This window comes from Nerophis lumbriciformis, linkage group LG13 (assembly GCF_033978685.3).
Source record: "Nerophis lumbriciformis linkage group LG13, RoL_Nlum_v2.1, whole genome shotgun sequence".
Taxonomy (NCBI): domain Eukaryota; kingdom Metazoa; phylum Chordata; class Actinopteri; order Syngnathiformes; family Syngnathidae; genus Nerophis; species Nerophis lumbriciformis.
Window position 1 is genome coordinate 20,786,017 of NC_084560.2, and position 144,179 is coordinate 20,930,195.

Sequence of the window (144,179 nt, forward strand, 5' to 3'; positions counted from 1 at the left end):
TAGCAATAGGGCTGTCTTCAAAAAGTCGACGATTCGATTTGAAGGTGTCTGATTCCACTATCAAGATAGATAGATCGATAGATAGTACTTTGTTGAATCCTTCAGGAGAGTTTCCTCAATTGATTGCATTCATCATGTCTTTTTTTAAATATTAGAACAATATTTATAATATGAATACTTTTTAGAGAGTAACAGCTAAATCTTAGTTTTCAGCTCAGCGTTTTCAACAAGGCGAGCAGTGGAGACGCCTTTACTGGAGCGATGAATCACGCTTTTCCATCTGGCAATCATATGGACGAGTCTGGGTTTGGAAGTTGCCAGGAACACGCTACATTTCGGACTGCATTGTGCCGAGTGTGAAATTTGGTGGAGGAGGAATTATGGTGTGGGGTTGTTATTCAGGAATTGGGCTTGGCCCCTTAGTTCCTTAGTTCCAGTGAAAGGAACTTTGAATGCTCCAGGATACCAAAACATGTTGGACAATTCCATGCTCCAGTTTGGAGCGGGCCCCTTCCTCTTCCAACATGACTATGCACCGGTGCACAAAGCAAGGTCCAAAAAGACATGGAGGACAGAGTCTGGTGTGGATGAACTTGACTGGCCTGCACAGAGTCCTGACCTGAACCTGAACACTGTCATACACACGACTGAAATGCTTTTCTCTCACACACTACTGAAACACTCTCATACACACTACTAAAACACTCTCACACACACTACTGAAATGTTTATCTCTCACACACACACTACTGAAACACTCATCAACACTACTGAAACACTGTCATACACACTACTGAAATGTTTTTCTCTCACACACTACTGAAACACTCTCATACACACTACTAAAACACTCTTATACACACAACTGAAATGTTTTTCTCTCACACACTACTGAAACACTCTCATACGCACTACTGAAACACTCTCATACACACGACTAAAACACTCACACACTACTGAAATGTTTTTCTCTCACACACACACACGACTGAAACACTCATACACACTACTGAAACACTCTCATACACACTACTGAAATGTTTTTTCTCTCACACACTACTGAAACACCCTCATTCACACTACTAAAACACTCTAATACACACGGCTGAAATGTTTTTCTCTCACACACTACTGAAACACTCTCATACTTCAATACAGGAAATATAATTTTACTAATGAAAGCAGCAACTAGACCTAAACACAAAATGAACTTGATATCAAATAGAAAGGGGAAACATCACACACAGCAGACAACAATCACACGCATACATACACACTACTACTAACTATGAGGAAACAAATCAATGATTGAAGTGAAAACCTTTAGCATGCAATCCAAACAATACCCTTTGTGGTCCAGAAGATATGACAGCCACGGAAGCTCATTCAGTCTCTTTGTTAACCAGAAGTAACACAATCCAGTGAAGACATTCAACAGAGCTTCCGTAACTGGCGATAAAGCTAAGCTCACACACACAACAGAGGCTGAGCTAATGTTGCTGGTCTGGGCGTTGACGTCACATTTTTGATAACAGAAGTATTTTCTTCAAGACAGAAGTATTGCTTCCCAAAGGAAGCTCTTAATTTCGTTCTCCGAAAATGATTCCATAGAAAGTACAATTTATATCTGGTCTAAAAAGAACAACATTTTTTAAATTAGAATTTTGCTAAGAGTTAGATGCAGTGTTTGCGGTGTCATTTCAAAGTGCTAATGTTTGATAAAATAAAATAAAAACTTGTTCTGAATTATTTCTCTCATTTGTGTTCATTGTTTTTTTGTTTTTTTTTTAAGTAGGGAAGGGAGTTTGGGGGTAAAAAAAATTGTAGGTTTTATTTTTAGGCCCTATCGCCCAGGCCTAATTCACAGCGATTAACAGGCTACTTAAAATGCTACATCCTTGCAGGGACATATGTGGTTTCAAACCGGCATTGAAAAAAAAAAGGCAGTAAGCAAACCTTTGAGTAAAGATAATTTCATTCCTAGCCTCGTTTCTGAAGTTTCTGCTTCTTTTTTGCTCTCCTCAAACAAACTAGTTTGCCCGCGTATTATTCTGCAGAATTGAATGCCAAGCCAAAAAATTCCACTCATCGGTGACTCGGCATGTGGGCATAAAAAGTTGGTAATTTGTCTCGCTTCAAACAGAAAGAAGAGGTCTTATTTTGTGCATTGCACTTGTGCAGGTTTATTTAACAGTACACTTAACTGAACACAGTAATCCCTTTTTTTCAGTCATCCACAATCTTTGTCTCGATGGGTGGAGAGCAAGACTTCTAGCTTACACACACACACAGGAAACATGAACAGAGTACGACTTGCCAGTGAGAAGTGCCGTAAAATAACAAAAATTAGGAGGGAACAAAATGGTTATAAAGCCAAATTTCCCGCTGTGGGAATATTTCAGCTCCAAATTGGATGGGCAATATAAGCCTATCAACTCGGACAAAGGAGCAAGAATGCCGTGATCAGGTGATGGCAACTTTTTTTTTTTTTTTTCATTTTATTTTTATTGACATCCAGCATCAGACATTCCTATACATTACATCATATTCCCATAAATCATATATCTATTGTCTGCCCTAAATGTCAACATATTTTTGTTTATATCCCACTCATACCACCCCCCCCCCCCCCCGAAAAGAAGAAATAAACAACAACAAAAACAAAGTAATATTTACAAATACATCAATTAAATAAACAAAGAAAAAATATTTAAAAAAATAAAAAAATAATTAATGATACATTAATAATAATAGTAATCAGAAATAAAATAAAATATAAACAGATACATATATACATACATATACATAACCACATATACATATATATAAATATATACATACACATATAGGGAGTAATCCCTTTTTTTTTTTTTTGCAATACAATCACTAATTCGAAAAATTAAAGTCAGGTTTATGGGGCGTGACATAGTTGACCCAATGTTCCCAGTATGAAGTAAATTTCTCCAATTTAGACAACTTTTAAGATGTTCATTATTTATTTAAGTAATATTTTTGTTTACAGGAATTAGAATCCATTTATTTATTTTTATTATTTTTTTTATTTAGGATAACAAAATTATTTACCTTCCAATTACAGTACAATGGTAAACAATTCTACAGTAATGATAAATAAAATGGCCAGCACCCCCGCGACCCCAAATGGGACAAGCGGTAGAAAATGGATGGATGGAAGGGTATATCTTTTTAAATGGTTAGTTGCTTTATTACATATATTATTATTACATTACATTGTAAACATTGTATAGTTTGTATCAGTAATTTATTTAGTTTTGGAGCATGATGTAGACCAAGGGTCCCCAAACTATGGCCCGCGGTCCGGATCCAGCCCTCCAGTGTCCAAAATCTGGCCCGCAAGAAGTCCCAAGTTTAAAAAAAAAAAAGTATTTTATTTAAATGTTTTGTATTATAATTTAAAAAAAAATATTTCCTTTCTAATTTGTTTTCTACTGCTTCTTACTTTAGGTGTCTCCAAGCCGCTCAGGCAAATCACATTGTCTAAAAATGCATTTTCCAGGCGATAACGTGATATCATCACGCTGGGAATATATATATATATATATATATATATATATATATATATATATATACACCTCTACCAAAAAATTTTAACCTAATGCGGCCCCTGACTCAAAAAGTTTGGGGACCCCTGATGGAGACAAAATCTCTGAGTCTGTCTGCATAGAGCCAATTTTTTAAATGATTGCATATTGTTCTACTGCGTGGCAACCTTGAGACAAAATTATGTTGATTGGCAGTCTAAAGTAAGTCAGCAACATGTCTTCCTTTACTCGTTATTTTTGCAGTGTTACGCATTTATATGTATAAAATGTAAAAATGGCAAATTGAATCGCAATCCCAATTTTGGAGATACAAATCACAATCTTTTTTTTTAACGGGTCCGACTTACTCCCGGCAATGCGGACCAAGCTCTGACACTGATTATACAGGGAGCGGACCGCCACAATAAGACAGTCCGTTACCCCATACTCTCTGAGCACTCCCCACAGGACTTCCCGGGGTACACGGTCGAATGCCTTCTCCAAGTCTACAAAGCACATGTAGACTGGTTGGGCAAACTCCCATGCACCCTCAAGGACCCTGCAGAGAGTATAGAGCTGGTCCACAGTTCCACGACCAGGACGAAAACCACACTGTTCCTCCTGAATCCGAGGTTCCACTATCCGGCGTAGCCTCCTCTCCAGTACACCTGAATAGACCTTACCAGGAAGGCTGAGGAGTGTGATCCCACGATAGTTGGAACACACCCTCCGGTTCCCCTTCTTAAAGAGAGGAACCACCACCCCGGTCTGCCAATCCAGAGGTACCGCCCCCGATGTCCACGCAATGTTGCAGAGTCTTGTCAACCAAGACAGCCCCACAACATCCAGAGCCTTAAGGAACTCCGGGCGGATCTCATCCACCCCCACCACAATCTGTTTTTTTTCTCATAATCATGCATCCCTAGTTTTCTGCAAGTAGAGATATGATTATTCTGTATTGTGGTTGGATATCTAGAACTTTTTTTTTTTGCATGGAAAAAAACTGTTTCAGTTTTCATCAGACCTTTGGGAACAGATTACAAAAACAATAATGTTCCCATATTTTAGAAGGAGTGTCTGATTGCCCAAATTAATGTAAACTATCTGGCAATATATTTGCTATAAATGAATCCAATCAATCAATCAATCAAAGTGTATTGATACAGCCCTTAATCACGAGTGTCTCAAAGGGCTGCACAAGCCACAACGAAATCCTCGGCTCAGATCCCACATCAGGGCAAGAAAAAAACTCAACACAATGGGATACAATGAGAAACCTTGGAGGGGACCGCAGATGTGGGGACCACCCCTGGGCGACCGGTCCCGACTTTGAACAGCTAGTGCATCATCTGTGGTCACTTAATAACCACTCCATGCAGGAAAGGGAGGAAGAACAGAAAAGAAACGACAGATCAACTGGTCTGAAAAGGGGGGTCTTTTTAAAGGCTAGCGGATCTGATCCCACATCAGGGCAAGAAAGAACTCAATTCAATGAAAACAATGTAAAACCTTTGAAAGGATCTTCTTGAATGAGGACAAGTCAGCAGCGCAGAGACGGTACCAACTGATGCACAGACGAGCGGTCCATCCTTGGTCTAGACTTGGAACAGATAGCGCCTCCTCTGTAAGAAACTGATTCGCGGCCGTCTAAAAACCTCTCCACGTAGAGGAGGGGGGCAGAGCAGTAAAGAGAGAGGGCAGATCAACTGGTCTGAAAAATGGGTCCATTTAAATTGTGGGGTGTATAAATGAGTTTTAAGATGGGACGTAAATGCTTCTAGTGAAATAGCATCTCTAACTGTTACTGGTCGGGTATTCCAGAGTACTGGAGCCCGAATAGAAAACACTCTATAGCCCGCAGACTTTCTTTGGGCTCTGGGAATCACTAATAAGCCGGAGTTCTTTGAACGCAGATTTCTTGCCGGGACATATGATAAAATACAATCAGCAAGATAGGATGGAGCTAGACCGTTTAGTATTTTATACGTAATTAGTAAAACCTTAAAGTCGCATCTCAGTGGCCTTGTGGTTAGAGTGTCCGCCCTGAGATCGGTAGGTTGTGAGTTCAAACCTCGGCCGAGTCATACCAAGGACTATAAAAATGGGACCCATTACCTCCCTGCTTGGCACTCAGCATCAAGGGTTGGAATTGGGGGTTAAATCACCAAAAATGATTCCCGAGCGCGGCCACAGCTGCTGCTTACTGCTCCACTCACCTCCCAGGGGGTGAACAAGGGGATGGGTCAAATGCAGAGGGCAAATTTCACCACACCTAGTGTGTGTGTGACAATCATTAGTACTTTAACTTTAACTTTAACTTAAGTGCACAGGAAGCCAGTATCGGCGTAATATGATCAAATGTTCTTGTTCTTGCCAAAAGTCTCTCGAGACAGCTTTTCACGGTTTCTTCAAAAAGCTTTGCACGATCGTTTCCGTCTGTTCAAAAAGCTACGATCTCATTGAGGCAGTTACAAGTATACCCTCCCAATTCTCTGTTATTACCTACTCAGTGGCCTAGTGGTTAGAGTGTGTCTGCCCTGAGATCGGTAGGTTGTGAGTTCAAACCCCGGCCGAGTCATACCAAAGACTATTAAAATGGGACCCTTTACCTCCCTGCTTGGCACTCAGCATCAAGAGTTGGAATTGGGGGTTAAATCACCAAAATGATTCCCGGGCACGGCCACCACTGCTGCCAACTGCTCCCCTCACCTCCCAGGAGGTGAACAAGGGGATGGGTCAAATGCAGAGGGCACATTTCACCACACCTAGTGTGTGTGTGACAATCATTGGTACTTTAACTTTAACTTAAGTGCACAGTATCGGCGTAATATGATCAAATGTTCTTGTCCTTCTCAAAAGTCTCTCAAGACAGCTCTTCACTGTTTCTTTAAAAAGCTTTGCACGATCATTTCCGTCCGTTCAAAAAGCTATGATCTCATTGAGGCAGTTACAAGTATCCCCTGCCAATTCTCTGTTATTGCCTGTCCTCCAAAGTAAAGTTGCTGACATTGTTGAGGGGTGAGAGTACCTCAACATACTTCACACTGGACTCCATTCACATCAAATTAGTCATGGTATCCTTACTCTGATTGCTGTGTCCATATGCACGGTGGGAGCCAAGGTATGCCGAGGGAGATATGAATTGTCCATACAAATATGAAAATCAAGTGTCCCGTTATTCCGCATATAATAATCATCGGGGCGACTGCAGGCTGAGATATCGGCCGAGCTGTCCGTGTGCTGATAGAGCCATGTCGCAGCAATAAGAAATCCCCCGTGAATGTGTCAGGGCTAGATAACCGAACATGTTGTGTGTCCACGGAAGATATATTTACAGTGAACAGGTAGCAGGCAGGCCAGATCTAATTGACTCTGCAGCCACAGATGCAGGTCTCAGAGTAGACTGGGTGTGGGGCTTACAGGGCGGCCAGCAGAGAGCAAAAGATTAGTGCTGACGTCTCTGCCACATCAATTAGAACCTGCCGCTCGGCCGGAGAGGAATCCCCACCACTGTCTCTCCAAGGCCGCCCAGCACAGACCGGCTGTGTCAGAGGTCATCTTCGGGAGGAAGCACCGGGTCTAGGCCCTCCCGCCGAGCGATGCTCCTGTGGGCTGGTGGTGCAGACCCCCCTGTGGAGGCAGGTGCCACATAGAGTCTCAATGAAACGCACAATGATCGCTTGTCCGCGGAGGCCACTCGGCACGGCACAGTGGGAGCAGACAGCGGTAGCGACGTCCTCTGTTCCTATTCTGCTTCACTGAGCTGCACTGAGGTGCTGTCATTTTGCTGCTGTTGCAATAAATATTAGTGTAATAAAACTGATATTATTTGAGCCTTGGGCAGGATTACACTTCACCTTCACATGCTTTGATAATGAGTACAAATTAAAGATTCTCACTATTAATTGAAATGAGTTAATTTCCGTCATATAATCAACCATTTTGTATGATCAATTTAACAGCACAGATTATACATATTAACAATCATACACATACACACACAAAAAGAAAATGAATGACCGGAAAAGGAATAGGCTGAAGCCAAGGCTTACAGGTATATTTTGTCTATCCTATCATAGGCGCCGATCTACATTTCTGCCAGTGGGTGCTCGGTGTGTGTGTATTAGTGTTGTCCCGATACCAATATTTTGGTACCGGTACCCACAAAAAATGTCATTATTGTCTTTATTTTAACAAAAAAAATCTTACGGTACATTAAAGGCCTACTGAAACCCACTACTACCGACCACGCAGTCTGATAGTTTATATATCAATGATAAAATCTTAACATTGCAACACATGCCAATACGGCCGGGTTAGCTTACTAAAGTGCAGTTTTAAATTTTGCGCGACATATCCTGCTGAAAACGTCTCGGTATGATGACGTCTGCGCGTGACGTCACGGATTGTAGAGGACATTTTGGGACAGCATGGTGGCCAGCTATTAAGTCGTCTGTTTTCATTGCAAAATTCCACAGTATTCTGGACATCTGTGTTGGTGAATCTTTTGCAATTTGTTCAATGAACAATGGAGACAGCAAAGAAGAAAGCTGTAGGTGGGAAGCGGTGTATTGCGGCAGGTGTTGTGTCGGATAACGCACCCCCGCAATAGAATGCACCCCTTGACTGTTGTGCTGGATAACACAGCCGGTGTTTCATTGTTTACATTCCCGAAAAATGACAGTCAAGCTTTACCATTGGCCTGTTGAGAACTGGGACAACAGAGACTCTTACCAGGAGGACTTTGAGTTGGATACGCAGACGCTGTACCGTGAGTACGCATGCAGCTGCGGCGTCCAAACATTTGATTGCTTGCCCGTACGTGCGTGCCGCTATGTGTATGTCACGTACGTAACTTTGGGGACTTTGGGGAAATATATGTGCTGTATGAATTTTGGGGAGGTGAACGGTACTTTGGGCTGTGGGATTGAGTGTGTTGTGCAGGTGTTTGAGTTGTATTGGCGGGTTATATGGACGGGAGGGGGGAGGTATTTGTTATGCGGGATTAATTTGTGGCATATTAAATATAAGCCCGGTTGTGTTGTGGCTAATAGAGTATATATATGTCGTGTGTTTATTTACTGTTTTAGTCATTCCCAGCTGAATATCAGGTCCCACCCGCCTCTCACAGTATCTTCCCTATCTGAATCGCTCCCACTGCCCTCTAGTCCTTCACTCTCACTTTCCTCATCCACAAATCTTTCATCCTCGCTCAAATTAATGGGGAAATCGTCGCTTTCTTGGTCCGAATCGCTCTCGGTGCTGGTGGCCATGATTGTAAACAATGTGCGGATGTGGGAGCTCCACATGTGACGTCACGCGCATATCGTCTGCTACTTTCGGTACAGGCAAGGCTTTTTTATCAGCGACCAAAAGTTGCGAACTTTATCGTCGATGTTCTCTACTAAATCCTTTCAACAAAAATATGGCAATATCGCGAAATGATCAAGTATGACACATAGAATGGACCTGCTATCCCCGTTTAAACAAGAAAATCGCATTTTAGTAGGCCTTTAAAGATATGTTTCTTATTGCAATTTTGTCCTTAAATAAAATAGTGAATATACAAGACAACTTGTCTTTTAGTAGTAAGTAAACAAACAAAGGCTCCAAGGGGACGGCGTGGCGAAGGTTGGGAGAGTGGCCGTGCCAGCAACCTGAGGGTTCATGGTTCAATCCCCACCTTCTACCAACCTTGTCACGTCCGTTGTGTCCTTGAGCAAGACACTTCACCCTTGCTCCTGATGGGTCGTGGTTAGGGCCTTGCATGGCAGCTCCCGCCATCAGTGCGTGAATTTGTGTGTGAATGGGTGAATGTGGAAAAAGTGTCAAAGCGCTTTGATTACCTTGAAGGTAGAAAAGCGCTATATAAGTATAACCCATTTACCATTTCTAATTGAGCTGCTGACATAAGCAGTAACATATTGTGTCATTTATCATTCTATTATTTTGTCAATGTTATTAAGGACAGTGGTAGAAAATGAATTATTAATCTACTTGTTCATTTACTGTTAATATCTGGTTATTTTCTCAACATGTTCTATCTAAAATTCTGTTAAAATGTAATAATCACTTATTCTTCTGTTGTTTGATACTTTACATTAGTTTTGGATGATACCACACATTTGGGTATCAATTCGAACTCCAACGCCACACATCAAGTGTATATTCCAGGTTGTTACACTATGACTCCCCAGGTGTGTGTTTATTATACTGTCATTTATTAAGAATGCAAATTCATAGGTATTAATCATGAAATTATGTTGCATAGCTCATGAAAAACAAGATTTTTGGGGTATTTTCATTGTAAGTGGGCCAAATTACTTATAGTTAAGGCTGGCAAACGATTCAAATATTTTAATCGCGATAATCGCATTGTTCATACTTAACTCAAAATGAATCGCGGTTCCCAGATAGATGTAATTTACATTTATAATTTATAATATACACTAGAGATATATTTTGTACGTTTCCAATACAATTAATTTTCTTTAATTAAATATTTTTAAACATTGTGCTTTTTGAAACAGCTCAACACAAAAAGGATGTAAACACGCTTTTAAATAGAATAAAAAAAGTACCTGCAGTGTGTTGGTGTCTTGCCAGAGTCTATATTTTGTAGAAATACAGAATTTGTATTCCTGCTTTAGGAGCACTTGCATTTAGAGGAGAGGAGCTACAGTTTCACACATTAATAAAGTTAAAAAGTTAAAGTTAAAGTACCAATGATTGTCACACACACACTAGGTGTGGCGAAATTATTCTCTGCATTTGACCCATCACCCTTGATCACCCCCTGGGAGGTGAGGGGAGCAGTGGGCAGCAGCGGTGGCTGCGCCCGGGAATCATTTTGGTGATTTAACCCCCAATTCCAACCCTTGATGCTGAGTGCCAAGCAGGGAGGTAATGGGTCCCATTTTTTTATAGTCAACACCAAATGTGGATTGTTGAGATCATCCTTTGATTGTCAAGGATGTTAAGTGATGTTGTTACTACCTGAATAAATGTTTCTGATATTATGTACTTTACATGTTGTACAAGTCAATGGTATTCAGATCCCTGCATAACAACGTTTAAACCTTCTCTATCTATTTATTAATAAAATGTAATATTCAGACTGTTAAAAATTCTGTAATTGCGGGCTATCAATCAGAACAGGTTATAAAAGAATACCATAGTGATGGTAATATTGTGTCGTGAACTGTAATTACCCAATGTGGGCTGTAGATGGCAGTGGCAGGCTCACCTGCAGTATTAAACCTTGTCTCAGTGGTAGCAAAGAAGACTGGAATGGAGAATAATACAATCTGTTGATCAACTTGACATGCATTTGCATCACTGAACTCTGCTAAGCAATGTGGTCTACATACAACACACAAAGACAAAGATATGTTTCAAAGGGCCAATTTGTTTGAGACCAGAACAAATTGACAAAACTATTTGAAATAGCTGCAACATAACATACATAAGTAACAAACAGCATAATAACAACATAGCAGTAAACCAAGGAAAGGCACACACTACATACACAAAGCCTAACCAGGCATTTTTTTGTGTCAAGGAATTCTGAAATAAAATCATGTCTGAAGACCAGAACACTCTACACATTTACCCAGTTTTGGTTTAGAGATAAGGAAAGATTGGCCTGGCCCACTAGCATCCCTCTTTATGTTTGTGAACTTTATAGTCCAAACATTTAGAGTTGTGTGATAATCAAACACTGTAGAATTCTAGAATGAAACAGCAACAGTATATAAGACAATTGACAGAGTGTGTGTACCTTCAGTGCTGAATGATGAGCAGAGGTAGAGTTTGGAGTGTTTTCTTTAGCTCGCTTTCCATTTTTATGTACTCACTGTCTAGGTGCCATTTGACGCCCGGTATCATGCTAATTAGCTGCCTGAAAGCAGGTGACTCCACTGTAGAAATAGCCTGCATGTCTTCTAGCACACACACTGCAATGGCTATTTCAATGTTGTCCTGGTTAGCAGTGTCTCGTTAAAATCCAGCCGCTGTTGCTTAGGAGGTGAAGTGTGTCTCTCTTTACCAGCTTCGTCGAAGCATGTTGCTTTTGTAGCTGTTTCAGCAGATTTGAATTGCTAGGATAGGATCTTTGATCCAAGACACAACTTACATTTACGGTAACTAAAATGTTCTTTTCTTTGTGGTCGACAAAAGAAAAGTAGTGAGAATATCTCCATGTTAAGAAACTCTGCTTCGACTTCGCCATGATGTAAACACAGACACGCCCCCTCCCCCACACACACATACACACACATACAGAGCGCACCTCTTCTCCGTCACCTCTTCTGCAGCGCGCCAATAAAACACACTCAGATCTTCTCAGTTTCTAGCCGATACTACATAAAAAATAACGTAAAATAACGCAGTAATGCATCATGTAGTAACGATAACTGAGTTACTGAATATAAAAAATAACGCGTTAGATTACTATTTACCACCGAAAGTAATGGCATTACAGTAACGCGTTACAGTCCCAACACTGGCCGCAAATGAAATTTCAAAATTGGATCTCTAGCACCACCTTTGAAAATTGAAAAAATGTGCCCCTCCTACCGGTTTCACGTATCCACACGAAAATCACGGGAATTGTCTATCATGAAAGGACACACATTAAAGTCTCAGAAATCCATACCTGAAATCGAACAGGAAGTCGACCATCTTGGTTTTCGTCTTCCATTTTTCGGCGAAAAAAGAGGTTGTACTTTAACCAGCTCCTCCAAGGGATTTTGGCCAAATGAGTCGTGTTTAAAATGACAGCTACAACATTTATTGGCGATGATAAGCGTTGTCACGGCCAGGGGGCCCTCATCCTTGCGCTCGGCTTGTCGCACCTTGGAACACGCCCACGGCCGCGGCTCAAAGCTGACAGCTGCAATCATTTACCGGCAATCAGCACACCTGCCTGTAATGAAGGAACTGCCTTCATAAGCCTGGACAACTTGGCATGCCGGTGCCGGAGTATAGTCATCTGTTGGCGTACAACCTCCGTTCCTGTGTTTGACGTTGTTCTGTGTCTCGTCATTTCCTTGCCGTCGTTCCCCTGCTTCTCGGACTGCCCCTTGGATCTCGACCTCCCGCTTGGAAACGGATCTTGTCTCTTCGCTACTGCCCTGGATCATCAGCCTGCCCAACGGACTGTCTTCCTGCCTTCCTCTCCTCCAACACACATAGCCACACACCACATACACTTTTGGATCTTGTTCACACTCCATTTCCTTAGTTTATATTTGTATTGTTTGATTATTATATATATGGTAAATATATATAATAAATCATTGAACATTACTGCCCTCTGGTGTCAGTTGACGTCACCTCCACTTTAGCAAACATAACAAGCGTATCCTCATTACAAGCAGCAATGCGCGGCAGCAGGGTTCCCTCCAATGATGTTGTCTCACGGCGATTGAAGGTAAAATTGTCTTGTCTTTCCGGAGAACGACTTGCCATGGATCTGAGACTTGCCATGTATCTGAGTTTTCCATAAAGTCCCTGTTTCTCTGTGAAGTTTTGCTTGCTATTTTCGAGCTTGTGGCTCAACAGGAGCTGGACGCCATTACACATTTCCTCAAGCTACGGAACGAGCCGCGGGTCCAAAACGTTAATTGCGCATTAAAAGAATTATCGCCGTTAAAGGAACTTATAGTACTTTGACAGCCCGACTTATATAAAAAAAAAAATAACCTCATGAAAATTGCTGCTGTCATTTGATGATAATAATAACACAATTAACTTGTTATTAAGTCAGGTTTGGGACAGGTGTGATGCTGGCATGGCCACAGTGTCCACGTCTGATGTTGCTAAGAAGAAGAAGAAGGCTGAACCTGTAATCTGCAACTTTCTTAGCGTCATATAGGGTTGGTCACCATGCCAAAACGGCGTGAGGCCATCACAGAGAGTTAGCCTGTCGCTCTGGCCCCCTGCTGTTTCTGCTGAACCGGACATAAGCCCGCCTCCCCCCAATACATCCAGATCTGCATCGTTCCTTGTGGGGGGCTGACATTAGGCATTAACTGTTATGTACTCTGATAGCACCAACATCTCTGCAGTGGTCTTCAACTCTCAACACTAATCTTCACAAAGATTTTTTCGAATTACAAGGCCCTACTTTTTGTACAAAATCCCGCTAAAATATGTATATCGTATTTTTCGGACTATAAGGTGCACTTAAATTATTATTTTTTTCCTCAAAACTCGACAGTGTACCGTATGCCTTGTTGTTGCACGAGTGAGCCACGGATGAAGAGATGCTGCTCCGTTATTGATTGAAGTAAAGTCTGAATTAGTCTGATTTACATTTCGACAGTCACTTCAAATCAGTAACAAAATCGGCCTACTATCACCTCAGAAATGTAACAAGACTTAGAGGGCTCATGTCAGCTCAAGACTTAGACAAACTTGTATATGCCTTTATTACCAGTAGGCTAGACTATTGTAATGGTCTCCTTGCAGGTCTTCCCAAAAAAACTGTCAGGCAGCTTGTTCAGAACGCTGCTGCTAGAGTTCTAACAAAGACCAAAAAATGTGAGCACATTACACCAATTCTTAAATCTTTACATTGGCTCACTGTACATCAGAGAATTGATTTCCAAAATCCTCCTGCTCACATATAAATCACTACATGGTCTAGGGCCGAAGTATATCACCGATATGCTCCCACTAGATCAGCCCTCTAGATCACTAAGATCTTCTGAGACCAATCTGTTAGCGACGCTGAGATCATTATTCATGCGTCCGTTACCTCTCGTCTCGACTACTGTAACGTAGTAGTTTCGGGTCTCCCTATGTCTAGCATTAAAAGATTACAATTGGTACAAAATGCGGCTGCTAGACTTTTGACCAGAACAAGAAAGTTTGATCATATTACGTCTATACTGGCTCACCTGCACTGGCTTCCTGTGCACTTAAGATGTGACTTTAAGGTTTTACTACTTACGTATAAAATACTACATGGTCTAGCTCCAGCCTATCTTGCCGATTATATTGTACCATATGTCCCGGCAAGAAATCTGCGTTCAAAGAACTCCGGCTTATTAGTGATTCCCAGAGCCCAAAAAAAGTCTGCGGGCTATAGAGCGTTTTCTATTCGGGCTCCAGTACTATGGAATGCCCTCCCGGTAACAGTTAGAGATGCTCCCTCAGTAGAAGCATTTAAGTCCCATCTTAAAACTCATTTGTATACTCTAGCCTTTAAATAGACCCCCCTTTTAGACCAGTTGATCTGCCGTTGCTTTTCTTTTCTCCTCTGCTCCCCTCTCCCTTGTGTGTGTGTGTGTGTGTGTGTGTGTGTGTGTGTGTGGGGGGGGGGGGGGGACAGGTCCGGTGGCCATGGATGAAGTAATGTTGTGTCATTCGCGAACGATTCGTTCGAACGAACAAATCTTTTGAGTGAACGTACTGAACCGAATCACTTCATGAACTGATTCGTTCCTTTCTCAGTTCAGTTGAGCTCCGCCGCGACCATGCCGGTATGAGTGGAACTGGCGCATTCTGTGACTCACTGAACCCGCGACGTCGGCGAACGACGCAGCCAGCTACTCATCATGGGGGCGGGGGGAGGGACTGAGCGAACGATTCGTTCACCGCGGATTAACGACATGAATCACTCAGTGAACGACAGAATCAGGACTCGCGAACCTACTGACACAGAGAACTGACTGTGTCGCGGAGGAGGACGTCACATCGAGGCTCTTGTTCAGTCACTGTGCGCGTCGTTCATTGGGTGCTGAGGGCTTGTGTCGTTCGCGAACTGACACACACTGAGATCTACCGCTGGGGAAGCTGTTACTGACTGACTCATGATTCGCCGACCTGCACACAGAACTGCTGCTGCAGAAGTGATTCAGGTTCACGTACTGAACTGTGCTGACTGTGGCGCTGTGTCAGTCACTCACTGCATGGTGTACTGCATACACAGAGCTGTGTAGGGACTCGTGTTCACCCTATTTGCTGCTTCTCCCGCGAATGTCTGCACTGTACTGTACTACGCACACACCCCCCCTCCTATTTTTTTTTTTTTGGAGGGGGGCGGGGGATTTGGTGAACAAATTTTTTGAACGACTCAATTTAAGGAATTGATTCTAGTGATTCAGTACAGTCAAAAGAACTGCCGATCCCATCACTAGGAGCAGTGCTGGCTTTCCAGAGTCGGGACCCGGGGTGGACCGCTCGCCTGTGCATCGGTTGGGAACATCTCTGTGCTGCTGACTCGTCTCCGCTCGGGATGGTGTCCTGCTGGCCCCACTATGGACTGGACTCTTACTATTATGTTGGATCCACTATGGACTGGACTCTCACAATATTATGTCAGACCCACTCAACATCCATTGCATTTGGTCTCCCCGAGAGGGGGGGGTTACCCACATATGCGGTCCTCTCCAAGGTTTCTCATAGTCATTCACATCGACGTCCCACTGGGGTGAGTTTTTCCTTGCCCTTATGTGGGCTCTGTACCGAGGATGTCGTTGTGGCTTGTGCAGCCCTTTGAGACACTTGTGATTTATGGCTATATAAATAAACATTGATTGATTGATTGATTAGGGGTTCCCAGAGTAAACTCAAATGAAGGGAGAGCATCATTCAGTCACTATGCAACAAATAGCTGGAATACATTTCCTGAAGATGTCAGACTTTCCCCAACTCTGACTACTTTTAAAACTACACTGAAAACTTTTATGTTCACCTTAGCTTTCAGCTAAATATTTTAATCTTTTTAACTTTTAACGTCCGCACTGTTTTTATTTTTATTGTCTGCATTTTCAATTTTGCTTTTATTTTCTTTCCTTTCACTTTGTTTTCTGTGAAGCACTTTGAGTCTGCCTTGTGTATGAAAAGTGCTATACAAATAAAGTTGCCTTGCCTTGCCTTGAATGTCATTCAAACAGTTAGCTCCATCTTTTGACACTTCTTCCACTCCCGTCCTTGCACGCTACACCGCTACAACAAAGATGACGGGGAGAAGCCGCTGCCGAAGGTGAGCCACGTAAATAAGACCGCCCACAAAATGTGTGTAGAGCAAAGTTACTAAATGAAACGAGGTAGGAGGCTCCTGCATAGCACCAATTACGCCCCTTAGATGTAGTCATTCATATCCTGCATGTCGACTTACATCAATGCGGCCCAGGGCCAAAGTGAATACACACACACACATGCATGCACACACACACTCATACACTCACACACACAGACAGCAGTGTTTGAAACAACAAAGTGCAGTTTGAATGCTCGGCCAATCACAAGAATGCCACCACTTCCTGCCTTTCACGCAGCATGGCTTTTTTATAATCAATTATTAATCAAAGTCAGTTTTTCCCAACTCAAAGACACACTGAAGTATCTCTCCCTTTGTTTTTTTTAATTGTATTTGCTTGACTCCCTTTTTCATAGTTTCATGTGTAATGTGTTTCTGATGAGGTCCTCTTATGAATATCTTTATGCAGCTGAAGATGATTTATATGAGACCAAGGACATGTTTCATGATCACAACTACAGCTTAGGTCGGTGTCAGCTTAAAGGACTTTGAAGAAAAATGGGTTTAACATGGGGCATTAAAGGAAATAAAAACATATTGATCGTATTAGACAATCAATCAATTAACAGTGTGACATTTTAAGATGTTATAAATATACATCTTTTTTTTTTTTTTTTTCGCTATTATGGATGATGTTATGTGTTATAATATATTATTTAAATGATAGGATGATTAGATAATGCCGTAAGAGTGCAAGTATTTTAGTGTCTCCATAATGCGATGCTAGAAAATGAAAAAATTGGGATTGGTATTTGACTAATTTACTTGATCAGATATGCTGAATATTAGCAATCCATGAACCAATTATTTGTAACAATTTTTCAAATTAAAGTATTTTTTTTAATAGGATGACCAAATATATATTTTGAAACATGACACAGTGTTCTGTGATTTTGCTTGGCTATGCGATTTAAGGATTTAAACTCATGCCATACATTTTAATTCAGACGGTATTAATGGTTTTTTGCTTATTAGGGTTTAAGAGGTTGAAGAAAATAACTTTTTGGCTGATTTATGTAAACATTTCTTTAATACAGTCCTCAAACATTTCATTACTTGACTGGTCTACATATACAGATGATTAATAGGTTTTTGCTTCTTCGTGACATATTTCAATAGTTATACAAAACTATCCATCAGTGTGGCCGCCTGATGGGCGCCTGTGCGGCCGGCCAGCCGGAGGTCGAGGAGGCGACGATGCTGGAGATGAGGGGGACGGCCTGCCGGAGACGAGGAGGATGGCGGCGCGGTGGAAAGCCCCGGCAGAGACGAGGAGGACGATGTCGTCGGAGCCAGAGACGAAGAAGCAGGCTGAGGAGGTCGCCGAGGTGCTGGCATGGGGACCGGCCTGGGTGCTGGCACGGGGACCGGTCTGGGTGCTGGCACGGGTACCAGTCTGGGTGCTGGCACGAGGACCAGTCTGGGTGCTGGCAAGGGGACCAGTCTGGGTGCTGGTACGGGGACCAGTCTGGGTGCTGGTACGGGGACCACTCTAGGTGCTGGTACGGTGACCAGCCTTGGAGCGGGTGCTGATACGGGTACCAGCCTTGGAGCGGGTACGGGAAGCAGTCTTGGAGCAGGTGGTGGTGGTCTGACTGGAGGTTGCGGCTTGGCCTGCCGAAGACTAGGTGGTGGTGGTCTGGCAGAAGGTAGCCGTTTTGCTGGCCGCAGCTGTGCCACCCCACCAGCATAGCCATCAGCACCACCCCCCCGCCCCCCACAAAAGCGGATGCCAGGCGCTTCCTGCCAAATGCGAAACAGTCGCAAAGGGTGGGAGGCGGGAGGCTTCCTCCTCTCTAGACTGTATAAACAGTACTTTTCTCACTCCAACATGAGATTGTTGAGGAGGGCCAGAAAAAAAATTCCAGAGCGGTGGGCAGAACAAGAGTCATAGGGGACGGAGCTATAATCACTGGGGGGGGACGAGCTTGAGTCACTGGGGGTGGAGCTTGATTCACTGGAGGCGGAGCTTGAGTCACTGGGGGCGGAGATTGAGTCACAAGATCAACGGGTTGAGTTTTTTCTTGCCCTGATGTGGGATCTGAGCCGAGGATGTCGTTGTGGCTTGTGCAGCCCTTTGAGACACTTATGGTTAAAGGCTGTATGAATAAACTTTGATTGATTTATTGATTGCTCAAATTAGATCCTAATAATATTATCAAACATCTATTATGTGGGAACTCTGGCTCACATAGGTCTATTGTGTTTATGGGAAATGCTATGAATAGCGACACCTGCAGTTGCACTCAATTCAGCCCCTTTGATAAAAAATTCATCCATTGTTTGGGGAAACTCCAACTTCTCTGTTCACCTTTTATTGTGAGACAAATTGAAGTGTGGGCCGAGAGCGGCGCCGGCGCCCAACACAGAGAATCTATTTAGCCATCCCATTCCGGGGCAGAGCGGCGAGTGCATCCCTTCAAAGCCGGCAGCAACAATGCGAGTGACACCGGGTCATGGTGCCTCGTCACAGCCACCTGGCTGATAGAATTGTTCTGTGGGGAGATGGAGGGGACATGTGAAGCACTGCTTTTTGTCATTGCCATATCTGATGATTGATGGCTCCACGTCCACTGTGAATCTGCCCTTTTTAAATAATTTATGTTGCCCATCGCCACGGACTAGTACTTTATAACAGGGTTGTTATTTTTCTATTGACTGCAGGGATCAATACTTTAAAGACATGACATAGGCCACTAATGAAGTACTTAAATGGCTCTCCAGAGTGCCACGCCATTGTGGTGTTTACTCCGAGCAGAGAGTGAAAACAGGTTTATTGCTCCTCTTAGTAAAGTTATACTTTATTGGGCAAATATAAACAAAATGCAGGACAGAGTTGGGGTCTATTCCCTTTGAATATGACATTTAGGGTGTGAGTGGAATCCAAAAACTGCAAAAAAAACCAACTAATTTTAAATGTCAAATGTATATTTTTTCATACATAAATCATAGATAATGTGCATTTTTAGATGTTTTAGGGGAACCGTTTCTTAAAATGTTCCCGGAAAACAGCCAACGGTTCTACTACTGAGAATTTAAATGACTAAACAAACTTCATGATCCTGAAGCCTTAAAAATAATTAAATATGGTTGTCTGAGATTAAAATGATCACGTCTGAATGAACGGCAAAACAAGTTCAATATAATTTTGGTCTCTTTGGTCAGTAGATGCGTGTGTGTATTCCCCCCTCTTACAAAGTGACAAATTAACTCAACAATAGTGTTTGCATTCTTATTAAAGTTGATTAATTCTCGTCATTAGTTGATCACACAACAGCTCATAAAATGCAGTATATTAATTTCTTTGCTGTGATTAATTTGTGAAACACTTGAATTAACATCAATAAATCAATGTGTGAATCATTTACATGATCGTGTTTAAATACAGAGCTAATAGTGTACATTAACTATAGTTGTGTACAACTGGTCATACATCATTATGTGTTCCAAAGAGGAAAAGCAGAGGAGCCTCCTTAAATGATCAACAAAAAGTTGGTTCCACTGGTATTGCTCGAGCTTAAAGGAAATGTTGCATTATTGAATATGAATATAATTTGTGTATGTTGTTGATTCCAGCATGTAGGTCCAATGTTATCTTAAAGGTAGACCTGTGAAACATTTAAAATATGTCATAACAATTAATTAAAGGAATCATAATTCATTGTGAATAATCACTGATACATAGATATATACATATATATATATATATATATATATATATATATACATGTTTGGACACACCTTCTCCTCATTCAGTGTTTTCTTTATTTTCATGACTATTTACATTGTAGATTGTCACTGAAGGCATCACAACTATGAATGAACACATGTGGAGTTATGTACTTAATAAAAAAAAAGGTGAAAAAACTGAAAACATGTTTTATATTCTAGTTTCTTCAAAATAGCAACCTTTTGCTCTGATTACTGCTTGCACACTCTTGGCATTCTCTCGATGAGCTTCAAGAGGTAGTCACCTGAAATGGTTTTCACCTCACAGTTGTGTTTGAAGCTGTCATGAAAATAAAGAAAACGCATTGAATGAGGAGAAGGTGTGTTCAAACTTTTGGCCTATACTGTGTATATGGAGCAGGTGGTGGTGGTCTGGCTGGAGGTTGCGGCTATATATATATATATATATATATATATATATATATATATATATATATATATATATATATATATATATATATATATATATATATAAAAATGTTAACCTGTATGTATATAAATGATAAATGATAAATGGGTTGTACTTGTATAGCGCTTTTCTACCTTCAAGGTACTCAAAGCGCTTTGACACTACTTCCACATTTACCCATTCACACACACATTCACACACTGATGGAGGGAGCTGCCATGCAAGGCGCTAACCAGCACCCATCAGGAGCAAGGGTGAAGTGTCTTGCTCAGGACACAACGGACATGACGAGGTTGGTACTAGGTGGGGATTGAACCAGGGACCCTCGGGTCGCGCACGGCCACTCTTCCACTGCGCCATGCCGTCCCCATATATATATATACAGGTAAAAGCCAGTAAATTAGAATATTTTGAAAAACTTGATTTATTTCAGTAATTGCATTCAAAAGGTGTAACTTGTACATTATATGTATTCATTGCACACAGACTGATGCATTCAAATGTTTATTTCATTTAATTTTGATGATTTGAAGTGGCAACAAATGAAAATCCAAAATTCCGTGTGTCACAAAATTAGAATATTACTTAAGGCTAATACAAAAAAGGGATTTTTAGAAATGTTGGCCAGCTGAAAAGTATGAAAATGAAAAATATGAGCATGTACAATACTCAATACTTGGTTGGAGCTCCTTTTGCCTCAATTACTGCGTTAATGCGGCGTGGCATGGAGTCGATGAGTTTCTGGCACTGCTCAGGTGTTATGAGAGCCCAGGTTGCTCTGATAGTGGCCTTCAACTCTTCTGCGTTTTTGGGTCTGGCATTCTGCATCTTCCTTTTCACAATACCCCACAGATTTTCTATGGGGCTAAGGTCAGGGGAGTTGGCGGGCCAATTTAGAACAGAAATACCATGGTCCGTAAACCAGGCACGGGTAGATTTTGCGCTGTGTGCAGGCGCCAAGTCCTGTTGGAACTTGAAATCTCCATCTCCATAGAGCAGGTCAGCAGCAGGAAGCATGAAGTGCTCTAAAACTTGCTGGTAGACGGCTGCGTTGACCCTGGATCTCAGGAAACAGAGTGGACCGACACCAGCAGATGACATGGCACCCCAAACCATCACTGATGGTGGAAGCTTTACACTAGACTTCAGGCAACGTGGATCCTGTGCCTCTCCTGTCTTCCTCCAGACTCTGGGACCTCGATTTCCAAAGGAAATGCAAAATTTGCATGGTTGGGTGATGGTTATGGAACCTTATTAAGACATATATATATATATATATATATATATATATATATATATATATATATATATATATATATATATATATATATATATGTATATGTATATATATATATATATATATATATATATATATATATATATATATATATATATATATATATATATATGTATGTATATATATATATATATATATATATATATATATATATATATATATATATATATATATATATATATGTATGTATATATATATATATATATATATATATATATATATATATATATATATATATATATATACATATACATATATATATATATATATATATATATATATATATATATATATATATATATATATATATATATATATATGTCTTAATAAGGTTATCCAAAAAATAGTGCTCGATACCGTAGTAGAGCGCAATATATGTATGTGTGGGAAAATAAATCACAAGACTATTTCATCTCTACAGGCCTGTTTCATGAGGGGGGGGTACCCTCAATCATCAGGAGATTTTAATGGGAGCATTCGCATACCATGGTTTGTATAGGGCACAGAGTGGGTGGGTACAGGCTGGCGTAGGGGCGTGGTGATTGGCTCATGTGTTACCTAGGAGGTGTTTCCGTCTATGGCGGCATGCTGTTACAATTTCGCTGCGCTTGTTGAGGGATGACAGGTCTGGACGGTAAATAATAAACAGTTTCTCTTTCAAGCATAGGTTGCATCTTTTATTACCACTATTGTAAGGTGTGCTGGATGCAAGAATTTGCCATGTTATTGAATATTCAACATTATTGTCTTTGAGGTCCCAAATGTGTTTGCTGAGTTCTGTGGTATTTCGCAGGTTTTTGTTCCTGAAAGAAGCCTTGTGATTGTTCCATCTGGTTTTGAATTCTCCCTCGGTTAATCCTACATAGGATTTTAATGCTCCCATTAAAATCTCCTGATGATTGAGGGTACCCCCCCTCATGAAACAGGCCTGTAGAGATGAAATAGTCTTGTGATTTTTCCCACACATACATATATATATATATATATATATATATATATATATATATATATATATATATATATATATAGATAGATTATATATATATATATATATATATATATATATGTATGTATATATATATATATATATATATATATATATATATATATATATATATATATATATATATATATATATATATATATCCATCCATCCATCCATTTTCTACCGCTTATTCCCTTTGGGGTTGCGGGGGGCGCTGGAGCCTATCTCAGCTACAATCGGGCGTATATATATATATACATATACAAACGTTTATATATATATATATATATATATATATATATATATATATATATATATATATATATATATATATATATATATATGTATGCATATATCTAGAAAAAAAAAATTATATATATATATATGTCCCCTTATATATGTCCCCTCCAAGGTTTCTCATTGTAATCCCAGTTTTGAATTTGTTCTTGCCCTGATGTGGGATCTGAGCCGAGGATGTCGTTGTGGCTTGTGCAGCCCTTTGAGACACTCGTGATTTAGGGCTATATAAGTAAACATTTATTGATTGATTGATTGAAGACCGCGCCCCACACCGGAAGTGACGTCAGAAAGAACGGGCCACAGTCAGCTTCATAATAAAGCGGTTTTGTAACTCGGAGCTAATTACTGGAAATAAGAAGGCGAGTCATCCAGACATGCTCGTGTTTCTCCTTCTTCTACATGTACAGACGCTTGTGGAAATCACACATGAATACCTTAAGAGAAAGCGATTGCAGCTATTTGGGATACAACACTTCTCAGACGGCAAGAGAACTTTCCAATGTCCAGGTCAGCTGTGATTCTACTTAGCCAAAAACTGTTTCCATTTGTCGGAGGAGAGTCAACGAGAATGCGGGCTCCTGTGGATGTGATAAAAAAGGTAGCGTGTGCTTTGTATTACCTGACCGTCGAGGGAAGACTACGGAAAACATAGAATGCTTTTGGACTGGCAAAGCAGACTGTATCAGTTATTGTCTGCCATGTACAAACGTATGTCGCGGACTCAACGTATATAAAGTCACCAAAAACGAATGGACCATGAAAGTGAAGGCAAAAGAGTGAGGAGTGTCCTGACCAGATATCTAGATCCCTAGATTGATTGTTGTCAAATATTCTTTGTCACATGGTGTACATTCATGTCCAATAAAGATTTGATTAATTTATGATGGCTCAGGTGTGATTCACTACAATAGGGCCCCACAGCACACTGGATTCCAGTTAATTGAAATACCACAACACTGGATATTGTTCAGATAAGTTACATTTAAGAACTTGCACACAAAGCAACACTGGAGGTGACTATGACGTGCGCATTTTCTGCGCATGCGTACTAGGTCACGTTGCGCCGGCTGACGGGGGGAGGGGAAGGGGTCTTAAACGACCATTGTGTGTGTGTGGACAAGGATAAGGTTTTACCCTGGATAACCTTAGCTGGCTTAGCCCCCCCCATACAAACGTTTGTACATGGCGGACATTCTGACAGTCGGCTTTGCTAGTCAAAAAACATTCGCCGTTTTCCTCGACGGCCAGGTAATACAAAGCACACGCTACCTTTTTTATCACATCCACGGGAGCCCGCATTCTCCTTGTCTCTCTTACGACAAATGGACGAGGTTTTTTACTAAGTAGCATCACAGCTGACCCGGCCGGACATTGGAAAGTTCTCTCGCCGTTTAAGAAGTGTTGTATCCCAAATAGCTGCAATCGCTTTCTCTTAAGGTATTCATGTGTGATTTCCACAAGCGTCTGTACATGTAGAAGAAGGAGAAACACGGGCATGTCTGGATGACTCGCCTCCATATTTCCAGTGGTTAGCTCCGAGCTACAAAACCGCTTTATTATGAAGTAGGAAGTGTGGGTGTGGTCTTTCTGACGTCACTTCCTCTCCGAACTCAGTTTTTAAACGATCAATGAGTCCATACAAAGCTATGGGCCGGAGATTGAAGAATTAGACGGTTGACTTACCAGTGTAAAAATTTAAACGCTGATTTAGTGTGGCTGACACGGGGCTCAGGCTAAATAATTATTCGTTTAAGGCAGGGGTCGGCAACCCGCGGCTCCGGAGCCGCATGCGGCTCTTTGATCACTCTGATGCGGCTCAGCTGCATACTGCATACTTGCCGTATTTTCCCGGGAGATTTCTGTGCCTCTCGTAGTAAACTCTCGGGATTAATATTCACCGATTTTCACTCTAACAATAATACTAAGGGCGTGCCATGATGGTATAGCATTTAGCGCACTTTACAGTCTGTACAAACAGCGTGCTAACGCAGCCTATTGTTTTATGCATCTTCTACTTGAACACGTAAGTGACAGCAAGGCATACTTGGTCAACAGCCACACAGGTTACACTGACGGTGGCCATATAAAACAACTTTAAGACTCTTACTAATAATGCGGCACACTTTGAACCAAAACCAAACAAGAATGACAAACACATTTTGGGAGAACATCTGCACCTTAACACAACATAAACACAACAGAACATATACCCAGAATCCCATGCAGCTCTGACTCTTCCGGGCTACATTATACACCCCTGCTACCACCAAACCCCGCCCCCACCCCAACCCTGCTCCCCCACACATCACCCGCCCCCCTCCCCCTCTCCGTGCGTCGGTTGAGTTGGGCGGGGTTTGGTAGCGGGGGTGTATAATGTATCCCGGAAGAGTTAGGGCTGCATGGGATTCTGGGTATTTGTTCTGTTGTGTTTATGTTGTGTTAAGGTGCAGATGTTCCCCCGAAATGTGTTTGTCATTCTTGTTTGGTGTGGGTTCACAGTGTGGCGCATTATTAGTAAGAGTGTTAAAGTTGACCGCCCCATACTACGTGTGGCTGGGCCGGCACGCTGGTTGTAGTGGGCGCTAAATGCTGTACAATCACGGCACGTTCAAGAGAATAGTTGCCTTAAAATTTGTGGTCTGCCGGAAAAATCGAGAGGGATTACAAGTATTACGCTGTCAAGCGCCATTCATAGAAAACTTGTGGGCCGCAATAACGTTCAAATTTCATATTAAGGTGAGGGCCGCGTGTCTGAGACCCTTGGTTTATACATAGCACAAAACAAAAAAAAAACTTTGTATACAGTGTTATTTCATTTTAAATTTCATAAGATTTTTGTGGCTCCCATTGTTTTCTTTAATTTGTGAAACTGGTCAAATTGGCTCCTGGAGTGGTAAAGGTCGCCGACCCCTGGTTTAAGGGGTCAAACGACTTAGGGGGCCCTAATGCGAGTAGGAGGGAAAAACATCCAGCAATCTGGGTGACATTTTGCCAAAATTGGATTTCAGTTGTCAAATTTAATAATGAACATTGTGTAAATTATGTTTTAGTTGTTTTTTTTTTGTTTTTTTTTATTATAATAAATACATACTAAAAACCAATAATAGGATGTTCATAATACAATAGAGGATAAACAGTCAAAGCCACAAATATTAACTTGCAAACCGAACCTCTTTGGTGGATGTACCAATTGAAAGTAAGTTTCCAATGCCCGTAAACTATGCTGGAGGTTGTATAAGTTCAAACACTCCAAACTCAAGATGTTTCATCCAATTTAGCGCCTTGTATAGGTTGCCCGATCCAGTACGAACAAGCCTGCTAAGAAGGGCGAGTCAAGGCCTCCTCTTGGCTTTACAAGGCTGCTGCTCCGAGGTCCTCTCAGCCAGCTGTTGTGCGGATCAGTCAACAGCGTTAACGTGACAATCTTAGCGAGGAATTACAGCGCTCCCATTGTGCACCTCGGCTCTGCACGCTCTCATTAATAAACCTAGAACTTGTAATAGCTGTCGGATCAGTCAGATGTACGAGCGGCAGAATCGGGGGCGCAAGGAAATGTCATAAAACACGGTGGAGACTCCACTTCCACCTTTGTTTTAAGGCTCATTTGAACTCGTTCCAATGTTTGTGCCATCGGTGAGCCTTTTTGCGGCCGATTCCGTCACTTTTTAAAAGTCATGTTTTCTAGTCAAGGCTGATTTTAACGTAAAGTACCACAAATGTGATTTTGAACGTATTTTCTTACTGGGTAGTTTTTTGACATCACTAGAACAGTCGAGATCTCCGCCAAGTCTGAACAATCATAAACATGTTTGACTTGTATGATTTAAAAATAATGCTACTGTATTAATTCAATCCTTTCGGTGGCAAAGTGGTGCAAACAACACCGACAGCAAGCTTATTATCGCCACAGCCAAATCATCTGCTGGATCACTGCCCCACTTGGCCCCAATGCAAGGGGACTGTTACAGTAAAAAAGGTCTGTATAAAAACATTTATATTTATTAGAGCTGTCAAACTGTTAAAATATTTAATCATTATTAATCAGATTTTGTCTATAGTTAACTCATAATTAATCGTGATTGGTCACAAATATATGTTTTTTAATCATCAATAAGCGTACCTTGTTAAAATATGCACCCAAGATGCAATAGGCAATTTGTTAGATTTATGCAAATGTTTGTTTATTATGCTTTTTTTAACAGCTCGACACAAAACAGACAAACACACACACACATTGTATTCAATACCTTCTTGAGACCTCTGAAAAATGCCTACCTCCTTAGGACCTCCCTTTCTAGATATATAAATACTTGCATTTACAACATTAATAATATATTCAAACTATGCAAATATAAAAAAGGTAAGCTTTTATTTTTCTTAATTTTGTTTTTGTTTTTGTTTTTTGTTTTTAATCTTCATGATTTGCTTCAAGTTATTACAGTATGTCTCTATATACATACAGTATTTATTAGGGACAGCAATGTCCCTTTGGGACAGAGGACCCTATTGTATTTTGTGTGTTTTATTATTATTATTCTGAGCTGTAATTTGACCCCCTTAACATGCTTCAAAACTCACCATATTTGACACACACATCAGGACTGGCAAAAATTGCGATCTCATCAAAAAATCAAACCCCAAAACTCAAAATTGCGCTCTAGCGCTCCCCAGACAAAACTGCTTGTAACTTCCGGTAGGAATGTCGTAGAGACATGAAACAAAAACCTCTATGTAGGTCTGACTTAAACTTCATACATTGACATCCTTCAGCAAAAATTAACAGAAAATTGGCAATTCCCCCTTCAAAACAAAATGTTAGTAAAAACAGTCACTTTGGCCTCTTTGAGCTGTAATTTGACCCCCTTAACAAGCTTCAAAACTAACCATACTGGACACACACACACTCACTATACTGGACACAAAAATTGCGATCTAATAAAAAACCCAACCCCAAAACTCAAAATTGCGCTCTAGCGCCTCCTAGGAAGAAAACACAGACACAACTGCACCTAGGAAGAAAACTCAGACAAAACTGCCTGTAACTTCCTGTAAGAATGTCTTAGAGACATGAAACAAAAACCTCTATGTAGGTCTCACTTAGACCTACATTTCATATACTGACAACCTCCAGCAAAAATCAACAGAAAGTTTGCAATTCCCCCTTCAAAACAAAAGTTTTGTAAAAACCGGTCACCTTTTTTCAAATATTATCTCCTCTGAGCGCGTTTATTGTGTCGGCTTCAAACGAGCACTGGAGAGACATTGAACCCTTGTGATTAAAAGTTGACCAAAGAGTTTTAATTACTGCTCCGGTTTGGATTTTATGTGCCGTCAAAGTCGGTCCCGTCCATTGCTGCTTGCAGCTTTAATTTTATTTGTTTCATTACTTTTGGCCAAAGGAGGCGCATTTCAATTTCTTACACACACTTGTTATTACATATGTCGGCCAAAGGGGGAGCACTTCAAATGTTTACACACACTTGTTATTTCATATGTTGACCAGAGGGGGAACACTTTTAAAACCGACACACAGTCAATTTGAAAAATCCCTCCTTTTTGGGACCACCCAAATTTTGGTAGATTTCACCACCAGGGGTGCAAATGAGACATGATCTATTAGATACAATGGTTTTCCGTTGTGGGACCATGATTTATGTCCTAACTTGTTCACCGGTCCGCATTTGGAAGGTACTTTTCCTTGTTGATGTCTCAAGAAAGGTAGACATACAAGAACACACACACACACACACACACACACACACACACACACACACACACACACACACACACACACACACACACACACACACACACACACACACAAGGCAGACAGACGCAAGCCATTTTCCACCTGGGGTCTAATCCAATCCTTTCGTGCTCTCTCTTTCTCTCATTATGAAATATTGAGATTAATTAATTCGTAAATAGTTGTTAAATTTTCCCCACTAATATTGACAGTAATTATCACTCTCGTCTCAGATGGTAGTAGAGTGTTGAATATCTTAAAATGTGCTTTGTGGCAATTTCAACTTTGACCACAGCGTCAGTTGCTCTGTAGAGTGGCGCTCTCCGTCATTTTCCGTAGACTGCATTGCAAAACGATTGACCTCCAGTCTTCCTCTAACCCTAGATTTACCCAGGAATATATGAATCCCTTTCATACTGTACCTACTGGCACCGTCGTTTTTTGCTTTGTTGTGGGGACAGAAATGCAAGCCGAAATAAGCAACCACACGACTTTATAAAAAAACGTGATTGTAATATACGGACTTGGCAACATTGCTGCTAATGGCCAGAAACTCTGCCGATAACACACAGCTATGTGGATGAACATAACTTTTTTGCGGAGAGAGCGACCTGCCAGGGCTTGGAAGCGAAAAGTATTATTGAATATACCTTTTTCTTTGTCAATGTATGCGCTTAATTTGTTCCTTGGACTTAACATCAGCCAGAACAGTGTTCAGTTCAGTTTCAGTTTCAGTTTATTTGGAACATGCATACGATACAATGTAACGCATCACACATTTCCAGTTGTTTCATTGCAGCACGTCCGAAAAGGAGTAGGAAGAAGCTGAGCTTATTTAATCCTACCCCTTTTCATACCATAGCAATTTTTTATCCCATTCCCTTGTTATCTGTAACAGAACAGTGAATAAATAAATAATGCATAAATAATATACCAATGGTAAGTAAACAAATATTAAATACATAAATAATCAAATACAAATATACTCACATATACACCGTTATTCATACGTACATACATACATACATACAAACATAGGTACCTACGCTCCCACATACATACACAAATACAGTACATACCTACATACTCAAAGTTTGTACAACCACACCCACATTCACTGTACAAACATACATATACACACACTGTTCATATACATTCACTGTACAAACATACATATACACACACTGTACATATACAAGTACATATACATACATACACTCATGCACATAATAACATTTCATCAAACATATATTAACGTTGTTGCCCTAGGGTAAACTGGGTAACACATGGCACACTGACAAAGCTTAACCTATTACTACTATAACAATCTACAAGGTTAATATAGGTTGCTTTTCTTTCTTTCCCCTCCATTTTTCTGCATTCTTTTGTATCTTTACTTATCATTACGTATATGTATTGTTGCTTTTGAACAACTGTATTGTTGATAATAGAGGTAAATGATTGGTATTGTTCATTATCAATAGTGCTATTTCTATTGGTATTTGTATTGCTCCATTTGTAGTGTAATAATGCTCATTGTCATTTCTATATTATTATTTATTTCGCTAACTGCTTCTTTGCTATCACTTTTACCATCGTATTTGTACATATCCTATTTGCTGATGTTGCTTTATTGTTGTTGTTGTTGTTGTTGTTATTGTTGTGTTTGCTGTTGTTTTTCTCTCTCTGTCTTATCCCCCTCTTATCCCCACAATTTCCCCCTCTGTCTTCCTTTTTTTTCTCTTTCTATCCCCTCCTGCTCCGGCCCGGCTGCACCAAATAATAATATAAATCCATTTAATAAAGTCAAACACAAATAAGGCAACAAGAGAAGTATCCCACACTTCTCTTTTGTAAAGTAAATCTGAACAGCCGATATGGGCATCTGTGTCAACTATATGATTTGCCTGAGAAGCTGGACAGGACAAAAAATAATAATAAAATAAATAAATAAATAAATAAATACATAAATAATCTTTATCCAAAAAAAATAAAAAATCCAAAAAAAAAAATCAAAATGTTCGTTATAATTATTGTTCTGTGTACTTTGTGTAGTTCACTGTTTTTCAACCTTTTTTGAGCCAAGGCACATTTTTGCGTTAAAAAAATGCGGAGGCACACCACCAGCAGAAATCATTAAAAAACGAAACTCAGTTGATAGTAAAAAGTCGTTGTCGCAATTGTTGGATATGACTTTAAACCATAACCAACTATGCATCACTATAGGCTCTTGTCTCAAAGTAGGTGTACTGTCACCACCTGTCACATCACACCCTGACTTATTTGGACTTTTTTGCTGTTTTCCTGTGTGGAGCGTTTTACTTCTTGTCTTGCGCTCCTATTTTGGTGGCTTTTTCTCTTATTGTTGGTATTTTCCTGTAGCAGTTTGATGTCTTCCTTTGAGCGATATTTCCCGCATCTACTTTGTTTTAGCAATCAAGAATATTTCAGTTGTTTTTATCCTTCTTTGTGGGGACATAGTTGATTGTCATGTCATGTTCGGATGTACATTGTCTTTGCTCCACAGTCAGTCTTTGCTGTCGTCCAGCATTCTGTTTTTGTTTACTTTGTCGCCAGTTCAGTTTTAGTTTAGTTCTGCATAGCCTTCCCTAAACTTCAATGCCTTTTCTTAGGGCTACTCACCATTTTTTTATTTTTGGTTTAAGCATTAGATACCTTTTTACCTGCACCAGATACCTTTTTACCTGCACCCTGCCTCCCGCTGTTTCCGACATCTACAAAGTAATTAGCTACCGGCTGCCACCTACTGATATGGAATAGTATTACACGGTTACTCTGCCGAGCTCTAGACAGCACCGACACTCAACAACAACACATCATTTGCCGACTATAATTACTGGTTTGCAAAGAATATTTTTAACCCATATAGGTGAAATTAGATAATTCACAGTGGTTGAAAAACACTGGTGTAGTTTTTCCATCGCTCAAGGTCAAACAGAAGTTAATCGCACGATTAAAAAAAAAAAAATAGTGCCATTAGAGGAAACGTTGGTTAATACAATATCACTTTAACTTTGACAGACCTCATTTATTTACTTATGAAACTGTAATGTACTTATGGTACAGTATGTATCTTTCCAGCCTTCAGGACCATTAGAGTACTTTGTATCCCTCAGGGACTGGTGCATGGATAATGAGTGGGAATCGACCCCACACCAGCTTTGAGAATTACTATACATCTGGCAATACTAACAATAGCTTGTAATACCTTGAACATGCTATTGCCTCGAATAAGACAATATTTTGAGCGATTTCGCATGTATTAGCATACCTGTAAATAAAGACTAAATAATATGTCCAATTAAAAAGGGGCATTAATTATGACTTTCATTGACTCACTGTTTCCAAACTGGGGTTTTAATGAAATGTTCTATAACGGCGATTGCTCTCGGGGAGGCGAGACGTTTATGAGTGGCTGGAGGTACAGCAGCTGCCTTCCCCCCCCACCCCCCGAGAGATATAAATTTATGCCGTGTACCCCGCTGATTGCCCGAGAAGGTAAAGAACCAATAGCGGCGTGTTGGGAGGTTTTAATTTAAAGTGTGTTTCTCACTAGGCTGCTCACAACACTTAATTAAACTCTGCTGTTTTGGCAATGACAAATGCTGCCATGCTAGAGGAAGCTGGGCTGCTGTGACTGAGAGGCTTTTGTAATTCCTCTCATGTGCAGTGATGGCCACCACCAGGTCACAAACTGTAGAATTAAATAACTAAACACGATTTACACATGGGGAATGAAGGCCGGGGGGGTGGTAGAGTTATTTCTTTTGTCTGGAATAAGTCTGCATTTTTTTATATGACATCTTTCTCATTTTTTGGAAGGCTTCTTTGGAGATTTATGAGTTTCTGTGCCTGTGGTTTGCTACCCGCTTTTTCCTAAGGCACATGTCCCCTTGATGGAGGCTTCAACATGTCACCAAACGAAATGATGACTAAAATGAATAGTGAGCACCTGCACAGATTTTGGTACATACAGTCGTGGTCAAAAGTTTGCATACACTTGTAAAGAACATAATGTCATGGCTGTCTTGAGTTTCCAATAGTTTCTACAACTCTTATTCTTTTGTGATAGAGTGATTGGAGCACATACTTGTTGGTTTACAAAAAAAAACATTTATGAAGTTTGGTTCTTTTATGAATTTATTATGGGTCTACTGAAAATGTGACTGGGTCAAAAGTATACATACAGCAATGTTAATATTTGGCAAGTTTCACTGCAATAAGGCGCTTTTGGTAGCCATCCACAAGCTTCTGGTTGAATTTTTGACCACTCCTCTTGACAAAATTGGTGCAGTTCAGCTAAATGTGTTGGTTTTCTGAGATTGACTTGTTTCTTCAGCATTGTCCACACGTTTAAGTCCGGACTTTGGGAAGGCCATTCTAAAACCTTAATTCTAGCCTAAATTAAGCCATTCCTTTACCACTTTTGACGTGTGTTTGGGTTCATTGTCCTGTTGGAACACCCAACTGCTGTCAGTACGTGGACCTTGGGGTTTGTTTTCCCGGAATGCAAAGGAAAGTTGGCGCGGGCAAGGCATGAAGGTGAGTACATCATTTATTTTTAACTCTGAACTACAAAAAAAAAGTGCAAACAAAAGGCGCGCACAAAAGCGGAGATAAACTTGGGCTAAGAAACAAAAAACACTTAGACAGAAACTATGGACAAGAACAACTACACTTACTGTGACGTGAAAAGCATGACAACTATGGCATGGAATACAAGCATGAAATAAGTCAGCACAGAGCAAATCCAGAATGTCAGGGGTAAGATAGGATAATGTCACCAGGCTGACTGCCTGGCAACAACAAGCTTAAATACTGGTAACATGATTAGTGAAAACAGGTGCGTGACTCAATTTTCATTTACTCTCTGTAAATCACCAGTTCCATTGGCAGCAAAACAGGCGCAGAGCATAATACTACCACCACCATGCTTGACAGTAGGCTGGTGTTCCTGGGATTAAAGGCCTCACCTTTTCTCCTCCAAACATATTGCTGGGTATTGTGGCCAAACAGCTACATTTTTGACCACAGAACTTTCCTCCAGAAGGTTTTGTCTTCGTCCCTCTGAAGTCAGATGAAACAAAAATGTAACTGTGTGGCCACAATACCCAGCAATATGTTTGGAGGAGAAAAGGTGAGGCCTTTAATCCCAGGAACACCATACCTATTGTCAAGCATGGTGGCGGTAGTATTATGCTCCGGGCTTGTTTTGCTGCCAATAGAACTGGTGATTTACAGAGAGTAAATGAAAATTATTCAGGACAACCTAAAATCATCAGCCCGGAGGTTGGGTCTTGGGCGCAGTTGTCATGTCTGTGATCATGTTTTGTTTAGTTATGTTTTGCTTGGTTTTTGGACACGTTTTAGTTCTTGTCCTCACTCCCTTGCTTTGTCACCATAATAACCATTAGTTTCACCTGGTTCACATCCTCATGTCACGCACCTGTCTCACGTTTTCACATGTTGAGTCACGCACCTGTTTTCACTAATCATGTCACCAGTATTTAAGCTTGTTACTACCAGGCAGTCGGCCTGGTGACATTATCCTATCTTACCCCTGACATTCTGGATTTGCTCTGTGCTGACTTATTTCATGCTTGTATTCCATGCCATAGTTGTCATGCTTTTCACGTCACAGTAAGTGTAGTTTTTCTTGTCCATAGTTTCTGTCTAAGTGTTTTTTGTTTCTTAGCCCAAGTTTATCTCCGCCTTTGTGCGCGCCTTTTGTTGAGCTTTTTTTTTGTAGTTTAGAGTTAAAAATAAATTATGTACTCACCTTCACGCCTTGCCCGTGCCAACTTTCCTTTGCATTCCGGGAAAACAAACCCCAAGGTCCACGTACTGACAGCAGTTGGGTGTTCCAACAGGACAATGACCCCAAACACACGTCAAAAATGGTAAAGAAATGGCTAAATCAGGCTAGAATTAAGGTTTTGGAATGGCCTTCCCAGAGTCCTGACTTAAACGCGTGGAGACAATGCTGAAGAAACAAGTCCATGTCAGAAAACCAACACATTTAGCTGAACTGCACCAATTTTGACAAAATGAGTGGTCAAAAACTCAACCAGAAGCTTGCCAGAAGCTTGTGGATGGCTACCAAAAGCACTTTATTGCAGTGAAACTTGCCAAGGGACATGTAAGCAAATATTAACATTGCTGTATGTATACTTTTGACCCAGCAGATTTGCTCACATTTTCAGTAGACCCATAATAAATTCATAAAAGAACCTGTAGTGGAATTTCTGACTTTTGAACTATATTTCGTGTCCGTCAACAATGTCTGCTCATTTATTTATTTTCTATTCTGAACCATTGAAGGACCATATGTGGGTGAAAGTTGAATATATGGTCGGTCTGACCATTCTACAAAATGTTTTGATTGTTTATTATGACTAAGGGATTCAAGGATGTTGCAGAACAAACAGGTCCAAAACAACAGGACACTTGTGATTTAGGGCTATATGAATAAACATTGATTGATTGATTGATTAATTGATTGATTGATTGATTGATTGACCTTGACGCATGAGGGAAACAGATAAAATGGCCAAGAGACAAGGGCTACGTGTGATTGCTTGATTCTTGTGTCCTCCGGAGGACGTTTGTCTGTCTGCACGGGCAACTTAATCCAACTTTGTACTTTTTGACTATGGGTAAATAAACCTTTTGTACTAAACTCACTTTTGTTGCTGTTTAAGCTTTGGACAATACACTACAAACCAAACTTCATGAATGTTTTTTGTGACTAACAAGTATGTGCTTTAATCACTCTATCACAAAAAAATAAGAGTTGTAGAAATTATTGGAAACTCAAGACAGCCATGACATTATGTTCTTTACAAGTAAACTTTTGACTATGACCGTATATGGCTATTGAGTTGTTTCCAGCAAAGGATGGGGAGCGGGAACTTACTGTATGTGTTGCACGGAGAAACATGAAGCTCAAGGCAGTCAACAAAGTGACAGGCAGTGACTAATAGCTTTGTTTCAGCAGGGAAAATCCAATTCATGCCAAACATGCCTTATTTTGTTTCTGTAATAGTATGACTACTGTGCATTTCATGAGATCCACTTAAAAGTAGAGCCAGGGTCGCTCGCATCCACCAGTGAGCCCTGCCTGATGCTGTCATGAAGGCGCACAGCTCTGTTATACTACCAGCAAATAACCACACTAGATGCCTGCGAGGCACACACAGGAGCTGGAGCATTTCATTCAATAATGTGGTCCATACGTCTTATTTTGAAGATTTCAGTTGGTACAGTACAGTCTCTTTTTATTATTATTACTACCGGAGTGGAATGTATGATGTCCTATTTTTTTTTTACATTACATGTCAATCTGTTTGTGCAGTTTTATTGAAGAGTTGAAAATAAATATTTTATGGCATTTCACAACATAAGCATTTAAGCATTTTCGTACAAAAATAGTATTTTGTGTTTTAACTGTATCATATTTTAAAGTACAAGTAGAGTGGAAAAACAAGTTGACTTTATATGCTTATTTGTGTTTCATCGTTTCCAATAAACCAGGGGATCCAAACTTTTTGACTCGGGGTCTGCATTGGGTTAAAAAAATTTGTCTGGGGGCCGGGCTATATGTATGTATATATATATATATATATATATATATATATATATATATATATATATATATATATATATCAGTGACGTGCGGTCACAGGGCCTCACCTGCCATCATGGAAAGAAAAAAAAATGTAAAAAGAAAAAAAAATGATTAAATCGTTATATGTATTCAGTGATTATACTATAAAGTTATTTTCCATTTAACGTCACCAGTTTTAGATTATTTGTATTCAAAATCGCTGAATTTTCACATTTGCCGTTCAAATACTGAGAAAAGACGGTGCGGTGATCAGCAGCCAGTTGAGGCACGTCACTCAGTTGTGCCTCAACATGGATTGCGAACTCGGCTAACTGCTGGCCTGCTGTGCAGTGAGACCGTATTGCTATATGAATTATATTATACATTTCCATAGTTTAGTTAGCTGAGGTATATAATGTACAGTGTATTTTGTCAACAACTGTATGTGTGTAACGTATTTCTTGTGCTGAGCAATCATAAAACTGCTGCGAAGACGCACTGTGTGAGGCTTGCAGTAATCCCGCCTCTTGGTGCCGGTTAATGCACCCCCGCCGCAGAATACACCCCCCGACGGGAGCGCCACACCAACCAAAGCCCACACCCAAACCCTCCACGTGCAAGACCGAATACACCCAAAAAAAAACACTTAACAAGAAGCCAAAAAGTGCAAAAACAAACAACGACTGCAGGGACACAACATTAGGTACACCTGCAGACTGCAGCACAGATTTCATATTTCATTCATTCACAACTCCTCCAACACGAACACTACTGTTCACGCACTTATAAGTAAAGGTAAGACCATAATAACGTTTTTTTATTTAAATGTGCTTTTTTGTGTGCTATAGTTTGTATGTGTAAAGTTAAAGTTTAGTTAAAGTACCAATGAATGTCACACACACACTAGGTGTGGTGAAATTTGTCCGCTGCATTTGACCACCCCCTGGGACGTGAGGGGAGCAGTGGGGAGCAGTGGGCAGCAGCGGCGCCGCGCCCGGGAATAATTTTTGGTGATTTAACTCCCAATTCCAACCCTTGATGCTGAGTGCCAAGCAGGGAAGAATGCTGGTATGAGCTTTTAAACATAACCCGTTAACTGCTGCCAATCAAATGGTGAATAAGATACTCTTTAGGGTTCATATGTTTGTAAATCTGACTCTGATGAAGTCAGTGCCACACCAGCCATCAACCTCACCGCACGTCACTGATATATATATATATATATATATATATATATATATATATATATATATATAAATACACGTTAGGTCAGGAAAAAACCAGGCTATATCATCCCTACAAGCCTGTTTCGCAGGTTTCCCTGTTTTTATAAACCTGCAAAACAGGCTTGTAGGGATGATATAGCCTCTTGTGTTTTTTCCTGACCTAATGTATATTCTGCTCTATCCTAGTATTGAGCACTGTATGACAGTTAAACCACAGAAACCTCGACTATATATATATATATATATATATATATATATATATATATATATATATATATATATATATATATATATATATATATATATATATATATATATATATATATATATATATTCGAGCGTGATGCTGTCACGTTATCGATGGGAAAATACATTTTCAGACAATGTGATTAGAAAGGACAGATTCAAAAAAATATTTAAGAAAAAAATAATAATATTTTCTTATTTTAATTTTTTTTTTTTTACTTGGGACTTCCCATGGGCCCGACTCTGGATGCTGGCGGTAGTTTGGGGACCACCACAATAAACCATAACCACTTCTATTTACCATCGGCAAAGTAAATATATATTGCATTTCACAACATAATCGCTATTTAAACATTTTTGTACAAAAATAGTATTTTTGTGTTTTGACTGTATCCTATTTTAAAGTACAAGTAGAGTGGAAAAACAAGTTGACTTTTTATGCATATTTGTGTTTCATTGTATTCAATAAACCAGGGGTCCCCAAACTTTTTTACTCGGGGGCCGCATTGGGTTAAAAAATCAAACTGTCTTGTTCTTGTCAAAAGTCTCCTCTCTGTCTATGAAACCTGGAATCTGAAGCCCTCACCAGACCTATGTAAGCGTCAATATGTACCTTGATGTTGCAGAAAAAAGACCATATATTTTTTTAACCGATTTCCGAACTCTAAATGGGTGAATTTTGGCGAATTAAACGCCTTTCTATTATTCGCTCTCGGAGCGATGACGTCACAACGTGACATCACATCGGGAAGCAATCCGCCATTTTCTCACTTTCGTCGGTGTGTTGTCGGAGGGTGTAACAACACGAACAGGGACGGATTCAAGTTTCACCAGTGGCCCAAAGATGCGAAAGTGGCAAGAAATTGGACGAAATTTGTTCAAAATACGAGGGTGTGGGGAAAGCCGACGAAATGGTCAGTCGTTTGTTCCGCACACTTTACCGACGAAAGCTATGCTACGACAGAGATGTAAAGAATGTGTGAATATCCTGCGACACTCAAAGCAGATGCTGACATCAACTCCAAAACTGGACGGATCAGCTTTCAGGAAAAGAGAGCGGATGAGGGTATGTCTACAGAATATATTAATTGATGAAAACGTTATTCATTACTCGCGGTTTTACGTAGATTATTATACATAAACTGTGTTTACCAATAATTTAGCTTAAAAACATTTCTTTTTTTCAATCATTCGAGTACATTCGGGTAGTCTTGTGTAATGCAGTATTTTGTGTCTATTTAGGTATGGTTAGCCTGAGTGCTGAAATCATGGAAAAATATATGTTCTTAGCGGGCCTGAATTGGGTTGTCTGCACTCTCAAAGTGCATGTTGTTGCCAAATGTATTTCATATGCTGTAAACCTAGTTCATAGTTGTTAGTTTCCTTTAATGCCAAACAAACACATACCAATCGTTGGTTAGAAGGCGATCGCCAAATTCGTCCTCGCTTTCTCCCGTGTCGCTGGCTGTCGTGTCGTTTTCGTCGGTTTTGCTTGCATACGGTTCAAACCGATATGGCTCAGTAGCTTCAGTTTCTTCTTCAATTTCGTTTTCGCTACCTGCCTCCACACTACAACCATCCGTTTCAATACATGCGTAATCTGTTGAATCGCTTAAGCCGCTGAAATCCGAGTCTGAATCCGAGCTAATGTCGCTATAATTTGCTGTTCTATCCGCCATGTTTGTTTGTATTGGCATCACTGTGTGACGTCACAGGAAAATGGACGGGTGTATATAACGATGGTTAAAATCAGGCACTTTGAAGCTTTTTTTAGGGATACTGTCTGATGGGTAAAAGTTTGAAAAAAGCTTCGAAAAATAAAATAAGCCACTGGGAACTGATTTTTAATGGTTTTAACCCTTCTGAAATTGTGATAATGTTCCTCTTTAAGATGGATGCTACACCAGAATGGTGTGTGTGATACTTAACCTGTACCAGTATCTGTGTGAGGGTTTGCCAAGGCTGAGCGACAAAGTGGTATCCAGGAAGATGAAACTTGCAGCTCACTGACACAGACACCCAGAACTTCTTGCCAGCAAGTGTGTGCTCTGGGAGCCAATACATAGAGGATGTTCCACACCAACGTACATGGATGTACCAAGGACAAATGCAGGAGTGGAGAGCTCTACAAACCTTGCCTGATGCAAGAGGAAGCGTGTGGATTGGAATCTATGTTGCTGAACCCGTCTGAGGACAACCCATTGATTTGATTGTTTGATTGATTGAAACGGCCAATGAATTTGAATCAAATTTTTTATTAGCAAATGTGCCTGGTGTTGTGGGCAGATCAAATTAATGTAAACCCTATTGTGAATTCCTGTCTTTATTTGGACATTCCATTTTTGTCTGATTGTCCTCACATACCGTACATCATTATGACATTAAAAAAAAAAAAAGCCATTACTTTATTTTGTATTCCAGTACTAAAACTTATTATCACATCTTAAGCAAAACATATGATGAAAAAAATGTCACATTTATCCCTTTTTTATAAAGGGTCTGCAAACAGTTGTTATTATGTAAATGCCAGAGAGACACAGCAGCATCCGTTGGAGTTAACAGTGCAGCACTTTTGTGTTCACTAGCACAAATCATTAATCATGAGGCCGGCCATATTCTTGTAGTGCCTGTGCTTTCATTACGGGGCCTAATTAAACAGTTCTGTGAACTGGAATCTCAGATTCCTCTGTTACAGATTATCATTAATTACGATGAAAGTGCTCAGAGATGTTGGACTCAATTATATTCTGCTCAACGCTGGCAGCCCCGTGATTCATTGTTGGGGGCGCTCCACAGCCGTACCGTCTCTGGTTATCACCCACCTCCACTTTTGTAAATTGGGCTCTGCCAGCCAACAAACTAAGAATTATGTGCAGCTTTTTTTCATTACAAACATGTTGGAGGGACCCAGACCAATTAAGGCTGGGATATTTTGTGTGGAGTGATGAGGCAGGCACTGGTGCACGGAGATGGGGATGGGGGGGTTGGAGGATAGCGACTGTGGCAATGTTGAAGTTGTGGCTTTATTACCATGTCTGCTGCATCCTCCACTAGAATGCTCTGACTGATTATGCTCCGTATTCATCCTCAATAACCCAAAGTTCTCATTATTGTAAAGGTAAAATTGGAATTTGGACTTAATATCACGTCTGTGCAAACATTGGATATACACTGATTCCATTGGCATGGCGGTTTAAATTGAGATCTCTATTATAGAAGCAGCCATGAGCACATATTGCTTGGAGGGAAGTGTCAACTTTTCATAATGTTTGTGTATGACAAGCAGGTTTTGAAGCAGTTAAACAATGTCAATATTACTTCTACAGTCCTATGCAGGATGTGCGGAGGTGTGTGTGTGTGTGTGTGTGTGTGTGTGTGTGTGTGTGTGTGTGTGTGTGTGTGTGTGTGTGTGTGGTGGGGCAGGGGTGGGCTGTCTTCCAATGAAATTGAGAGAATTAGATTATTGGCCGCCTTTTTCTATGGGTCAGACGATGGAAACGATATTCAGAATCAAAGAGAAGAAGTTGCGACGGTAAGCTCAAGCCTTAGCCTTTTTGCACAATTTCATATTGCACATTTTTAATATATATGAAAATCAGGCTTAGCTGTGTGCATGTGTCTCTTATAATATCACCAGTAGGGATTTTTTTTTTTTTTTTTACTGCCTTACAAAGCAGGAGAGGCAACTCCCAGTAAGATCTCTGTGTTGTCAAGAACTGATATATTTCAATCTGGTTGCAAAAAAATAATAAATGGAAGCTCTGAATAAGTTTTTTTCAGTATATTGGTTAAAGTATACGTAACGCAACAATTCTTTTTGCAAAATAATAAGATGGTTTAGGTGACATAGCAGCAGCTCATTGCAAATGTAATACACTACTTCCAAGTCACAGGTCACTTGGCAATCTGAATTTTAAAAGGACTATGAATAATATTCTGTTTTATTTTGAAAATGAAGTATATGGCCTCCATCATGAATCCAATATATGTCTTAATCTTCTGGGCTCTTGGCGCCCACAACCCTGGCAGAAGACCTTTGACTCCTCAACTTAATAAGGAAATCTGTCAGGAACTGCTGGTGACGAACCCCAAGATGTGGAGATGGCAGGCGTAGCGCAGGAAAACATGGCTTGAATGTCAAAACGCAGGGAAAACAGGAACCAGGAACCAGGAGACAGGCAACAGTATACAGGATACAATCATCAAGCACTGACTGGAGGGCGAGGCAGGCATCTTCTTCTTTCCGTGTCTTTGAAGCATGTGTTTATATGACAGTTTCCCATTTCTTTACACAGTATTTTGCATTGTCGTTGAACTCTGCGAGATCTTTTAAGCTGCCCTGGTTGGGTAGCAGAGGACACATAAGGCAGTGCTGCATCGTATGGTCCTCTTCTCCGCACATGCAGGTGGTTGGGCCGGTTTTGTAGCCCCATCTAGCCCTAGCAGCCTTTGATTGCCCTGTTCCTGTTCTCAGGCGGTTTAGTGTCTTCTACTGGACCCAAGGTGTTTCTGACCCGAGGGGCAGGTCTTCAGAAGGGGGGATTCCCATGTCAATAGGAGGGGGGGTCTTTCTCTAGTGTTTGTGTCCATAGCTGGAGTCTGGTTTCTTCCCGAGATGTTGTTAGGGGCTGGACATTGCTGAGGAAGCTTCTCCTTGACTTCAGACGTTGGGCTGAGGGTTCACGTCCATAGAGGAGGTGGCGTTCAACACTGGTAGCTTTTGTGAACTCTACTCGGCTGGCAACTTCCCTTCTCAAGTCTGCAGGGGCAATGCCAGCGAGGAGATGTAGGTTGTTCAGGTTGGTAGGCTTCAAGCAACCAGTGATCAAGCGGCAAGTGTTGTTCAGTGCTGGGTCGAGTTTCTTGGCATGGGTTGATCTCTCCCAGACAGGACATGCATACTCCGCCGAGGAATAGCACAAGGCCAAAGCAGTACATCTTAGTGTGTGTGCTGTGGCTCCCCAATTGGAATTAGTCAGTTTCCATTAGATGTTGTTTCGGGAGCTGACTTTCAATTTGGTGTTTTTGATGTGTTCCTTGAAGGAGAGGGTGCGGTCCAGGGTTACGCCAAGGTAGACAGGGTTGGTACAGTTCTCAAGTGGTGTTCCAGACCATTTGATATTAAGAGGTCGGTTTGCATCCCGGTTCCTGAGATTGAACGAGCAGACTTGGGTCTTCGCAGGGTTTGGGTGTAGATGGTTTTGCTCATATTAGAGGAGTAGCTCATCTAGGGCTGAGGTGAGGTTTGCTTCTACCGCTTCAAACATACTCTCTTGAGATGTTACACAGAGGCAGGCATGAATAGTAGCCTGATTGGCAATTGCAACCAGGTGTGCCAGGCTGCCAATCAGGGACAGGTGAGGGAAACGAGCGCTCAAGGAGACATGCGGGAAATAGAACCAAAATAAGAGCCCTGACAGGAAATAAACACAAACACAAACCAAACTGTCAGTGACAAGCCTGACAAAATCATTTGTTTTCTCATCCATCTTCAGGGAACTGTTGAACAGGATATCATTTTATAACAGTAATAGTTTGATGTGCTGTAAAATATTGGGAAGTGAATCAAGTCAAAGTGCTGAACCTTAAGTGGAAGGAAATAACGCGAATAAACATTCCCAAAGAGCCAAGTCTTGCAACAAACATGGCAGGCATGCTACATGAACTGCTATTTTTGTTGTGATTTTCGACGTGGTTTGGGGATTATGTCTAGGTGAAGTAATCGTAGCAATAACAATTTTATTGCTACGATTACTTCACCTTGACAGAGTTTTCCCTACATGTAGTTGAAGGTGACAAAATAAAAGCCGCCACACCTTAAAAATGAGAAGTCAAGCACTGCTGGCCATAATTAGTCTGAAAAACATCTCAAATATTCTACAGAGGCACTATAGAGAGCCTACTGACCAGCTGCATCTCTGTCTGGACTGGAGCCTGCAGTGCCTCAGACTGGAAGTCTCTGCAGAGAGTGGTGAGGATGGCCTAAAAGATAATCAGGACTTCTCTTCCTCCTATCCAGGAGATCGCAAAAAGCCACTGCCTGACCAGGGCTCAGAAAATCAGTAGAGACTCCTCCCACCCCCACCAAGGACTGTTTTCACTGCTGGACTCTAGAACAAGGTTCCGCAGCCTCCGTAGCAGAACCTCCAGGTTCTGTAACAGCTTCTTCCCTCAGGCCATAAGACTCTTGAACGCGAATGTCTCAAAGGGCTGCACAAAACACAACGACATCCTCGGCTCGGATCCCACTTTAGGGCAAGAAAAAACTCAACCCAGTGGGCACAACGAGAAACCTTGGAAGGGTGCAATGGATGCCGAGTGGATACGGTTAATAAAGTGAGAGTCCAGTCCAGAACCCTCTAGCATGTAGACTCGTCGGGGCGCAGAGACGTCACCGACTGATGCGTAAGAAGTGGTCCACCTTGGGTCGCAACTTCATGTGGAATTCCAGTCCTTGGGAGGTCAAAATGTTTCTCTAGGAATTATTTGGAAAAATGTGCATCTGAATTGTTTCTCAGCATAAGCGGGTCAATCAGGTCATGCACCTGATTGACCCTGGAACGGACTTGGCACTCGGCAAAAGTACAGTAAGGAGAAAAAGTTCAGTAGAACTGTACCATGATTATTAATTTGACGGGCAGCACGGTGGTGTTGCATGTTCTCCTGTGACTGCGTGGGTTCCCTCCAGGCACTCTGGCTTCTTCCCACCTCCGAAGACATGCACCTGGGGATATGTTGATTGGCAACACTTAATTGGATTGACCCGAGTGTGTGAATGTTGTCTGTCTATCTGTGTTGGCCCTGTGATGAGGCGGCTCCGCCTTGCACCGAAATGCAGCTGGGATAGGCTCCAGCCAGCCCAGCGACTCCGAGAGGGACACACAGTAGAAAATGGATGGATGGATATTAACATGATTCCTAAATCTACTGTATGTGCACTTCATTTGTAGATATTGTGTAGAAATTAGGAATGGCAAAAAACGACAATTCTATTGGTTAATAAAGAGTGTGCCTGAAACGCAATATGGAGGTATTTGGACTTCAAAACTAACAATAAAGGTGATGCTTTAAACAGGGAGGCATGTTATAAAACAGTTATAAAAAGTGACAGGTAATAATGTAGTTGTTACACCTGTCCTGCTGTTCGGTCCGATGCAGACCATAGTCGAGGAGCACAGGGAAGACGTTCCCTTCAGGGTCGATGCCATTCAATGCCTATTAATTCATATTTTAACCTTGTAAAATTGTTATTTGACTGTAAGTGTTTAATGTAGTGTAAGATTTAGAATAAAGCCGATATTGACAGTTTTCGTAGTTCCCTTTATTTGGAAAAGTATCAATATACATTTTGATACCGGTACAGGTACTAAATTATTGGTATCGGGACAACTCTTATGAAAATCCCCTGAAGAGCAGGGGAACCTGCGAAACAGGCTTGTAGGGATGAAATAGCCTCTGTGTTTTTTACCCCAGTATTGAGCACTGTATAACAGATAAACCACAGTAATATCAACAATACATATATATGTATGTATTTATTTTACTTATTTAGTGTTAGTATTGTACATTAATAGGGAAGGAAAACTTTGTGTGTTGATTCAAGTAAGTTAAATAATTAATTGAAACCGATTCTTGCAATATATAATTTGGTATAAAACTATATTTACATTTTTTTAAGGTTTTAGGCTACGAAAGCTCCTCTTGGCTGCTGACGTGTGATGTATGCACGCTGCTAATAAGCTGCCGAAAAAAACATGTCTAAAAAAAATAGGATAAAGAATAACTTAAAAAAGTAATACAATTTATACATATATGCATACACATATATGTACCTGTGTGTGTGTGTATATATATATATATATATATATATATATATATATATATATATATATATATATATATATATATATATATATATATATATACACACACACACACACACATATATAGATATAGATATATATATATATATATATATATATATATATATATATATATATATATATATATATATATAAATATATACAAACCCTGTTTCCATATGAGTTGGGAAATTGTGTTAGATGTAAATATAAACGGAATAAAATTAATTGCAAATGCTTTTCAACCCATATTCAGTTGAATATGCTACAAAGACAACATATTTGATGTTCAAACTGATAAACATGTTTTTATTTTTTTCCAATAATCATTAACTTTAGATGCCAGCAACACGTGACAAAGAAGTTGGGGAAGGTGGCAATAAATACTGATAAAGTTGAGGAATGCTCATCAAACACTTATTTGGAACATCCCACAGGTGAACAGGCAAATTGGGAACAGGTGGGTGCCATGATTGGGTATAAAAGTAGATTCCATGAAATGCTCAGTCATTCACAAACAAGGATGGGGCAAGGGTCACCACTTTGTCAACAAATGCGTGAGCAAATTGTTGAACAGTTTAAGAAAAACCTTTCTCAACCAGCTATTGCAAGGAATTTAGGGATTTCACCATCTACGGTCCGTAATATCATCAAAGGGTTCAGAGAATCTGGAGAAATCACTGCACGTAAGCAGCTAAGCCCGTGACCTTCGATCCCTCAGGCTGTACTGCATCAACAAGTGACATCAGTGTGTAAAGGATATCACCACATGGGCTCAGGAACACTTCAGAAACCCACTGTCAGTAACTACAGTTGGTCACTACATCTGTAAGTGCAAGTTAAAACTCTCCTATGCAAGGCAAAAACCGTTTATCAACAACACCCAGAAACGCCGTCGGCTTCGCTGGGCCTGAGCTCATCTAAGATGGACTGATACAAAGTGGAAAAGTGTTCTGTGTTTTGACAAGTCCACATTTCAAATTGTTTTTGGAAACTGTGGACGTCGTGTCCTCCGAACCAAAGAGGAAAATAACCATCTGGATTGTTATAGGCGCAAAGTTGAAAAGCCAGCATCTGTGATGGTATGGGGGTGTATTAGTGCCCAAGACATGGGTAACTTACACATCTGTGAAGGCGCCATTAATGCTGAAAGGTACATACAGGTTTTGGAGCAACATATGTTGCCATCCAAGCAACTTTACCATGGACGCCCCTGCTTATTTCAGCAAGACAATGCCAAGCCACGTGTTACATCAACGTGGCTCCATAGTAAAAGAGTGTGGGTACTAGACTGGCCTGCCTGTAGTCCAGACCTGTCTCCCATTGAAAATGTGCGGCGCATTATGAAGCCTAAAATACCACAAGGGAGACCCCCGGACTGTTGAACAACTTAAGCTGTACATCAAGCAAGAATGGGAAAGAATTCCACCTGAGAAGCTTAAAAAATGTGTCTCTTCAGTTCCCAAATGTTTACTGAGTGTTGTTAAAAGGAAAGGCCTTGTAACACAGTGGTGAACATGCCCTTTCCCAACTACTTTGGCACGTGTTGCAGCCATGAAATTCTAAGTTAATTATTATTTGTAAAAAAGAAAATAAGTTTATGAGTTTGAACATCAAATATCTTGTCTTTGTAGTGCATTCAATTGAATATGGGTTGTAAAGGATTTGCAAATATTTGTATTCCGTTTATATTTACATATAACACAATTTCCCAACTCATTTGGAAACGGGGTTTGTATATATTAATCTTTTTTTTTTTTAAATTGGATAATATTTTAAAATATCGGAATAAATGACATTGTGACTGGATTGTTTATCCATTTTTTTAGCACCAAAAAATACTGTTGACGATGCATTCAAAAGAAAAAATGTATATATTACAGTACGTTTTGTCGAGAATCCAACACATTTTTGAGTAAATTAACCTAAATCTGAACAGAAAGGAGATGTTTTTATGGTGTTGCTTCTAGGGATGATGCTCTAAACCGGTTTTCCCGGTTGTTCGATAAGAAAATAACCGATACCTTGGACTCAAATCCCTTTTTGAGAACCGGTACCCGTTATCGAGACCACTATAGTAAAAAAAAAAGAGTTGGTTCTTTATTCGAATCCCTGGGAACGAATCCCGTCCTGACAAGAAATGCCCCGTGGGACATCACAAGAAATGACGTCACGTGGCTCAGTCATTAGGTGCAGATGGGGAAAGCAGGAAAAAAATGGACCGGAAAAAGCGCTCCAAGGCATGGCTTCATTTCACCAAAAAAAAACAAGGAAGCGGCAATATGCAATTATTGCCAGGCTTCGCTCTCGTGTAAATGTGGGAAGTACAACAAGCGTGTCGTGTCGTCGAAGCAGCGACAGCGACAACGAAGAACGCCCCTCTTCTTCTGCCAGCTGCCCAAGTCCCAGCTACAGTGGCGGTGACGCCGGTGAGTAACTAACGTTAACTGTTGCCGCTTAATTTCCATATCTGCTCACTTGTAGTAACGTTACCTCTTATGTCAACCAGGACTGCAGTAATGTTAACTAGACTAAAGTTACCTAAGCATAGTCAGTGGCTAACGGTAACTTTAACGTGAGCCTTTTTGTATGTGTCTGATAACGTTAATGTTATCTTGTAGCCTACACCACGACAGAGTTTGCAAGTCTGTCTAATAAACTAGTGCTTTCTTTATTTCTTTAGTTTATTTGGAACATGAACACACTTACAGTATAATACATCACAGTTTCATATAATTTCACTTTACAGGAGTAGGAAGAAGTAAAGCTTATTTAATCCTACCCCTTTCCCACTTCATAGCGTTTACAAATATATACATCATTTACTGACCTTTTTATAATAAAATATCTGTGAATTAGTATATACAACAGTTTTGTAATATGTAATTAATTAATTCAGTCATTATTAACATACTGAGATGAACAATATCTTATTTTCAATAAGGTCGAAAGTATTTCTCATAATTCTTCTTCTTTGTACTTTGTAAGCACTATTCATTTGAACAACCTCTTAAACTGGATCATATCAGTATAATGTTTAACTTCTTTACTTAATCCATTCCATCATTTAATTCCACATCATTTTAGCTGTTTGCAATTTTACCAAATCTTCGAACTTTAATATTTTTGACTCAATAAATAAAGTGTTTGTATGTTCTCTATATCCAACATTATGTATCAGTCGAATACATTTTTTTTGTAACACGGTTAACGAATGTAGCGCACATTTGTAGTTATTTCCCCACATTTCTGCACAATAACTCAGATATGGTAATACTATAGTAGCGAGCAGTAGAGAATGTGAAGTGATTTGTTAAACCAAATATTGTGTGTTTTTTTTCCATATACAACAACCTATCTGTACTCGATAAGAGAATCGATAAAGATTCGGTTCGATAATAGGCTCGAACTCGATAATTTCTTATCAAACATCATCCCTAGTTGCTTCTTTTACAGTTTAAGTTGCATCTCCTTTTAAACTGTTTAAGAGGCATGCTAATAAAATCCAACTTTTTGTAGGAAGTACTGTATTTTAAAACATCAAAAATATGTTGCAATGTGTTGATATTTCAACTCTTTAAGTTCCATATGTGTGTACAAACAGGGTATTAAAACAAAAGGCCTTTCTGCGTTACTGTGAGCTAAACATGGCTGACAGCCGCAAGGAATTTAAGCGTTAATTACACACTAACCTTTTCAGAACAGATATTTAGACACGCCGTATCCTCCAACTGTGGAAAGGAAAACATTAAAATGACCAATCAGTATCCACTTACATTAGCATTGAATTATAAAGCTCGGCGCCCCGAAACATGTCACAGAAATTCTCCCCTATTTATCTTAAAATAGCCGCTTAACTTTGAGTGACACTAATTCTTACTACATGAAGCTGTAGAAGCCCCCTTCACTTCCACCTCCTGTCTCTGTCAGGAAATTACAACAGACAGAGTTTGCGATGTCCTCCAGTGTGCAAAATTCCCCTTTTTTTTCCTCTTTTTTTTTTTTATTCTGTCAGATCACGGCGTTTGATATGACGTCGCCCGGCATCCCGGCCTGCCAGGGAGAAGGGACCTGTCAGCCGACGAGGAACGCAGTGCGGATCGTCACTCGGACCCATCCGCACGCCGACTGCACGAGTCAACACAAATAAAAGCCAGGCGTAATGGCCGGGAGAGGGCCCGGGCTCATCGTGTGGCCATTACTTTTATTCAAACCTCACAGATGACACGATGTGAAAAATGAGCCCTGTGTCTAGTCGGGTGCCCATTAGCGAGATAGCACATTATCTCCCCTTTTTCACATTGAATCTCCTCCCTGCATGCAGCAGCAGATGCTCCCGACGAGTCACTCACTTTTATGGGCCCTTGACTGCCATACTCTTTTAAATACAGGGGGTGGTGAGGGTTGCACACCAGGCAGAGATGACGTATGGCTGTCAGTGCTCTTTACATCCCTGACAGCTGCTTTCACTGGATGGCTCTTTAAAGGCTTCATTCGGAAACAGACAGCTAATCTCTCTCCTCGCAGAGGAGATGAACATGTATCAGGCGGACTCTCGCAGCAAAGGTGGCGAGCATGTCGCCACGCAATTATAGTGCAATTTACTAAGAAACGGTCCAAAGGCTCTTGGGGAACTGGGATCGACTCTTCCCGGGATTTTTTATTTTTTTTATTGTATATGGCTGGGAAATGAATTAAGTGTCCTTGTTTTTTTTTAGGGATTACTGTGCGGATTTGTTTAGATATTTGTTTTTATTATCCTAAAAATCCACATATCGAAATGTATTATTAATTATATTTGCATGGATGTGGATTGGCTTTTATTAAAGTTAATGTTAAAGTACCACTGATAGTCACACACACACTCGGCGTGGTGAAATTACCCTCTGCATTTGACCCATCCCCTTGTTCCACCCCCCTGGGAGGTGAGGGGAGCAGTGAGCAGCAGCGGTGGCCACGCTCGGGAATCATTTTGGTGATTTAAACCCCAATTCCAACCCCTTGATGCTGAGTGCCAAGCAGGGAGGTAATGGGTCACATTTATATATATATATATATATATATATATATATATATATATATATATATATATATATATATATATATATATATATATATATATATATATATATATATATTCTATATGTATAAATATATATATATGTATACAGGTATATATACATTTATATATATATATATATATATATATATATATATATATTTCTATATGTATAAATATATATATATATGTATATAGGTATATATACATTTATATATATATATATATATATATATATATATATATATATGTATATAGGTATATATACATTTATATATATATATATATATATATATATATATATATATATATATATATATATATATATATATATATATATATATATATACACACACACACAGGTAAAAGCCAGTAAATTTGAATATTTTGAAAAACTTGATTTATTTCAGTAATTGCATTCAAAAGGTGTAACTTGTACATTATATTTATTCATTACACACAGACTGATGCATTCAAATGTTTATTTCATTTAATTTTGATGATTTGAAGTGGCAACAAATGAAAATCCAAAATTCCGTGTGTCACAAAATTAGAATATTACTTAAGGCTAATACAAAAAAGGGATTTTTAGAAATGTTGGCCAGCTGAAAAGTATGAAAATGAAAAATATGAGCATGTACAATACTCAATACTTGGTTGGAGCTCCTTTTGCCTCAATTACTGCGTTAATGCGGCGTGGCATGGAGTCGATGAGTTTCTGGCACTGCTCAGGTGTTATGAGAGCCCAGGTTATCTGATAGTGGCCTTCAACTCTTCTGCGTTTTTGGGTCTGGCATTCTGCATCTTCCTTTTCACAATACCCCACAGATTTTCTATGGGGCTAAGGTCAGGGGAGTTGGCGGGCTAATTTAGAACAGAAATACCATGGTCCGTAAACCAGGCACGGGTAGATTTTGCACTGTGTGCAAGCGCCAAGTCCTGTTGGAACTTGAAATCTCCATCTCCATAGAGCAGGTCAGCAGCAGGAAGCATGAAGTGCTCTAAAACTTGCTGGTAGACGGCTGCGTTGACCCTGGATCTCAGGAAACAGAGTGGACCGACACCAGCAGATGACATGGCAGCCCCAACCATCACCCAACCATGCAAATTTTGCATTTCCTTTGGAAATCGAGGTCCCAGAGTCTGGAGGAAGACAGGAGAGGCACAGGATCCACGTTGCCTGAAGTCTAGTGTAAAGTTTCCACCATCAGTTATGGTTTGGGGTGCCATGTCATCTGCTGGTGTCGGTCCACTCTGTTTCCTGAGATCCAGGGTCAACGCAGCCGTCTACCAGCAAGTTTTAGAGCACTTCATGCTTCCTGCTGCTGACCTGCTCTATGGAGATGGAGATTTCAAGTTCCAACAGGACTTGGCGCCTGCACACAGCGCAAAATCTACCCGTGCCTGGTTTACGGACCATAGTATTTCTGTTCTAAATTGGCCCGCCAACTCCCCTGACCTTAGCCCCATAGAAAATCTGTGGGGTATTGTGAAAAGGAAGATGCAGAATGCCAGACCCAAAAACGCAGAAGAGTTGAAGGCCACTATCAGAGCAACCTGGGCTCTCATAACACCTGAGCAGTGCCAGAAACTCATCGACTCCATGCCACGCCGCATTAATGCAGTAATTGAGGCAAAAGGAGCTCCAACCAAGTATTGAGTATTGTACATGCTCACATTTTTCATTTTCATACTTTTCAGTTGGCCAACATTTCTAAAAATCCCTTTTTTGTATTAGCCTTAAGTAATATTCTAATTTTGTGACACACGGAATTTTGGATTTTCATTTGTTGCCACTTCAAATCATCAAAATTAAATTAAATAAACATTTGAATGCATCAGTCTGTGTGCAATGAATAAATATAATGTACAAGTTACACCTTTTGAATGCAATTACTGAAATAAATCAAGTTTTTCAAAATATTCTAATTTACTGGCTTTTACCTGTATATATATACACACATATATATATATATATATATATATATATATATATATATATATATATATATATATATATATATATATATATATATATATAAATGTATATATACCTATATACATATATATATATATATATATATATATATATATATATAAATGTATATATACCTATATACATATATATATATATTTATACATATAGAAATATATATATATATATATATATATATATATATATATAAATGTATATATACCTGTATACATATATATATATATATATATATATATATATATGTATATATATATATATATATATATATATATATATATACGGCGGTTGAGGTAGGCGAGGTTGGGGGGGGGGGGTTTGGTGGTAGCTGGTGTGTATATTCTAGCCCGGAAGAGTTAGGACTGCAAGGTGTTCTGGGTATTTGTTCTGTTGTGTTTATGTTGTGTTACGGTGCGGATGTTCTCCCGAAATGTGTGTTTGTCATTCTTGTTTGGTGTGGGTTCACAGTGTGGCACATATTTGTAACATTGTTAAACTTGTTTATACGGCCACCCTCAGTGTGACCTGTATGGCTGTTGACCAAGTATGTCTTGCAGTCACTTACGTGTGTCTGCAGAAGCCTCATACAACATGTGACTGGGCCGGCACGCTGTTTGTATGGTGAAAAAGCGGACGTTAAAGGCACTGCCATCACGGCACGCCCTTAATATTATTGTCCGGGTTAAAATCGGCACAAATTCGGGAGAATGGTTGCCCCGGGAAATTGTCGGGAGGTACACTGAAATTCGGGAGTCTCCCGGAAAAATCGGGAGGGTTGGCAAGTATGTTGCTAGGGCGGGATATCCATTCAAAGAAGGTGAATTCATTAAAAAGTGCATGTTAGATTTTTTAAGAAATATTTTCTTGCGGCCCAGCCTCACCCAGTTTCTGCATCCAGTGGCCCCCAGGTAAATTGAGTTTGAGACCCCTGTTTTAAGGTATTTTGGGGTTCATTGAGGTTAGCAAATTTGACTTGTTTTAGAAAGTCTTGACAAGCCAAATTTGCTTGTTCTATTGGCAGATACATTTGCTTAGTTCAAATAAAATACCCCTAATTTATTTATTTATTTTTTTTCTTGTTTTTGAACAAATGCATTGTATCACTTTTAAAACGTTAGTCACTTTGGTGTTGCGAGTGGTAACAAACAAACAGATAATAGCAAAATGTCACATTTTTGTCAACAGACCAATTTTGGCCGAGATGCATTTTACAAAGGAAACAATCCTAATCAATCATGTATTAAGTCTTGGGATTTGGCTCTGCCTGAAGTTGAGGATGAGCTGTCTTGCAAGCATCCTATAGAATTCCAGTTATATCCAGCACAAAGAAGCCAATGAATGGTGAATGGTAAAAAGGTCAATGATCAAATCTGTGCGTGTGGGAGCGATGGTTCGTGTTGAGGTGTGTAAAATCCTTGACATGTTTGGGCATGTGTGGGAAAGCAATGCCACAAATCTGTGCTTCCAAGCAGCACTCAGGTAGGTTCAATCTTTGAGAGATTGTCAACTATGAAGACGTCTGCGGTAGCAATTATCTTTCCTTCTATCCTGACTTGGCTTTCCGGTTCTTGCCGGTGGAAAACACCCCCACAACATGATGCTGCCACCACCATGCTTCACGTCTGGCAAACTTTTTACTCTGGTTTCTGTCTGGCCACTCTACCATACAGGCCTGATTGGTGGATTGCTGCAGAGATGGTTGTCCTTCTGGAAGGTTCTCTTCTCTCCACGGAAGAATGCTGTAGCTCTGACAGAGTGACCATCAGGTTCATAGTCCTCTCCCTGACTAGACTAAGATGAATGCAGCAATGTACAGAGACATCCTGGATGAAAACTAACACTTCCCATCCATCCTGATGGAGCTTGAGAGGTGCTGCAAAGAGGAATGAGAGAAACTGCCCAAAGATAGACGTGCCAAGATTGTGGCATCATATTCAAAAACACGTGAAGCTGTAATTGCTGCCAAAGGTGCATCAACAAAGTATTGAGCAAAAGCTGTGAATACTTATGTACATGTGATTTATTTTTTTAAAGTTTTTTTCTTTAAATAAATTTCATTTTTGTATTTTTTTTTTTTTTTTCACATTATCATTATGGGGTATTGTGGCCAGAGTTTTGAGAATAAAATAAAATGTATTCCAATTTGGAATATGGCTGTGAAATAACAAATTGTGAAAAAAGTGAAGCACTGTGGATACTTGTTTGGTGAGAAGCTGAGAAGCTTAAAAAATGTGTCTCCTCAGTTCCCAAACGTTTATTGAGTGTTGTTAAAAGGAAAGGCCATGTAACACAGTGGTGAACATGCCCTTTCCCAACTACTTTGGCACGTGTTGCAGCCATGAAATTCTGAGTTAATTATTACTTGCAAAAAAAAAAAAAAAGTTTATGAGTTTGAACATCAAATATCTTGTCTTTGTAGTGCATTCAATTGAATATGGGTTGAAAAGGATTTGCAAATCATTGTATTCCGTTTATATTTACATCTAACACAATTTCCTAACTCATCTGGAAACGGGGTTTGTATAATATCCATGCCACCTCAAAGCCCCTGACGTGGGCTGGAGACCCCAAAGAGAAACACCACAGAGTAATGATCAGGGGTTGTGGTCAGTGGCACGGAGTCTTGGCTTTTTTTTTTTTCCAGGCATGAGTGTGAACCAAAGCCGCCTGGTTCAATCTAATCTCTGACAAGGAACAACAAGCCATAGGAGATGTCCCTGTGGGCCCTCGCAATGCAGCACAACATCATAAGGAGCCCCACTCAGGGGGTGGGGGCTTAGATCGACTGTATGGTTGTCAGGAAAGGAGTGTTTCCATGTTACGACTTCACTGGCCGAGAAGTCCTTCCTGGTGCTCGCTCGCTTTCCCCCAGTCTACTGCTGCTGTCAGATTCCTTCAGTACACACACTCAACATGGTCCCTAGTGGCTGTGTCCTATTACTATCTGGGGACTGGTGCACAACAGAGTGTCATCATGCATGCTGCAATCAGAACTAGAAGAAAACAGAAGGGACGGAAGATTCGAAGAGCAATTACACTTCACAGTAGACAGGAACTAAACTTGGCTGTTAAGACACCGGAAATCAGTGAATCACCGTGGTAATGTGGCGCTTCCAAACAGCGTCTTTATTAAGTGGGTAAAATGAATCCAATGCACAGACGGACAAGAGAGAAGATCTTTAGTTTAATAAAGGACTGGATGAGAGTACCGTATTTTCCGGACCATAGGACGCAACGGATTATAAGGCGCACTGCCGATGAGCGGGTCTAGTCAGGTCTATTTTCATACAAAAGGTGCATGAAAGGCCTACTGAAATGCAATTTTCTTATTCAAACGGGGATAGCAGGTCCATTCCATGTGTCATACTTGATCATTTCGCGATATTGCCATATTTTTGCTGAAAGGATTTAGTAGAGAACATCGACGATAAAGTTCTCAACTTTTGGTCGCTGATAAAAAAGCCTTGCCTGTACCGGAAGTAGCAGACGAGTAGCGTGACGTCACAGGTTGTGGAGCTCCTCACATCTGCACATTGTTTACAATCATGGCCACCAGCAGCGAGAGCGATTCGGACCCAGAAAGCGACGATTTCCCCATTAATTTGAGCGAGGATGAAAGATTTGTGGATGAGGAAAGTGAGAGTGAAGGACTAGAGGGCAGTGGGAGCGATTCAGATAGGGAAGATGCTGTGAGAGGCGGGTGGGACCTGATATTCAGCTGGGAATGACTAAAACAGTAAATAAACACAAGACATATATATACTCTATTAGCCACAACCCAACCAGGCTTATATTTAATATGCCACAAATGAATCCCGCATAACAAACACCTCCCCCCTCCCGTCCATATAACCCGCCAATACAACTCAAACACCTGCACAACACACTCAATCCCACAGCCCAAAGTACTGTTCACCTCCCCAAAGTTCATACAGCACATATATTTCCCCAAAGTCCCCAAAGTTACGTGTGTGACATGCACATAGCAGGGCGCACGTACGGGCAAGCGATCAAATGTTTGGAAGCCGCAGCTGCATGCGTACTCACGGTACCGTGTCTGCGTATCCAACTCAAAGTCCTCCTGGTAAGAGTCTCTGTTGTCCCAGTTCTCCACAGGCCAATGGTAAAGCTTGACTGTCATCTTTCGGGAATGTAAACAATGAAACACCTGCTGTATTTGTGTTGCTGCAGCCACCCGCAATACACCGCTTCCCACCTACAGCTTTCTTCTTTGCTGTCTCCATTGTTCATTGAACAAATTGCAAAAGATTCACTAACACAGATGTCCAAAATACTGTGGAATTTTGCGATGAAAACAGACGACTTAATAGCTGGCCACCATGCTGTCCCAAAATGTCCTCTACAATGCGTGACGTCACGCGCAGACGTCATCATACCGAGACGTTTTCAGCAGGATATTTTGCGCGAAAATTAAAATTGCACTTTAGTAAGCTAACCCGGCCGTATTGGCATGTGTTGCAATGTTAAGATTTCATCATTGATGTATAAACTATCAGACTGCGTGGTCGGTAGTAGTGTGTTTCAGTAGGCCTTTAAAGTGGATATATTATGATTTTTTTTTTTTCTAAATTTAAAACACTTCTTTGTGGTCTACATCAGGGTTTTTCAACCGCTAGTGTGCCGCGAGATAAAGTCTGGTGCGCCGTGGGAGATTATCTAATTCCACCTATTTGGGTTAAAAAAAATTTTTGCAAACCAGTAATTATAGTCTGCAAATGATGTGTTGGTGTTGAGTGTCGGTGCTGTCTAGAGCTCGGCAGCGTAACCGTGTAATACTCCTCCATATCAGTAAGTGGCAGCCAGTAGCTAATTGCTTTGTAGATGTCGGAAACAGCGGGAGGCAGGGTGCAGGTAAAAAGGTGTCTAATGCTTTAACCGAAAATAAACAAAAGGTGAGTGCCCCTAAAAAAGGCATTGAAGCTTAGGGAAGGCTATGCAGAACGAAACTAAAACTGAACTGGCGACAAAGTAAAGAAAAACAGAATGCTGGACGACAGCAAAGACTTACTGTGGAGCAAAGACGGCGTCCACAAAGTACATCCGTACATGACATGACAATCAACAATGTCCCCACCAAGAAAGATAAAAACAACTGAAATATTCTTGATTGCTAAAACAAAGTAGATGCGGGGAATATCGCTCAAAAGAAGACATGAAACTCGTACAGGAAAATACCAACAAAATAGGAAAAGCCACCAAAACAGGAAAAGCCACAAAAAACTTACTGTGGAGCAAAGACGGCGTCCACAAAGTACATCGGTACATGACATGACAATCAACAATGTCCACACAAAGGAGGATAAAAACAACTGAAATATTCTTGATTGCTAAAACAAAGTAGATGCGGGAAATATCGCTCAAAGGAAGACATGAAACTGCTACACGAAAATACCAAAAAAAGAGAAAAAGCCACAAAAATTGGAGCGCAAGACAAGAACTAAAACACTACACACAGGAAAACAGCAAAAAACTAAAAATAAGTCAGGGCGTGATGTGACAGGTGTTGACAGTACACCTACTTTGAGACAAGAGTTATAGTGATGCATGCTTGTTTTTGCTTTAACAAATAAAAAAAGGGAAACCTGCAAAACAGGCTTGTAGGGAGGATATAGCCTCTGTGTTTTTTCCTGACCTAACGTACATATCTATATATATATATATATATATATATATATATATAACATTACATTATTTGAACCTATCATATATTTAGCAAATTATGCAAATTACTTGATGATGTCATGTTGACCACAGGTATTTTGGCAGTTTAGGGAAAACCGTGACGATCTGTCACTTCACGTCTGGTTATGTTTCCTTAGTTGGTGTTTATTTCCAGTCAGCGCTCTTATTGGGGCGGTATAGCTCGGTTGGGAGGGTGACCGTGCCAGCAAATTGAGGTTTCCAGGTTCAATCCCAGCTTTCGCCATCCTAGTCACTGCCGTTGTGTCCCTGGGCAAGACACTTTACCCATCAAAGTGCTTTGAGTCACTAGAGAAAAGCGCTATACAAATATAATTCACTTCACTTCACTTCACTTATTCTTGTTCCACTTCCGGCATGTCTCCCTGAGCGCTCGTTTCCCCTCACCTGTCCCTGATTGGCAGCCCGGCACACCTGGTTGCAGTTGCCTATCAGGCTGCAATTAATGCCTGCCTCACCTGTACCTCAGTGCTGGAGGATTGATCATGTTAAGGACCTTTTGCTGCATCTTAAGGACCTTTTGCGGCATGCATGACTGCTTCCTCCTGTTTTGAGTACAATAAAAGTATAATAATACAATAAAAGTATATATAATAATACATAAATAATTAAAAAAAATAAAATAAAAACAAATAAAAATAATAATAATAAATAAATAAAAATAAATATACTAATATAATAATATAAAAATAATACAATATAATATAATAATATATATAATACAATAAAAGTAATAAAATAATACAATAAAAGTACAATAAACATAATAATAAATAATACAATAAAAGTACAATAAACATAATAATAAATAATAAAAAAATAAATATTACAATAAAAGTACAATAAAATAATAATAAATAATAACAAAGAAATATAAATAAATAAGTACATAAATACAATAATAAATAAAATAATAAAATAATAAAATAAAAGTACAATAAAAGATTCTTACCTGCATGTCGTCCTGCTGTTTCCTACATCTTGGGGCCACAACTACCTCACAGAAACCCTGTAAATGTGTCGACTCATCACCGGAAAAGCCACAACTGAACAGGGACACACATAAAGATGATTTGTTTTTTCTACCAATTACAGAGGAAAACAATTAAAGTAAACGGACCGAAAACAGGAAATACGCATCTACTTATTTTCCTAGGGTTGTTCAGAATGGGGTTTTGTGTAAAAATAGATTAAAAAAACTTAGAATTCAAATTTCATCAAAAATTGTATGCAATGTTTAAATCAAATTAGATAATTTAAAAAAATGTATCGTATTGAATCTAAATGTTTGACTCTCAGGACTCACACAGTAATAATGGAGCTTATCCCTGCAAAGATGGTTGCTGTAATTCCACACACGGGATATCAGACATGATCGTCTTAATCACCTGACACACCTGATTTTTACCGAATCCGCTCCTCCACTTGCAATAAGCCAGTGTCGCGGCAGCTTGCAATCTGTTTGTTTTTGAGCCATCGCGACGGAAGCCCGGGCATGTAGCAACATGGCATGAATGTGACGGCAAGATGTCACCAGCTGCACATGATATGATGAATTACAATCATATGTTAATCAGCCAGAGAAGTGGCTTGTTTACACTGTGTTTCAGGCTTGGACTGTTTTCTCATATCAAGATACTCATTCCCTCTCTCTCTCTAACACACACACACACACACACACACACACACACAGGAATAGACCACAGCAATACTAATTAACTTTTATTTTTAATTATTTGTATTTTTGTGAGATATTTGAAGAACAAAAATGCAGTTAGGAAAGTATGTCTTTAAAGAGACATTAGTGAAGTTTGTTCATGCGCTTCTAAAGACTGTATTTGTTCTCCTTTTCATGCAAGTATGTGCTATTTGACCACAAGACAAACAGCTACAAGAGCAGTAACAAGGTCAATACTAATGGAAGTACTTTTTTTTTTTATTTCCCCAGCCACTCCGTGTTGGATGTGCAAAGTGGGTTTGGGCTGCAAACCTACTAATAACCATTAAATCATTATAATGCTTATAGGTTGGTGGAGGATCTCACGGTATTTTTTTTCACTTATGAAATAAATACAAAACCCAAAACCAGTGAAGTTGGCACCTTGTAAATAAATGGTCAATAAAAACAGAATGCAATGATTTGCAAATCCTTTTCAACTTATATTCAAGTGAATAGACTGCAAAGACAATATACTTAATATTGTTTTGCAAATAACCATTAACTTAGAATTTAATGGCAGCAACACATTGCAAAAAAGTTGGCAGAGGGGCATTTTTACCACTGTGTTACATGGCCTTTCCTTTTAACAACACTCAGTAAACGTTTGGGAACTGCGGAGATCAATTTTGGAAGCTTTTCAGATGGAATTATTTCCCATTCTTGCTCGATGTACAGCTTAAGTTGTTCAACAGTCCGGGGTCTCCGTTGTGGTATTTTAGACTTCATAATGTGCCACACGTTTTCAATGGGAGACAGGTCTGGGCTACAGGCAGGCCAGTATAGTACCCACACTCTTTTACTATGAAGCCACGCTGTTGTAACACGTGCAGAACGTGGCTTGGCATTGTCTTGCTGAAATAAGCAGGGGCGTCCATGAAAAAGACATTTTTACACTATATTGCCAAAAGTATCTGGCCACCCATCCAAATTATCAGAATCAGGTGTCCTAATTACTTGGCCCGGCCCCAGGTTTATAAAATCAGGCACTTAGGCATGGAGACTGTTTCTACAAACATTTGTGAAAAAATGGGCCGCTCTCAGTTATTTCCAGCGTGGAACTGTCATAGGATGCCACCTGTGCAACAAATCCAGTCGTGAAATGTTCTCGTTCCTAAATATTCCAAAGTCAACTGTTGGCTTTATTATAAGAACATGGAAGAGTTTGGGAACAACAGCAACTCAGCCACGGAGTGGTAGGCCACGTAAACTGACAGAGAGGGGTCAGCGGATGCATTATGATGTGAGGTTGTTTTTCAGGAGTTGGGCTTGGCCCCTTTGTTCCAGTGAGTCAAAGCCACCTGCCTTGACTCATATATGAACTTGAAGTGCCATTCCATTCCTAACCCATAGGGTTCAATATGATGTCGGTCCACCTTTTGCAGCTATTACAGCTTCAACTCTTCTGGGAAGGCTGTCCACAAGGTTGTGGAATGTGTTTATAGGAATTTTCCACAATTCTTCCAAAAGCGCATTGGTGAGGTCGAGAATGCCTGGCTTTCATTCTCCGTTCTAATTCATCCCAAAGGTGTTCTATCGGGTTCAGGTCAGGACTCTGTGCAGGCCAGTCAAGTTCATCCACACCAGACTCTGTCATCCATGTCTATATGGACCTTGCTTTGTGCACTGGTGTAGGAAGAGGAAGGGCCCCACTCCAAACTGTTCCCACAAGGTTGGGAGCATGGAATTGTCCAAAATATTTTGGTATCCTGGAGCATTCAAAGTTCATTTCACTGGAACCAAGGGGCCAAGCCCAACTCCTGAAAAACAACCCCACACCATAATTCCTCCTGCACCAAATTTCACACTCGGCTCAATGCAGTCCGAAATGTAGCGTTCTCCTGGCAACCTCCAAACCCAGACTGGTCCATCAGATTGCCAGATGGAAAAGCGTGATTCATCACTCCAGAGAAGGCGTCTCCACTGCTCTAGAGTCCAGTGGCGACGTGCTTTAAACCATTGTATCCCACGCTTTGCATTGGACTTGGTGGAGTATGGCTTAGTTGCAGCTGCTCGGCCATGGAAACCCATTCCATGAAGCTCTCTGCGTACTGTACGTGGGCTAATGAGAAGGTCACATGCAGTTTGGAGCTCTGTAGCAACTGACTGTGCAGAAAGTCTTTGCACTATGCACTTCAGCATCCGCTGACCCCTCTCTGTCAGTTTACGTGGCCTACCACTTGGTGGCTGAGTTGCTGTTGTTCCCAAAATCTTCCATTTTCTTATAATAAAGCTGACAGTTGACTTTGGAATATTTAGGAGAAAGGAAATTTCACGTCTGGATTTGTTGCACAGGTGACCTTCTATGACAGTTCCATGCTGGAAATCACTGAGAGCGGCTCATTCTTTCACAAATGTTTGTAGAAACAGTCTCCATGCCTAAGTGCTTGATTTTATACACCTGTGTCCTCATCACTTGGCCCGGGCCAAGTGATGTGGACACCTGATTCTGATCATTTGGATGGTTGGACTAATACTTTTGGCAATATAGTGCAGAGTTGTTCACTCACTGTGCCGTGAGATGCAGTTTGGTGTCCCATGGGAGATTATGTCATTTTACATATTTGGGTTAAAAATATTTTTTGCAAATAATTATAGTCTGCAAGTAATGTGTTGTTGTTGAGTGTCGGTGCTGTCTAGAGCTCAGCAGAGTAACCGTGTAATACTCTTCCATATCAGTAGGTGGCAGCCGATAGCTAATTGCATTATAGAATTGCGTCGGGAACACGTGTGTGAGACGACAATGGTTTGTCGTGATCACAATATGCAGACGACAGTGGGAGGCAGCGTGCAGGTAAAAAGGTATCTAATGCTTAAACAAAAAATAAACAAAAGGTGAGTGCCCCTAAGGAAAGTCATTGAAGCTTAGCGAAGGCTATGCAGAACGAAACTAAAACCTAACTGGCTACAAAGTAAACAAAAACAGAATGCTGGACGACAGCAAAGACTTACTGTGGCGCAATGATGGCGTCCACAAAGTTCATAAGAACATGACATGACAATCAACAATGTCCCCACAAAGAAGGATAGCAACAACTGAAATATTCTTGATTGCTAAAACAAAGTAGATGCGGGGAATAGCGCTCAAAGGAAGGCATGAAACTCTTACAGGAAAATACCAACAAAATAGGAAAAGCCACCAAAATAGGAGCGCAAGACAAAAACTAAAACACTACACACAGGAAAACAGCAAAAAACTCCAAATACGTCAGGGTGTGATGTGACAGGTGGTGACAGTACACCTACTTTGAGACAAGAGCTATATTGATGCATGGTTGATTATGGTTTAAATTCATATCCAACAATTGCGAGAACAACTGAGTTTTGTTTTTTAATGATTTCTGCTGGTGGTGTGCCTCCGCATTTTTTCAAAGAAAAAAAAGGGGCCTCGGCTCAAAAAAAGGTTAAAAAACACTGATATAGTGTATATTGATATGGAGTAAAGGAGTAAAGGTACATTAATTGGAATTTAAAAAAAAAAGTAAAATAAGGATTAAAATATATGAAATATTTGAAATGAGTCTGGAAGTAGATGAAAATGACGAGGAAACCGAAATAGCACAAGTATAGAAAAACTATGCAACATCTAAATTGCTTCCCCACGCTGGGGTGCGATTCAAAAGAGGCTGGCAGCCGCAATATCCCTCTGATACGGTGTTTAGTTTTAATAGGAACCCTCAGCTCAAATATAAGCCGACAAACACGGCAAGACAAACACGGCTCCTCTCTCCCGGCATAGAAATATACACTATCAAATAGACCTGCAACTTTCTCGATCCTGAGAGTGGGTGAAGCCAAAGTGCAGAACAAACACAATTTTGATACAGCTTTGAGGCGATAACGCGGAGACAGTCATGCCAATAAAAACACAACCTGTGATTCACATGATTCTCCGGCCTTAAGAAAAAAGTTTACCTTTCAATAAGAGCTGCATGATGCAGGTGTGCTCATGCCCACCTGTGACAGATTTAAATCACAGATTTCAGCTCCTCCTCCTAATATACCCTTCTCTTTTTTTTAGGGGGGGGGGCGCCCTCCGAGTTGTTTGAAGAAAATGAGTGGATTCAGGATCTATAGCCTTTCTGGTGGAATTTAAGTCCGTTTGAGGATTACGGCTTCTTCATCCTGTACAAAGACTGCAGAAAGCTGCATGCCGGCCCTCAGAGGCCTGACTCACCACCGCATCGCGCACATAGATGCAGAGGTGATAAAACACAGAAGGGACATCGGCGTTTTGGAGCACATATAGCTTCAAAATACACAGAGGAGAGTTTTTAAGATAAGGACGTTCTCGTTCAATGTTGTGGACTTAGAAAAAAAAAAAGTTTATTTTTGAGCAAGTTATTTGACCTTTCGTTTGTTAGGCTTTCAATTTTTTTGTTTTAATATTTTTTACATTTTAAGTACCCGTATTTTTCGGACTATAAGTCGCAGTTTTTTTCATCGTTTGGCCGGGGGTGCGACTTATACTCAGGAGCAACTTATGTGTGAAATGATTAACACATTACCGTAAAATATCAAATAATATTATTTAGCTCATTCACGTAAGAGACTAGACGTATAAGATTTCATGGCATTTAGCGATTAGGAGTGACAGATTGTTTGGTAAACGTATAGCATGTTCTATATGTTATAGTTATTTGAATGACTCTTACCATAATATGTTACGTTAACATACCAGGCACCTTCTCAGTTGGTTATTTATGCCTCATATAACGTACACTTATTCAGCCTGTTGTTCACTATTCTTTATTTATTTTAAATTGCCTTTCAAATGTCTATTCTTGGTGTTGGCTTTTATCAAATAAATTTCCCCAAAAAATGCGACTTATATATGTTTTTTTCCTTCTTTGTTATGCATTTTCAGCAGGTGCGATTTATACTCCGGTGCGACTTATACTCCAAAAAATATGGTACACATTTAGCATGTTCTATTGAAAAAAAGACAATTTTATAAAATACAGTCTGGAAAGGTGTTTTTGTCATTAAATGTTTACTTTGACTTTTAGACTATAGAATTAATTGTAATTTATTAAATCGTGTTGCCATTTAATTTAGAGTGATTAATCAATATGATCTGTAAACAATTAATCTCATTAATCTTTTTGCTTTAATCTCACCTGAAAATCTTGAAAAAACGCCCTCAGTTTAAGGTAAATTGATTTAAATGCATTACATTATTATAAAGATAAATAAGAATGTTCTCGTTCAATGTTGTGGACTTAAAAAAAAAAATATATATATATATATATATATATATATATATATATATATATATATATATTTGAGCAAGTTGTTTGACCTTCCATTTGTTAGGCTTTCAATTTTTTTTGTTTTAATATTTTTTACATTTTAAGTATACATTTAGCATGTTCTATTGAAAAAAAGACAATTTTATAAAATACAGTCTGGAAGGCGAGGAGATGACCTGATGCTGCTGTTTTTGTCATTAAATTCTTATTTTGACTTTTGGACCTTAGGATAAATTTTAATGTATTCAATTGTGTTGCCATTTGATTTAGAGTGATTAATTAATATGATCTGTAAACAATTAATGTTAATAATCTTTTTGTTTTAATCTCACCTGAAAATCTTGAAAAAAGCCCTCAACTTGACGTATATTGATTTCAATCAATCAATCAAAGTTTACTTATATAGCCCTAAATCACGAGTGTCTCAAAGGGCTGCACAAGCCACAACGACCAGATCAGATCCCACATCAGGGCAAGGAAAAACTCAACCCAATGGGCTACAAGGAGAAACCTTGGAGGTGACCGCAGATGCAAATGACTTAAATGCATTACATTATTATAAATATAAATATATAACAAAAAGAAGAAAGTGGATTTATAGAGTAATTTCTTGTTTTTAAAATACTCATAAAAGGCTAAAATGATAACAAATAGTGCTGTCAAACAATATATATATATATATATATATATATATATATATATATATATATATATATATATATATATATATATATATATATATATATATATATATATATATATGTTTTTAAATCAAATTCGTCACATTTATATTGGAATTAGTCATGATTAATCAGAGGTGATTACTCACATGCAAGATTACAATTCACTTTTTTAAAAAAAAGCTCAAAATTTGGACACAAATGCAATTTTATTGTCAGAATGTGGTACATTTTTAAATGTTTTACTAGAATGTAGGATGAGGATGACGAGGCAGCTCGCATGCAGAAACAGTAATCTAAGAGATAAAAAATATTTGATTAACGTGATATAAATAGGCGCTAAATATTAATAAATCTCAAATAACGCAAACATTTGACACCTCTATTATTGCACCACCACAGCATTACATTTTTGATCAGTGTTTTTGTGCAGATGAACAAAAAAACGAATAAACTCATGATACGGTTAGTTGAATTGTAACCTCTACTAAAATCACTTTATTTTCACATGTTTTAGTTATTTCACCATTCATTTGAAATAGTCTTTTTGAGATAAGAACCGCAGTGCATGACTGTTTGTGCAAACTATATTGTACTACTAAATTGTGGGTGAGAGCAAGCTCAATGCAAGGGCCCCTCTAATCAAATCTATCACCACGCTACTCACAGCATATCCTGTTAGGAAAACACAAAATCAATATTAAATGAAGACAAATTACTGTTAGCGTCAATATTTTAGACGTCCAAGATAAAGGGCTTCCAGTCTTTAATAGATTCTTCATAATTGTCCGCGGTAGAGGGGGCGGGGGCCATCTTTTTGTGTCATTCTCACCAATTTCGGGTCCTAAATGGCTGTCAAAGTGTCAAACTTGTCGGAATATTTCCTCAGACTTCTTCTGTCCAGGTGGGATGCGTGATTTATGATCCACAATAAACTCGATGATGTTAAACATAGGGACACAGGGTCGTGATCACGGTGCCGCTATAAATAGTTTGTCTGCGTTAGCACTTATAATAACAATATCACTAATACTTGGCTGATATTCAAGTCACGAAATGTAAATGGATTATTGTTGGCAGTTTTTATTTATCGGATTTTATGGGCGAAATAGAGGACCTCGTATTGGCCCCGCTGTAAGTGGACTTTTATTTATGTTTATTTAGAAGTTAGAATGTATTTAAAAAATAAAAATCCATCCATAGTCATGTCTTTTAATAATGATTGAAGGGGGTCCTCGCAACTTGCTCTAAGTAACATTTTTCAAACCAAAAAATATAACAAGAACACCACCGGCGAGGTAGGTAGGTAGGTAGGTCTTTATTGTCATTGCACAAGTAAAACAAAACTTTGTTTTCAGCACAAACCCGTTCAAGATTAGACAATTAAACAGTGTACAGGGTTACAGAACAGGAACGCTGATGGGTCGCCACAAGGCGCCCCGTAAAAGATGGGAAAAAGGTAAATACTGGGGTTAGAATGAGTAAAATAATACAATCTAGACTGGGAGAAAAAACCCATAGCAAAGCACATACATATTACAACATACATCTCGAGACTTGCAACAGAGGGGTGGGGGTGGGGGCTATGTTGGCAGGCTGCAGCTCTAGCTTATGTTACCATTAGTGGTTTAAAGGGGAACATTATCACCAGACCTATGTAAGCGTCAATATATACCTTGATGTTGCAGAAAAAAGACCATATATTTTTTTAACCGATTTCCGAACTCTAAATGGGTGAATTTTGGCGAATTAAACGCCTTTCTAATATTCGCTCTCGGAGCGATGACGTCACAACGTGGCATCACATCGGGAAGCAATCCGCCATTTTCTCAAACACCGAGTCAAATCAGCTCTGTTATTTTCCGTTTTTTCGACTGGTTTCCGTACCTTGGAGATATCATGCCTCGTCGGTGTGTTGTCGGAGGGTGTAACAACACGAACAGGGACGGATTCAAGTTGCACCAGTGGCCCAAAGATGCGAAAGTGGCAAGAAATTGGACGTTTGTTCCGCACACTTTACCGACGAAAGCTATGCTACGACAGAGATGGCAAGAATGTGTGGATATCCTGCGACACTCAAAGCAGATGCATTTCCAACGATAAAGTCAAAGAAATCTGCCGCCAGACCCCCATTGAATCTGCCGGAGTGTGTGAGCAATTCAGGGACAAAGGACCTCGGTAGCACGGCAAGCAATGGCGGCAGTTTGTTCCCGCAGACGAGCGAGCTAAACCCCCTATCGACCCTAGCTTCCCTGGCCTGCTGACATCAACTCCAAAACTGGACAGATCAGCTTTCAGGAAAAGAGCGCGGATGAGGGTATGTCTACAAAATATATTAATTGATGAAAATTGGGTTGTCAGCACTCTCAAAGTGCATGATGTTGCCAAATGTATTTCATATGCTGTAAACCTAGTTCATAGTTGTTAGTTTCCTTTAATGCCAAACAAACACATACCAACCGTTGGTTAGAAGGCGATCGCCGAATTCGTCCTCGCTTTCTCTCGTGTCGCTGGCTGTCGTGTCATTTTCGTCGGTTTCGCTTGCATACGGTTCAAACCGATATGGCTCAATAGCTTCAGTTTCTTCTTCAATTTCGTTTTCGCTACCTGCCTCCACACTACAACCATCCGTTTCAATACATTCGCTTGCTGTTCTTTCCGCCATGTTTGTTTGTGTTGGCTTCACTATGTGACGTCACAGGAAAATGGACGAGTGGTTAAAATCAGGCACTTTGAAGCTTTTTTTAGGGATATTGCATGATGGGTAAAATTTGGAAAAAAACTTCGAAAAATATAATAAGCCACTGGGAACTGATTTGTAATGGTTTTAACAATTCTGAAATTGTGATAATGTTCCCCTTTAACAGAACACATCCGATATTTTTCTCAATTACTAATTATATTCAATAAAAATAGTTAATGTGGGGCGTAGTCACTTGCTCAAAGAGGCCGGCATGTACGGCTTGCAACACTGCGTAAAGTTTGCAAACAGCCCTTTTAACAGGTGGTTAATCATTTTTAATTGATATATGGGTGTAGCTCAATTTCACATAGCTGACATCATGTTGGTCGTCATCAGACGACAATCTAGTGGAGACAAGATCAACAGCACCTCTGCTGATTGAAGCAAAGTACTGCACTCAATTTTGCCTAAATTCCCTAAACCCGCGATTAATCCGTCTACTTCACATAATCGATTACAGTCGTCCCTTTCCACATCCCACTTCACTACATGGCAGATTTATGGGAGGGTACTTTGTTTTTAGCACAAACCCGTTCAAGATTAGACAATTAAACAGTGTACAGGGTTACAGAACAGGGACGCTGATGGGTCGCCACAAGGCGCCCCCGTAAAAGATGGGAAAAAGGTAAATACTGGGGTTAGAATGAGTAAAATAATACAATCTAGACTGGGAAAAAATCTCCATAGCAAAGGACATATGCATATTACAACATACATCTCGAGACTTGCAACAGAGTAGAGGGGAGGGAGTGGGGGCTATGGTGGCAGGCTGCAGCTCTAGCTTATGTTACCATTAGTAGTTTAACAGAACACATCGATATTTTTCTCAATTACTATTTATATTGAATAAAAATAGTTAATGTGGGGCGTAGTCACTTGCTCAAAGAGGCCGGCATGTACGGCTTACAACACTGCGTAAAGTTTACAAACAGCTCTTTTAACAGGTGGTTAATCATGTTTAATTGATATATGGGTGTAGCCCAATTTCCCATAGCTGACATCATGTTGGTCGTCATCAGACGACAATCTAGTGGAGACGAGATCAACAGCACCTCTGCTGGTTGAAGCAAAGTAGTGCACTCCATTTTGCCTAAACTCCCTAAACCCGCGATTAATCCGTCTTCTTCACATAATCGATTACATTCGTCCCTTTCCACATCCCACTTCACTACATGGCAGATTTATGGGAGGGTATTTTATTTTTTAAAGCAGACCTGTGCCACATGCGGCCCGTTAAGGTTTTCAATCTGGCCCGCTGCACATTCCCAAATATGTTTTTTTTTACGTCATACATAAGTCTTGAGCTATACAAAGTATTTCAATGGTTGGAATCCGCGCTTTTGGATGATATACCAGTTACTATGGTAATCGAATTATTAACTGTGGTAATCTAATTAGTTACTATGGTCATCTAATTAGTTACTATGGTAATCGATTTCACAGCAGCTCAGACGAGGCACCAAGCAGTGTGGGTGGGAAGCGTTTCCACAGACGAGGAAGGAGATTTTCACAACAAAGTTCTAAAACTTAGCGATGTATCAGATATATCAGATTGTAGGTTGGTTTATTTTGTACCCTTCGCGTTCATATTTCACTGTTTGTTGCATTTTTGTTGCGTTTCACTTGATTGTAAAATATGTCGATCGAAAGGGGGTGTGACATTCATATTTTGTCAATACTCAGTGTTTTATCGTTCATAGAAAAATGTAAAATTCCATTACGTTTTTTAAGGTGGTCTGTCACTAAGTTTTTAGCATTCAATCAGACATTATTGTGAGGTTTTGTATTAGTGTTCCTAAAAATAGATATACCGGCCCCCAGACACATTTGTTTTCTCTAAATGTGGCGCCCGAGTGAATATAATTGCCCAGGCCTGTTTTAAAGCATATTCTTAACATTGTTGGTCCTAAATTGAGCAATCCCCAATCATAAATATGGCTAAATAAACTAAACAAATAGCACTACAAGTAGTATTGGCCACTGGAAGAGAACAATCCAATCAGGGGTCACAGGTCAGTATCGTGGCCACTGATTGGCTTAGCTTCACTCAGCAATACTACATTCTCTTTTAAGAGCGTAAAGGCGACTAAAGGATGTTATTTCACGTCTAGAGGGCTCTCATAATGTGGAAAAAGGTAGTGTTCAGTTTTTGTATGCTCTATGTTATGATCCGTTGCCCGGATCATAGTTTATTTACGTTTTGATTCACATGTTGTTGAAGTTGTGTTTCAGCACCCTTGTTTAGTGTCTCCTTGGTTGCTATGGTTATTCATTGTGTTCACCTGCCTCTGATTAGTGTTAGTTCACCTGTTGCCAGGCACTAATCAGAAAGCTATTTATTCCTGCCTTTTCGCGTCACTCAGTGTGGTGCTTTTGTCTTAAGTTCCGCCTTAGTTTTTCTTGTGTAGCTATCCCGTTAGCTTCCAGTGCTACATGCACGCTTGTTTTGTTTGTTTTCTTGTGTTTGTTTGTTCCGGCCTGATTTATGAGAATAAATCATACTCTTACCTGCACGCCCTTTCCTGTCGCTGGGGGAGGATGAGTAAAAGAATACCATCTAGACTGGGCTCCTAAGGGGGCCCAGTCTGGAGTGAGAAAAAACTCCATAGCAAAGCACATATACATATTACAAACCCTGTTTCCATATGAGTTGGGAAATTGTGTTAGATGTAAATATAAACGGAATACAATGATTTGCAAATCATTTTCAACCCATATTCAATTGAATGCACTACAAAAACAAGACATTTGATGTTCAAACTCATAAACTTTATTTTTTTTTTGCAAATAATAATTAACTTAGAATTTCATGGCTGCAACACGTGCCAAAGTAGTTGGGAAAGGGCATGTTCACCACTGTGTTACATGGCCTTTCCTTTTAACAACACTCAGTAAACGTTTGGGAACTGAGGAGACACATTTTTTAAGCTTATCAGGTGGAATTTTTTCCCATTCTTGCTTGATGTACAGCTTAAGTTGTTCAACAGTCCGGGGGTCTCCGTTGTGGTATTTTAGGATTCATATTGCGCCACACATTTTCAATGGGAGACAGGTCTGGACTACAGGCAGGCCAGTCTAGTACCTGCACTTTTTTACTATGAAGCCATGTTGTTGTAACACGTGGCTTGGCATTGTCTTGCTGAAATAAGCAGGGGCGTCCATGGTAACGTTGCTTGGATGGCAACATATGTTGCTCCAAAACCTGTATGTACCTTTCAGCATTAATGGCGCCTTCACAGATGTGTAAGTTACCCATGTCTTAGGCACTAATACACCCCCATACCATCACAGATGCTGGCTTTTCAACTTTGCACCGATAACAACCCGGATGGTTCTTTTCCTCTTTGGTCTGGAGGACACAACGTCTACAGTTTCCAAAAACAATTTGAAATGTGGACTCGTCAGACCACAGAACACTTTTCCACTTTGTATCAGTCCATCTTAGATGAGCTCAGGCCCAGCGTAGCCGACGGCGTTTCTGGGTGTTGTTGATAAACGGTTTTTGCCTTGCATAGGAGTTTTAACTTGCACTTGCAGATGTAGCGACCAACTGTAGTTACTGACAGTGGGTTTCTGAAGTGTTCCTGAGCCCATGTGGTGATATCCTTTACACACTGATGTCGCTTGTTGATGCAGTACAGCCTGAGGGATCGAAGATCACGGGCTTAGCTGCTTACGTGCAGTGATTTCTCCAGATTCTCTGAACCCTTTGATGATATTACAGACCGTAGAAGGTGAAATCCCTAAATGCCTTGCAATAGCTGGTTGAGAAAGGTTTTTCTTAAACTGTTCAACAATTTGCTCACGCATTTGTTGACAAAAGTGGTGACCCTCGCCCCATCCTTGTTTGTGAATAACTGAGCATTTCATGGAATCTACTTTTATACCCAATCATGGCACCCACCTGTTCCCAATTTGCCTGTTAACCTGTGGGATGTTCCAAATAAGTGTTTGATGAGCATTCCTCAACTTTATCAGTATTTATTGCCACCGTTTCCAACTTCTTTGTCACGTGTTGCTGGCATCAAATTCTAAAGTTAATGATTATTTGCAAAAAAAAAAAATGTTTATCAGTTTGAACATCAAATATGTTGTCTTTGTAGCATATTCAACTGAATATGGGTTGAAAATGATTTGCAAATCATTGTATTCCGTTTCTATTTACATCTAACACAATTTCCCAACTCATATGGAAACGGGGTTTGTACAACGTACATCTCGAGACTTGCAGTAGAGGGGAGGGAGTGGGGGCTACGGCGGCATGCTGCAGCTCTAGCTTATGTTACCATTGCTGGTTTAACAGAACACATCTATATTTTTCTTAATTACTAATTATATTCAATAAAAATAGTTAATGTGGGGCTTAGTCACTTGCTCAAAGAGGCTGGCATGTACGGCGTGTTCACCTGTGTTCGGGATGTTTACCTGTTCCCGGGCACTAATCAGAGAGCTATTTAGTCCTGCTTTTTCGCCTCACTCAGTGTGGTGCCTTTGCGTTAAGTTCCGCCTTCGTTTTTCTTGTGTAGCTATCCCGTCCCAGTGCTATATGCATGCTTGTTTTGTTTGTTTTCTTGTGTTTGTTTGTTCCGGCCATATTTATGAGAATAAATCATACTCTTACCTGCACGCCGTTTCCTGTCGTTTCGTCTGCACCCTAGAAGAACAATCCACGCATCACCATGCGAACCACCCGTTACACTCTAGCTATTAAAATATTTGACTTATATTTATCGAGCATTCAAAGTTCCTTTCACTGGAACTAAGGGGCCAAGCCCAACTCCTGAAAAACAACCCCACACCATAATTCCTCCTCCACCAAATTTCACACTCGGCACAATGCAGTCCGAAATGTAGCGTTTTCCTGGCAACCTCCAAACCCAGACTCGTCCATCAGATTGCCAGATGAATAATAGTGATTCATCACTGCAGAGAAGGCGTCTCCACTGCTCTAGAGTCCAGTGGCAACGTGATTTACACCACTGCATCCCACGTTTTGCATTGGACTTTGTGATGTATGGCTTAGATGCTGCTGCTCGGCCATGGAAACCCATTGCATGAAGCTCTCTGTGTACTGTACGTGGGCTAATTGGAAGGTCACATGAAGTTTGGAGCTCTGTAGCAACTGACTGTGTAGAAAGTCTTTGCACTATGCCAGGGGTGTCAAACTCAAATACAGAGTGGGCCAACATTTAAAACTGAACAAAGCCGCGGGCCAAGGTTGAACAAATTAACCTTTTAATAGGGACCCAAACAAGTTTTGCATTGAATATTGAACAAGCAAAGCTTATTTAACTTTATAGTGACATGCAAAATGGAGTTTCAAATAATAATAATAATAATTCAAAAATATGAATGATATATCAAATAAAATGTAAATAAAAATGTAATGCCTCTTTTCTATTTGCAGCCTTCTGAGGTAAATATCAATATTAACTTTTTCCACAGGCTAATAATAAATTGGAAAAGAAAATAACAATAATGAATGAATCAAACATTCAGGCCTTGAAGTAGCAAGATAAAGTGCATGAATAAAACGTTAATCATTGCTCAGTTTGCTACACTGATTTGCTTTAACACTGAATATGGAACAAGCAACACTTATATAACTTAAAAGTGCAAAATCAACTTTCAAAAAACAAACGAAAAAACATCAATGGTATATTAAATAAAATGTTAATAAAAAATTGAATGCCTCTTTTCTATTTGCGGCCTCCTGAGGTAAATATCAACATTAACTTTTTCCACAGGCTAATACATTTGAAAATAGAATAACAATGAATAAATCAACCATTCAGGACTTTAAACTGCTCAGTTTGCAACACACTGATCTAATCTGATGTGCCCAAGCCAGATACCTGGAATCTTTTCTTGGATGCTAGTTCATTAATGTCGGGGCTCAGGTGGGCGAGGTTGGGGGGGCTGGGTTTGGTGGTAGAGGGGGGCTGTATATTGTAGTGTCCCGGAAGAGTTAGTGCTGCAAGGGGTTCTGGGTATTTGTTATGTTGTGTTTATGTTGTGTTACGGTGCGGATGTTCTCCACAAAATGTGTTTGCCATTCTTGTTTGGTGTGGTTTCACAGTGTGGCGCATATTTGTAACAGTGTTAAAGTTGTTTATGCGGCCACCCTCAGTGTGACCTGTATGGCTGTTGATCAAGTCTGCCTTGCATTCACTCTTATGTGTTTGTAGAAGCCGCATATATTATGTGACAGGGGCCGGCACGCTGTTTGTATGGAGGAAAAGCAGACGTTACGACAGGTTGTAGAGGACGTTAAAGGCAGTGCCTTTAAGGCACGCCCCCAATATTGTTGTCCGGGTGGAAATCGGGAGAAATATCGGGAAAATGGTTGACCCGGGAGACTTTCGAGAGGGGGACTGAAAATCGGGAGTGTTGGCAAGTATGAGTATTAGCGGTGAATGCGCCGCCGATGTATAATACTGGCGGGCCAGCTCTAATGTTAATTTAATATTGCCTCAAGGGCCAAATGAAATTACACGGCGGGCCAGAGTTTGACACCCATGCACTATGCGCTTCAGCATCCGCTGACCCCTCTCTGTCAGTTTACGTGGCCTACCACTTGGTGGCTGAGTTGCTGTTGTTCACAAACTCTCATACTTGCCAACCCTCCCGGATTTTCCGGGAGACTCCCGTAATTCAGCGCCTCTCCCGAAAACCTCCCGGGACAAATTTTCTCCCGAAAATCTCCCGAAATTCAGGCGGAGCTGGAGGCCACGCCCCCTCCAGCTCCATGCAGACCTGAGTGACGTGTTGACAGCCTGTTCACACGTCCACTTTCCCACAATATAAACAGCTAATGATCGAGGGCGAGTTCTTGGTTTCTTATGTGGGTTTATTGTTAGGCAGTTTCATTAACGTCCTCCCAGCGCGGTAACAACACACAACAACAGCAGTCAAGTCTTCGTCTACCATAAAGCAGTTTGTCTGCCGTAAACAGCAATGTTGTGACACTTTTAAACAGGACAATACTGCCATCTACTGTACATGCATATGTGACCCACCCATAATGTGTCACATTTTTGTGTTGATTTATTTATTTTATTTTGTGGTTTGAATTCGTTTTTGGAGCTGTCATTACACATTTATCAGTATTCACATTGGTCAGTAGGGGGCAGTAGGGCGTTTCTTCCCAATTGAATGCTATCACCTGCAGACCGGAAGTGTCTTGTCATTCTGATGAGCGCGACCAGTCTGTGAACAATTGAAACGTCCTGTGTGCTTTTTCCTCCTGTATAACAGGTTAGTTTTGGTGAATCAACTCACTGAATAATATCCATGTGATCTTTATAAGTTTAAGTACACATTCTGATGGTGGAGCCTAACTCTAAAGTGTTTGTGAGTTGTAGTTTGCATTTGTGAATGAATCCAGTGCACAGCTGCAGTAATCAATACAAAAAGGCGACGCGAGTGCGCAAAGTTTATATTGGAACTTCTGATCCTGATTCAGACTCCCAAATTAGAGCTCCCGTTTTCTTATTGATTTTATAATGTATATTTCTGAAATAGTGACAGAGAATAGAACAAGGATGGACAATTCAACCCTTAACTCAACAATGAGTAGATGAGTGTTGTGTGTGTATATGTGTAAATAAATGAACACTGAAATTCAAGTATTTCTTTTATTTATTTATATAAATATATATATATATATATATATATATATATATATATATATATATATATATATATATATATATATATATATGTAATAAAATATATATATATGTAGCTAGAATTCACTGAAAGTCAAGTATTTCTTATATATATATATCTTAACCACGCCCCCAACCACGCCCCCACCCCCCACCCCCACCTCCCGAAATTGGAGGTTTCAAGGTTGGCAAGTATGCAAACTCTTCACTTTTCTTATAATAAAGTTGACTTTGGAATATTTAAGGGCGATGAAATTTCACGACTGGATTTGTTGCACAGGTGGCATCCTATGACAGTTCCACGCTGGAAATCACTGAGAGTGGCCCATTCTTTCACAAATGTTTGTAGAAATAGTCTCCATGCCTAAGTGCTTGATTTTATACACCTGTGGCCGGGCCAAGTGATTAGGACACCTGATTCGCATCATTTGGACGGGTGGCCAAATACTTTTGGCAATATAGTGTATGGGTATCTAATTCAGGCACGTGCAATCTTTTGAAACGGCATCCTGGCCATACAGCGCGTGAGCTCTTCATCATCTCGCAAAGAAAAAAAAAAATCAGCCAGCCCGACTGAGCGAGACGACGGCGACGGCGGCCAAATGGAGCAGTGAACGAGCGAGCGGGAGGACGGAGCGCCTCTTGCAGACAGTCGCAGCAGGAGCGCCGACTAACTATAGCCACATCAATGACTACCTCTCACAGCAAGGACACCTCCCTTCACTTTGAAAAGAAAATAAATTAAACAACAAAGGGGCGACGCTGACCTTCACGGCCGTTCAATTTACCTGCGCAAAAACAGCACTCGCTTGAACTTCCACCGCTGTTTACCCCAACAGATACTGGGGGATGCCATATGGTCGGCTTAACCCGGACATGGCAACACGAGCAGATAGCCGTGTTTGTACTTCTCCATGCATCGCGCACATAATCAATAATGGAAAAATATATACTGCGAAAGGTCTTAGTCGGCGCTGCCTGCAAGCGGGCATTGACGAATGATTTTGTGCCACTTATGACAGCAACGTGCATGCAGTGAGGAAAGCGGAAGGCCTTCCTAATAGTGCGAGGAGAGGATTAAATCAAATCCAGGAGGGCCTCCTCTGGGTAAAGAGTGATGCTGCATCTCCCTGCTCTAAATTTACAGACTTTCCCCAAGCACAGCCGTCTCTCCTTTTTGCCATTTTTCTACAATATGCGAGGAAACCTGTCAGCGCTGTATATGGCAAAGTTTACAAATCATGACTTATCCAGGAGGGGATCTCTAAACACCTGTGTGGAGGGAAATAAGCATCTCCCGCTGCATTATTTGTGGGCTAGAAAGTTTTTTATTTGAGTTTGGAAAGTATCTAAAGTCTTGGACAAGTGCACTCGTTGGCCACGTTATTAGGTACACCTGCACAATGTATTGAATACCAAGACAAGCGCTGCATAAATACAAAATAAACAATTAAAATCAAACCAGCGAAACTGAAGGAGGTTTTCTATAAACACCAACTTTTCTTTCTAAGTGTAGCATTTTTCTTAAGAATTTATTAGACTTAGACTTCCTTTTATAGTCATTCAAATTTGAACTTTACAGCGGTGGTCCCCAACCACCGGTCCGGGGACCGGTACCGGTCTGTGACGCATTTGCTACCGCAGTGGTCCCCAACCACCGCACAAGAAATAAAAAAAATATATATATATTATTATTATTATTATATTTTTTTTATTTTTATTAAATCAACATAAAAAACACAATATGTACTAGACCAATACAGTCTGCAGGGTTACAGTCCGTAAGCACACATGACTGTATTTCTCCGGGCCGGAGAGAAACATTAAATAATTTAAAAAGGACTGCATTTTCTCCGACTTACACTATATTGCCAAAAGTATTTGGCCACCTGCCTTGACTCACATATGAACTTGAAGTGCCATCCCATTCCTAACCCATAGGGTTCAATATGATGTCGGTTCACCTTTTGCTGCTATTACAGCTTCAACTCTTCTGGGAAGGCTGTCCACAAAGTTGCAGAGTGTGTTTATAGGAATTTTCCACCATTCTTCCAGAAGCGCATTGGTGAGGTCACACACTGATGTTGGTCGAGAAGGCCTGGCTATCAGTCGCCGTTCTAATTCATCCCACAGGTGTTCTATCGGGTTCAGGTCAGGTCAAGTTCATCCACACCAGACTCTGTCAACCATGTCTTTATGGACCTTGCTTTGTGCACTGGTGCAGAGTCATGATGGAAGAGGAAGTGGCCCGCTCCAAACTGTTCCGACAAGGTTGGGAGCATGGAATTGTCCAAAATGTTTTGGTATCCTGGGGCATTCAAAGTTCCTTTCACTGGAACTAAGGGGCCAAGCCCAACTCCTGAAAAACAAACCCCACACCATAATTCCTCCTCCACCAAATTTCACACTCTGCACAATGCAGTCCGAAATGTACTGTTCTCCTGGCAACCTCCAAACCCGCTCCAGAGAACGTGTCTCCACTGCTCTAGAGTCCAGTGGCGACATTCTTTACACCACTGCATCCGACGCTTTGATCGGACTTGGTGATGTGTGCCTTAGATGCAGCTGCTCGGCCATGGAAACCCATTCCATGAAGCTCGAAGGTCTTCTATCGGGTTCAGGTCAGGACTCTGTGCAGATCTTGCAGTGCACAAAGCAGAATGGTGGAAAATTCCTATAAACACACTCCGCAACCTTGTGGACAGCCTTCCCAGAAGAGTTGAAGCTGTAATAGCAGCAAAAGGTGGACCGACATCATATTGAACCCTATGGGTTAGGAATGGGATGGCACTTCAAGTTCATATGGGAGTCAAGGCAGGTGGCCAAATACTTTTGGCAATTTAGTGTATATGTTTTATGTATATGTCCATTCTCACCTAGTCTTGTGTTTTGTTAAATAAATATTTTCTTGATTAGGGTTACGCGGCTGCCTCTAGGCTGCTAACTTTTGAACATGCATCTATAATGTGCATGGTGATGACAGTTGTGAGTGACAGCGGTTTCAGGATCAAACACTGATGACATCTATTAAACAAACGAGAAGCAAGGAATCATGCAGAGACAGAGTTAAATTTTGCTCAATTGAGGATAGACGTGTTTTGAGCTGTACTCTAGTTACAGATCCAAACTACGTTCTAAATGTCCAGTCCACGTGCTTCCTCTATTTATTTGGGAGGTTCCTGGTTACATCACTGAAGCTGTCGCTGAGGGAAGGAGGTAATTTTGACAGCTTCAGTTAGACAAAATATATGATTATGCAAAAATGCAAGTGTGCTGACAGTCGTGATATCGCCTTGTCTCTGCTCTGTCTGCGTCACGGTACTCAATGTTCGGCATTGGTAGTCAGCAGGCTGATTCTGGAAACAAACACTGATACGAGACTGGCTTGCAATCTTTTGGATTGCCAGCTTTGCACAGACAAAGAAAAATACAATTTCAGCACAATTGATAATAATTATAGCAACCCTTAAGCATAATAGTTGTGTGATAATATATACATAATTATTCTAACAGGGCGGTCATCTAATTCAGCCCGAATGACAATTTGTATGTATCATTTTTTTATTTTAAACTATTGCTGACATTTGCTCGCCAGCGGTTGTGTTCTTATATTTTCATGTTTGAAAAAGTATATAATTTTGAACTGATGACATACTAGCTTTAAGTAAACTGTCGTATCAGAGATTAATTATATATGTTCAATGTTTGGCTTGGTTTGGTAGAAGTTTTGTAATTCATAGCAATTTCTAACACATGTGTTCTCTTCCTGTTCTTTATTTGTAAATAATAATTCATTCATTCCTAATACAAGAGTTATCTTCATATAAGTCCATAATGATTCACTTAATGAGATTAATAGTATCTTATTTTCAGTAAGTTCATGATGTTTTTTGTAGCGTTCTTTGTGCTTTGTGAACACTTGTATCTTGAACAACCTCTTAAACTGGATCATATTAGCACTTTGTTTGACTTCTTTGCTTAAACCATTCCTGGTATAATAATTATGTATATATTATTGCACAACTTTAATGCTTAAGGCCCGTTGCTATAGTTATTATCAATTGTCCAAAAGATTGCAAGCCAGTCTTGTATCAGTGTCTGTGTCCAGGAACGGCCTGCTGACTGACAAGGCCGAACACCGCCGTGACGCAGACAAAGCACAGACAAGGCAATATCACGACTGTCAGCATATTTGCATTTTTGTATAATCACATACTGTGTCTAACTGGAGCTGTCGAGATTACCCCCTTCCCTCAGCGACAGCTTCAGTGATGTAACCAGGGACCTACCAAATAAATAGAGGAAGCATAATGGGCTGGACTTTTAGAACGTAGTTTGGATCTGTAACTAGAATACAGCCCAAAACACATGTCTCCTCATTGAACCAAATTGAACTCTGTCTCTGCATGATTCCTTGCTTCTCGTCTGTTTAATAGATGTCATCAGTGTTTGAACCTGACAATTCCATAATTGAATCCCACACATTCTAATGCTGAAGGTTTTAAGTGTTGTACGTGCATGCAAATGTTTTAAGTTTTATTTTTTTCTCTAAGGTTATATCTCTAAGGTTGTTGTACATTTTTTTGGTTAGCAGGTTATAGTTTGCTTTCTACGTAATTTTAGCAATGCACCAAATCGTTCAATTTCATTATTTCAGATTTGATTAATAAAGGGTTTGTATGTCCGCTAAATTATGTATTATTCTAACTGACCTTTTTTGTAACATAGTTAGTGAGTGAAGTGTACTTTTGTAGTTATCTCCCCATATGTCTGCCCAATTGTATTTATTTGTTTACAGACAGACATAGTTTTGCATTTCATTGTTGTTTCTTTTGTTAATATCAGAGACAGTTCTGCAAAAGGGTCATCCTTAGAAGCACACAGCTTATGGACAGGGACCCACAGTTAAAATATACATCGTCATAAAATATACAAAATACAATACATTTCAGAATCTACCCACCAAATACCCATTTACAATTTCATTTATAAAAAAAAAAAAAAAGGAATGTTTAAATCCACCAAATCAGTCTCAATATCCTATTATTCAAATTTGATTAAAAGGTTGCATCTTGAAGATCTGTGATAATCTCAAAACCAAAATTATGCCACTAATGTGAATTCCTCAACCATAAGGGGTGTGCTAAATGTACTAAGCATAATGTCGCAATAAATATAGCTTAAAACGCTTTTTAAAAATGTTTAAAGAATTTGATTATTTTATAGAGCTGTCGATCTCATTCCAGATCACCGGACCTCTGCAGGCTGTAATAAAGCTTGTTCACTTTAGATGACAAGAAAATAAGTCAAGATATAGCAAAACTAGGGAGCAGTGAAAATATGAAGTGATTTTTGGTTTAAAACATATTTTGTTTTATTCATTATTGAAATAGGTCTTGCCACCTTATGTTAAATATTTTTTTATTTGAGATTTCCAGTTCCTAGTAGTCTCTACTTTTGCAGCGATTAGGTCATGGCTGTCAAAAGCAGTTATGGCTGCTTAATTGTAACAGTTAATGTAAATAAATATTAATGTATAATCACCTCATAATATTATTACACATTGCCTATGCATTTATTTATTTTTTATTAAGTAAAAATTGATGACTAACTGAAGAGTGACAATCAGATATTTAAGTGTTTATTTTTATTTTGACAAATATGGCAATATTAAAGTTAAAAGACATGCAATTGCATACAGTACATGCATTTTTCTGTCAAAATTCAGTTCAGTTCAGTTTCAGTATATTTCAAACATGCACACAATGCAATGTAACGCATCACGCATTTCCAGTTGTTTCATTACAGCACGTCCGAAAATGAGTAGGAAGAAGCTGAGCTTATTTAATCCTACCCCTTTTCATACCATAGCTATTTTATCCAATTTCCTTGTTCTCTGTAACATAACAGTGCAAAAATAAATATGGTAACACTTTAGTATGGGGAACATATTAACCATTAATTAGTGGCTTATTAAAAGAACAAAGTTTCAATTTAGAGTTGTTTGGACACTAGAGGAACATGTAAGGGTTAGGGTTACTAATAAGCAATAATTCTGAGGTTATTGAGGGAAGACTCTTAGTTAATGGTTTAAAGCCCTGCAGAATAAGGCATTAATAAGTACTTAATAATGACTAATTAGGAGCCCATATGTTACTAATTTGCATGTTAACAAGCAACTAATGAATGGTGAATATGTGTTCCCCCTACTAAAGGGTTACCATAAATAATAAACAAATAATATACCATAGTAAGTAAACAAATATTAAATACACAGATAGTCTTTGTCTCAATAAAAAAAAATAAAAAAAGGGTTTCAAGATGTTCATCATAATTCTTTTTCTGTGTACTTTGTGAACACTTGTACCGTATTTTTCGGAGTATAAGTCGCACCGGAGTATAAGTCGCACCTGCCGAAAATGCATAATAAAGAAGGAAAAAACATATATAAGTCGCACTGGAGTATAAGTCGCATTTTTGGGGGAAATTTATTTGATAAAACCCAACACCAAGAATAGACATTTGAAAGGCAATTTAAAATAAATAAAGAATAGTGAACAACAGGCTGAATAAGTGTACGTTATATGACGCATTAATAACCAACTGAGAACGTGCCTGGTATGTTAACGTAACATATTATGGTAAGAGTCATTCAAATAACTATAACATATAGAACATGCTATACGTTTACCAAACAATCTGTCACTCCTAATCGCTAAATCCCATGAAATTTATACATCTAGTCTCTTACGTGAATGAGCTAAATAATATTATTTGATATTTTATGGTAATGTGTTAATAATTTCACACAGAAGTCGCTCCTGAGTATAAGTCGCACCCCTGGCCAAACTATGAAAAAAAATGAGACTTATAGCCCGAAAAATACGGTAGTTTGAACAGTCTCTTAAACTGAATTATATTGGTGCTTTGTTGGATTTCTTTGGTTAATCCATTCCATAATTTAATTCCATATACTGATATGCTAAAGTTTTTAAGTGTCGTACGAGCATACAAATGTTTTAAATTAGTTTAAATTGAAAGAAAAAATACATTCAGGGGGAAAGATTAGGTGTTTTATTCATGCGTATTATTTCAAAAAGCTTTTTGCGGGCCATCATAAAATTAAGCGGCGGGCCAGATTGGGCACCTGGGCCTTGAGTTTGACACCAGTGCCTTTTATGTGTTCAATGCAAAACCCCATAAAACAAAACCTATGCCAGTGTGGAGGGGAAAAAAACACAAGAAGTGGCCTAAAAAAGCTCTGAAAAGTTTCCAAAGGTCAAAAATTAATCAAACTCATTACCTGTGGAAGGAAGGATCTCTGTTGCCGCAAACTCATTTAGCAGATTTTTAACCTCTATTTTCTTTTCAAAAGGCTGGAGATTCCCAAAGGAGCGGACGTTCATGACTGCTCATTTACAACTGGAAGTGAATCATAATTATCCTCCATGGCCTCCTGGAATACAAAAACAACTCGGTATAAAAAAAAAAAAAGGAAAAAGGAAACTAGCCCAAGGATAAATAACTCTTATATTTGGACAAAAAAGCATTATAATATGCATTTGTTTTTTATACTTCCCCATTTTTTAAGCCTATAGGATTGTCTTGAGAAGCTCAAACGAGCTACTTTGGGCAATGCAAATTGGACAAAAGCTACATCGGCTGGGGAGAGAAAATCCTTCTTAGTGGCCACTGAGGCCAGTTGCTTTATCCGGAAAAAGACTCCAGAAGAAAGCGACACAAGCGGGAATTGAATGAAGGACGTAGGCCCAGGGTGAGGGGCACTCAGTCTTCTTCTTTTTTCTTCCACCTTTCCAATGCTCAACTTTCTCCAAGCAATCGCTTCTTGTGCATTAGCGGGCAATACCTGCACACAAAAACCTGCACATATATTGTAAATATGGTAATATTTACAATAAATGTATGTGTGGAACAGGAAAACCACGTAAAATTAAAATGAAAGTAATTATTTCTTTCATTGTACAATATGCAGATGTTGTATTTTCAATAGTACGTGAATGCAGTGACTTCATACAGTCCAGTTCAGTTTCAGTTTCAGTTTATTTGGAGCATGCACACGATACAATGTGATGCATCACACATTTCCAGATGTTTCATTACAGTACGTCCGAAAAGGAGTAGGAAGAAGCAGAGCTTATTTAATCCGACCCCTTTTCATACCGTAGCATTTGTATCCAATTTCATTGTTCTCTGTAACAGTACAGTGAACAAATAAATAATAAATAAATAATATACCGTAGTAAGCAAACAAATATTAAATACATAAATAATCTTTGTCTCAATAATAAAAAAAATAAAGGGTTCAAGATTATTATACTTGTAGTTTGAACAGTCTATTGGTGCTTTGTTGGATTTCTTTGGTTAATCCATTCCATAATTTAATTCCACATACGTATATGCTAAAGGTTTTAAGTGTTGTATGCACATAAAAATGTTTTAAATTAGATTTATTTCTAAGGTTATATTTCTCCTCTTTTGTTGAGAAGAATTGCTGTACATTCTTGGCTAGCAGGTTATAGTTTGCTTTGTACATCATTTTAGCTGTTTGCAAATGCACCAAATCGTTAAATTATTATATATATGTATATATATATATATGTATTTATATACAAATAATAATTGTAAAATCATATTTAAAAAATTGTTTAAAAAAATGTAAACATTTGTTTTCAATTCAAGATTGGACAATAGGAAAAATGATCAATCATACTTAAGGTGTTATTTCTCTACAAGAAGAAAACACATAGTTAAATTATATGTTCTATAAATAATTATTCTAAAATCATAATTAAAAAATTGTATGAAGAAATTAAAACATTTGTTTTCAATTCACGATTGGACAATTGGAAAAAAAAAAAAAAGATCAATCATACCTAAGGTGTTATTTATCTACAAGAAGAAAACACGGTTAAATAATATTTTCTATAAATAATTATTATAAAATCATAATTTAAAAAAATGTTTTCAATTCAAGATTGGACAATAGGAAAAATGATCAATCATACTTAAGGTGTTATTTCTCTACAAGGAGAAAACACGGTTGCGCTCTAAGCGTAGTCCAGGCTGAAAATGTGCACAATATTGCACATTATATACATGTCATTTCTGAGTGCACTCCAAGTGACGCGGTGTCAAATCTGTGTGACAGATTTAGGTGAATGCCGGTGAATGAGTGGGGAGAGCGGCTTAGGGCGAACACATGCAGCCACTACAAGATCTCCAGCAGGCAGGAAGGAGCCATGCTCACGCCCAGAAGAAGCCAAGGTTTAACGGATACATTATTTTGTTCCTATTCTGAGACACATAAATATTTTTACATGCTTTGCTGTGTGCAAATTGTTGCTTTTAATACATGCTAAATAAGTGTCATTTCAAGTGCTATTAAGCTCTTATTATACATTAAAGTTACTATACACAATGATTTGAATGGACTTTGCACCAGACACATGTCAAAGTTTTTAGCGTTGCAGGTAGGATTTATACAGATAGGTGTTTTTTAGTGTAAGGTCTCCCTCTTTTGGTGTTCGGTGTAATTGCATGTGTGTGTGTGTGAACAGCATTGTATTGAATCCCAGGCAACTTGAAATGTACCAGGTCCATTTAAATAATTAAATCAGAACTATGCAATGGGTGCAAGTCTGAGAGCCCCCTGACATCTACTGGGCAAACTCTAGACTGCAGTGCACAGCAACCATTTTCAAATATGGTTAAATCATATAAATTAAGTTAAAGGTAAAGTACCAATGATTGTCTCACACACACACACTAGGTGTGGTGAAAGTATCCCCATCACACTTGATCACCCCCTGGGAGGTGAGGGGAACAGTGAGCAGCAGCGGTGGCCGCGCCCGGGAATCATTTTTGGTGATTTAACCCACAATTCCAACCCTTGGTGCTGAGTGTCAAGCAGGGAGGTAATGGGTCCCATTTTAAATATTGTTAGAGTATTTCCATGATACCAGTGGTGGGCCGTCAGGGCCAGCAAGGCCTTCTCTGCTGGCCTAACATAACCAGAAATCATGATCATAATTTTTAAAAAAATAATTTTTTTGTTTACTTTCCGTAAATATCTAAAAGTATTCATATTATCTCCGCCATCAGTGTGTGAATGTGTGTGTGAATGGGTTAATGTGGTAATACTGTCAAAGCGCTTTGAGTACCTTGAAGGTAGAAAAGCGCTATACAAGTATAACCCATTTATCATTTATTTATGTATATTATGCTCTTTCCAGCACTGTTTTTTTAGGTTACAGAGTTTTTATCCAATCAGAATTCAGCTAGCTTATGTTGCCATGCTGTACCAAATCTGCAAGGGGTCTTCAAAATCAACAATGCACTGTAGGTGAACGGGGACATACAGTTGATAGACAGTTGCGATAGCCAACCAGATCACGAGTTGTTGTTGTCAGTAAGGCCTTCTAGCTGGCCCAAGGCAGATGTATATTATGATGGTATGAGCTAGGTAACATAAGAACATCATTACCCAGCATGCCACAGTAGTGAAGAGCATGCGCAATAGCCCCGTTTAGGTTGTTGAATGTTTTTGACGAGCACGCTGTGGAGTAAACTTTAAGAACTCAACCAACGCGCCTCGTCTGCATCTTTTATGGTCAGACTAGACAATTTGCAAGGCCATTTTCAAGAAGGATATTTAAAGAAAAACTACATCTTGTGAGATCATGTCGGCCCACACCGGAAGCTAGTTCAGCTGTCCCGGCGATGAAATGTGAGTTCAGATATTTTATTTCTTTATTTTTTCACGTTTAATATGTTTTTTGTCATTTTAATTTGGACAGTACCAGATAAGATACGTTTTAATTGTTGATGCAGGTTTATTGAATTTTAAATGCGCCAGAAAAAAACTGTTTTGTACACTGTTGATGTGTTTCAATGTGGAGTAGTGTGTAAATGTGTTTCTGTATAGTATTTCTCCAGCAATGGTCATGTGGGGACATAAATGATGGTATTTGGAGAGGTAATCATTGAAGTCGGACATCACTGAAGGCCTAGGTGGGAAACGCACGGCCTGCCACTGTGTTACATTATATTGGTAGAGGTGGCAATTGTTGGATGATATTGAAACAACCAAAGCTTCTGCAGACTCCTCCATTGCCAGAAGGGGGAAGCAGAGAACTGCAGATCTTTAATTGCCTTGTAAGTCTCAGCTCTGTAAGAGTTAAAGGGGAACTGCTCTTATTTTGGAATTTTGCTTATAATTCTCAATCTTTATGAGAGACAAGAACACGTTTGTTTTTAATGCATTCTAACTCATAAATACATTTGATTAAAAGTTCAGTTCAGTTCAGTTCAGTTCAGTTTCAGTTCATTTCGAACATGCATACAATACAATGTTTCATTACAGCATGTCCAAAAAGGAGTAGGAAGAAGCTGAGCTTATTTAATCCTACTTCTTTTCATACCATAGCAATTTTATCCCATGTCCTTGTTCTCTGTAACATAATAGTGAACAAATAAATAATAAACCAATTATATACCATAGTAAGTAAACACATTAAATACATAAATTATCTTTGTCTAAATATAAAAATAAAAAATGTAAAAATAAAGAAGATTCAAGATATCCATCATAATTCTTGTTCTGTGTACTTTATGAACACTTGTAGTCTCTTAAACTGAATCATATTGGTGCTTTGTTTGATTTATTTGGCTAATCCATTCCATAATTGAATTCCACATACTGATATGCTAAAGGTTTTAAGTGTTGTACGAGCATACACATTTTTTTAAATAGATTTTCCTCTAAGGTTATATTTCTCCTCTTTTGTTCATTTTAGCTGTTTGCAAATGCACCAAATTGTTGAATTTCAATAATTGTGATTTAATAAATAAAGGGTTTGTATGTTCTCTATATCCAACATTATGTATTATTCTAACTGATCTTTTTTGTATCACAGTTAGTGAATGAAGTGCACATTTGTAGTTGTTTCCCCATATTTCTACACAATAACTCAGATATTGTAACACTAGTGAGCAGTAGAGAATATGAAGTGATTTTTGGTCTGTTTACAAAGTATGTTTACAATTAATTCAATGGGAGGTCCTCTATTCCTGTCGGGAACTCGCATGGGTGCAGTAGTTGTGATCCCAAGATGCAGGAGCCAGGAGATCGATGTGCAGGTAAGAGTCTGTATTACTCTCAAAATAGGAGGATGTATACATGTAAAGGTTCTCAACATAATCACAATCTTCGTGTCACTCCAGTGCGCATTCATCTGTGCGCTGCGCTGGGCGCACCTCCAAGTGCGCACAGGCTCGTGCCACTGCGGCTGCAGCAAGCAGCTGCATTCAATCATCAATCAGCAATTAACACACCTGTCGCTGATTAGACCTGCCATCTTAAGCCAGTGCGAACCTACATTCTGTGCCAGAACGTAGCGACCCGTCCTGTACACAGTATACCGCCGTTCCCGCATCACGAGCAGTGTGTCTTGTCTCCCCGTATTCCCTCTGCTTCCCTGGCTACCTTTTGGATCTTGACCTCCCGCCTGGACACGGACTTTGACGCCTCTCTCCTCCCCTTGACCTCACCAACCTTGCCCCTCTTGGACTTCCGCCTCTCGCTCAACACTACGGGTAACACTCCTCATTGAATTCCTACACATAGTCGCACATCATACACTTTTGGATTAGTCACACTGCATTCCCTTGTTTATTATTATTATTTCTTATTTATATATATATATATATATATATATATATATATATATATATATATATATATATATAAATAAACATAGAGCTAAAACGACGTCCCTCCTGTCTGTGCAGTCTTCTTCCCCTGTACAACCGTAACACCTCGAGCCCTGAGGAACCGGCGAGGCAGGCATAAATAGCAGCCTGTCCCTGATTGGCAGCCAGGCACACCTGGTTGCAGTTGCCAATCAGGGACAGGTGAAGGAAACGAGCGCTTAGAGGAGACATGCAGGAAATGGAACAAAATTAAAAGCGCCGACAGGAAACAAACACCAAACAAGGAAACAAACAGAAGTGAAGTGACAGATTGTCACAATTCCGCCCATAGAGCCCTCTAAATAACATCCGAAAACCGCCCAATATACTCAATGTGCATTTCGTGACCTGAATATTAACCACATATTAGCATTAATGTCATTAGAGCGCTAACGTTAAGAACATATTTTTAGCCGCCCATTGTCACAGAGAGGTAACTTCCTTATGCTGCTGTATTGACGTCATCAGCCGGTGAGCTGCTTCCTCGACTCGGAGCTCGTGAAAGTGTCATGTCTTGGTGATCATGTTTAGTTTGGCTATGTTCTGTTTGGTTTTTGTACTCTGTCAGTTTCTGTTTTTTCACTCCCTGTTTTGTTTCCATGACTACCAATCAGTTCACCTGTCCTCACGACTCACGCACCTGATTCATTTGAACTCACGCACATGTTTTCAATCACCACATGACATGTCATTTTCTGTTGGTCTGCCTGGCGACATCACATTCATGCTCTGCACTCTTGACACGCTGCTTACTCTGTCCAGGTCATAGTTCATGCTGCTCTTTTCTTGCCACGTAAGTTTTTGTTTATTCAAGCCACTGTTTTGTACCTCCGCTGTGAGCGCATTTTGTTTGTTCCTTTTTTCCATAGTTCTGCCTTTGTGCGAGTTTTATTTAATTAGCCTAGTTTGTTCCCCGCCTTGTGCGCGCCTTTTGTTTATACTTTTTATAATCCATTATTAAATCATGTATTTAACTTCACGCCATGTCTGGTCCAAATCCTTTGCACCATGGGAAAACAAACCACGCCAAAGTCCCCGTCTTGACAGAAAGTGTATTTTAGATTACAAATCATGTCTCTCGCCTGTAAAGCAAAAAGATGAGGACGTAATCCGAGAAGCTGGTCAAATTTGACAGCCAATTTAGACCCGTTGATGGCGAACAAGCTTGGTTCCACCCCACTTTTTTTCTTCACGAAGATGATGAGTCATTCTTCATCTAAACGGGAATATATCAACACCCAAACAGTCAGCATCGCAGTGAGAGCAGACAATGTGCAGTAGGTGATGTTTTGTTATATTTGGTGTCTTTCATGAGGTCTGCAGTTAGTAGTAATCAGTGATTGTGTGAAGGAAAATGCGAACGTCATAATGCGTTTGTGAAATTAATGTGTTGCTATATCCTTATAATGTCGCAAAATACATAAGTATTACATGTTATTATAAATGAGGTGTAGGGATGTTTTTTTAAGCGCTTTATAGACAGAAATAGAGCGACTAACAGAGGCTCCGTTGTAAGCTGACTTTTAATTGCATTTATTTACTACAAACCCTGTTTCCATGTGAGTTGGGAATATGTGTTAGATGTAAATATAAATGGAATACAATGATTTACAAATCACTTGCAACCCATATTCAGTTGAATATGCTACAAAGACAACATATTTGATGTTCAAACTGATAACCATTTTTTTTTTGCAAATAATCATTAACTTTAGAATTTGATGCCAGCAACACGTGACAAAGAAGTTGGGAAAGGTGGCAATTAAATACTGATAAAGTTGAGGAATGCTCATCGAACACGTATTTGGAACATCCCACAGGTGTGCAGGCTAATTGGGAACAGGTGGGTGCCATGATTGGGTATAAAAGTAGATTCCATGAAATGCTCAGTCATTCACAAACAAGGATGGGGGCGAGGGTCACCACTTTGTCAACAAATGCGTGAGCAAATTGTTGAACAGTTTAAGAAAAACCTTTCTCAACCAGCTATTGCAAGGAATTTGGGGATTTCTCCATCTACGGTCCGTAATATCATCAAAGGGTTCAGAGAATCTGGAGAAATCACTGCACGTAAACAGCTAAGCCCGTGACCTTCGATCCCTCAGGCTGTACTGCATCAACAAGCGACATCAGTGTGTAAAGGATATCACCACATGGGCTCAGGAACACTTCAGAAACCCACTGTCAGTAACTACAGTTGGTCGCTACATCTGTAAGTGCAAGTTAAAACTCTCCTATGCAAGGCGAAAACCGTTTATCAACAACACCCAGAAACGCCGTCGGCTTCGCTGGGCCTGAGCTCATCTAAGATGGACTGATATAAAGTGGAAAAGTGTTCTGTGGTCTGACGAGTCCACATTTCAAATTGTTTTTGGAAACTGTGGACGTGGTGTCCTCCGGACCAAAGAGGAAAAGAACCATCCGGATTGTTATAGGCGCAAAGTTGAAAAGCCAGCATCTGTGATGGTATGGGGGTGTATTAGTGCCCAAGACATGGGTAACTTACACATATGTGAAGGCGCCATTAATGCTGGAAGGTACATACAGGTTTTGGAGCAACATATGTTGCCATCCAAGCAACGTTATCATGGACGCCCCTGCTTATTTCAGCAAGACAATGCCAAGCCACGTGTTACATCAACATGGCTTCATAGTAAAAGAGTGTGGGTACTAGACTGGCCTGCCTGTAGTCCAGACCTGTCTCCCATTGAAAATGTGTGGCGCATTATGAAGCCTAAAATACCACAACGGAGACCCCCGGACTGTTGAACAACTTAAGCTGTACATAAAACAAGAATGGGAAAGAATTCCACCTGAGAAGCTTAAAAAATGTGTCTCCTCAGTTCCCAAACGTTTACTGAGTGTTGTTAAAGGAAAGGCCATGTAACACAGTGGTGAACATGCCCTTTCCCAACTACTTTGGCACGTGTTGCAGCCATGAAATTCTAAATTAATTATTATTTGCAAAAAAAAATAAAGTTTATGAGTTTGAACAACAAATATATTGTCTTTGTAGTGCATTCAATTGAATATGGGTTGAAAAGGATTTGCAAATCATTATATTCCGTTTATATTTACATCTAACACAATTTCCCAACTCATATGGAAACGGGGTTTGTAGTTAGAATGCATAAACAAGAGAAAAAACATATGTGTGCTTGTCTCACATAAGAATTGTGAATGATGGTGCAAAATTCCAAAAAAGTGCAGTTCCCCTTTAGGAGGACGAGGAGGAAGGAACTTAATGACAATAAACATTGCAAAACCAAACTTTCAACTTTTTTCACACAAATATTAAGACAAAAAAAATGTAAGCATGAGCAAATGTTATCCATAAGGTTGACAGCGCATGAGTGGTCCGCTGGTCCAAGCCAGGCAAGACGGGGACCTGCAGGGCTCTGACATAATAAAGCTGTCATATTAGCACAAAGCGTTTTGTTTGAAGGACAGCTGCAGCTTGTCAACTTGGGACAACAGCCTGACAATCACAGCCTTCAGGAAACTGTAAAGATGGCTTTCTATTAATTTGAGATGTCTACAATCAAACATTTTCTTAAATTTGGCCAAACAAAACTTTCAAGGAAAATATATCTCTATAAGTGCACAGAACCAGAGTTTTTTTTTTTTTTTTTTAATTTGTTTCGCAAATTAGAAAAAAATTATATTATATAAAAAACCGATATCATCCTACGATGTGCAGTGTAGCATGTTTAGATGATACCTGTAAAAAACATAGTTTATTTTCCACAATGGAGGGATACTGGTTTACTGACTTAGAAATGGCCTTGCAGGGGCCAAGGACATTAGCCATTAGCGAAAATGCTAACAATTTGTGGGGACAAATTTGTTCGCCTGTGGGACATAGCTAGAATGTGTCATCAACATGACTTATCACAATATGACAATAGTATTAAAAGTTCTATTGTTGGCCAAATATGTAATATACATATATTGTATGGGGCAGCATAGTGGCCCAGTGGTTAGCAGCTGTGCCTCACAGCTGTGCCTCACAGCTGTGTTTGATTAAAGTCATAGAGAAGTTTCTTAAGTGGAAAAGTGTTTATTCATTTATTTACATGTGGTCAGAGGTGGGTAGAGTCCCGTTACTTTATAATAATTGGACCATATGAGTTGGGAAATTGTGTTAGATGTAAATATAAACGGAATACAATGATTTGCAAATCCTTTTCAACCCATATTCAATTGAATGCACTACAAAGACAAGATATTTGATGTTCAAACTCAAACTTTTTTTTTTTTTGCAAATAATAATTAACTTAGAATTTCATGGCTGCAACACAAGCCAAATTAGTTGGGAAAGGGCATGTTCACCACTGTGTTACATTACCTTTTCTTTAAACAACACTCAATAAACGATTGGGAACTAAGGAAACTAATTGTTGAAGCTTTGAAAGTGGAATTATTTCCCATTCTTGTTTTATGTAGAGCTTCAGTCGTTCAACAGTCCGGGGTCTCCGCTGTCGTATTTTACGCTTCATAATGCGCCACACGTTTTCGATGGGAGACAGGTCTGGACTGCAGGCGACCCAGGAAAGTACCCGCACTCTTTTTTTACGAAGCCACGCTGTTGTAACACGTGCTGAATGTGACTTGGCATTGTCTTGCTGAAATAAGCAAGGGCGTCCATGAAAAAAACGGCGCTTAGATGGCAGCATATGTTGTTCCAAAACCTGTATGTACCTTTCAGCATTAATGCTGCCTTCACAGATGTGTAAGTTACCCATGCCTTGGGCACTAATGCACCCCCATACCATCACACATGCTGGCTTTTGAACTTTGCGTCGATAACAGTCTGGATGGTTTGCTTCCCCTTTGGTTCAGATGACACGATGTCAAATATTTCCAAAAACAATTTGAAATGTGGACTCGTCAGACCACAGAACACTTTTCCACTTTGCATGAGTCCATCTTAGATGATCTCCGGCCCAGAGAAGCCGCGGCGTTTCTGGATGTTGTTGATAAATGGCTTTCGCTTTGCATAGTAGAGTTTTAACTTGCACTTACAGATGTAGCGACAAACTGTATTTAGTGACAGTGGTTTTTGTAAGTGTTCCTGAGCCCATGTGGTGATATCCTTTAGAGATTGATGTCGGTTTTTGATACAGCGCCGTCTGAGGGATCGAAGGTCACGGTCATTCAATGTTGGTTTCCGGCCAACTCCGCTTACGTGGAGTGATTTCTCCAGATTCTCTGAACCTTTTGATGATATTATGGACTGTAGATGTTGAAATCCCTAAATTTCTTGCAATTGAGAAACGTTGTTCTTAAACTGTTTGACTATTTGCTCATGCAGTTGTGGACAAAGGGGTGTACCTCGCCCCATCCTTTCTTATGAAAGACTGAGCATTTCTTGGGAAGCTGTTTTTATACCCCAATCATGGGACCCACCTGTTCCCAATTAGCCTGCACACCTGTGGGATGTTCCAAATAAGTGTTTGATAAGCATTCCTCAACTTTATCAGTATTTATTGCCACCTTTCCCAACTTCTTTGTCACGTGTTGCTGGCATCAAATTATAAAGATTGTTTGCAAAAAAAAAAAATGTTTATCAGTTTGAACATCAAATATGTTGTCTTTGTAGCATATTCAACTGAATATGGGTTGAAAATGATTTACAAATCGTTATATTCCGTTTATATTTGCATCTAACACAATTTCCCAACTCATATGGAAACGGGGTTTGTATATATATATATATATATATATATATATATATATATATATATATATATATATATATATATACACACTCTATTGCCAAAAGTATTTGGCCACCTGCCTTGACTCACATATAAACTTGAATTGCCATCCCATTCCTAACCCATAAGGTTCAATATGATGTTGGTCCACCTTTTGCAGCTATTACAGCTTCAACTCTTCTGGGAAGGCTGTCCACAAGGTTGCGGAGTGTGTTTATAGGAATTGTCGACCATGCTGCTTTGTGCACTGCAAGGTCCTTAAAGACATGGATGACAGAGTCTAGTGTGGATGAACTTTACTGGCCTGCACAGAGTCCTGACCTGAACCCGATAGAACACCTTTGGGATGAATTAGAACGGAGACTGAGAGCCAGGCCTTCTCAGCCAACGTCAGTGTGTGACCTCAGCAGGGTAGCAAAGGGGTGGAGAGTTTCCGGTAAATTCTGTAAATTTACGACGGAAAGTAAAGCTCGGGAAGTTTGGAAATTTTGACCATTTTTTGATTATTCAAAGTTGGACACCGTCCATCTTATTCTGTAGAATAAGATGAGAAGCTTGTAAAACACTCATGCAATGCCACACACAGATATAAATAGTCAGCTAAACAATTGGAGTAGTCTTTAGAAATATTTTACTGATGGACAAATGAATAGAAATAGGCTAGATGAATATATGAACACTCAATCAGCATGCTAAATCAAACTATAACCTACATTCTTGTATGACAACAGAATGGCTAGCAGAACAGAAGGAAACTACACGTTTTGATGTAGTATTTGCTAGTTGAACTTTATAGATCACAAAAAAGGTCAATTCGGATCGCTAACATTGTTAGCATGAATGAATGGGATTTAACATAGAGAAAATTAGCATTGCAGCTAACAGAGAAATATTTTCGGTTCATTATGAGACTGTGGTGGTACGTAAACCTAAAATGGCCCCAAAATCATTTAACACGTACAGGAACAGCTAGCTAGCTTGAGTGGAAGTCTGCTGGAGTAGTCTACAGTCATACAGTAACAAGCAATTACACCTCTAGTCAACTTAAATACCACAGATCAAATATATTTACCCCAGTAATATCATCAAAACTTACCTGACTGGATGAAGTCTTTGGGCTCAAATACTAGTGTGGCCTCAATAGCCCTGCTGTAGTGTGTAGCATGCTGGCAATTATCTGCACATGTGACTGAGGAATGCACTGTGCAGGGTTGAAATTCAACTGAATTCGTTATGATCCGCTGCCCGGATCATATTCTGTTAACGTTTTCTAGTCACGTGTGTTTTCACGTATTTGTTTCAGTTGCCATGACGGCAGATTGTACTCAGCTGCCTCTGGTTAGTGTTCGAGACGCTCACCTGTTGTCCGGGCACTAATCAGAGGGCTATTTAGACTTTGGCCTGGCCTCACTCGGTCTGGCTTCCTAATTTGCTTGATGCAACAGTTGACGACTATTTCTATTCCTGCTAGTTTACACGCTAGGCTATTTTTCTTGCTAGCTCCCACGCTAGCCCCTTTGTTTTTTGTCTTTAGTGCTATGAGCACGTTTTTGTTTGTTCCCGTATGATTTAATTCTTAAAGGGGAACATTATCACCAGACCTATGTAAGCGTCAATATATACCTTGATGTTGCAGAAAAAAGACCATATATTTTTTTTACCGATTTCCAAACTCTAAATGGGTGAATTTTGGCGAATTAAACGCCTTTCTATTATTCGCTCTCGGAGCGATGACGTCACAACGTGACGTCACATCGGGAAGCAATCCGCCATTTTCTCAAACACATTACAAACACCGAGTCAAATCAGCTCTGTTATTTTCCGTTTTTTCGACTGTTTTCCGTACCTTGGAGACATCATGCCTCGTCGGTGTGTTGTCGGAGGGTGTAACAACACGAACAGGGACGGATTCAAGTTGCACCAGTGGCCCAAAGATGCGAAAGTGGCAAGAAATTGGACGTTTGTTCCGCACACTTTACCGACGAAAGCTATGCTACGACAGAGATGGACCCTAGCTTCCCTGGCCTGCTGACATCAACTCCAAAACTGGACAGATCAGCTTTCAGGAAAAGAGAGCGGATGAGGGTATGTCTACAGAATATATTAATTGATGAAAACTGGGCTGTCGGCACTCTCAAAGTGCATGTTGTTGCCAAATGTATTTGTTCATAGTTGTTAGTTTCCTTTAATGCCAAACAAACACATACCAATCGTTGGTTAGAAGGCGATCGCCGAATTCGTCCTCGCTTTCTCCCGTGTCGCTGGCTGTCGTGTCGTTTTCGTCGGTTTCGCTTGCATACGGTTCAAACCGATATGGCTCAATAGCTTCAGTTGCTTCTTCAATTTCGTTTTCGCTACCTGCCTCCACACTACAACCATCCGTTTCAATACATGCGTAATCTGTTGAATCGCTTAGGCCGCTGAAATCCGAGTCTGAATCCGAACTAATGTCGCTATAATTTGCTGTTCTATCCGCCATGTTTGTTTGTATTGGCATCACTATGTGACGTCACAGGAAAATGGACGGGTGTGTATATAACGATGATTAAAATCAGGCACTTTGAAGCTTTTTTTAGGGATATTGCGTGATGGGTAAAATTTTGAAAACATCTTCGAAAAATAAAATACGCCACTGGGAACTGATTTTTAATGGTTTTAACCCTTCTGAAATTGTGATAATGTTCCCCTTTAATAAATAATGTTCCTACCTGCACGCTGTGTCCGAAGCCATCTGCATTCCTGGGAGAACAACCACGCACCACGATGCGACCCAGTCGTCACAGAATTTGCATTCAATCAGGTTGTTTTAGCTAATAATCATGCTGCAAGATCTAGCATGTTGCATTCAATGTTTGTTCCCATTAATTTCCCATTAATTCCCGTTAATTCCCATATATTCACGTTAATTCCCATGGAAAGTTTCCAACTTCGAATATTCCCAGAAATGTGCAACCCTAGTCCTCACCAATGCTCTTTTGGAAGAATGGTGGAAAATTCCTATAATCACACTCCGCAACCTCGTGGACAGCCTTCCACGAGGTTTTAAGAACAACACTTGCCTTGACCTTAAAAAGTAAAAATTTGAGTTCTGTTGTAGTACTACTTCCTGTTTGAGTGTCCTGAAGCAGCACACCTGTTCTGAGTTTAGGCTTCGCCATTTAAGGCTAGCTGGTGCTTCGGTCTTGGTTGGGAGATTGCTATATGTTTGTATGCTGTTTAACGCTATTCTTTTGTTTGATGCTTATAAGTAATTTTTCCCACTTAGTCCTCGGTTTTTTGGAGGAATCCCAAATGCATCAGTGTTTGTTTGGTGTGCATTTCGCTGCACAAGTGCCTTAGTGTTTTTTTTTTATGTCTTTGTTTATATTAAATACCTTGTACCCGCATGTCGTCTCCTTCTATTTTCTGCATCGTGGATCACAATCATCGCTCTAATGCAACCTAAGCGTGACAGTTTAACCTGAAACCAACTAATTTAATCTCTATTATGTCCTGTGGGAATATTTGTATTCTAAATCAAGGTCAGTCCACGTTACAGATACTGATTATATTGGACCTTAGAGGTTCCATTGTAATTACCTCTTTTCTGTTTTGAGAAACACATTTATATAAATATTGTAGGTGACTTTTAGTTATCCAAAAAAGTATAGGTCATACAATTAAAGTTGTCCTCTACTAAACGAACAATGGATAAAAATAACCTTCATTTTTTTCAAATTTAATTGGACACTTGTTTCAGCTTTATTGTATTGTACCAGCTCCACCAAAACATGCTTAAGGTGCTTTTGGCCAATAGAGGTCACTGCTGTCTTCATAATAATATAAGCTAAAGCTACAGTCAAATAAAGAAGAGTTAATCATAATTGATATCAACACATAAAAGTGAGCTTTTATGTACAGCTGAAAGACTTATTTTGTATTTTTGTAATAGTGTTCATTGTTAGAAGCATGAATGCACATTGTAGTAGCAATGATTTAACCTGTTAGTTTGTACAATACAAGGCATGTTGCGTAAATGACAGCCACTACAATATAGTATGCCATCAAACACTTTTGGACGAAGCTACTAAAAATGGATGAAAATGAAAGTCCCAGTTGGCAAACCTTCATTTAAAGTGAATGCTACCAGTCAAGCTTCCATGAGGACCATTGTATCTACAGTATATACAGTCACGATCAAAAGTTCATACACTTGAAACAAAAATTGAGCTGTTTGGCCACAATACCCAGCAATATGCTTGGAGAAGAAAAGGTGAGGCCTTTAATCCCAGGACCACTATCCCTACCGTCAAGCATGGTGGTGGTAGTATTATGCTCTGGGCCTGTTTTGCTGCCAATAGAACTGGTGCTTTACAGAGAGTAAATGGGACAATGAAAAAGGAGGATTAACTCCAAATTCTTCAGGACAACCTAAAATCATCAGTTGGGTGCAGTTGGGTGTTCTGACAGGACAATGACTCCAAACACACGTCAAAAGTGGTAAAGGAATGGCTAAATCAGGCTAGAATTAAGGTTTTAGAATGGCCGTCCCAAAGTCCTGACTTAAACGTGTGGACAATGCTGAAGAAACAAGTCCATGTCAGAAAACCAACACATTTAGCTGAACTGCACCAATTTTGTCAAGAGGAGTGGTCAACAATTCAACCAGAAGCTTGTGGATGGCTACCAAAAGCGCCTTATTGCAGTGAAACTTGCCAAGGGACATGTCACCAAATATTAGCATTGCTGTATGTATACTTTTGACCCAGCAGATGTGGTCACATTTTCAGTAGACCCATAATAAATTCATTAAAAAAAAAAACTTTGTGAATTGATTTTGGGTAGGTGGAAAAAAGTTTTTAACACTGCAGGGTTTGTTAGCGCAAACAGCTCCTCTTTCGTTGTGAAGCAGTTTCTTTAAAAAGTGTCCTCCTTGTCGGATGCAAAAAGCCTTTCCATCGATAATAACGTCGTGTGCCGCTCAGTGCAGCAGAAGCACTCCATTTCTGTCGGCATAGCTTGGCAAGCTCTACATTTACACTACCAAGTCAAGCCGGCGCTAACACTTTCAACCCCCGTCTGCTCCAACATTTTACCCTCACTTTGTGCACGCTTAACTTCTAAAACCAGTAATGCAACCACTGTATACTCAGGTTAAAAAAATAAGGATTGTGAATCCTCATTTGACCAAGGCAAGTCATCTTCGTCGTCTCACACACAGACAAGGAGTATGTTGCTATGAGCACTGAACTCAGGAAATAAGTTCCGATAATGCTTAAAATGACCAAAGAACATTGTAAATATTGTACATATTGTTATGAATGTGTGCGTTACTACATCATATACACACTTACAGCATGTATAAAAAACATTGATGGATGTTTTTGAAGTTGTTTCAGAGGGCTTTGAAGGCAGCATAGGCGCAACATTAGCCGCATCTTGCGAACGTTTGTTTTTTTGATCTTTAGAATCCTGAACAAAGAAAAATACATGTTTTTATCTCTCATGATGATTGTGAATGATAGGCAAAATGTCAAAAAAGTGCAAATACCTTTAAGCTTCAATTTATTGTAGACTTTTGAAAGATGTTTAAATGACAAAAACTATTCTCTTTATTCCCAATTACAATAAATGGCCTTAAATTAAAACATTACTTTCAAATGTGATGACAACTACTGTGCGTAAGTAATTAATATGAGGTGCTGTGAAACATTCTGTACACAATATATTTTAGGTATTTTAGGTATCGGACACCTCGGTCTTCTTGGACACATCCTAGCTCGTCCATGCGGACTGGACACTGGCCGAGAGTCTTGGTTGCTTTGTTGGGTCTGCTCCTTTCTCTTGCCATGCTCCCCCCACCCCAGCAGACGATGGCATGGAACACCTCAGAGGCCACCACAATGTATATGTATTTTTGTTTGTTGTTGTTGTTTTACTTTTGTAGCTGTGTGTCGAAGTAGCTGGTTGCATCAGCTCTGCTCTTTTAATGTCTTTAATGTCCTTTGTGTTCTTTGATGTTTCCCTCTTACACACATGTTTATGTGTGCTATGGCTATGAGTTTTTTTCCCTTGGCCTCAGTCTGGACCCCCTCTCCAGGGGCCCAGGCTTAGACTGAATTACCTGTTTCTCACCTTTTTTGTAAGGGCCGCCGGAATTTGGCAGACCCGTCAGCGGTCCTGTTCTGTCTCCCTGTGATGTTTGTCTGCTCTTGAATGGGATTGTGCTGAAAATCTTAATTTCCCCTCGGGATTTATTAAAGTATTCTGATTCTAATTCTGATATTTGTACAGTAAAGGCGTGAAAATCCAGGCTTTTAATAGGTGGATTAAAGTTGATTTGATTTGATTTCTAACTATTCACAAGATAATTTCGAAAGACTGATTCTCTCCTCTTTCCTGCTATGTCAATGTGAATTATTTATCCTCGATCTTGAATCCGTGGCAGGTTTACCATATGAGCAGCATGGGGGATTTATGCAGGAAGCAAAGAAACACTTTCCCACAACCCCTGCTGTGCGAGATGGCCTGCACTCGACATTAGAATGGAAAATCATCTACACCTGACAGAGCTTGTCTAACGAGAGCGCGGCATCTTGTAAGGAGTGACTCATGACATGTTCTGCTAAATATGTGTGTGTAATTGTGTGTTTGATTGTACAGTATGCGTGTGTTTTTGCATGCAAATGTGTATCTGTGTGCAGGGTTCCTACGGGCGCTTAAAAACCTTGAAAATCCTTAGATTTTAATCTTGTGTTTTCAAGGTTGGAAAAATGCTTGAATTTTGGGTGAAGTGCTTGTAAATGCTTGTAAATGTTCATCATATTTCTCGGCAGTCCGACTCAATAGGCTAATTATAAAATGGAAAGAAAAAAAAAAAGTTTCCTTAAAAATGAACGCTACACGCTTGATCTGTTGGCTTTGCACGAGCCCTTACATTAGGTTGTTGTCATACCAATACAGCTCGGTGTCACCCCCAAGAGGACAGTGGTGCATCGGTCCATCATGCCGGGAGGTTGTCGTTTTAATGAACATGATGTATGCATGAATTATGATACAAGTCAACAATAATAATTAATGTTATTTCTTGTAAGGGATTTTGTGTTTATATTGTATATTGTATATTATATATATATATATATATATATATATATATATATATATATATATATATATATATATATATATATATATATATATATATATATATATATATATACATATATGTATATATATATATACAGGTAAAAGCCAGTAAATTAGAATATTTTGAAAAACTTGATTTATTTCAGTAATTGCATTCAAAAGGTGTAACTTGTACATTATATTTATTCATTGCACACAGACTGATGCATTCAAATGTTTATTTCATTTAATTTTGATGATTTGAAGTGGCAACAAATGAAAATCCAAAATTCCGTGTGTCACAAAATTAGAATATTACTTAAGGCTAATACAAAAAAGGGATTTTTAGAAATGTTGGCCAACTGAAAAGTATGAAAATGAAAAATATGAGCATGTACAATACTCAATACTTGGTTGGAGCTCCTTTTGCCTCAATTACTGCGTTAATGCGGCGTGGCATGGAGTCGATGAGTTTCTGGCACTGCTCAGGTGTTATGAGAGCCCAGGTTGCTCTGATAGTGGCCTTCAACTCTTCTGCGTTTTTGGGTCTGGCATTCTGCATCTTCCTTTTCACAATACCCCACAGATTTTCTATGGGGCTAAGGTCAGGGGAGTTGGCGGGCCAATTTAGAACAGAAATACCATGGTCCGTAAACCAGGCACGGGTAGATTTTGCGCTGTGTGCAGGCGCCAAGTCCTGTTGGAACTTGAAATCTCCATCTCCATAGAGCAGGTCAGCAGCAGGAAGCATGAAGTGCTCTAAAACTTGCTGGTAGACGGCTGCGTTGACCCTGGATCTCAGGAAACAGAGTGGACCGACACCAGCAGATGACATGGCACCCCAAACCATCACTGATGGTGGAAACTTTACACTAAACTTCAGGCAACGTGGATCCTGTGCCTCTCCTGTCGTCCTCCAGACTCTGGGACCTCGATTTCCAAAGGAAATGCAAAATTTGCATGGTTGGGTGATGGTTTGGGGTGCCATGTCATCTGCTGGTGTCGGTCCACTCTGTTTCCTGAGATCCAGGGTCAACGCAGCCGTCTACCAGCAAGTTTTAGAGCACTTCATGCTTCCTGCTGCTGACCTGCTCTATGGAGATGGAGATTTCAAGTTCCAACAGGACTTGGCGCCTGCACACAGCGCAAAATCTACCCGTGCCTGGTTTACGGACCATGGTATTTCTGTTCTAAATTGGCCCGCCAACTCCCCTGACCTTAGCCCCATAGAAAATCTGTGGGGTATTGTGAAAAGGAAGATGCAGAATGCCAGACCCAAAAACGCAGAAGAGTTGAAGGCCACTATCAGAGCAACCTGGGCTCTCATAACACCTGAGCAGTGCCAGAAACTCATCGACTCCATGCCACGCCGCATTAACGCAGTAATTGAGGCAAAAGGAGCTCCAACCAAGTACTGAGTATTGTACATGCTCATATTTTTCATTTTCATACTTTTCAGTTGGCCAACATTTCTAAAAATCCCTTTTTTGTATTAGCCTTAAGTAATATTCTAATTTTGTGACACACGGAATTTTGGATTTTCATTTGTTGCCACTTCAAATCATCAAAATTAAATGAAATAAACATTTGAATGCATCAGTCTGTGTGCAATGAATAAATATAATGTACAAGTTACACCTTTTGAATGCAATTACTGAAATAAATCAAGTTTTTCAAAATATTCTAATTTACTGGCTTTTACCTGTATATGCGACTTGTCCAGGGTGTACCCCGCCTTCCGCCCGATTGTAGCTGAGATAGGCTCCAGTGCCCCCCGCGACCCCGAAGGGAATAAGCGGTAGAAAATGTATATATATATATATATATATATATATATATATATATATATATATATATATATATATATATATACCTGTATATACACACAAACTATTCTCCCCTCTCCCCTCAGGCAGGAGACTACGGTCCATCCAGACCCACACCTCCCACCACCTGAACAGTTGTTTCCCCTCGGCCATCAGACACATGAACAATTAAAGCTGCAAGCAGCGATGGACTGGACCAACTTTGGCGGCACATAAAATCCAAACCGGAGCAGTAATTAAAACTCTTTCATCAACTTTTAATCAGAAGGGTTCAATCTCTCTCCTGTGCTAGTTTGAAGCCGACACAACAAACGCGCTCAGAGGAGATAATGTTTGAAAAAAGGTGACCGGTTTTTACAAAACGTTTGTTTTGAAGGGGGAATTGCAAACTTTCTGTTGAATTTTGCTGGGGGTTGTCAGTATATGAAATGTAGGTCTAAGTGAGACCTACATAGAGGGTTTTTGTTTCATGTCTCTACGACATTCCTACTGGAAGTTACAGGCAATTTTGTCTGTGTTTTCTTCCTAGGATCAGTTGTGTCTGTGTTTTCTTCCTAGAGGGCGCTAGAGCGCAATTTTGAGTTTTGGGGTTGGGTTTTTTATGAGAGCGCAATTTTTGACAGTCCTCATGCGTGTGTCCAGTTTGGTGAGTTTTGAAGCATGTTGAGGGGGTCAAATTACAGCTCAAAGAGGCAAAAGTGACTGTTTTTACTAAACTTTTGTTTTGAAGGGGGAATTGCAAACTTCCTGTTGATTTTTGCTGAAAGATGTTAGAGTATGAAATCTAGGTCTAAGTGAGACCTACATAGAGGTTTTTGTTTCATGTCTCTACGACATTCCTACTGGAAGTTATAGGCAGTTCTGTCTGTTTTTTTTCCTAGGGAGCGCTAGAGCGCAATTTTGAGTTTTGGGTTGTTGTTTTTTTTTTATTAGTTGGCAATTTTTGCCAGTCCTGATGTGTGTGTCCAATTTGGTGAGTTTTGAAGCATGTTAAGGGGGTAAAATTACAGCTCAAAGAGACGCCCGGTATAATAATAATAAAACCTTACAATTACAATAGGGTCCTCTGTCCCAAAGGGACATTGCGGTCCCTAATAACAAGATCTGATAGCTCAGTTACAGTTCGTGTTATTCTATTCCGTGTTATATGTGTTTAATGTTGCACGATTGCGGCAAGTAAAATTTCCTAGTTTGTGAACCCGTTCTCAAACAATGGCAATAAAAACACTTCTGATTCTGATTCTGATTGGGGTATACATGAACGATGATGATACAAACACACAAGTAAACAACGTTTGCAAACACCAATGACATTAAATAGTCTACAGAAACACTGCTTCATTTTCTATGCCCCATTCAGTTCATGATAAATGCTGGTTCAATGTTAGGCTTAGGTTTTAGCAGAATTTCCGTATTTTTCCTACAGACAGCATTTGGTGACCTTGAACAACAAGGCTATGGATTGATTCACACTGGTTTTCGCCTTTTGAAGGGTACTGGAAAAAATGGAAAATTGGTCTTGAATGCCTTAAAAAGTGCTTGAATTTGGCCATGGAAAAGGTATACGAAGCCTGTGTGTGACATGACATTTTCCTTTATGGGTGTAAGATTTCTAAATTGACCATTGTGTGACGAGGAAAGTTGTAGTCTGCCTTCTACTGAACGTGACAGCCCTCTGACCTTTACTGCGAGTCTGTCGCTGTAACACACACATTCTCACATTTTCTGTCGCGCTGTCACAGCCTCTTGTCGTCTCTTGAACTTTTCTCCTCCACGTGTTGCAAACGCTGCCGTTCAGTCTTGTTCTTCGGCTTCAGACACAATGGTTTTTTGGTTGTTGTTTTTTTTCAAATTTGCTCACAAGTGAATAAAAATGTCTGGCTTTTTTTTTTTGTTGGAATGGCTGTAAGAATAATGTTGAAATAGCACAATTGCAATGACCACGCAGCCTGAGATGGTGCTGCTGCTGCTGCTCTTTGGCGGTCTGCTCTATTGTAGCCCCTCTTGGAGTCGGTGGATTGCTCATTGACTCATCCAGCAGCAGCGTTTCCTAGCAACGCCTCTTGAATCTACTGTACAGTATACTTCCCCATCTCATGGGCGCCTTTAATAATCTGCCTTGCATTTTCCATGTAAGATGTGTTAAAAGATGTATGCTAGCGACACTTCAATCCTGCATTTTTTGGGCGAGATGCAGGCCTTTTGTTACTGCATGCAACAAAACAATGAATGGGTGGAAAAGTAAGTCCATGCAGAGAGGTAAAATACGGACTAACCATCTCTAAGGCCCCTATTATAAGGTTATCCAGGGTAAATCCCACCTAACCTTATCCGTGTCCACACACACACAATGGTCGTTTAAAGGGGAACATTATCACAATTTCAGAAGGGTTAAAACCATTAAAAATCAGTTCCCAGTGGCTTATTTTATTTTTTGAATTTTTTTTCAAAATGTTACCCATCACGCAATATCCCTAAAAAAAGCTTCAAAGTGCCTGATTTTAACCATCGTTATATACACCCGTCCATTTTCCTGTGACGTCACATAGTGATGCCGATACAAGCAAACATGGCGCATAGAACAGCAAGCTATAGCGACATTAGCTCGGATTCAGACTCGGATTTCAGCGGCTTAAGCGATTCAACAGATTATGCATGTATTGAAACGGATGGTTGTAGTGTGGAGGCAGGTAGCGAAAACGAAATTGAAAAAGAAACTGAAGCTATTGAGCCATATCGGTTTGAACCGTATGCAAGCGAAACCGACAAAAACGACACGATAGCCAGCGACACGGGAGAAAGCGAGGAGGAATTCGGCGATCGCCTTCTAACCAACGATTGGTATGTGTTTGTTTGGCATTAAAGGAAACTAACAACTATGAACTAGGTTTACAGCATATGAAATACATTTGGCAACAACATGCACATTGAGAGTGCACAAAGCCCAGTTTTCATCAATTAATATATTCTGTAGACATACCCTCATCCGCTCTCTTTTCCTGGGAGTCTGGCGCCAAATTTCTTTGACTTTATCGTTGGAAATGCATCTGCTTTGAGTGTCGCAGGATATCCACACATTCTTGCCATCTCTGTCGTAGCATAGCTTTCGTCGGTAAAGTGTGCGGAACAAATGTCCAATTTCTTGCCACTTTTGCATCTTTGGGCCACTGGTGCAATTTGAATCCGTCCCTGTTCGTGTTGTTACACCCTCCGACAACACACCGACGAGGCGTGACGTCTCCAAGGTACGGAAAACAGTCGAAAAAATGGAAAATAACAGAGCTGATTTGACTCTGTGTTTGTAATGTGTTTGAGAAAATGCCGGAATGCTTCCCGATGCGACGTCACAACGTGACGTCATTGCTCCGAGAGCGAATAAAAGAAAGGCGTTTAATTTGCCACAATTCACCCATTTAGAGTTCGGAAATCGGTTAAAAAAATATATGGTCTTTTTTCTGCAACATCAAGGTATATATTGACGCTTACATAGGTCTGGTGATAATGTTCCCCTTTAAGACCCCCTTCGTCCTCCGGCGCAACGCGACCTAGTACGCATGCGCAGAAAATGCGCACATCATAGTCACCTCTACTCTTGCTTTGTGTGCAAGTTCTTAAATTAAATGTAACTTATCTGAACAATATCCAGTGTTGTGGTGTTTCAATTAACTGGACTCCGGTGTGCTGTGGGGACCTATTGTAGTGAATCACACCCGAGACATCATAAATGAATCAAATCGTTAATGGCAACGTGAAAGTAAACTATGTGATAAAGAACATTTAACATCAATCAATTTAGAGATCTAGATATCTGGTCAGGACACTCCTCACTCTTTTCGCTTCACCTTCATTGTCCATTCCTTTTTGGTGACTTTATATACTCTGGACCTAGATGTTGAGTCTGCGACATACATGGCAATAATTGATACAGTCTGCCTTGCCAGTCCGAATGCATTCGTAGTCTTCCCTCGTCGGTCAGGTAATACAAAGCACACGCTATCTTTTTTTATCAGATCCACGGGAGCCCCCATTCTCGTTGACTCTCCTTCGACAAATGGACAACGTTTTTCTGTAAGTAGAATCATAGCTGACCCGGACATTGGAATGTTATCTTGCCGTCTGAGAAGTGTTGTATCCCAAATAGCTGCAATCGCTTTCTCTTAAGGTATTCATGTGTATACACAAGCACAAGTGTCTGTACATGTAGAGGAAGGGGAAACATTTTTTACATATTTCTTGTAGTTGCTGCCGAGTTACCGAACGGGTTGTTATGAAGCCGGCCTTGGCGCGTTCTTTCTGGCGTCACTTCCTCTCCGAATTCAGTTTGTCAACGATCAATGAGTCCATACAAAGCTGAGAGCCGGAGATTCAAGAAATAGAAGGCGCACTTACCCGTGTAAAAAATTGTCTGAAGAGGGGGAACCTTAAACGATGGCTTTGTTATGATCCGCTGCCCGGATCATATTCTGTTTATGTTTTCAAGTCACTTGTGTTTTCAGCACCTCTTGAGTTTGTTTGTTTCTGTTGCCATGACGGCAGATTACAGTCACCTGCCTCTGGTTAGTGCGGGCACTAATCAGAGGGCTATTTAGTTTACGCGCTGGCCTCACTCGGTCTGTTGGTCTTGTTTGCTCCCATGCAACAAGTTACGCTCTTGGTTACGCTCATAGTCTGCATTTTGATACTAGCATCTTTTGGCTACCCTTTTGTTTTCCGTGCCATGGGCACCGCGCAGCATATTTTGTTCTGCAACTAAAATAAATAATTTATTCTCACCTGCAAGCCGCTTTCTGACATCCCTCTGCATCGTGAAAAGACAACCTCCGGCATCACAATGCCACGCAAGCGTAACAGGCTTAGGCTAAATAATTATTAATTTGAAGGGGTTATCCGGCTTATCCGGCTAGAGGGGTGGGTTACCCACATATGCGGTCCTCTCCAAAGTTTCTCATAGTCATTCACATCGACGTCCCACTGGGGTGAGTTTTTCCTTGCCCTTATGTGGGCTCTGTACCGAGGATGTCGTTGTGGCTTGTGCAGCCCTTTGAGACACTTGTGATTTGGGGCTATATAAATAAACATTGATTGATTGATTGATAGTGTAGACATAGCCTAAGAAAGCTTCCCTTGATTAATGCTATACTTTCATACAAGAGTGGGTTTGCCCACAGCTTTTTTGTAAGTCAGTTTTTTAAATAAGTGCCAAAAATTCCACAAAGCGACCCATGTGTCATGACTAGTGATGATGTTCGAAACCGATTCACCTGGTTGTTCGATAAGAAAAGAACCGATTCCAAAGACTCAAATCCCTTTTTGAGAACCGGTTCCCGTTATCGAAGCCACTATAGTAAACAAAAAGAGTTGGTTCTTTATTCGAATCCCTGGGAACGAATCCCAAATGGGCAATGTTATGCCCATTTGATTGTAGACTCTTAGTGACACCTTGTGGCCATATGAAAATACTACACGTCAATAGTTTGGGCACTTCCGGGTTGACGACGTCAGTTAAGTTCATGAAACAATTGAGAAGTAGACAAGTTGTGTTAGCTCTTACAAGCCTTGGAAAAGATAAGTCTGTAAGTAAACTGTTTAACTTGTTTATGTAACTCAATATTAAGGTGGCAAGTGGTTACATTTGATAGTGCACTGTTTCAATGGATGTTTTGAGTACCGTATTTTTCGGACTATAAGTCGCAGTTTTTTTCATAGTTTGGCCGGGATTCAGTGCGACTTGTATATGTTTTTTTTTCCTTTTTTATTATGCATTTTCGGCAGGTGCGACTTATACTCCAGTGCGACTTATACTCCGAAAAATACGGTACTTAAAATGGCTGCCAGTCGTGTATTTCCACCATCGAAATAGTTTCAACACTCAGAAGTATTTGTTTGATGATAGTACTGTATATTTGTGTGAAGCTAATATTTAAATATTGTGTATTACATTTCAGTATGTTAATTGAATCACATAGCTTATACATTTGTCATTGTGTGTATTTCAGTAAAAAAAATAAAAAAATAACAGTCCAGTGCAAGACAAAAGTAAAGATAGGAAAAGACAAAGCAAAATCAACAACAATAAAGAGCCTAAATGGATTAATCTGCTTTGGAACTTTATTAGACGTCTTGGATTGTTTGTTAGCTGTCTGCCTGTGTGTGTAGTTAGTATGTTCCAATAGCAGCAGAAGTGCACTTTTTGGAGAGCTGTATTATTTTCAGTTTTGTGCCCAGGGGACTGATTTTATTTAACACTATATTATTATTTATACACCTATAGTCATCACAGAGACAGGTTGTTTTTGTGTTACTGTATATCAGGGGTCACCAACCTTTTTGAAACCAAGAGCTACTTCTTGGGTACTGATTAATGCGAAGGGCTACCAGTTTGATACACACTTAAATAAATTGCCAGAAATAGCCAACTTGCTCAGTTTACCTTTAACTCTATGTTATTATTAATAATTAATGATATTTTTCTTTGTGGAAACACTGATCATCTAAATGATTCCTCACAATAAATATATTTAGAAACAGATAAATATCAATATGCAACACTTTATTTTTATATTTTCTCTAAGTGCACATTTTTCAAATTGACCATTTTCAAATGATCACTTCTAAGACATCCATCCATCCATTTTCTACCGCTAGCCACTAACATTTTTTAACACATCATGAATTACTTTGCACCGTGTTTGTACAAATAATAACTCATGTAAAATACAAAAGTCAACTCTCAAATGTTTCAATAAATCATGTCACACTTTGAACTGGACACCAAATCTGTTATCTGTTTCTTTGTCAGTTAGTGAAGACCAAGTCTTTAAAATATTTTCTTGGATTTTCTAATTCTATTTGAGTTTTGTCTCTCTTAGAATTAAAAATGTCGAGCAAAGCGAAACCAGCTTGCTAGTAAATAAATACAATTTTAAAAATAGAGGCAGCTCACTGGTAGGTGCTGCTATTCGAACATTTTACCCTCACTTTGTGCACGCTTAACTTCTAAAACCAGTAATGCAACCTCTGTATTCTCAGGTTCGAGCATTTTACCCTCACTTTGTGCACGCTTAACTTCTAAAACCAGTAATGCAACCTCTGTATACTCAGGTTCAAAAAATAAGGATTGTGAATCCTCATTTGACCAAGGCAAGTCATCTTTGTCGTCTCACACACAGACAAGGAGTATGTTGCTATGAGCACTGAACTCAGGAAATAAGTTCCGATAATGCTTAAAATGACCAAAGAACATTGTAAATATTGTACATATTGTTATGAATGTGTGCGTTACTACATCATATACACACTTACAGCATGTATAAAAAACATTGATGAATGTTTTTGAAGTTGTTTCAGAGGGCTTTGAAGGCAGCATAGTCGCAACATTAGCCGCATCTTGCGATCGTTTGTTTTTTTTTATCTTTAGAATCCTGAACAAAGAAAAATACATGTTTTTATCTCTCATGATGATTGTGAATGATAGGCAAAATGTCAAAAAAGTGCAGTTACCTTTTAAGCTTCAATTTATTGTAGACTTTTGAAAGATGTTTAAATGACAAAAAAAACCTATTCTCTTTATTCCCAATTACAATAAATGGCCTTAATTTAAAACATTGCTTTCAAATGTGATGACAACTACTGTGCGTAAGTAATTCATATGAGGTGCTGTGAAACATTCTGTACACAATATATTTTAGGTATTTTAGGTATCGGACACCCCGGTCTCCTTGGACGCATCCTAGCTCGTCCATGCGGACTGGACACTGGCCGAGAGTTCGAGGGCGGCCGAGGGTTGAGTCGGCTCTCTTGGTTGCTTTGTTGGGTCTGCTCCTTTCTCTGGCCATGCTCCCCCCCACACCACAGAGGCCACCACAGTGTATATGTATTTTTGTTTGTTGTTGTTGTTTTACTTTTGTAGCTGTGTGTAGAAGTAGCTGGTTGCATCAGCTCTGCTCTTTTAATGTCTTTAATGTCCTTTGGCACCGGGTTAGTAACCCCTGCTGTATATATTTGTTTTTCTGAAAAATCCCACTTAATATACTTTGGGTAACAACAGTCAAGATGTATTTATTTAATTTTTTAAGGGGGGTAAAAGTCAATATTTATGTATTTATTTTATTTTAGTTTTTTCTTATAAAATAAAAGTGAGCTTTTGTTAAACCAAATATTGTGTCTTTTTCCATATACAACAACCTATCTGGATTCGATAAGAGAATCGATAAGGAATCGGTTCGATAAGAGGATTCGATAATGGGCTCAAACTCGATAATTTCTTATCAAACATTATCCCTAGTCATGACAAATGCATATGTCCTAATATTACACAAAAGCAACACTCTCTGCCCTCAACTAGCTGAGCTGGAGAATGACTGTGCACTTCATGTGCAATTATATAGCACATCAAATTGAAGGAAGCAATAAAGCAGGAGTGCATCAGGCGACTGTCAGCTAAGCAATGTTTGCAGATGATGAATAAGGTATATCGTTGAAGTTTATGACCCCCTGTAAAGGCTGCTCATCATGCTGTTGACGGACAGTATATATTCGCCGGCGCAGGCGATGCCTCCTGCTGCCTGGTGGAATTGCGATCACCCTCGCTCTGAGCCACCACACATGAGTTGTGCCTGCACGGTTTCCTACTACACAGCGGATATGTGGAAGTGAGCACACGCCTGTTAAAAGAGAGGAGTGGTTATTTGTCTAAAATGATTCCTTCGGAAGAGGTGGGCTGAGGCCTGGCACGATTGTATGCAACACAGTCAGGTCATAAAATGACTGTATTGTCTCCTTGCCAATTCTCAATGATGACACTCAAAGCAGACATAAACATAAACAAAAATAATCCAAAAGTCAAAAACCTCTGCAGACATTCAAGATTCAAGATTCAGTATGCTTTATTGTTGTCCATTCTGTAACATGTACAAGACACATAAGAACTGAAATTTCATTTTCGGCACAGTCCCACTAAGAGCAGACATACGTTACAAGGGGACAAGACGGGACCGCCAACGGAACAGCCACTTACGGCGCTCCTTAAAAAAGGTGGGAAAAAGGTGACATTGGGAAAGGGGGAAGAGTAAAAAATATATATCAGTCTAAGGCTGGACCGTAAGGAGTGGTCCAGACTGAGTCAGAGGAAAGAACCTCTGTGAACAAATGCCTGAACAAATTGTCGAACAGTTTAAGAACAACATTTCTGAACGAGCTATTATTGCAAGGAATTTAGGGATTTCACCATCTACGGTCTGTAATATCATCAAAAGGTTCAGAGAATCTGGAGAAATCACTGCACGTAAGCAATGATATTACGGACCTTGGTTCCCTCAGGCGGTACTGCATCAAAAACCGACATCAGTGTGTAAAGGATATCACCACATGGGCTCAGGAACACTTCAGAAAACCACTGTCAGTAACTACAGTTGGTCGCTACATCTGTAAGTGCAAGTTAAAACTCTACTATGCAAAGCCAAAGCCATTTATCAACAACACCCAGAAATGCCGCCGGCTTCGCTGGGCCCGAGCTCATCAAAGATGGACTGATGCAAAGTGGAAAAGTGTTCTGTGGTCTGACCAATCCACATTTTAAATTGTTTTTGGAAACAGTGGACGTCGTGTCCCCTGGAACAAAAAGGAAAAGAACCATCCAGATTCTTATATGCGCAAATTTGGGTAACTTACACATCTGTGAAGGCATCATTAATGCTGAAAGGTACATACAAGTTTTGGAGCAACATATGTTGCCATCCAAGCAACGTTATCATGGACGCCCCTGCTTATATTAGCAAGACAATGCCAAGCCACGTGTTACAACAGCGTGGCTTCGTAGTAAAAGAGTGCGGGTACTAGACTGGCCTGCCTGTAGTCCAGACCTGTCTCCCATTGAAAATGTGTGACGCATTTCAAAACACCACAACGGAGACCCCCGGACTGTTGAACAACTTAAGCTGTACGTCAAGCAAGAATGGGAAATAATTCCTCCTGAAAAGCTTCAAAAATTGGTCTCCTCAGTTCCCAAAGGTTTACTGAGTGTTGTTAAAAGGAAAGGTCATGTAACACAGTAGTAAAAATGCCCCTGTGACAACTTTTTTGCAATGTGTTGCTGCCATTAAATTCTATGTTAATGATGATTTGCAAAAAAAAAAAAAAATTCTCAGTTTGAACATTAAATATCTTGTCTTGGCAGTCTATTCAAGTGAATATAAGTTGAAAAGGATTTGCAAATCATTGTATTGTGTTTTTATTTACAAAATACACAACGTGCCAACTTCACTGGTTTTGGGTTTTGTACTAAATGATGGCTGCCACCTTCCACAATATAAATGATCAGAATGACTCAACATATTATATAAAGGGCCTGGTCTACTAAAGGATGGTGTGTATTAGAAAAAAGTGCAAACTTAAATAGCGCACACAAAGCTTATCTACTAAGCTCGTACGCAGAGGACTGTGTCTCTTAAATGAGCAAAATAGAGAGTGGACTCTATTTAGCGTATCTGCCTTCATGTATAGCGCTTGCAATGTGATTTATCAAGGCCGAAACTGTTCTGCTGCCACTGTTTTGCATCTATGTTTAGCAGGGACCAATAGTAGGACCAAAATTGTTCAATGTTTATACAAACTACATTTGCAAAGTTACACAGGACTTAAAGTTAGTAATATTTGCAGGTGATACAACTGAGTTTTGTTCAGGACAGAACACAAAGAATAATAACAGAAGAATATTAACAAATTGAAAAGATGGTTTTGACAAAAAACAGACTCTTTTTGAATCTCAGTAAAACCAAAATAAAGAAAGCACATTTTAGGGTTAAAATAATAGATGGTAATGATGGGCCAGCGTAGCTCCGTTGGTAGAGCAGCCGTGCCAGCGAGGGTTCCAGGTTCGATCCCTGCTTCCCCCATCCTCGTCTCTGCCGTTGTGTCCTTGGGCAAGATGCTTTACCACCTGCTCCCAGTGACACCCACACAGGTTTAAATGCAACTTAGATAATAGAGAAAAACGCTATATAAATATAATTCACTTCACTGGAAACCTCATATAAAAAATATATAACAAAAAGTAGCAAGAAGCACGTCAATATTGAATAAAGCAAAATAGGTTCTGGACATAAAATCACTTCATGTATTCTACTGCTCGCTAGTGTTACCATATCTGAGTTATTGTGTAGGAATATGGGAAACAACTACAAATGTACACTTCATTCACTAATGATGTTACAAAAAAAATCAGTTATAATAATAGATAATGTTGGATACAGAGAACACACAAACACTTCATTTATTGAATCAAAAATATTGAAATTAATCGATTTAATGCATTTGCAAATAGCTAAAATGATGTACACAGCAAACTATAACCTGCTACCCAATAATATACAACAAGTCTTCTCAACAAAAGAGGAGAAATATGTTTGTATAACCTTAGAGGAAAATCAAATTTTAAATATTTGTATGTGCATACGACACTTAGAAGCTATAGCATATCCGTATGTGGCCTAGTGGTTAGAGTGTCTGCCCTGAGATCGATAGGTCGTGAGTTCAAACCCCGGCCGAGTCATACCAAAGACTATAAAAATGTGACCCATTACCTCCCTGCCTGGCACTCAGCATCAAGAATTGGAATTGGGTGTTAAATCACCAAAAATGATTCTCGGGCGTGGCCACCACTGCTGCTCACTGCTCCCCTCACCTCCCAGGGGGTGATTAAGAGTGATGGGTCAAATGCAGAGAATAATTTTGCTACACCTAGTGTGTGTGACAATCATTGGTACTTTAACTTTAACTTTTAAGGTTTGGAATTGATTAAAGAAGGAGAGACTGTTCCAACTACAAGTCTTCACAAAGTACAAAGGAGAACAATTATGATGAACAACTTGAACCTTTTTTGAAAGAAACAAAAAATTAGATAATGATTATTTATGTATTTAATATTTGTTTACTTACTTATGCTATTTTGATCTATTATTTATTAATTCACTGTTTTGTTACAAACAGAGAACATGAAATGAGATAAAATTGCTATGGTATGAAAAGGGTTAGGATTAGATAAGCTCTGCTTCTTCCTACTCCTTTTCGGATGTTCTGTAATTGTATCGTATGCATGTCCGAAATAAACTGAGCTAAACTGAACCTTTAAAATGTGCATGTTTACTGGCACGTTTACACACAAATGGCTGAAAGAAAGGTGATTGACAACATCCATTCATCCATCCATTTTCTACCGTTTGTCCCTTTTGGGGTCGTGGGGGGTGCTGGAGCCTATCTCGGCTGCATTCGGGCAGAAGCCGGGCATATTTATAAATATATGGATAATTTAAAAGGCTGATTAAAACATATTTAATTGAAGTGTTTTGGTGTTTGCTGGTGTTTTTTTTTTTTGCCGTTCGTGTTTTTAGTATATCGGTATACTTTTAGTATCAATTCATCCATCAATTTTCTATGCCGCTTATCCTCACTATAGTCGCAGGTTAGCTGGAGTCTATTCCAGCTGACTTTGGGGGAAAATGATAAATGGGTTATACTTGTATAGCGCTTTTCTACCTTCAAGGTACTCAAAGCACTTTGACACTATTTCCACATTCACCCATTCACACATACATTCACACACTGATGGAGCTGCCATGCAAGGCCCTAACCACGACCCATCAAGAGCAAGGGTGAAGTGTCTTGCTCAAGGACACAACGGACGTGACGAGGTTGGTAGAAGGTGGGGATTGAACCAGGAACCCTCAGGTTGCTGGCACGGCCGCTCTCCCAACTGTCCCACGGCGTCCCGAAAGGCGCGGTATACCTTGGACTGGTCGCCAGCAAATCGCAGGGCACATATAGACCAACATCTATTCACACTCACATTCATACCTATGAAATGTAAGAAAAGGTTTTAGTATATTATATGAAAAAAATTGCATAATTCATTTTTGCATATATTTCTGGATCATTCCAGATGCACCACCACAACACCGACGACTCCAAGCGTGCGAAAAATAGGGTCTGTTTGCACTTCTACGTTATATCACCCAAAAAAGGTGGTGTGGTCTGCATAATCCACACCATGACAAAACAGCACAGGTTGGATTGTGGTGATTTATACCATGTACCATTTTCTTATATGATTGTGAGCTGGCATGTGTTTGCATTTGGTCACAGAATCCTTTCGAGGATTATTCTATTAGGAAATATGCTATTAGATTGCTTTGGGTGCAGAAGTCCATCACAGGTCGTCCAGGACATTGAGGAACTTAAAGGATAGCAGCAGTTGGATTTTAGGAAGAAGTGTAAACACAATAACGACATCTGATAAGAGCCCCCACCGGTAAAAGTAGAGATCAGGGGTTGGAGGTCACCCGCCTCCATTAAACAAAGTGACAACGCCCAGGTGTTGTTCACATTTGTACAAACAAACTGAGTGTTGTCCAGACTGACCGGCCCCAAGGCTAGAACAACAAAGAGTAACTGTCATCGTGTAAAAGGTATTTAAGGACACTTGTCCAAGAAGACAGTGGAAGAGTAATCTAGCCTATACTTTTTCTCCTGGAAACTGCAGCTCCAGTCTGAGGCTCGCTGAAACAAATAAAGCTTTTTGCTCGACGATTCCTCGTTGGCGTTTTCTTGACGCAGCACACAGTCACTCTGTCCTGGGAGAGTGGCACGACCATCAAATATACAACAGGATCATTGGAGCATATGATAACATGAATGTGGAAGGAAATTAGTGTCTCCTTGTCTCCTAATTTAAATAGGGCGGTCTGCACCACTTTTGCACTTGTTATCGATTGCACATATTATTTGGAGCAACCTCTCCAGCAATAGTACATGGGATTTCATAGTTTGCACACACTATTTAGCGCATGGTAATTAAATCTTATTAGATCCGGTTGATTGGCAACACTAAATTGGCTGTAGTATGTGAATGTGAGTGTGAATGTTGTCTGTCTATCTGTATTGGCCTTGGAATGAGGTGGCGACTTGTCCAGGGTGTACCCCGCCTTCCCCCCGAATGCAGCTGAGATAGGCTCCAGCACCCCCCGCGACCCCAAGAAAATGGATGGATGGATGGATGGATCAGGCCCATGTCAGCTACAATTCAGTAACACAGCAGTGTAGACGTGTTCTTCCTGTGTTTCAACATGTTCTTTGAGCGAAACCATTATTTTTGTTCAACGGTTGTCTGCTTGGGGTTACTGTCATGCTGAAGGATGAAATCCCTCTTCAACTTTCGAGCAGACATCCAAAATGTACGGCTATTTGTAACTGTTTGGAATTAACTCCACCTTGACCAAAGGCTTAGTTCCAGCTGCAGAAAGAAAAGCCCTAAAGCATCATACTGGCAACCCCATGCTTCACTGAGGCTAGTCTCTTTTCGGCAGTGCTCAATTTTTACTCACAAAGAACATCAACACCCAGCCCCACCTTAGTTTTGAAAATACAGCGCTACCTCGACTTACGGAAGTCCTAAATAACACGTTCTTTGAGCATTTAAGTCCCATCTTAAAACTCATTTGTGTACGTCGGCTTTTAAATAGACCCCCCTTTTAGACCAGTTGATCTGCCGTCTCTTTTTCTGCTTTACCACCTTCTCCTGCGTGGTGAGGTTATTAGGTCATGTCGGAGGCAGATATTTACATATATCCGAATTTAAGTGTTACTTCTTTTTATTTAATAATCATATTACAAAACAGCTAGTGTTTTTCTTCCAAATGTGGTCTTTTGGTTGTCTGCAAAACTGTGTGCTTAACCTTGAATGAGGAATGTTAGAGAGAGAGATAATAAGCATGTGTTTTGGCTAGAGAGACATGACTGCCAGGGGGGGAGGTAGAGAGACTTAAAAGGAGAGGGGTTTTGGTCGGGGAGGGCAGACCATCTTAGCGGTGCGATTGAATGGTCTATGCTGGACTGGTCTCAATGTATATGCAAAGCTTTGCACATATATTACAAAATACCTATTCTGTCTCTGGTGGTTTTTCAACTCAGCTTTAAGTGTCGTAAAGAGCTTGGGAACGCAACAGTCACTACAGATGGTGCGCTAGCTGTTCAAAGTCGGGACCCGGGGTGGACCACTCATCTGTGCATCAGTTGATGACGTCTCTGCGCTGCTGACTTGTCTCCAGTCAAGATGATCTCCTGCTGGCCCCACTATGGACTGGACTTTCACACTATTAACCAGATCCACTCGATGTCCATTGCACCGGTCACCCAGGGAGGGTCCCCACATCTGCGGTCCCCTTCAAGGTTTCTCATTGTATCCCATTGGGTTGAGTTTTTTCTTGCCCTGATGTGGGATCTGAGCCAAGGATGTGAGAGCGGCCCATTCTTTCACAATTGTTTGTGTAAACAGTCTCCATGCCGAAGTGCTTGATTTTATACATCTGTGGCTGGGCCAGGTGATTAGGACACCTGATTCTGATCATTTCGATGGGTGGCCAAATACTTTTGGCAATATAGTGCATCTCTTATGTATGACAGCCATCTACCGCTCACACTTACCATTACATAATGTACCAAATTAAATTCCTTCCAGGTAGTTAAGCACACCTGCAATTAATCCGCACATTTGGTGCACCGGGTTATAAGGCGCACTGTCGATTTGTGAAAAAAATAAGAACTTTAAGTGCACTCCTTTTTTTCTTTACACTTCCTGTTTGCCTCCATTTCTCTAGTCTGAGCACTGGCTCCCCGTCCTGTCCCTGATTGGAAATCAGCTCTTTCCTCTGAACGGGGTTTGATCATTTTGCTTTGTTTGCTTTGCTCTTTGTGCACTTCCCAGGTGGATAGCTTTGTTTTAACTCTGTTTTCCCTAATAAAAAGGGCTTAAGTTCTGCAATTGCCCGACATCTCTGCATCTCGGGGTCCAGACAAACAACAGAACATTACAGATCTGCTGCGTTAGCTGAAAAAAAAAAAACAGAGTAAAGCTTGTACATCTGTCACAACACCAGAATTGTCATACTTCCAAACTGTTGAAGTTGCCAGACCAAGAAATATGTTTTGTTGACAAACCAGCCAATTAAAATTATATTGAATCATTTTTATTGTTTATTGATTATCATGGGGTGGTGGATTTCTTCCAAATAAAGACACTTTTTTACTGTATTTTAATGATTTTTATGAATATTATATACATTTAAACTATTTATAAGCCCTCCACAAACTTTTACAAACCCTTCCCATGCTCTTGAAACACTTCATACACTCTAAAACCAACGCAATTTTAATATGTAACATCAACGGCTGCTCAAATTACAATGTGGTCAATGGTCCTTCAAAATCTGCCATGCACTGAGGCCTCAGTAAAAGTGAACCGCAAAGTGGCGAAGGAATTTCAATGTAGAAACTTTATTTGACATACGAATGTGGAGGGGCGTGGCCTGCGGGCCTGCGGCGAAGCGGAATGTGCCAGGACTGGCTTCGAGATCAGCGACAGGTGAGTAGATGGCCCACCTGGGCGCGTTTATCTAATCACCTGTCGCTCTGATAAAGGCAGCAGCCGGGAAGGAGAGGGGGAGTTGTTGTTGATGGTGGCTGGAGTTGGAGCACGAGAGCAGGATTGGCACGGACGAAAGACAATTGCTGAAAAGCACTACAGAGATTTGATTTGTAAAATAAAACAGTGTCTGAAAGCCCTGAAAAGGAGCGGTGATGTCTGTGCTTGGTGGCCCGAAGAACCCGGAAAAAAGCGACTTCCACAACGAATAATTAGTAATTACTTAAAAATTAAATGTGTAAGTCAAGGCACTACTGTAATTGTATCAAGTATTTGTCCACAATTACAGTATTTGATTAGTGCACTGAAATTAGTTACACAGCTCAATTTTTGTTTCATTTGACCACAGAACTTTCCTCCAGAATGTCTTATCTTTGTCCATGTGATGTCAGAGAAAACAAAAATTTTGCTGTTTGGCCACAATATCCAGCAATATGTTGGGAGGAGAAAAGGTGTGGCCTTTAATCCCAGGAACACCATATCTACCGTCAAGCATGGTGGTGGTAGTATTATACTCTGGGCCTGTTTTGCTGCCAATGGAACTGGTGCTTTACAGAGAGTAAATGGGATAAAAGGAGGATTACCTCCAAATTCTTCAGGACAACCTAAAATCATCAGTTGGGCGCAGTTGGGTGTTCCGACAGGACAATGACCCCAAACACACGTCAAAAGTGGTAAAGAAATGGCTAAATCAGGCTAGAAATAAGGTTTTAGAATGGCCTTCCCAAAGTCCTGACTTAAACGTGTGGACAATGCTGAAGAAACAAGTCCATGTCAGAAAAACAACACCTTTAGCTGAACTGCACCAATTTTGTCAAGAGGAGTGATCCAAAATTCAACAAGAAGCTTGGCAGAAGCTTGTGGATGGCTACCAAAAGCGCCTTCTTGCAGTGAAACTTGCCAAGGGACATGTAAGCAAATATTAACATTGCTGTATGTATACTTTTGACCCAGCAGATTTGCTCACATTTTCAGTAGACCCATAATAAATTCATAAAAGAACCAAACTTCATGAATGTTTTTTGTGACCAACAAGTATGTGCTCCAATCACTCTATCACAAAAAATATGAGTTGTAGAAATGATTGGAAACTCAAGACAGCCATGACATTATGTTCTTTACAAGTGTATGTCAACTTTTGACCACGACTGTATATGTATGTATTTTTTTTCCACGTCTTCCACTTATAGTGGGCGACACTGCCTATACAGATATGACCTTATGCATTTCCCCACTGCAAATATATACATCAGTTATTGTTGTCCTCTCCAGGTATCCTACAACTGGACATGCATGAATATTAGAGTGTACAGTTACTCAGCCTTGAGCAGGAGAGCATTTTTAGTTCCCCGAATCATTTTCGGTTTTTCTTTGTTTTATTCATGTCCTATGTTTGACTTCCTCTGCAGGCACACAGACCCTGCGATTGCCACTTGACTCGCAGACTCTAACATCTCAGTGTCAAACCCAGAGATACTTTCTCTGCCTGGCGTTTTCGATTGTTATTTGTTCTCCCTCCACATCGCTCACGCTCTCTCCTCTCTCGCTTTACCTGTTTCTCCCCAGAGCTTGTCCACGAGATGAAAACAAAGGATGTTGACTCCCATCTGGCTGACTTCACATCAGAACTGCCGCCTGGCGCTCGGCAGGCTACCGTCAGAAGCCCCACTGAATTAATTAGGCATCCGCTTTATATGAAACAAAGCTAACACATACTTTTTGAATATGAATAAAAGTGTACTCTGTAGAAAAAGGTAAAACAGGGTGTTACAACACGCCTGTGTCATTTCATAAGTGTCTAAGACAGTGGTTCTTAACCTTGTTGGAGGTACCGAACCCCACCAGTTTCATATGCGCATTCACCGAACCCTTATTTAGTGAAAAATAAAATGTTTTAATTTTTTTTTCAAATTCAAGACAAAGTTATATGTTGTTGGTAACACTTTAATATGGGGAACACATTCTAAGTAACAAAGACTTAATTTAGAGTTATTGGGTTAGGGTTAGAGGGTTAGGGCCAGGGTTGGAGTGTTAGGGTTATAATAAGGCCATGCCGAATAAAGCATTAATAAGTTCTTAAAGGGGAACATTATCACAATTTCAGAAGGGTTAAAACCATTAAAAATCAGTTCCCAGTGGCTTATTTTATTTTTCGAAGTTTTTTTCAAAATTTTACCCATCACGCAATATCCCTAAAAAAAGCTTCAAAGTGCCTGATTTTAACCATCGTTATATACACCCGTCCATTTTCCTGTGACGTCACACAGTGATGCCAATACAAACAAACATGGCGCATAGAACAGCAAGTTATAGCGACATTAGCTCGGATTCAGACTCGGATTTCAGCGGCTTAAGCGATTCAACAGATTGCGCATGTATTGAAACGGATGGTTGTAGTGTGGAGGCAGGTAGCGAAAACGAAATTGAAGAAGAAACTGAAGCTATTGAGCCATATCGGTTTGAACCGTATGCAAGCGAAACCGACGAAAACGACACGACAGCCAGCGACACGGGAGAAAGTGAGGACAAATTCGGCGATCGCCTTCTAACCAACGATTGGCATGTGTTTGTTTGGCATTAAAGGAAACTAACAACTATGAACTAGGTTTACAGCATATGAAATACATTTGGCAACAACATGCACTTTGAGAGTGCAGACAGCCCAGTTTTCATCAATTAATATATTCTGTAGACATACCCTCATCCGCTCTCTTTTCCTGAAAGCTGATCCGTCCAGTCCAGTTGGAAATGCATCTGCTTTGAGTGTCGCAGGATATCCACACATTCTTGCCATCTCTGTCGTAGCATAGCTTTCGTCGGTAAAGTGTGCGGAACAAACGTCCAATTTCTTGCCACTTTCGCATCTTTGGGCCACTGGTGCAACTTGAATCCGTCCCTGTTCGTGTTGTTACACCCTCCGACAACACACCGACGAGGCATGATGTCTCCAAGGTACGGAAAACAGTCGAAAAAAATGAAAATAACAGAGCTGATTTGACTCGGTGTTTGTAATGTGCTTGAGAAAATGGCGGATTGCTTCCCGATGTGACGTCACAACGTGAGAGCGAATAATAGAAAGACGTTTAATTCGCCAAAATTTACCCATTAAGAGTTCGGAAATCGGTTAAAGAAAAATATGGTCTTTTTTCTGCCACATCAAGGTATATATTGACGCTTACATAGGTCTGGTGATAATGTTCCCCTTTAATAATGACTAGTTAAGAGCCAATATGTTGCTAATTTGCATGTTAATAAGCAACTAATTAATGGTAAATATGTTCCCCATACTAAAGTGTTACCATGTTTTTTTACTGGTGCACAAAATGAACCGTGCATGAACATCGCCTTGTTCAAAGAACAAAACCAACGCAGTGCATAAACTCACAACAAATTACACACCTGCATATCAGTGTGACTTCTACTGTTGCCGTATCCGTAATACGCCGATAGGGAGAAGTTTTTATTTACACGATGAGTCGGGTGTGTTTTGACCTCCGCCGAACCCCTGAGGCCGACTCACCGAACCCCTAGGGTTCGATCGAACCCAGATTAAAAACCACTGGTCTAAGAGGAAAACATATGTAAGCAGAGGGTACCGCTAACTTGTTCATTCCCGTTCACCACAGTCATCTCGAATGCTTCATCAATCTTTAAAGTCACGGACAGTGAGGAACTAAGTGACGCTGATATTGCTAAACTGAGACCAGATTATATTTAAAAACTTTAATTAAAACATTTAAACAAAAAAGACTAAAGTATTGACTTTTTATTTTCACAGATATTCTGAAAGTCTGAGTAACCTGTGGACAATTAGTTGTAATGTAATTAGTGGCCCATCATAGTCCCCATCATATCAATTCCTAGATGAAATCGAAATTATTTAAGGCGCACTAAACAAAATAAACATAACGTTATTGATATCAGTACTACGGATACCATTAACAAAAAATCCTCAAAACAGCCTACCTATAATATGGGCTTTTTAAACATCCGATCATTGTCTCCCAAAACGTTGTTAGTTAATGAGGTCATTAGAGACAACAATCTTAACGTCATTAGTCTCAGCGAAACCTGGCTAAAACAAGATAAACTTTTTCCGCTTAACGAGGCATCTCCTCCTAACTATACAAGTGCACATATTTCCTGTCCCCTTAAAACGGGTGGAGGGATAGCACTAATATACAATGAAAATCTTTACCTTACAATTGTTGCGTTTGGACCAGATGTTCCTCCAAGGAAATTTAAGTTACTGGTCAATCCCAAGTTCTTTTGATGACACATAAACTGAGTTTAAATTTTCACCAGAACAGAATAGGTATTTTGTAATTTATTTTCAAAGATTTGAAGAGACCAGCCTAGGACAACACATTCAATTGCGCAGCCAAGTTGATCTGAAAAACATTGCCCAAGTGCTGTGTTCTTCAATATGTCCCTCGCCCCCACCCTCCAGAACGAATACACATGTCTATTGTTCTCCTTAGCTACAGACAGGATAAGTTAACAAATAAAAGGGAGTATTGCTACTCCCTGCATTCCGAGCTCAAGGTAGTCCATAGTGTACCCTCGGTCATGAGATGGAGAAAAAATAGAAAGAGCACAAAGAGAAAACACTAGATATTTCCAACATGACTATAGAGAGAAATAACTCTTAAATATGGATATATGTAGATATCTATATCCATCACCCCTAACGTAAATAATAAATATAAATCATTTGAGGTGCTTACTATGAGGTCTGTCACACCGCTACCTGTCTACCTGGCTGTTATCTATCACCCCCCTGGGCCCTATTCGGACTTTATCAGTGATTTGTTTAGACTTTGTCACTGATTTAGTGATACGCGCAGATAATATAATTATAATGGGGGATTTTAACATCCATTTGAATACCCCGTCAGACCCTCCATGTGTGGTGCTCCAGACTATAATTGATAGCTGTGGTCTTACACAAATATTAAATGAACCCATGTATCAGGGTGTCACCACATCCAAAGTTATGGTACTCCCATACGCTACAGTAATGTCCGATCACTATCTTATAAACTTCGAAGTTCTGACTCATTGTTTTTTAGCAGCCGCAACATTAATGCTGTCACAACTACGACTCTTACTGGCCTACTGCCTTCGGTAATGGCGCCATTCCCAAATTATGTGGGCTCTATGGATAACCTCACTAACAACTTTAACGATGCCCTGCGCAAGGCCATTGATAGTATAACACCGCTAAAGCTAAAAAAGGCCTCTAAAAGGCGTAACCCCCTGGTTCACAGAAAAAAAACAGACCTCTTAAGCTATCATGTAGAAAGCTGGTACGCAAATGGCGTGCGACTAAATTTGGGGTTTTCCATCAAGCCTCATCCGCCTCAATAAAAACAATCCTAAATGAAATGAAATGAAATGAAATATATTTATATAGCGCTTTTTCTCAAGTGACTCAAAGTACTTTACATAGTGAAACCCAATATCTAAGTTACATTTAATCTAGTGTGGGTGGCACTGGGAGCAGGTGGGTAAAGTGTCTTGCCCAAGGACACAACGGCAGTGACTAGGATGGCAGAAGCAGGGATCGAACCTGCAACCCTCAAGTTGCTGGCACGGCCGCTCTACCAACCGAGCTATACCGCCCCGAATATTTGTTTAGTACAGTAGCATCGCTAACCCAACATGCAACTCCTCCCAGTAACTCTACCTACTCGGCTGATGACTTTTTGATGAAATAACAGAGGAACTGTAACAGGTGGTATAGCTCGGTTGGTAGAGCGGCCGTGCCATCAACTTAAGGGTTGCAGGTTTGATCCCCGCTTCCGCCATCCTAGTCACTGCCGTTGTGTCCTTGGGCAAGACACTTTACCCACCTGCTCCCAGTTCCACCCACACTGGTTTAAATGTAACTTAGATATTGGGTTTCACTAGGTAAAGCGCTTGGAGTCACTTGAGAAAAACGCTATATAAATGTAATTCACTTCACTTCACTTCACAACTTCTGCAACGTGTAAATGGGACAAAATTAAAAAAACAAAAAAATGTTTACTTGACCCACTTCCTGGGAAACTTATCAAGGAGCTGTATGTAATATTAGGACCATCAGTGATAAATATTATTAACTTATCACTTTCCTCTGGCACTGTTCCCTTTGCATTAAAATAAGCAGTTATTAATCCTCTGCTTAAAAGACCTAATCTCGATCCTGACCTCATGGTCCCACCTTCCCTTTATCTCTAAAATCCTCGAAAAAATTGTTCCATAGCAGCTAAATGAACACTTGGTGTCTAACAATCTTTGTGAACCCTTTCAGTCCGGTTTCAGGGCAAATCACTCTACGGAGACAGCCCTCGCAAAAATGACTAATGATCTATTGCTAACGATGGATGCTGATGCGTCATCCATGTAGGATGTGACGATAATCATCCTGTTTAGAGATGTTCTTCGTCTTTAATTGAGCGTTACAGAAGGCCTTATGATGGCATTGTGTTTATATGCATGAGCGCACGTGTGTACGTTGAGTGTTAATAATGACATTGTAATATTTAGGAGATTCATATTGCTCCTAAATTTTTTCTGTGCTCCAAAGATATTTTTGTGCTTCTAATTGGTTTCATTTTGTAGCACCGGTGCTACTAGTGAAAAAGTTAGTGTATAGCCATGCGGGGTCCCCCATGGATGTGTGCTAAGCCCTCTGCTGTTCACACCAATGACACACGGCTGTTGCGCCATATATATTTCGAACAGCCTGACCAAATTTGCAGGTGACAGTGGTGGGTCTCATCAGTGACGATGATGACTCCGCCTACAGAGAGGAAGTGCATCAACTCATCAACTAGAGTGACATGAACAACCTATGACTCAAAGTCAACAAAATAAAAGAAATAACAGTGGACTTCCGGGGAAAAAAAATGCCTGTCACACACTCCACTCATCATCAATGGCAGTGCTGGGGAGTCTGTAAAAAACACCAAGTTCCTAAGGGTAATCATCACAGGTGACCTGACATGGACAACCAAGACCACCTCCCTGGTCTATAAGGCACAGCAACACCTCCACTTTCTCCCCACTTTTTAGATGGGATACTTTTGAAATCATCCTCACCACCAGCCTTTCAGTTTGCTACAGCCTTATTGAAGGCGGTGAGGACAGCAAAAAAAAAACTCGCCAGAGAGCCATGAACACTATCAAAGACACCACCCGTTCAGCACATCAACTGCTCTTCCTCCTACCATCCAGTAAACGCTACCGCAGCATGCGATGGAAAACAATTAGCAATAGCTTTTTTTCATAGGCCATCAGGCTACTCAACTCACTCAAGAAAATACCATTAACATGTTAAAGGGGAACATTATCACAATTTCAGAAGGGTTAAAACCATTAAAAATCAGTTCCCAGTGGCTTATTTTATTTTTCGAAGTTTTTTTTCAAAATTTTACCCATCACGCAATATCCCTAAAAAAAGCTTCAAAGTGCCTGATTTTAACCATCGTTATATACACCCGTCCATTTTCCTGTGACGTCACACAGTGATGCCAATACAAACAAACATGGCGGATAGAACAGCAAGGTATAGCGACATTAGCTCGGATTCAGACTCGGATTTCAGCGGCTTAAGCGATTCAACAGATTACGAATGTATTGAAACGGATGGTTGTAGTGTGGAGGCAGGTAGCGAAAACGAAATTGAAGAAGAAACTGAAGCTATTGAGCCATACCAGTTTGAACCGTATGCAAGCGAAACCGACGAAAACGACACGACAGCCAGCGACACGGGAGAAAGCGAGGACGAATTTGGCGATCGCCTTCTAACCAACGATTGGTATGTGTTTGTTTGGCATTAAAGGGAACTAACAACTATGAACTAGGTTTACAGCATATGAAATACATGTGGCAACAACATGCACTTTGAGAGTGCAGACAGCCCATTTCAGGGGCGCTAAGAACATATATTTTTCCACGATTTCAGCATTTTAAATGTGCTGTTTTTGATTGAAAAAAGTAAATGTTTTTAAGCTAAATTATTGATAAACACAGTTTATGTATAATAATTTACGTAAAACCGCGAGTAATGAATAAAGTTTTCATCAATTAATATATTCTGTAGACATACCCTCATCCGCTCTCTTTTCCTGAAAGCTGATCCGTCCAGTTTTGGAGTTGATGTCAGCAGGCCAGGGAAGCTAAGGTCGATATTCTTCTCTTGATCATCTTCAGTGGCATAAGGGACGGTAGAAGCGGTGTGAGCCAAGACATCCAGGGGGTTTAGCTTGCTCGTCTGCGGGAACAAACTGCCGCCATTTCTTGCCGTGCTACCAAGGTCCTTTGTCCCTGAATTGCTCACACACTCCGGCAGATTCAATGGGGGTCTGGCGGCAGATTTCTTTGACTTTATCGTTGGAAATGCATCTGCTTTGAGTGTCGCAGGATATCCACACATTCTTGCCATCTCTGTCATAGCATAGCTTTCGTCGGTAAAGTGTGCGGAGAAAATGGCGGATTGCTTCCCGATGTGACGTCACAACGTGACGTCATCGCTCCGAGAGCGAATAATAGAAAGGCGTTTAATTTGCCAAAATTCACCCATTTAGAGTTCGGAAATCGGTTAAAAAAATATATGGTCTTTTTTCTGCAACATCAAGGTATATATTGACGCTTACATAGGTCTGGTGATAATGTTCCCCTTTAACGCGTACATTCTCAGAACTTTTTAAAACTATTTTTATTACTCACAATATCATAGGCAAACTCAGACCTTTATTTTCGTTTGGAAAATGTATATGTCCATTGTCTGTCTGTCTGTATGTCTTATATCTATGTATTTAGTATTGATGTCTGTATACTCTTTTATGGTATATGTGGTAGGTAGGTAGGTAGTTAGGTCTTTATTGTCATTGCAGTACAAAGTACAACGAAACTTTGTTTTTAGCACAAACCTGTTCAAGATCAGACAAACAAACAGTGTACAGGGTTACAGAACAGGAACGCTGATGGGTCGCCACAAGGCGCCCCGTAAAAGATAGGGAAAAGGTCAACGTTGGCGGAGGATGAGTAAAACAATACAATCGAGACTGGGTTCCTGTCTGGAGTGGGATAAAAACTCCATAGCAAAGCACATATACATATTACAACATACATCTCGAGACTTGCAACAGAGGGGAGGAGTGGGGGCTACGGTGGCGGGCTGCAGCTCTTTAGGCGCTGCTCAGCACTCCATCACCCCTAAGGGATATAACGATAAACAATACAAATAATAACCGCAGCAAAACTCCCGACCGTTTCAAATTAACATATCCAAAAACCGTTATGGATAACTGCATTTTGATAAACTCATTAATAGGGATGATACTCGAAACCGATTTTCCCGGTTGTTCGATAAGAAAAGAACCGAGTCCTCCGACTCCAATCCCTTTTTGAGAACCGGTACCCGTTATCGAGACCATTATAGTAAAGAAAAAATTGTGGTTCTTTATTCGAATCCCTCCGAACGAATCCCGTCCCGACCAGAAATCACATCTTTCCCCCTATAAATAAATAATGTTAACTTAATAAAGTGTATTTCTTTTTTTAGCTTTAACTTTTCATGTTTTAGCATTGTAACCACATTTGCAAACAACTTTTCTCTTCATAGAATTTTCTTTTAATAAAGAAATAAAGTGCAAAAATGTCAAAGCATCATAACAAACAGTTATGTCAAATAGCAGCAAAATTGCACTTTTTTGAGAGCTGTATTATTTTCAGTTTTGTGCCCAAGGGACTGATTTTATTTAACATTATGTTATTTAGTATACACCTGTAGTGTACACAGAAGACAGGTTGTTTTTGTGTTACTGTATATATTTGTTTTTCTGAAAAATCCCACTTAATATACTTTGGGTAACAACAGTCAATATTTATTTTTTTTATTTTATTTTTTTTAGGGGGTTAACAGTCAGTATTTATTTATTTATTAGAGTAAAAAATGTTCTTATATAATAAAAGTGAGCTTTTGTTAAACCAAATATTGTGTGTTTTTTTCCATATACAACAACCTATCTGGACTCGATAAGAGAATCGTTAAGGAATCGGTTCGATAAGAGGATTCGATAATAGGCTCGAACTCGATAATTTCTTATCAAACATCATCCCTACTCATTAACTGACTGGCGCCAGCGAGCTCGCTGGCTCAAATGCTAAAATGAAAATGGGACAATAATGAACTCAAATATCTAAAACTTTTACTACATACACAGAAGACCTATTCCTCTCAAATATTGTTCACACATCTGGCTAAATCTGTGTTACTGAGCACTCCTTCTTTGCCAAGATAGTCCATCTCACCTCCATGTTCCTCAGTAATGTGACACAGGAGGAAATAGTTAAAATCGTGAAAAAATGCAAATCTAAGACTTCAACTGATTGTAATGGAATCGATATGGGAACGGTAAAAAAGGTTATTGAAGAGATCTCAGGACCATTAATGTATATTAGTAACCTATCATTTCAAACAGGCAAATTCCCAAACAAAATGAAAATAGCTAAAGTTTCACCAATTTATAAGACTGGAGACAAACATCAATTTACAAATTATCGACCTGTTTCTTTACTTCCACAATGTTCTAAAATCATTGAAAAACTGTTCAATAACAGAGTAGAGAGTTTCACAAACAAAAATAGAATACTCGATGAGAACCAATATGGATACAGAGCTAATGTTTCAACTTCGATGGCTTTGATTGAAATTACAGAAGAAATTACCATTGCAATAGATAGTAAAAAATCTGGATCTAACTAAAGCTTTTGACACAATTAATCACAATATTTTAATCAAAAAATCTAGAACGATATGGCGTCAGAGGGTTAGTTTTAAACTGGATAAGAAGTTATTTAACGAACAGGAAACAATACGTGAAGCTAAGCGAACACACATCTACAACGCTAAATATATCCTGTGGTGTACCTCAGGGATCAATACTAGGACCAAAATTATTCAATCTCTATATACTGTAAATGACATTTGTAAAATTACAAAAGATTTAAAGTTAGTAGTATTTGCGTTTTGTTCAGGAGAGAACACACAGAAGATAATACAAATATTAATAGAAGAAATGAACAAATTAAAAAGATGGTTTGACAAAAACAGACTATCTTTGAATCTCAGTAAAACTAAAATAATGCTATTTGGTAACAGTAGAAGAGAAAGTCAAACACAAATACAAATAGACGTAATAGAAATTGAAAGAGTAAATGAAACCAAATTTCTAGGTATAATGATTGATGATAAATTGAATTGGAAATCTCATGTAAAAAATATACAACATAAAGTAGCAAGAAACACGTCAATAATGAATAAAGCAAAACATGTTCTAAACCAAAAATTCACTTCATTTTCTCTACTGCTTGCTAGTGTCACCATATCTGAGTTATTGTGTAGAAATATGGGGAAATAACTACAAAAGTACACTTCATTCAATAAAAGATCAGTTAGAATAATACATAATGTCGGATATAGAGAAAATACAAACCCCTTATTTGTTGAATCAAAAATACTGAGATTCCACAATTTAGTGAATTTGCAAACAGCTAAAATTATACACAAAGCAAACTATAACCTGCTACCCAAGAATGTATAACAATTCTTCTCAAAAAAAGAGAAATATAATCTTAGAGAAAAATGGAATTTAAAACATTTGTATGCGCGTACAACACTTAAGACCTTCAGTATATCAGTATGTGGAATTAAATGATGGAATGGATTAAGCAAAGCAATCAAATAATGTACTAATATGATCCACTTCAACAAACTCTTCAAACTTAAAGTGTTTACAAAGTACAAAGAAGAAGAACCATGATAAACATTCATTTATCTCAAAATAATCTTACTCATCTCACTATATGAATTGTAACTTACTTCTCCGAGTATTATTTATTTATTTGTATTGTGATTAGTTATGGAATATATTGTGAATAAATTGAGAACAGGAAGTGAACAAAAGTTTTAGCAACTGCTATGTAAAGAAAAAAAGGGGTAGGATTAAATAGGCTCTGCTTCTTCCTACTCCTTTTCCAACATGTTGAATAGAGAAACTTGAAATTGTGATGTATCATGTTGTATGCATGCATGTTCCAAATAAACTCAAACTCAACTCAACTCAACACCTCACAGGTGTGGCATATTAAGATGCTGATTAAACAGCATGATTATTGCACAGGTGTGCCTGAGGCTGCCCACAATATAAAGCCACTCTGAAGTGTGCAGTTTTGCTTTGTTAGGTGTCTAGGAGGTCAGAAAAGCAGTCAGTATCTGGTGTGACCACCATTTGCCTAACAGTGCAACACATCTCCTTCACATAAAGTTGATCAGGTTGCTGAATATTGGTCCACATATTCTTTACTGCTCACCAGTGTTGCATATCTGAGTTATTGTGTAGAAATATGGGGAAACAACTACAAATGTGAGCTTCATTCACTAACTGGATTACAAAAAAGATCAGTTAGAATAATACATAATGTTGGATATAGAGAACATACAAACCCTTTATTTATTGAATCACAAATATTGAAATTAAAAGATTTGGTGCATTTGCAAACAGCTAAAATTATGTACAAAGCAAACTATAACCTGCTAGCCAAGAATGTACAACAATTCTTCTCAACAAAAGAGGAGAAATGTAACCTTACAGGAAAATCTAATATAAAACATTTGTATGCGCGTACAACACTTAGAACCTTTAGCGTATCCGTATGTGGAATTAAATTATGAAATGGATTAACCAAAGAAATCAAACAAAGCACCAATATGATTCAGTTTAAGAGACTGTTCAAACAATCATTGGTACTTTAACTTTAACAACAAGTAGAGATGTCCGATAAATGTGTAAAAATGTAATATCGGAAATTATCGGTATCATTTTTTTATTATCGGTATCTTTTTTTTTTTTCTTTTTTTTTTTTTTTTAATTAAATCAACATAAAAAACACAAGATACACTTACAATTAGTGCATCAACCCCAAAAACCTTCCTCCCCCATTTACACTCATTCACACTCATTCACACAAAAGGGTTGTTTCTTTCTGTTATTAATATTCTGGTTCCTACATTATATATCAATATATATCAATACAGTCTGCAAGGGATACAGTCCGTAAGCACACATGATTGTGCGTGCTGCTGGTCCACTAATAGTACTAACCTTTAAAAGTTAATTTTACCCATTTTCATTAATTACTAGTTTCTATGTAACTGTTTTTATATTGTTTTACTTTCTTTTTTATTCAAGAAAATGTTTTTAATTCATTTATCTTATTTTATTTTTTATTTTATTTTTTTAAGTACCTTATCTTCACCATACCTGGTTGTCCAAATTAGGCATAATAATGTGTTAATTCCACGACTGCATATATTGGTTGATATCGGTATCGGTAATTAAAGAGTTGGACAATATCGAAATATCGGATATCGGCAAAAAGCCATTATCGGACATCCCTAAGAACAAGTGTTCACAAAGTACAAAGAACAAGAATTATGATGAACATCTTGAACCTTTTTTTTTTTAGATAAAGATTATTTATGTATTTAATATTTCTTTACTTACTATGGTATACTATTTATTTATTCATTGTTCTGTTACAGAGAACAAGGAAATGGGATAAAATTGCAATGGTATGAAAAGGGGTCGGATTAAATAAGATCAGCTTCTTCCTACTCCTTTTCTGACATGCTGTAATGAAGCAACCGAAAATGTGTGATGCATCACATTGTATCGTATGCATGTTCCAAATAAACTGAACTGAACTGAAAGAAGAAAATAAAAAGTGCACATGCAAGTGACGTCGAGGCCACATTGGGTCCACATTGGGGCCTGTGCAGCGTTTACATCCATTGCTTTCGGTCTCCCCTAGAGGGGCGGGGGTTACCCACATATGCGGTCCTCTCCAAGGTTTCTCATAGTCATTCACATCGACGTCCCACTGGGGTGAGTTTTTCCTTGCCCTTATGTGGGCTTTGTACCGAGGATGTCGTTGTGCTTGTGCAGCCCTTTGAGACACTTGTGATTTAGGGCTATATAAATAAACATTGATTGATTGATTGATTGATGGTTTACACTGGAGTCTGATAAAAATCACATTCTACCTGTCAGGTGGTCAAAATTAGATCTCAAAAAAATCTGATTTGGGTCACTTTGTCCTGCAGTGTAAAAATAGTCGATGAAGGGACTTACTTTTAACTTTTATTATTCTTGTGCTTTCAACTGTGAAGAAGTCGCTCCGAGTATGTGCAGAGCAAACCACTTCGGAGAGTGCTGCTTCACAAACCTGCACCAGTATAAAGACAGAAAAACTACTTTTAGTGGTGGGCTCGGTGCAGCTATTTATGGCAATGGAGGAGACCATTAAACAATATTTTTTGGGGATTTTTTGTGTAGCTACGTGATTCCTGTGATGTTTTTTTGTTCGTGGTGTGCAATTCTACCTATACATATTAGTGAGCAATATGTAGTATTTTTTTTTGTTTTTAATTACGCTTTACTTCTGTTACTGTATGTAAAAACCTGCACTGCAACAGTGTAATTTCCCCATTGTTGTTACGGTACAGTGGGGGAAGGAGACAGCACAGAGGCAGGGACGTCGTTAGCTCTAGGCGTATTTATTATAACAAAGGAACGAGGCGTGGAACTAATCCAAATATGTGTGGTGAGACTATGTGAAGTGATTACAGGTAAAAGCCAGTAAATTAGAATATTTTGAAAAACTTGATTTATTTCAGTAATTGCATTCAAAAGGTGTAACTTGTACATTATATTTATTCATTGCACACAGACTGATGCATTCAAATGTTTATTTCATTTAATTTTGATGATTTGAAGTGGCAACAAATGAAAATCCAAAATTCCGTGTGTCACAAAATTAGAATATTACTTAAGGCTAATACAAAAAAGGGATTTTTAGAAATGTTGGCCAACTGAAAAGTATGAAAATGAAAAATATGAGCATGTACAATACTCAATACTTGGTTGGAGCTCCTTTTGCCTCAATTACTGCGTTAATGCGGCGTGGCATGGAGTCGATGAGTTTCTGGCACTGCTCAGGTGTTATGAGAGCCCAGGTTGCTATGATAGTGGCCTTCAACTCTTCTGCGTTTTTGGGTCTGGCATTCTGCATCTTCCTTTTCACAATACCCCACAGATGTTCTATGGGGCTAAGGTCAGGGGAGTTGGCGGGCCAATTTAGAACAGAAATACCATGGTCCGTAAACCAGGCACGGGTAGATTTTGCGCTGTGTGCAGGCGCCAAGTCCTGTTGGAACTTGAAATCTCCATCTCCATAGAGCAGGTCAGCAGCAGGAAGCATGAAGTGCTCTAAAACTTGCTGGTAGACGGCTGCGTTGACCCTGGATCTCAGGAAACAGAGTGGACCGACACCAGCAGATGACATGGCACCCCAAACCATCACTGATGGTGGAAACTTTACACTAGACTTCAGGCAACGTGGATCCTGTGCCTCTCCTGTCTTCCTCCAGACTCTGGGACCTCGATTTCCAAAGGAAATGCAAAATTTGCTTTCGTCAGAAAACATGACTTTGGACCACTCAGCAGCAGTCCAGCTGGTGTCGGTCCACTCTGTTTCCTGAGATCCAGGGTCAACGCAGCCGTCTACCAGCAAGTTTTAGAGCACTTCATGCTTCCTGCTGCTGACCTGCTCTATGGAGATGGAAATTTCAAGTTCCAACAGGACTTGGCGCCTGCACACAGCGCAAAATCTACCCGTGCCTGGTTTACGGACCATGGTATTTCTGTTCTAAATTGGCCCGCCAACTCCCCTGACCTTAGCCCCATAGAAAATCTGTGGGGTATTGTGAAAAGGAAGATGCAGAATGCCAGACCCAAAAACGCAGAAGAGTTGAAGGCCACTATCAGAGCAACCTGGGCTCTCATAACACCTGAGCAGTGCCAGAAACTCATCGACTCCATGCCACGCCGCATTAACGCAGTAATTGAGGCAAAAGGAGCTCCAACCAAGTATTGAGTATTGTACATGCTCATATTTTTCATTTTCATACTTTTCAGTTGGCCAACATTTCTAAAAATCCCTTTTTTGTATTAGCCTTAAGTAATATTCTAATTTTGTGACACACGGAATTTTGGATTTTCATTTGTTGCCACTTCAAATCATCAAAATTAAATGAAATAAACATTTGAATGCATCAGTCTGTGTGCAATGAATAAATATAATGTACAAGTTACACCTTTTGAATGCAATTACTGAAATAAATCAAGTTTTTCAAAATATTCTAATTTACTGGCTTTTACCTGTATATGAGGAGTGTTACCAGGAGTTGTTGAAGGTGTGTGTTGAGCGAGGTGCGGAAGTCCAGGGAGGGCAAGGCAAGCTCGGAGGTCCAGGGACAGGCGGGAGGTCCGTGTCCAGGCGAGACGTCGAGATCCAGGAAGACAGCCAGGGAACCAGAGGGAAGTCGGGGAGACGAGACACGCACCTCGAAACCAGGAAACGGAGGAACGCTGCTGGATGGCGACACAGGACACAAGACGATGAGCACAGAGGAACGGAATCACAGAGAGCGAGTAAATGCACATAGAGCTAGAGACGTGTAGACTTACTGTACAGGAACAGGTAGCTACGTTCCGGCGCTGGAACGCAGGTTGCGCTGGCTTAAGAAGCGTGGCGCCTCATCAGCGTCAGGTGTGCAGGTTGCAGATTTGGCAGGAGGAATGTGCCTGCGTTGTGACAATTGTGGGATAAATAAATGTCCATCCTATCCTATCGTATAGCCTTCTAATATAAGAGAACAGCTTCACCATCCTCTGGCAAAATAAATAATAATTTTCCTAAAAAATACTTTTAATTAGATCAGTGTCTACTGTGTTCAGCAATGCACCAGTTAGTAATACAATCCGTTATCATGTTAGCGATTTAGCTCGTAGCTTACCGTACAGCCTTGAGCCTCTATTGTTTACAAGGGGTGGATACAGAAGTGCAGTGGAATTATTAACATGATTTAGAATAGGAATACATTTTATTGTCAGCATACACATGTGTATATGTCCAGGATCTAGCATTGGAGAGATACAGACTCTGTAGTGCATGGGTGTCAAACTCTGGCCCGCGGGCCAAAATTAGCCCGCCGTGTAATTTCACTTGGCCCTTGAGGCGATATCAAATTAACACTAGAGCTGGCCTGCCGATTATATACAGCGGTGGTGCCGCGGTAACACCGCATTCACCGCTAATTCTCATACTTCCCGGGAGACTCCCAAATCTCAGTGCACCTCCCGAAAATCGTCACGTCTGCTTTTCATCCAGTCCGAGTGCTGGCCCAGTCACATAATATGTGCGGCTTCTATTTTGTAGCGTCCCGGAAGAGTTAGTGCTGCAAAGAGTTCTGGGTATTTGTTCTGTTATGTTTATGTTGTGTTACGGTGCGGATGTTCTCTCGAAATGTGTTTATCATTCTTGTTTGGTGTGGATTCACAGTGTGGCATATATTTCTAACAGTGTTAAAGTTGTTTATACGGCCACCCTCAGTGTAACGTGTATCGCTTTTGATCAAGTATGAGTTGCATTCACGTGCGTGTGCGTACAGAAGCCGCACATATCTTGTGACTGGGCCGACACGTTGTTAGAATGGATGAAAAGCGGACGTGACGACAGTTCGTAGAGGACGTTAAAGGCAGTACCTTTAAGGCACGCCCCCAAGACTGTGGTCCGGGTGGACTATGAGATATAATGACTGATGAACACCTTCGTTCGATAATGAAAGTTGCCTCAGCTCAAAGCCTGAGCCCCGACATTAATGAACTAGCATCCAAGAAAAGATTCCAGGTATCTGGCTTGGGCACATCAGATTAGATCAGTGTGTTGCAAACTGAGCAGTTTAAAGTCCTGAATGGTTGGTTTACTCATTGTTATTTTATTTTCAAATGTATTAGCCTGTGGAAAAAATGAATGTTGATATTTACCTCAGAAGGCTGCAAATAGAAAAGAGGCATTACATTTGTATTTAAATTGTATTTGATATGCCATTTATATTTCTTTATTATTATTATTATTATTTGAAACTGGATTTTGCATGTCACTATAAAATTATATAAGCCTTGTTTGTTCAATATTCAATGCAAAACTTGTTTGGGTCCCTATTAAAAAGTTAATTTGTTCAACCGTGGCCCGCGGCTTTGTTCAGTTTTAAATTTTGGCCCACTCTGTATTTTAATTTGACACCCCTGCTGTAGAGGTTTAACCTTAGCCGGCTCCTTTCCTTTCTCTCGTCCGCCTGCATCGTCTCTTCCTTGTGCCGACAGCAAACCACGGTGAGCCCGCAGGTCATGCTCTATCTGGGATGTTGTGTTGAGGTGAAAGTCACTCAAAACAGATGGCCGGTGGTGGTCACAGATGTCCAAAAGGTGCGATAAAAGCAAGAAAGCTAAAAACTACAAAACATGACTGCCGGGGCAGGGACGAAGTTTCACTCAGCGTGAAGGAGTGTGGTAAGTAGAGGTTCATTTGCAACTAACAACTTCGCCTCTCAAAACGACTATATATAGTTCTATATATGCTACGTGTGGTGGAGAAGGAGACGGCACCGAGACACGGACGTCGCTTAGCCTGAGGCGTGTTTATTAAAATAATAGAATAACGTGTGCAAGTAATTCAAATACGTATGGTGTGACTATGTGTTGGGTTTAGCTGAGTCTTACGAGGAGTTGTTGAAGTGCGTGTTGAAGCAAGAGGTCAAGGGCAGGAGCGAGGCGTCAGAGTCCGTGTCCAGGCGAGGGGTCGAGATCCAGGAAAACAGCAAGAAGACAGGTGGGAATCCAGGGAGACGAGACGCACAGCTCGAATCCAGGGAACGAAGAGGAGCTGCTGGGTGACCAAAGACGATGAGCAAGGAGGGGAAACACAGAGGGGAAACACAGAGATCAAGGAAGCACATAGTCGAGGAGAGCTGGAGACGTTAATGTACGAGACAAGTAGCTACGTTCTGGCACTGGAACGAGGGATCCGCTGGCCTATGAAGGACGTGGAGCTTTCATCAGTAGATTGCTTTCATCAGTAGATTGCTGATTGGCGGCAGCAGGAGAGGAATGCCCGTGTGCTTGTCACGGGACACGCTCAGAGTAGCGCACAGCAAACTGTGTGGCGGCAGGGGCTTGAGTCGTAAAAATACAACAAAAAAAATCAATGCAAAATTTTCACCAAAGAACCACAATGACATGTTACGTAGACCACAAAGAAGTGGTTTACATAACTACATGGCTTACATAAAATCATGATCCCTTTAAAGTAACTTTGGATTATACAGTCATAGCTTACAGGGCTGTATATTTGGTATTTTGTTGTACTTAATTGAAATGTTGTTTGAAATCTCTTAGCCTGTTATTGTTGTTGGGTGCAGGAACAGCTGAATGAGAGGAAATCACGCGCCCGAAACTATATGCACTGTCGAGGAAACGACAAAGCAAGGTTAGATGCTGTTATACGAATCAGAGGTAGAAAGAGTACTAAAATAGTGTATTCAAGTAAAATGTCTGTTACTTTGCAAAATGTGTACTTGTTTTAATTATCATTTAGGTCAAACTACAGAACTAAAATCTACTTGAGTTAAAGTTAAACAGGCAACTCATTTAAAATGTTTTCAGAGTAAAAGTTATAAAATTGGGCAGCACGGTGGATCAGTGGCTAGTGCATGTGTCTCACAATGCGAAGGTCCTGGGTTTGATCCCCTGGGTTTGGTCTTTCTGTGTGGAGTTTGCATGTTCTTCCCATGACTGTGTGGGTTCCCTACGGGTACTCCGACTTCCTCCCCACCTGGGGATAGGTTGATTGGCAACATTGAATTGGTCCTAGTGTGTGAATGTGAGTGTGAATGTTATATGTTGGCCCTGCGTTGAGGTGGCGACTTGTCCAGGGTGTACACCGCCTTCCTCCCGAATGCAGCTGGGATAGGCCCCAGCACCCCCCGCAAACCCAAGAGGGACACGCGGTAGAAAATCGATGGATGGATGGATGGACTCGTCAGACCACAGAACACTTTTCCACTTTGCATCAGTCCATCTTAGATGAGCTCGGGCCCAGCGAAGCGTTTCTGGGTGTTGTTGATAAATGCCTTTGGTTTTGCATAGTAGAGTTTTAACTTGCATTTACAGATGTAGTGACCAACTGTAGTTACGGACAGTGGCTTTCTGAAGTGTTCCTGAGCCCATGTGGTGATATCCTTTACACTATGATGTCGCTTTTTGATGCAGTACCGCTTGAGAGATCGAAGGTCACAGGCTTTGCTGCTTACATGCAGTGATTTCTCCAGATTCTCTGAACCTTTTGATGATATTACAGACCGTAGATGGTGAAATCCCTAAATTCTTTGCAATAGCTGGTTGAGAAATGTTGTTCTTAAACTGTTGGACAATTTGCTCGCGCATTTGTTCACGAAGTGGGGACCCTCGCCCCATCCTTGTTTGTGAATGACTGAGCATTTCATGCCAGCTGCTTTTATACCTAATCATGGCACCCACCTGTTCCCAATTAGCCTGTTCACCTGTGGGATGTTCCAAATAAGTGTTTGATGAGCATTCCTCAACTTTCTCAGTCTTTTTTGCCACTTGTGCCAGCTTTTTTGAAACATGTTGCAGGCATCAAATTCCAAATAAGCTAATGTTTGCAAAAAATGACAAAGTTACCAGTTCGAACGTTAAGCATCTTGTCTTTGCAGTCTATTCAACTGAATATAGGTTGAAAAGGATTTGCAAATCATTGTATTTTGTTTTTATTTACCATTTACACAACGTGCCAACTTCACTGGTTTTGGGTTTTGTAGTTGAGATGTAGTGTTTTATAATAAAGCAATTTTATACTGCAATACAATAAAATAAAACAATATATAGTCTGATATTATCATGTATATAATATTTAATTTTTTTAATCCGTTAAACGAAGCATTTTTCATACAAACCCTGATACATCTTTACTTAAGTTATTACTCAGGCACATTTCCTGGACCTGGACATAGTGGAGGTATATAACAGCCAGATTGGTTGTGTACTGAGGTAACTTCCAAGGCCATCTTCTTGGTAGAGGATAAAATGAAATGAAGAAGTGAGAGTCAGCAGTGAGAACACACAGCAAGGTGATTAAAGTTAGTCCTGGAGGCCCTTTCTGGGAGCAATAGATTAAAATGATGCAACTCTCTCATCTTCCTCAAAGCTGGCTCTATTAATGTGGCCCCAACAGGGTGTGGCTCGTCCCAGGCAAGTATTCTTCTGCAGTACCTCACAAATAATAGCACCTATATTTAAAAAATAATCGTCTTTTAAAAGAGTTTTGCCACCAGAGATTTTGTTTGTGTATTACCTATGAAGGATATGTTTAGCTATATTAGTGTGTGTCTAGTTGCTATTAATTCCTCCACTAAACAGTAAGTGGGTTTCACCACTGTTGGTTGTTTAGTTTGTTTTGTTTGCAGGTTTATACAAAAACCATACCACGGATATGTATTAAATTGTGTGGATAGCTGGAACATAGGCAGAGCAAGAACTTATATTTACTTACCGGTGTAAGAAAAATATAAATGAAAATGGGACAAGCGGTAGAAAATGGTTGGATGGAATATACAGTATGTTGGTGGAAATTGCTGGTGAAAACTGCAGATACGGGATTTACTTTCAATTCCAATTTTAAAGTAATTCAGATAGCCCCTTGAGATGCATCATCTCGTTTTCAAATAGTTTTCAAGCGGATTAAATCATTTTTTAAGTCTTGAAAATGTTTTCGGCACACCTCAATGGAACTGTAAACTGTAAGGCCCTGGCATGCCAATGGAATGATCACACAATCCACACTATCCAATACACCGTCTTGGTTAGTATATGGCCAAACATTGTGCGGAGGCAACAGGAGACCGCTAGGGAGAAGATCCATGGCTTGATTGCCACACAACCTGGGTTCTTGTCATGAGCCCAAATGACATTTTGAATACTCTTGTTAGTTTCCTGTATTTTTTGCGATTTCCTGTCCAGCACTTTTATTGTCTGTTCCACTTCCTGTTTGCCTATTTTGTCACAGTCACTTTATCTGTAATCTTCACACTGTCACAATGTATCCACACTGTTTCTGCATCGTGGGGTTCAGACTAGCATCGAGGTCCGTACCGAGAAGCGTATTAGTGAAGAGGCAGAGCAAGTCCTATATTATTATAAGCTATTCGTGGTCTTCTTTATTCCTTCTATAACACTTTCAGTAGTCTTATCCAACTTACAAAGCACCCACTTTCTGTTTCATTGCTTCACTTTCAGCTAGCCAGCTGCTAGGCTAGCAAAGCTAAGCTAGTCCCGGCCCGAAGCTACTGTGCTCCGAATACAGCAAAAACTCTACTCGGTGAAATAAACAATGTTGAGTATGGCTTCCTGTTCTTCGTACACCTTTTTCATGGATAGTTTGGCTCCACTAAAGGGCTGTGTCGGCCAACTAGAGCAGAGTAACTTTGTAACTTTAGACGCAGCGGACACGTTTGCTAGCGTTAGCTGCCGCGAGCTGACGAGCCCAACTTGTAGCAGCCCTAAGTCGGCCTACAAGCTCTGGAACAGCCTTCCCCCTCCACATTAGGTCAGCCCAGAGCCTGGGGGTCTTCGAAACCCTCCTTAAGACCTACCTCTTCTCGCTGGCCTTTGACCTGAGCTGAGTCCGCCCACTAGGCCCCCCCCCCCCCCCCCCCGACCCCTTCACTTTAGTTTTATTTTTCAATTTGTCGCACTTGTATTATTATTATTTTTATTCTGAAAATGTTTTACTTTTTATTCAACCCCCTTTACCGTATTGCTTTTGCACTATCTTGTTCAGCTCATTCATTGTTATTGTTCTTTGTTTGTTTTTTTTTGGTTTTGTTTTGTTGTTTTGCTCTATGCTTTTTTAACCTGTAAAGCACTTTGGTTCAATTTAAAAGTTGTTGAAAACGTGCTATATAAATAAAGTTGACTTGACTTGACTTGACTACAAGCAACGATTAACCGGTTAAGACGCAGATTTAGCCCTTTAGCCAGTCCTACACCCCAGTCTACCAGATGCCACACCTTAGTCATAGGGGACTCTATCACCCAGAACATACAGCTTAGTAAATCAGCCATAATTAAGTGTATTCCTGGGGCCCAGGCACCCAACATTTAAGCTAATCTTAGGGAGCTGACTCGCAACAGGCCTAGTAAACACGTATGACAGGCTAAACACACTAACGGCTACGCGAACATAGTTGTACACGTTGGCTCCAATGACACAGTCAGAGATCACAAAGAGGAACATATCTAGGACTTGTAATCTTGCCAGAAAGTTGGCTCGACATGGAGTGCTTCTCTCTGGCCCCCTGCCTGCAAGAGGCAATGATTGGAGCTACAGTAGATTAGTCTCGTTAACAAGTGGTTGGCTAATGTTGAAAATTGATATTTGGCCCT

At 39.9% G+C, this 144,179-nt stretch overlaps 1 long non-coding RNA gene across 1 annotated transcript; it reads left to right on the forward strand.

Annotated features, from left to right (window-relative positions):
- The first annotated feature begins 20,880 nt into the window (after positions 1–20,880).
- On the forward strand, positions 20,881–105,461 carry LOC133613227 (uncharacterized). The gene is made up of 3 exons (XR_009816426.1): positions 20,881–21,041; positions 101,792–101,941; positions 104,381–105,461. It is a non-coding gene; the product is annotated as an uncharacterized lncRNA (long non-coding RNA).
- The last annotated feature ends 38,718 nt before the right edge of the window (positions 105,462–144,179 follow it).